Source organism: Eschrichtius robustus, chromosome 19, assembly GCF_028021215.1.
Source record: "Eschrichtius robustus isolate mEscRob2 chromosome 19, mEscRob2.pri, whole genome shotgun sequence".
Lineage (NCBI taxonomy): Eukaryota > Metazoa > Chordata > Mammalia > Artiodactyla > Eschrichtiidae > Eschrichtius > Eschrichtius robustus.
This window is the reverse complement of record NC_090842.1, coordinates 70,236,408-70,378,104: the sequence shown is the minus strand read 5'-3', so window position 1 is coordinate 70,378,104 and position 141,697 is coordinate 70,236,408. Positions and strand designations below refer to the sequence as shown.

Below are 141,697 nucleotides of genomic sequence, written 5' to 3'. Positions count from 1 at the left end.
AGAGGTATCTAGAGAGAGGGATAGGTTTAATAACTACCTTAACCCTAACGCGTACCCTAACCCTAACACCTACCCTAACCCTAACACGTACCCTAATCCTAACCCGTACCCTAAATCGAGCCCTAACCCTAAAACTAACCCTAACCCTAATACTAACACGTACACTAATCCTAACTCGTACCCTAAACCGAGCCCTAACCCTAAAACTAACCCTAACACTAAACCTAACACATACCCTGCGCCGTACCCGAACCCGTACCCCAACCCGTACCCTAAGCTGTACCCTAACCCTAACCCTAACCCTAAGCTACCCTTGACTGCTTCTGCCTCCAATAGAATTCCTAAGCACTAGTGTTTTAAGGAACAGTTTAAAAAGAGAATCCTAATGTGATTTCTTTATAATGGGTGTGTTCCTTATCTTATCCTAGTTTCTAATCTCTTCTCCATGGCTGGACCCCCAAATACTATCCCTTTACGTGCTAAGGGGTATCTAGAGAGTGGGACAGGTTTAATAACTACCCTAACCCTAACGCGTATCCTAACCATAACCACTACTCTAACCCTAACGCGTACCCGAATCCTAACCCTTAACCTAAACCGAGCCCTGACCCTAAAACTAACCGTAACCCTAACACTAACCCATACTCTACGCCGTACCCGAACCCGTACCCTAAGCCATACCCTATACCTAACCCTAACCCTAACCCTAAGCTACCCTTGACTGCTTCTGCCTCCAATAGATTTCCTAAGCACTAGTGTTTTAAGGAACAGGTTAAAAAGAGAATCCTAATGTGATTTCTTTATAATGGGTGTGTTCCTTATCTTATCCTAGTGTCTAAACTCTTCTCCATGGCTGGACCCCCAAATACTATTCCTTTACGTGCTAAGGGGTATCTAGAGAGTGGGATAGGTTTAATAACTACCCTAACCCTAACGCGTACCCTAACCCTAACCCCGACCCTAACCCTAACACGTACCCTAATCATAACCCGTAACCTAAACCGAGCCCTAACCCTAAAACTAACGCTAATCCTAACCCTAACCCATACCCTACACCGTACCCGAACCCGTACCAGAACCCGTACCTAAGCCTAACCCTAACCCTAACCCTAACCCTAAGCTACCCTTGACTGCTTCTGCCGCCAATAGATTTCCTAAGCACTAGTGTTTTAAGGAACAGGTTAAATAGAGAATCCTAATGTGATTTCTTTATAATGGGTGTGTTCCTTATCTTTTCCTAGTGTCTAAACACTTCTCCATGGCTGGACCCCCAAAAAATATTCCTTTACGTGCTAAGAGGTAAATAGAGAGTGGGATAGGATTAGTAACTAGCCTACCCCTAACACGTACCCTAACCCTAACACGTAACCTAATCCTAAACCGTACCCTAAACCGAGCCCTAACCCTAACACTAACCCTAACCCTAACCCTATCCCATACCCTACGCCGTACCCGAACCCGTACCCTAAGGAATACCCTAACCCTAACCCTAACACTAAGCCTAAGCTACCCTTGACTGCTTCTGCCTCCAATAGATTTCCTAAGCACTAGTGTTTTAAGGAACAGGTTAAAAAGAGAATCCTAATGTGATTTCTTTATAATGGGTGTGTTCCTTATCTTCTCCTAGTGTCTAAACTTTTCTCCATGGCTGAACCCCCAAATAATATTCCTTTACGTGCTAAGGGGTATCTAGAGAGTGGGATAGGTTTAATAACTACCCTAACCCTAACGCGTAACCTAACCATAACCCCTGCTCTAACCCTAACACGTACCCTAATCATAACCCATAACCTAAACCGAGCCCTGACCCTAAAACTAACCCTAACCCTAACCCATACCCTACGCCATACCCGAACCCGTACCCTAAGCAATACCCTAACCCTAACCCTAACACTAAGCCTAAGCTACCCTTCACTGCTTCTGCCTCCAATAGATTTCCTAAGCACTAGTGTTTTAAGGAACAGGTTAAAAAGAGAATCCTAAAGTGATTTCTTTATAATAGGTGTGTTCCTTATCTTATCCTAATGTCTAAAGTCTTCTCCATGGCTGGACCCCCAAATAATATTCCTTTACGTGCTAAGGGGTATCTAGAGAGTGGGATAGGTTTAATAACTACTCTAACCCTAACGCGTACCCTAACCCTAACCCCTACCCTAAACCTAACACGTACCCTAATCCTAACCCGTAAACTAAACCGAGCCCTAACCCTAAAACGAACCCTAACCCTAACTCTAACCCATACCCTACACCGTACACGAACCCATACCCGAAAACGTACCCTAAGCCATACCCTAACCATAACCCTACCCCTAACCCTAAGCTACCCTTGCCTGCTTCTGCCTCCAATAGATTTCCTAAGCACTAGTGTTTTAAGGAACAGGTTAAAAAGAGAATCCTAATGTGACATCTTTATAATGGGTGTGTTCCTTATCATTTCCTAGGGTCTAAACTCTTCTCCATGGCTGGACCCCCAAAAAATACTCCTTTACATGCTAAGGGGTGTCTAGAGAGTGGGATAGGTTTAGTAACTACCCTAACCTTAACGCGTACCCTAACTGTATCCCCTACCCTAACCCTAACACGTACCCTAATCCTAGCCCGTAACCTAAACCTAACCCTAACCCTAACCCTAACTCATACCGTATGCCATACCCAAACCCGTACCCGACCCCGTACCCTAAGCCGAACCCTAACCCTAACCCAACCCTAAACCTAACCCTAAGGTACCCTTGCCTGCTTCTGCCTCCAATAGATTTCCTAAGCACTAGTGTTATAAGGAACAGGTTAAAAAGAGAATCCTAATGTGATTTCTTGATAATGGGTGTGTTCCTTATCTTATCCTAGTGTCTAAACTCTTCTCCATGGCTGGACCCCCAAATAATATACTTTTACGTGATAAGGGGTATCTAGAGAGTGGGATAGATTTAATAACTCCCCTAACCCTAACGCATACCCTAACACTAACCACTACCCTAACACTAACATGTACACGAATCCTAACCCGTACCCTAAACCGAGCCCTAACCCTAAAACTACCTCTAACCCTAACCCTAAACCATACCCTTCGCCGTACCAGAACCCGTACACGAACCCTTACCCTAAGCCGTACCCTAAACCTAACCCTAACCCTAACCATGACCCTAAGCTCCCCTTGACTACTTCTGCCTCCAATAGATTTCCTAAGCACTAGTGTTTTAAGGAACAGGTTAAAAAGAGAATCCTAATGTGATTTCTTTATAATGGGTGTGTTCCTTATCTTTTCCTAGTGTCTAAACTCTTCTCCATGGCTGGACCCCCAAATAATATTCCTTTACGTGCTAAGGGGTATCTAGAGAGTGGGATAGGTTTAATAACTACCCTAACCCTAACGCGTACCCTAACCATAACCCCTACTCTATCCCTAACACATACCCTAATCCTAACCCGTAACCTAAACCGAGCCCTGACCGTAAAACTAACCCTAACCCTAAACCATACCTACGCCATACCCGAACCCGTACCATAAGCAATACTCTAACCCTAACCCTAACACTAAGCCTAAGCTACCCTTGACTGCTTCTGCCTCCAATAGATTTCCTAAGCAACAGTGTTTTAAGGAACAGGTTAAATAGAGAATCCTAATGTGATTTCTTTATAATGGGTGTGTTCCTTATCTTATCCTAGTGTCTAAACTCTTCTCCATGGCTGGACCACCAAATAATATTCCTTTACGTGCTAAGGGGTATCTAGAGAGTGGGATAGGTTTACTAACTACCCTAACCCTAACGCGTACCCTAACCCTAACCGCTACCCTAACCCTAACATGTACCCTAATCCTAACCCGTAACCTAAACCGAGCCCTAACCCTAAAACTAACCCCAACCCTAACCCATACCCTACACCGTACCCGAACCCGTACCCGAAACCGTTCCCTAAGCCGTACCCTAACCCTAACCCTAACCCTAAGCAATCCATGACTGCTTCTGCCTCCAATAGATTTCCTAAGCACTAGTGTTTTAAGGAACAGGTTAAAAAGAGAATCCTAATGTGTTTTCTTTATAATGGGTGTTTTCCTTATCTTATCCTAGTGTCTAAACTCTTCTCCATGGCTGGACCCCCAAATAATATTCCTTTACGTGCTAAGGGGTATCCAGAGAGTGGGAAAGGTTTAATAACTACCCTAAACCAAACTCGTACCCTAACCCTAACCCTAACACCTACACTAACCCTAACACGTACCCTAATCCTAACCCGTACCCTAAACCGAGCCCTAACCCTAACACTATCCCTAACCCTAACACAAACACTACGCCGTACCCAAACCCGTACCCTAAGCCATAACCTAACCCTAACACTAACACTAAGCCACCCTTCACTGCTTCTGCCTCCAATAGATTTCTTAAGCACTAGTGTTTTAAGGAAAAGGTTAAAAAGAGAATCCTAATCTGATTTCTTTATATTTGGTGTGTTCCGTATCTTATGCTAGTGTCTAAACTCTGCTCCATGGCTGGACCCCCAAATAATATTCCTTTACGTGCTAAGGGGTATCCGGAGTGTGGGAAAGGTTTAATAACTACCCTAAACCAAACTCGTACCCTAACCCTAACCCTAACACCTACACTAAACCTAACCCGTACCCTAATCCTAACCCGTACCCTAAACCGAGCCCTAACCCTAACACTAAACCTAACCCTATCCCATACCCTTCGCCGTACCCGAACCTGTACCCGAAACCGTACCCTAAGCCGTACCCTAATCCTAACCCTAACCATAACCCTAACCCTAACCCTAACACTAAACCATACCCTACGCCGCACCCGAAACCGTATCGTAAACCGTACCATAACCCTAACCCTAACCCGAACGCTAACCTACCCTTGACTGCTTCTACCTCCAATAGATTTCCTAAGCACTACTGTTTTAAGGAACAGGTTAAAAAGAGAATCCTAATGTGATTTCTTTATAATGGGTGTGTTCCTTATCATATCCTAGTGTCTAAACTCTTCTCCATGGCTGGACCCCCAAAAAATATTCCTTTACGTGCTAAGGGGTATCTGGAGAGTGGGATAGGTTTAGTAACTACCCTAACCCTAACGCATACCCTAACCCTAACACGTAACCTAATCCTAAACAGTACCCTAAACCGAGACCTAACCCTAACACTAAACCTAACCCTAACCCTAACCCATACCCTACGCCGTATCCGAACCCCTAACCGAACCCGCACTCTAAGACATATCCTAACCCTAACCCAAACCCTAACCCTAACCCTAAGCTATCCTTGACTGCTTCTGCCTCCAATAGATTTCCTAAGCACTAGTGTTTTAAGGAACAGGTTAAAAAGAGAATCCTAATGTGATTTCTTTATAATGGGTGTGTTCCTTATCTTATCCTAGTGTCTAAACTCTTCTCCATGGCTGGACCCCCAAATAATATTGCTTTACGTGCTAAGGGGTATCTAGAGAGTGGGACAGGTTTAATAACAACCCTAACCCTAATGCGTACCCTAACCCTAACCCCTACCCTAACACTAACACGTACCCTAATCCTATCCCGTACCCTAAACCGAGCCCTAACCCTAAAACTAACCCTAACCCTAACCCATACCCTACGCCGTACCCGAACCCGTACCCTAAGCCGTACCCTAACCCTAACCCTAACCCTAAGCTACCCTTGACTGCTTCTGCCTCCAATAGATTTCCTAAGCACTAGTGTTTTAAGGAACAGGTTAAAAAGAGAATCCTAATGTGATTTCTTTATAATGGGTGTGTTCCTTATCTTATCCTAGTGTCTAAACTCTTCTCCATGGCTGGACACCCAAATAATATTCCTTTACGTGCTAAGGGGTATCTGGAGAGTGGGATAGGTATAATAACTACCCTAACCCTAACGCGTACCCTAACCCTAACCCCAACCTAAACATAACACGTACCCTAATCCTAACCCGTATCCTAAACGGAGCCCTAACCCTAACACTAACCCTAACCCTACCCCATACCCTTCGCTGTACCCGAACCCGTACCCGAACCCGTATCCTAAGCCGTACCCTAATCCTAATCCTAATGCTAACCCTAACCCTAAGCTACCCATGACTGCTTCTGCCTCCAACAGATTTCCTAAGCACTAATGTTTTAAGGAACAAGTTAAAAAGAGACTCCTAATCTGATTTCTTTATATTGGGTCTGTTCCTTACCTTATGCTAATGTCTAAACTCTTCTCCATGGCTGGACCCCCAAATAATATTCCTTTACGCGCTAAGGGGTATCTAGAGAGTGGGATTTCTTTAATAACTACCCTAACCCTAAAACGTACCCTAACCCGAACCCCTACCCTAACACTAACACGTACCCTAATCCTAACCCGTACCCTAAACCGAGCCCTAACCCTAACACTAACACTAACCCTAACACATACCCTACGCCGTACCCGAACCCTTACCCGAACCCGTACCCTAAGCCTTACCCTAACCCTAACCCTAACGCTAACCCTATCCCTAAGCTACCCGTGACTGCTACTGCCTCCAATAGATTTCCTAAGCACTAGTGTTTTAAGGAACAGGTTAAAAAGAGAATCCTAATTTGATTTCTTTATATTTGGTGTGTTCCTTATCTTATGCTAGTGTCTAAAGTCTTCTCCATGGCTGGACCCCCAAATAATATTCCTTTACGGGCTAAGGGGTATCTGGAGTGTGGGATAGTTTTAATGACTACCCTAAACCTAACGCGTACCCTAACCCTAACCCTAATTCCTACCCTAACCGTAACACGTACCCTAATCCTAACCCGTACCCTAAACCGAGCCCTAACCCTAACACTAACCCTAACCCTAAACCTTACCCTACGCTGTACCTGTACCCGTACCCTAAGCCGTACCCTACCCCTAACCCTAAGCTACCCTTCACTGCTTCTGCCTCCAATAGATATCTTAAGCAGTAGTGTTTTAAGGAAAAGTTTAAAAAGAGAATCCTAATCTGATTTCTTTATATTTGGTGTGTTCCTTATCTTATGCTAGTGTCTAAACTCTGCTCCATGGCTGGACACCCAAATAATATTCCTTTACGTGCTAAGGGGTATCTGGAGAGTGGAATAGGTTTAATAACTACCCTAAACCTAACGCGTACCCTAACCCTAACCCCTACCCTAAACATAACACGTAACCTAATCCTAACCCGTATCCTAAACGGAGCCCTAACCCTAACACTAACCGTAACCCTATCCCATACCCTTCGCCGTACCCGAACCCGTACCCGAACCCGTACCCTAAGCCGTACCCTAATCCTAACTCTAACCATAACCCTAACCCTAACCCTAACACTAAACCATACCCTACGCCGCACCCGAAACCGTACCCTAAACCGTACCCTAACCCTAACCCTAACACATACCCTATGCCGTACCCGAAACCGTACCCTAAAACACACCCTAACCCTAACCCTAACCCTAACGCTAACCTACCCTTAACTGCTTCTGCCTCCAATAGATTTCCTAAGCACTAGTGTTTTAAGGAACAGGTTAAAAAGTGAATCCTATTGTGATTTCTTTATATTGGGTGTGTTCCTTATCTTATCCTAGTGTCTAAACTCTTCTCCATGGCTGGACCCCCAAGTAATATTGCTTTACGTGCTAAGGGGTATCTAGAGAGTGGGATAGGTTTAATAACAACCCTAACCCTAACTCGTACCCTAACCCTAATCCTAACACGTACCCTAATCCTAACCCGTACCCTAAACCGAGCCCTAACCCTAACACTAACCCTAACCCTAACCCATACCCTACGCCGTACCCAAGCCCGTACCCGAACCCGTATCCTAAGCCTAACCCTAACCCTAAGCCTTACCCTAACCCTAACCCTAACCCTAAACTACCCTTGACTGCTTCTGCCTCCAATAGATTTCCTAAGCACAAGAGTTTTAAGGAACTGATTAAAAAGAGAATCCTAATATGATTTGTTTATAATGGGTGTGTTCCTTATCTTATCCTAGTGTCTAAACTCTTCTCCATGGCTGGACCCCAAATAATATTCCTTTACGTGCTACGTGGTATCTAGAGAATGGGATAGGTTTAATAAATACCCTAACCCTAACCCTAACCCTATCCCTAACCGCTACCCTAACCCTAACACGTACCCTAATCCTAACCCGTACCCTAAACCGAGCCCTAACCCTAAAACTTTGCCTAACCCTATCCCTCACACATACCCTATGCCTCACCCGAACCCATACCCGAACCCGTACCCTAAGCCGTACCCTAACCCTAACCCTTACCCGTACCCTAACCCTAACCCTAAACCAATCCTAAGCTACCCTGGACTGCTTCTGCCTCCAATAGTTTTCCTAAGCACTAGTGTTTTAAGGAACAGGTTAAAAAGGAATCCTAATGTGATTTCTTTATAATGGGTTTGTTCCTTATCTTATCCTAGTGTCTAAACTCTTCTCCATGGCTGGACCCCAAATAATATTCCTTTACGTGCTAAGTGGTATCTAGAGAGTGGGATAAGTTTAATAAATACCCTAACCCTAACACGTACCCTAACCCTAACACCTACCCTCAACCTAACACTTACTCTAATCCTAACCCGTACCCTAAACCGAGCCCTAACCCTAAAACTAACCCTAACCCTAACCCATACCCTACGCCATACCCGAACCCGTACCCGAACCCATACCCTAAGCCGTACCCTAACCCTAACCCTAACCCTAAGCTATCCTTGACTGCTTCTGCCTCCAATAGATTTCCTAAGCACTAGTGTTTTAAGGAACAGGTTAAAAAGTATGTATTAAAGTATATAAAAAGTATGTATAAAAGTATTAAAATATGAAAAATATGTATATATGTATGTATATATATATATATGAATCACTTTGCTGTACGGCAGAAATTAACACAATATTGTAAGTCAACTATACTTCAGTACCAATTAGTTTGAAGGCACTTTTATAAATTAGGCCTTATTTCTCTTTTCCTTTCATCCTGGGCAAAATATATAACAGAAACTAACCTGGATTACTCCAGGATGAATTCATATCACACAGAACTTTAATTGTTGAACAAACCATTAATACCAGTTACACCATGGGATGTCCTGATCCAATATGAAGTTTGTCAACCTTGTATCAAGCCTGCAGATTGCACTAAATTTGGAAATTCAAACTGCAATGAAGCCAACTATCCCATGACTTCTCCACAACATCAATTGGAAACCATATACAATCAAATGTATGTAGACAGAAACAACTATAGCCTTCCTTTTTTTCCTTTTAGATGAAGACGGTATTTATGGTGATGTCTTGGGCCGTTTCAGGGTGTTACTCAATTTCCTGGGTATCTCCCATGCACACAGGAGGTACACATGTTAGGTAACTTGTTTGTGCAACTATATGAAGGTAGTTAATATCACAAAACTGTATACGTAAAAAGAATTAAATGTTAAAGTCATGTTTTGTATTTTTAATGACAATGAAAAAAAGTGTAGTGCTGATATTTGTTACAAAAATGAACATTAAAAACATTCTTAGTGAAAAAAAGCCATACAGAAAAGGCAACCTAGATCCCATGCTCATCTTGTCTGCTTCAAATCCGTCAAGGCTGTCCAAATGAGGGGGAAACTCAGTAATGGTTCCAGAAAAAGAAAACTGGATCAGGATGGAAAAAGACATTTTCATACAGTTGGGACAGCAGGTGAAATTTGAAGTGGGGTTGAGTATTAAATTATAATGTAGACATCAGGATTTCCTCATTTAGGGGTTATGTGCTGGTTCCTTGGGCAAAACACACTGAGCATTTTGTGTGAGGTGGCAAGTGTGAGTACTTTTGGCCATTACTGAAACTTTTCTGTACATTTTAAATTACTGGTAAGTAAATTACTTTTCTAGACAACCGTGTCAGTATCATGCCAGAAAATCAGACAAGACAGACATCAAATTTTGTTATAGAGGCCAAGACTTACCCAGACCAAGTTCAACCAAAGTTGTGATACTTATTTCCCTTGTAGGAGTCCACATGGTATTAAGAGGCACCGTGGGAAGAGTATATTAGTAGCTACCATGTCTTGGGTCCTGTGGATTACCTGGGGTGCAGTAGAAACTGTGAGATTTTAGTATTGCAATTTTTCACATTACTTCAAAAAATATGTTAAAAAATAAATTCAGTAAAGTTGCAAAATATGGAATCACTATACACAAATCAGTTTTGTTTCTATACACTAATAATGAACACCAACAAGAAAAATTAAGAAAACAATCCCATTTTCAATTCCATCAAAAAGAACAAACTATTTAGGAATAAATTTAACCAAGGGCATGAAAGACCTATACTCAGAAAACTATAAAGCACTGATAAAGAAATTGAAGACACAATAGAAAACAATATTCCATGCTCATGCATCAGAAAAATTACAATTATTAAAATGTTTATTCTATCCAAAGCCATCAACAAACAGTGCCAGGAAAACTAGACACCAGACCCCAAAGAACGACACTGGTCGCCATCTACACTGCACATAAAACTAACTAAAAGTGCACAGTATTCCACATTAAACCCTTTCTCTCCTGAGCCCCCTGAAGAAGCACCCCACCCACCCAGCAGTCAGCTGCACAGGAAGATTCTCCACACTTGCTCGTTTTTTCCTCTTGTGGAGTCTCCTCACCAGTGGTTCCTGAGAAAACCCAGCTGCTGTCAGTGTGGACAATGCCTCATGGTCCAGAAGCCTAAGCCCTGACAGGAGACAAAGCTCCTGTCTGCTTGTCACAGAACAAAGTCTGTGGGCAGGGTGCACCTGTGCCCCCAGGGTCAGACAGGTGGGTTCGGCGCCCCCTGTGGGACGTCAGAGAAGTGCCGGGAGTGCCGCACTCACAAACCCAGAGGCCTCATCCGGAAGGCAGTTCTGCTGTATATACTAAGTTTGGAAATCCAAACTGAAATGGAGCCAAGTATCTCACTGTATCTTCTCAAAAGATGGTTAAGGAGCAATTAATTACAAACCATATGTAATGAAATGAATTTAGACACAAACTTTACAACTTAAACCAAAATTCACTCAAAATTGCCCATAGACAAATTTAAATTACCAAACTATAAAAAAATCCTAGAAAAAAAAAGATAATCTACATGACTTTGGGTCTGGTGACCTTATTCAGAAAACCGGAAGACAAACCACAAACTGCAAGAAACTATTTCCAAAGCTCATATCTGATAAAGGATTTGTACTCAAATTATGCCAACGCCATTAAAATTTGGTAAAGATTGAAACACACACCTGGCCCAAGAAGATAAACAGGCAGTAAATAAGCATACAAGAATATACTCAAGATGCTGGTGGAATGCATGTACAACCAACTTTGGAAGACAGTTTGGCAATTTTTTCCAAATCTAAAAAGTCTCACCTTAGGATCCAAGAAGTGTACCTCTTGTATTTAGACAACTGCTTTGAAAAACTGTGTTCAAACCCAAACTAGCATCAAGTAATGTACAGCAGCTCTATTCATAATGGCTAAAAACTTAAAGATATCAGGATGTCCTTCTGTGGGTGAATTCATAAGCAAATTAGGGCACATACATGTCAAGGAGAGCAGAATACACCACCCCAAAATATGCCCATGTGACAAAAGGATTATTTTGGACTGATTAATAAGAAAGAGCAGACCCAGGAGAATCTTTCAAAGCCAAGTAGAAAATGCCCTTTTATGAGGTAAATTTACATTTATTAAGGATATCTCCATTTGTAAGGGTTTGTCCCTCTCTGGACCAGGAATTGAATGATGACTAAATATCAAGAAAAGCTTGTTGGGACTTCCCTACTGGTCCAGTGGCTAAGGCTCCATGCTCCCAATGCAGGGGGCCAGGGTTCAACTCCTGGTCATGGAACTAGATCCCGTATGCTGCAACTAAGAGCCCACATGCCGCAACTAAAGATTCCACAGGCCGCAACTAAGACCTGGCACAGCCAAATAAATAAATGTTTTTTATAAAAAAACCTTGTCAATGAAATAGGCCTGGATGTAAATCTGTGTAACACCCATACCCTTGTTTACTGTGCTTTGCCTAATAACCTCCTTTAAATGGCTTCTTCCATTCCCTAACATCTTTCTTTTGTTCTCAGCAGAAGATAGCATTTAAGGTAACGGCTTGGGCCAATTCAGGGAGTGACTCAGTTTTCCTAGGTATCTTTCAAGTATACAGGAGGTATGCATGGTATATATTAAACTTCTGATTGTTTTCTCTAGTTCCTCTCTTTTTCATTACAAGGGAGATCTCAATAAAGAACATAGAAGGGTAGAGGGAAAATTATTTTTCCTCTAATATACATGCAATGCAATAGTATTCAGAGATATAAAGGAATGGACCATCAACCCGTGCAAAAAAAAAAAAATAGATACATCTAACTTACATTGCTAAGTGAAAGAATCCAGTCTGAAGTGCTACACACTGTATGGCCTCATTTATATGACATTCTAGAAAAGGCAAAACTGACATGGTAAACAATGTATAGAATATGTGGTTGAAATAGTCCATATGATACTTTAGTGGTGAATACCTGTGACTATGCATTTGTCTATACCCACAGATTTTTACAACCCAACAAGTAAATTACAATCTATTCAAACTTAGCTGCTTAGGATATGGGAGTGTCAAAGACTGGAATACAGAATGTAACAAAGAATCTGATTCAGAAATGTATGAAAAAACTCACTGTTGGTAGTGGGACAAATGGGTTGACCTAAGTTAACTTTGGAAATGTACAGGATCTGTAGGCCAAAGACAAAATGTGTCATACATACACAGTGGACTCTATGTTCTTTCCATGAGGGGTAGTAGCTAATACTACTGAAACTACTATATCAGTAATTGAATGGAACAAGCACTGAATTTAATAAATGACAAATGGTGGAAGCCAGGTTTCTTACCACTGGAGTGGGATGTTACAGTCAAACAAAGGGAGAAGGTTACAATATCCATGTCATAACAGATCCGGTTGGAGATATCAGTATAAACTCTCTTTAGCCTGCACATAGTTCCACATGGAAATCTTTATAATTATGTGTGTATGCATAGGCTGGGATACTTGCATATATTTCCATGCACTGTCACCTGAGCATATTTAGCTCCCACATGTACGTTTTTAATACCATTCTCTAATAAAAGGAACAAGGGCTCTTTGAAGAAAGGGCTGATACTAGGACTGAGACAGTAAATATATGAAGCAGGATAATCTTAAAATATAAGAAAGTAAAGAAGTACCAAAAATTTTAAAAACCCACAAAAGAGAAATTATGTAAAATGAAAACAGGAGCAAATGGAAAAAGCTCTCAACAGCCAAAGCAAGAATTAACTAAGCAGTCTTATAATGTAGCACTGGATTATAACCAAAAGTTTACAATAATTATTCACGTGCCCAAACTGGTAAAAATAAATTACATAGTTTTTGATGAACGGTGTTAAAAAGAAATCTCCTATGCAGAAAGCTTCTAAACAATTTATATAGCCACTCAGCTGTCCATCAAGGATGTGAAGCTAACCCCTCTCTCCTCAAGTGTGGGTTCTGCATTATGACTTCCTCCTAAATAAGACACACAGGATGGACATGGGAAAAAATTAACTTCACTGTGGGAACACTTGACAAACACTACCTCAGCTAGGTGACCAAAGTTGAGAATATCAGTGAGAAGTTCCCTTGAGAGCCTGTGCTCTTGATATACAGTGAAGAGGAAGCACTTCACCTCTGTGGTCTGCTTTTTCAAAGCCAAGTCTAATCACGACCAAAACACCAAGCAAATCCCAGTGCCCGGCAGTCTATAAAATACCTGACCAGTCCTCCTCCACACTGTCAAGGTCATGGAAACAAGGAGAGTCTGAGCAACTGTCAAAGCCCAGAAGAGACTAAATAGATATGATGACCCCATGTCCTTTGAGATCCTGGAACAAGGAAAGGTATAACAAAGGGAACATGAATATGGACTTCGGTTAATAATAGAGTATCAATATTTGTTCATTATTTGTCATGATTCTGTAGAAAATTAGACAGGAAAAACTAAACGTCAAATAAGAGAAACCTACTGTAACAAACTGGAAATCTAGAAGAAACGGGTGATTTCTTTGTAAAAACACATTACCAAAATGAACACTAAATTAAGGAAAATACAAAAAGACCAATTAATCACTGAGGAACCTCTTCCCCATACTGGTTATCCTATCACTGTTCCAGGGTTTCCCTCTCCCGGGACAGGGAAGGAACAGGGGCAGAGCTGTTTGGCAGCTCCACTAATATCTGGTCCCACCCAGAATCTTCATCTCCCCCAGCCATGCCTACCCAGTGAGGACACCTGAGGAAGGATCAGGGATTATTGATTCAGATGTATCAACTACGAATTTTTCTTTTCCCAACGACTGGACACACTTACTGAAGTAAAATAAGTTAGTATTTATTGTAAGGGTAGAAATAAATTAATACTTGCAAGTGGCAAGTTAAAGAATGGGTTTGGACCTGGTAGGTCCAGTGGCTCACACTATCTCAGTGTGATCTTGCTTCTCTCCAAAACTTTGTCCTGCTCAGTGCCTTTGGGGGACCCCATTCACAGGCACAGGCTCTCTCGTTGCCCTTGGGCCAACAGCAATTCTAGGCTGACAACCACTCACCATCCATTTTCCAAGATAGAGTTTCTCCTTTTCTTGGGTTCCAAGAAAGTCATGGTTTTAAATGCCTTTGATCTGGCTTGGGTTGCATTCTCATCCTTGACCCATCACCAGAAGATGGAAAATGGGACTGACTAGATGTGGGTTGTAAACCCATCTTCAAGCTGGGTGGAACATGGGGTCATCCTTCTGCAACTGTTTGGACTGGAAGCAGGTGAGATGTAATTCCCAAAGGAAAACTGAGGCACTTGGGCCTGAGAACAGATGCTGGCTGGCAGAAAGCAACAGATTCTAAGTCAATGATAGCTCACTGCACAGCACAGAATCTGACACAAAAGGAAGAAAGGGGTTCAACTCAGGGTCAGGGGCTGCAGCTACTCATCCAGTGCTCTTACTGTCCTCCCAAGGCTGCAAGAAGTTCTTTCACTTGCTGACAAGTCAGGATCGTTGGTGGTGGTAAACTCAAGTCTCTTTCCTTGGGCATCAGGTCCTCACATCTCAGAGGTGGGCCCAAAACAGCCCATGTGCCCTCAGAAGACACACAGACCTCATTCCTGCCCCTGAGAGGTGGGAGCCCTTGAGTTATGCCATCTCCCTGGCCATATTAATTGCCCATCCCTGAAAAACAATACTGCTCATTTTCCAGTTTCTTCTCTCTCCTTTACTAAGTGAAGAAACCAAATGCTAGGGTGGTAAGGAAACTCTTGTGCAATGAAGTAATGGGAGGCTCAAGAATTATTCCATGCCATGGAACCCATAATTGGCAGGCTTTCCAGAGGCCACGTGGATGCATATGGCTCTCCAAGACAATGCAGTCTCAGTGTGAACCTCCCACTGTGAGGTCCAGGTGCTCCCATATCTTTGATTCTTAATGAATATGAATGTCAAAAGTTTCTAACGACTGAAAGGACAAAGGATTTCAGGGCCATGGTCTCCTGTATGGTTGCTGTGTCAGGGACACATTCCAATGTTTAGAGGATTATTACTTCTCTTGGCAGCCTATGAGGCTGTGAGGGGGAGGCCTTTTTCTCAACCACATGGATGTTGGTAGTTGAAACTTCTCAAAGGAATGTCTACACTGCCTAGGTAGCTGTTGAATTGCCCGGCATCACGGTCAGCTCTGTAACTATACATGAGGGCCTGGCAATGCCCAGGCTGGACTGAGCTAGAGGACCACAGATGCCTGCCTGGATAGTCAGAGGTCAAGGGCTGTCCTGCCTGAGACCTGATCATCTATTCATGCCCACTCAGATGGGACAAAGGATGCCTCCAGTGTCAGGAGGGCCCCACCAGCCCTTAAGAAGGCAACATCTGGGGGCTGGCAGGTCACTGCACCCAGTCCTGTATAAATCCACACATGTCCACTGAGTGCCCTGCTGTCTGGGCTGTGCTGGAACCTGGGGCTGCCCAGGCAGAGTAGGGCCAGCATCACCCTTCCCAGGTAGGAGGGCAGAAGGAAACCATGCATGACTTCTGACACCCTCCCCAATCCTTGACAGAGGTTGAGTTGGGTAAGAAACAGTCCGAGACAAGAACAGACATTTCATTCTTCTCTCAGAGCCCAGGACTGAGGGAAGGGAGGCCAGAAAAACAGTTATTGACCTCAGCTCCCTGACTCCTGTCTGACCCTGGGCAAGTCCTATCCATTCTGGAGGCTTCAGAGAGAAGGAGAGGGGAGGGCAATGAGGACCAATTGTGCTTAAACATAACTCTAACCTTTACCCTAAGAACCCTAACTTCTAACCTTAACCCCCTAACAACCCTAGCCCCAGACCCCTAGACCCTCGCCCCTGACCCCTAAACTCTAATCCCCGACCCTGACCCTTTAACCACAACCCTCTACCATGACTCTCCAACAATGACCCATAACCCTAAACCATGGCCCCTGAACCCTCACACTGACTCAACCCAAGACCTAAAGCCTGGCCTAGTGGGTGTCGAGGGATGACTGTATGAACTCTCAAATAAACCAAGGAATTAAATCTTCTTGACCATGAATTTAGCAATGGTTTCTTAGATTTGACAGTAAAGCATAAGAAATGAAAGGAAAAAATAGACAAATTGGATTTCCTCAAAATTACAAACCTTTGTGCATCAAAAGAGGCTATCCAGAAAGTAAAAAGTCGGCCCACAGAATGGAAGACAATATTGGCACGTTGTATATCTGATAAGACTCTTTACCTAGAATATACCCAGGACTTTTACAACTCATCAACAAAAAGACAAACAATAAAATTTTTGAAACAGACAAATGGCTTGCATGGACTGCTCTTCAGGCAAGACATACAAATGGTCAACAAGGACATGAAAAGATGTCAAACATCAGTAGTCATGATGAAAATGCAAATTAAAGCCACGATGTGATGCCCCTTCACACACACTAGAATAAAAATAAATTTTTAAATAAATTTTTAAATATATAAATAAAAATAACAAATGTTGGCAACAATGTAGAGAAATTAGAACCCTTAAAAGTTACTTGTGGAGATGTACAGTGGTGCAGTCTATATGTACAAAACTTTAGCATTTACTCAAAAATATAAAATATAATTACCATGTGGTTCAACAACTCCACTCCTAGACATATTCCCAAAAAATTGAAAACAGGTGTTCAAACAAAAACTTGTTCACCAATTATTCATAGCAGCACTGTTCACAGTAGCCCAAGGTAGAAAAGATTTAAATGTCCATCAGCAGGCAAACAGATAAGCAAAATAAGGTAGACCCATAAGCTGCATTATTCTGTCATATGAAGGAATAAAGTAAAATTATACAGCCGCTGTGGAAAACTGTATGGTGGCTCCTCAAGAACATGGAAAATGTATGATCCCTTGATTCCACTCCAGGGTGTACACCCAAAATATTAGAAAGCAAGGACTGGAACAGATATCTGTACCCCATATTCATAGCAACATTATTCACAATAGCCAAAAGGTGGAAGCAACACAACACATCCTTCAACAGATGAATGGATAAGTACAGTGTAGTATATACACAATGGAATATGACTCAACCTTTAAAACTAAGGTAATTCTCACACATGCTACAATGTGATGAACCTTGAAGTTATTATGCTAAGTGAAACAAGCCAGACACAGAAACGACAAACGTTCTATGATTCCACTAGTATGAGGTATCCAGATAAGTCAAATTCAAAGACAAAGTAGAATAAGGTTGCCAGAGGTTGAGGTGAGTTAGTGTTTAATGGCTATGGTTTCACATGGGGAAAATAAAGTTCTGGAAATGGATGGTGAGGATATTTTTACAACAATGTGAATGTAGTTAACGCCATAGCACTGTACACTTAAAAATGGTTTAAATGGGTCTTCCCTCGTGGCACAGTGGTTAAGAATCCGCCTGCCAATGCAGGGGACACGGGTTCAAGCGCTGGTCCTGGAAGATCCCGCATGCCGTGGAGCAACTAAGCCCATGCGCCACAAATACTGACCCTGCACTCTAGAGCCCGTGCTCCGCAAGAGAAGCCACTGCAATGAGAAGCCTGCACACAGCAACTAAGAGTAGTCCCCGCTCGCCGCAACTAGAGAAAGCCTGCACACAGCAACAAACACCCGACACAGCCAAAAAATAAAATAAAATAAATTTTTTAAAAAAGCTTTAAAAAATGGTTTAAGTGGTAAATGTTATGTGTTTTTAATCACAATGGAAAAAAATGAATGAAATAATGATCAATGTTACAATGTGGATAAACATTGAAAACCTCCTAAGTGAAAGAAGCCATACAGAAAAACCACCCAGATCATGCTCATCTTGTACACTTTAAATCCAGCAAGGTTTTTAAAGTGAGGAAAAGCCCCAGTGATGGTTCCAAGAAAAGAAAACTGGATTCGAATGGAAAAATACGTTTCCACAAAGCTGGGGCAGCTGGTGAAAGTTGAAGCAGGTCTGGGGATAGGATTATAATGTGGAAACCATAATTATTCCCCATTTTGGGGTTATGTGTTGGTTCCCTGGGAGAGTGGCCCTCCCACTCTCACAGGGTAAAACAAACTGGAGTATTTTGTGAATGTGGAAAACTTGATACTGCTATTTGAAGTTTTTTATACACTTGAAATTTACTAGAAAATAAAGTGCTTATCAAACAACCATGTCATACCACGCCAGAAATACTGACATCAAACTTTGTTATAGAGGCCAAGCTCTACCCAGATCCAGCTCACCCACAGTGGTGATGCCAATCACCCTTGTAGGAGGCCACATACTACAAGAGGCACCGTGGGAAGATTATATTGGGAGCCACTATGTCTTGGGTGCTGTGGATGACCTAGATGTAGTTGAAACAGTGGGATTTCTGAATTCTAGTTTTCCGCATTCAACCACCAAAAAACTGTTACAACTAAAAAATGAATTCAGTAAAGCTGCAGGATACAAAAGAAAGAAAAATCAATGCACAAAAATCATTTGTGATTCTATACACTGATAATGAACCATCAGAAAAAGAATTTTTTTTAAAAATCCCACTTACAATTGCATCCAAAAAGATAACTAGGAGTAAATTTAACCAAGGACGTGAAGGACCTGCACACTGAAAACTGGAAGACACTGATAAAGGAAACTGAACAGACAAAAATAAATGGAAAGATACCCCGTGCTCATGGGTAAAAAGAATATTGTGAAAATATGCATTCTAACATGGGACTTCCCTGGCCGTCCAGGGGTTGGGACTCTGCGCTCCCACTGCAGGGGGCGCAGGTTCGATCCCTGGTTGGGGAACTAAGATCCCACATCCTGCATGCCACATGGTGTGGCCCAAAATTTTTTTTTTAATTTTAAAAAATATGCATTCTAGCCAAATTAATGTACACATTCAACACAATCCCTACCAAAAGTCCAAAGACATTTTCCATAGAAACAGAGCAAACAATCTTAAGATGTGTGTGGAACCACAAAGGACCCAGAAGAGCCAAAGCCACCCTGAGGAAGGAGAATGGGCTGGAGGCATCTCGCTCCCTGACTTCACACTTCATTACGAAGCTACATTCCCAAAAAAGTGTGGAATTGGCACAAAAACAGGCGCACAGACCAGAGGAACAGAGCAGAGAGCCCAGGAACAAACCTACAGGTATGTGATCAGTTAATTCACAAGCAAGGAGCCAAGAACATACACCAGGGAAAGGACAGTCCCCTCAATGAACGGTGCTGGGAAAACCGGACGCCACCCGCCAAAGAACAACACTGCACTCTGTCTACACCACACACAAAAGCGGCCAAAAGCCCAGTTTTCCACATCAAGCCCCTCCTCTGAAGACAGACACCCTCAGCGGTCAGCCACGCACAGGAAGCTTCTGCCCACTTTTCCTCACCTTTTCCCTCAGTGGTGTCACCTCCCGGCAGGTCCTGAGGAGACCAGGCTCCTCTCAGCATGAACTGGACCCCACAGTGTCCCAAAGCTGAAGCCTCAGGGGGTCCTGAGGAGACTCGGCTTCTGTTAGTGTGGACTCGACCCCAGCTTGTCCTGAAGCCCGGCCGTCAGCGTGGACGCAACCCGCGTGTCCCAGAAGCCAAAGCCCCAGTGGGTCCTGAGGAGACAGGGCTCCTCTCAGCATGAAAGTGAACAGCATGATCTGAACAGGCATCCCGCCAAAAAAAGATATACAGATGTTAAAAATCATGCAGAAACAAGCTCAACATCATATACCATTAGGGAATTACAAATTAAAATCATGAGATATCACAGCACACCTATTAGCACTGCTGAACTCCAAAAATATGACAATACCAAATGCTAGAGGGTGAGGAACAACAGGAGCTCTCCCTCGTAGCTGGGGGGATGCATGTGCAGCCACTTTGTAAGACAATTTGGCAGTTTTTTCCAAAGCTAAACAAGTCTCACGTTGGGATCCAACAATCATGCTTCCAATATTCAGGCAACTGCTTTGAAAATCTATGTCCAAATGCAAACAAGGATGCAATTATGCACAGCAGCACTTTCATAATGGCTAAAAACTTGAAGAAATCAGGATATCCTTCAAAAGATGAATGCATAAGCAAATTGGGGTACATCCATGTCAAGGCGAGTAGAATATGCCACCCCAAAATATGTCTCTCTGGCATAAGGATTATTTGTCTGCTTTAAAAAAAACAAGGGCTTCCCTGGAGGCTCAGTGGTTAAGAGTCCGCCTGCCAATGCAGGGAACATGGGTTTGAGCCCTGGTCTGGGAAGATCCCACATGCCACAGAGCAACTAAGCCTGTGAGCCACAACTACTGAGCCTGCACTCTAGAGCCCGCGAGTGACAACTACTGAGCCCACGTGCCACAACCACTGAAGCCCGCATGCCTAGAGCCTGTGCTCCGCGACAAGAAAAGCCACCACAGCCCTGTTCGCCACAACCAGAGAAAAGCCTGCACACAGCAACGAAGACCCAATACAGCCAAAAATAAAATAATAAATTTATTTTTTTTAAATCTCAGAAAACTGAGATTGCAGTTTTATGAAGGACATTTACAGTAGAGAAATCTCCGTTTATAAGGGTATGTTGTCCCTCTTTGCACCAAAAATAGAAGGATAATTTAAAAAGTAACTCTTTTCAATGGAGAAGTCCTGACTTAAATGTGCAAACACTCATACCCTTGTTTACTGTGCTTTGCAGGATAACCTGCCATAACTGGCCTTCCCCTCTTCCCCAGCATCTTTCTTCTGTTTTTAGCTGAAGACGGTATTTAAGGGGATGGTTTTGGTCATTTCAGGGAGTGACTCAGTTTTCCTTACTATCCCCTCTGTATTCAGAAGGTATACATGTAATTAAACTTCTGCTTTTCTCCTGGTAATCTGTCTTTTATTTCAGGGGCAGGGGGGCCTCAACCAAGAACCTAGAAAAGTAGAGGGAAAATTGTTTTTCCGCCCATACACATGCAGTGGAATACTACTCAGCAGAAAGGAATGCACCATCAGCCTATGGAAAGACATGGATAAATCCTCAGTATATACTGCTACGTGAAAGCATCCAGGCTGAGGAGGCTGCACACAGTATGACCCCATTGGTGACACTCTGGGAAAGGCAAAGCTACACAGATGATAAGCAGATCATGCGGTGGGGGGTTTGAAGTATTCCATGTGACACTCTAGGATGGATACCTGTCACTATGCATTTGTCTAAACCCACAGATGTGTATAGCCCAAGGGGCCAATCATAATCTATTCAAATTTAGTTATTTAGAATGTAGGCATGTGGCAGGATGGAATATATAATGTGACAGAGTCTAACTGTATTAGAAATATATGGAAACAACTCACTGTAGGGGATGGGATAAAAGGTGCTGACCTAAGTTACCTTTGGAAATTAATGGAATCTGTAGACTAAAGGCAAAATGGACCGTACATATACAGTGGGCTTTATTTTACGAAGTTCTTTCCAGGGTGTAGTAGCTAACAATTCTGAAACCTCTGCACGTGTAACCTGGAAAGGAGCAATGCATACATAAATGGCAGACGGTGGGAGCCAGGCTCCTTGCTGTGGGAGTGGGAAGTTACAGATAAGCAAGGGGAGAGCTTCTGTCCTCGTAATCCTGGATCTGGGCTTCCTGGGAGGATGTTGACTGGTCGGGGGAAACACACAGATCTTCACGCTGGGAAGACCCTGCAGACATAGGAAATTCACGCCCCATCTTTCCACCCATACCTGCTGGAAACACTCAGCCCTCCATCATCAGTCAACTGCAGCGTTTAAGACATTCTCGCCCCCAGGCAGATAAAGGAGCATGAGGGTCTTGCTTACCCCTAAGCTGTCCCAGAATCCAGGCCCTGGGGGTGGAGCCAGGTTGGGGGTTCCTGGGCCTCTGACCAGCAGGTGAGAGGAAGGAGGAGGACCAGTCCTGAGGACAGAGGTTCCCTCAAGTCTGTGAGCCCAGGAGCCCCGATGGGATTCATTCCCAGTGCGGACATGGGCGGGGCCTGCAGTGGTTCTGTGTTCCCCCTGGGCCCCTTTGATGAAGCCATGGCAGCACTGGCCCCAGACGTCGCCTGGCAGTGTCTCAAACTCTGACACAGTGGTTTTACAAAGGAACAAGAGAATGGAGCTGAGCCCCTGACGGCCACTCCTTTCTGGCTCTGAGTTGCTTCCAACAGGACCGCAGTCACCTGCACATAGTCTGCTGTGACCTACCTGCCCCCATTGGCCTTTCGTCTTCCTCCCTGCGATGATTCCCGTGACATTTCCAGCCCGGACCCCTCTCCCAGGCCAGACGCCTCTGTCCAGTCACTGCACCCCCATCTCACCTTGGGGGCTAACAGGGCCCTCAGGGGACCGGGATCCTGCAGCTCCCCACACCCAGGAGCAGCCCCACCTTCCCAGGTTGCCGAGCCCAGGCACCGGGTGTAACCGAGCAGGACCCTACGGGGCCTTCCCAGGACAGACCCCTCCCCCACATCCTCTGCTGTAGCTCCTCTCTGAAGTACCTGGATAACAGCATCTGATGCACGCTTCCTGAGTTGTTTGACAGATGCTAAAACCACCACCAAACGGAAGAAATCAACTACCTGATGATCTTGAACAGGTAGCCCCGGAGCTTCTGGTGCCTAAGAATTTAGAGTGTTAACCGCCTGTTACCTCACCATCAACCAGAGAACTGTGCACCAGCTGATCACATACCCTGCGACCCCCCTCCTTCACCTGGCCTTTAACATTGCTGTGCTGAAATCCTTCAGGGATTTCGGGGATTTAGATCACAAGCCTCCTGTTCTCCTTGTATTGGCACTTGTATAATTAAAGGTGCACTTTCCTTCACCACACCCAGTGTCAGTAGAATGGCTTTACTGCACTCGGGCAAGCGGACCCAAGTTTTGTTCAGTAACACTGGGGTCTCCCAGGCTCCCACTCTCCTTGTGCCCCACTGACTGTCATCTGCTCCTCCAGAGTCTTGTTGCAGCAAAAATAGAAATGAAGTTTTCCCTCCCCTGAGAACAAGGAAAACAAAGGGAACAGCGAACAGGCTAGAGAAGAAACATAACCTGGCCTGAAAGAGTTCATCACTCCTTGTTTTACTTTGTCACTAATTTGTAGTAACTAGATTTGTACTTTACAAACCTAACCTCACTCCCTGACACTATGTAATTTACCTCTGGCACCCATCACCCCTAACTCTGTGTGAGTTACATCCCCTGCCTCTCACTCCCTAACCTTATCATGTCCAGCACTTACATTCTATATGCCCCTCATAACAAATCACCCCCTATAGTTTTTCATTTCAGAAACAAGGTCACCGGCGATAAACCAGAGGCAAATGGACGCAATTACCAGACTGCTGGACCCCAATTACTGGGCGGCCCGATGCCAGCTATGACTGTTTTGAAATAACGCAAAGGAAAGGAGGAATGCAAGACCTTCACTACTTCGAGCCTCATCCTATACCACAGACTACGAGAGCCCCACGTATAAAATCTTCCCTGATTCTCAAGGAAGGCGGGCCCAGTTCTTGAGGCGCTACCCGACTGTGTCTTCCCTGCTGCCTGGCAGAAGAATAAAGCCATCTCTCTCTTCCTCCAAAATCCCTGTCTCCGTATTTCTGTTCGGCCTCGGTGCACAGGGAAGCCGAGATTTCGACAAGTCTGTGGCCAGTTCCCACACTAATTCACCTCTACGTCCACAGCCCTGGCCCAAGCCCGATCTTGTGCCTGGTTCCTCCATCAGGCCCTGGCAAAACTCCCTGCCCGCACGGTGCACCTCACATCCCACCCCAACGTGGTCTTTCTGAAGCATAAACGAGACTGTGACTCTCTCCCCCCTGTAATCCCCCAAATGTTTCCCCACTTTCGCTAGGGTATCTGCTGGGAGAGACATCTGCCAAGGCCCTGAGAGTCCCCGGCACCCCCACGAGGCTGCTGGCTCCTGGGTTCCCTGACAATGAGCACCTCAGCAGGCCAGGCGACACGGCAGGAAACCCCAGAACTGCTCACCTCAGGAGGGGACTGGCATGGCCACTGCCTGATCAGAGAGAGCAGAGAAGGGCTCCCCAGCTGGGACACAGACTCTGCACGAGTGGCCTCTCCCTGAGCCATTAAATCACCTCGTGTGACTTGAGGGAAGGAAGGACCGGGGCACACTTGGTTCCTAAGGAGGATGGTATAGGCTCAGTCGTGTCCCCCCAAATTCACATGCTGAATCCCTAACCCCCAGGACCCCAGGATGTGGCTGTATTTGGAGATGGGATTTTTAAAGAGGTGATCAAGGTAAAAATGAGGTCACTAGGGTGGATCCTAATCCAATAGGATTGAGGTCCTACAAGAAGAGATTAGGACACAGATAAGCACAGGAGACCATGTGAGGACCTAGGGAGAAGACAGCTGTCTACACACCAAGGAGAGAGACCCCAGGAGAAACCAGCCTGCAGACACCTTGGTCTCTGACAGCATCCAGGACTGGGAGATAGGTCTGTTATTCAAGCTGTCCAGTCTGTGGTATTTGTTATGGCAACCCCGAGCAGACTCACACGCAGGGTAACTCAGGGCTCAGACTGGACAGAGCCCACTCACCATCCCCCTGTACGGGAGTTACAGGAGCCTCAGGAACTGAGGAGGGGGTCCCTGAGGAGAGGCACAAGATAGAAGATGCTAGGCATTAACACAACTGCATTCGTGTTAAACGTGCCTGAAGTCCATTCACACGAGATGGTTTTGTCCTGTATGTATGCCCACATCGGCACCTTCAGTCTGAACTGCAGATCTCTGGCTTCACCACCTCCACTGAGAGCATTAGCTTCACCTGCTGTGGACCGTCTCCTATAGGATTTCCAGAACCACAAAGCATCGAAGCTTCACAGGACCCAGAGTCTGTGCGCTAGCGTCCGGGCGACCCTCACAGCAGGGCCGCGCAGCTGCCCATCAGGACCCATTTCCCTTTTTCCTGTTCACAGCTACCCTGCACCTCCCAGCCTTCCCACCCCTTACAGCTGGGGCACACTGTCTCGTGTTACCAAGGGGAAGGGGTGGAAGTGGTGAGGGCCGTGACCAGCCTGCATCCTAGGACGGAGGGCATGATGCCCACCTGGTCACCCCACCCTGCTGGTTGGAGCCCTCACCTGAAAGCAGGGAGGAGAAACAAGGGGGACAGAACCTGGGACCTGACACCCACTTGCCCTGGACTCTCACAAGAAGGGGACAGAGACAGCTTGAGCTTCAGTGCATTTCTGGGGGAGACACTTCGTTCCAGCAACAAACTTCTGCCTTAAAAGCCAAGGTGCTTTACAAACTCCTCCCCAGCTGTCACAGAAAGTCAGACTTAATCTCATCACACTTTTCTCAAACCCCAGCTCACACTGAGGCCACCTCTCAGGTGATGGTGCCTCAGAGCAGCCCCTTTAAAAGATCCCTGGAGTTCAGCTCTCCCAGTCCTGCCTTCAATTTAAGGGAGAAGTTTCCTTGACAACCTTGACAAACCTGCTCAGTTTCCTTGACAACCAAGCTTCGCCATCTCCCAAACTCTTCTCCTTCAAACATACCTATTCTAGGCTTGATGAGCCTAAAGTGACAGTACTGTCATCATGTGCCAGAGAGTGACTCCTCCAAGCCCGTAGTTATCGGTTACATGATGCTACTGATGATGAAATCCCAGAAGAGCCAGCTTTGCAATATAACCATTTCTGGACTAGGCACTGGGTCCCTTTCCACGGACAGAGTGGAGTGGCTGTTTCCACGGACCCCGTGGTGGAAGAGCTCACCTAATGCAGCCAGGACTTCATCCTTTCCAGGTGATTCCAGGGTCCTCATTCTCCCCAGACCCCCACCCACATGGCTGCTGTCTGTGCCAGTCTATACGGGACCTTGGTAATCTCCTAAAAGAGGGTTATTTTATACACAGGTAATGGGTTGAATGCTGGCCCCAAAAGATATGTCTCCCCAGAACACGTGAACAAGACCGTATCTGGGAAAAGGGTCTTCGTATATGTAGTTAACGATCTCGAGGTGAGGTCATCTTGGGTTAGGGTGACCCTCAATCCAACTGAGAGAGTCCTTATGAGAGACAAAACAGGAGAGACTCAGACACAGAGGAGAAGCCACGTGAAGACAGAGGCAGAGACGGGAGGGATGCAGCCGTGAGCCTGGGGACGCCTGGAGCCCCCAGAAGCTGGAAAAGGTAGGAAGAACCCTATCCTGGAGCCGCTGGAGAGACTTCCGTCCTGCAACACCTTGACCTCAGATGTCTGGTCTCCAGGACTGGGGGTGGATGAATTCCTGTTGTTTTAAACCACCCAGCTTGTGGTCATTTGTTACACAAACCACAGAACGGTCACACAGACCCTGCTCTGTAGGATCCTGGAAGTGCAAGTCTCACTAAAGGCCGACAGAGGCTGGATTGCAGAGCCCTGAGAGTCAGCATTGGGACCCAGAAATCCTAAAGCAGAGGCTGGACACCAGAATGTTGAGTGGTCAGTCGGAAGCCCATCCCTAAGGGTGCCAGCTGCACACGGCCTCCCCAGGTTTTTACGCCTGTACATGTTGGGGATAAGTATTTCCATCCTGATTCAGGACTTCTGATGTCACCCTTCACGTTGCTAATTAAGAACCCACTAGTTACACAGATGAAAACCCTATCAGGACACTTGCTCCAGTGGTAAACAATTCTGAAGTTGGTCACAGGTGGGGAACCGTCTCCCATGCAGCCAGCAGACCCCCCGCCAGGACCGTCCTCATTGCAAAGCTGGGGGACTGTGAGGAGGCGTCTCTGAGTAAACGTGAGCTGATCCCCCGGCCAGCTGCTCCTGAACTTTTCCCACCCTTCCCAGATAAAACACCTGAATATGTACAAAGACTTTAAAGCCTAGAGGAAGGGGCTTGGAGTCACACCAGCGACAGCACACAGGCCGACTTAGTGCCTGCAGGCCAGCCAGGATGGTCCTGGCCCCGGGCGCTCGTCTGGAAGCTTTCCATTTCCCTGCCTGAGGTACCCCTCCTGTCCCGGCCCCCACTGCTTTTTTCCTTCCTCACCTCTGCCCGGGGAGAAATTCCAACGACAGGTATGGGTGACACATCCTCTTCTTTCACAGGTAGCAGACTGGCAACTCCTGCAGAAAGTCCAGCAGAGCCCCACTCACACCGGGCCACCCACAGAGCCGTGGGCCCTACTCCCTCCCACCAGCCCAGCCCCGAGACTGCTGACAGGGCAGAGAACATGGCGCCAGGCACAACTGCAGGGTCTCTTGCTGCCTGGAGGAGTATTTATATAGACCTCAACCCAGGCACACCTGGGGAGGGCTGGCCGGCCGGGTCAGGCTACCCAGGTCAGACACTCCTCACCCCTCAGGGGTTCACAGTTGCAGAAAATGGGCCTTGCTGCACCGGCCAGGTCTAAGGAACAGGTGTGGGGTCCTGAGAGTCAGGATAGACACGGGGCTGCAACTCTGCTTGTTTTCCAATCATTTTGTCTGGTCCATGAGTGGGAGACAACTTCAAGGAGACCCTCTCCTAATGAGAGGAACCCAGGAGTCAGGGAGAGGAGGGGTGGTGGGTGGAGACAGAGGCCTGGTGCCCCAGCTGCAGTGGAAGCCCCTGGAAGACCAGGCGGAGGGAGGCGGCACAGAGTGAAGCCCAGGGTCACAGACCTGTCGGAGCTGCTGTTTGTTAGTTCAGGTCCTGCTCTGAGGCGCTCTGTGTCAGCTCTGAGCGACAGGTGGGCTGGGGGTGCTCTGCAATGAGGGCTACGTGCACGGTTCCTGTGTGCCCAGCCCTGCCGGGTGCCTGCCCAGGTGAGCTCCATACCCGGGGAGGGGCCCGACCACGAGAGCCCCATGGGCTGCTGGGTGCCTGCTCAGGTGAACTCCATATCCTGGGAGGGGCCTGACCACGAGAGCCCCGGGGGCTGCTGAGTACCTGCCCAGGTGAGCTCCATATCCTAGGAGGAGCCTGACCACGAGAGCCCCGTGGGCTGCTGGGTACCTGCCCAGGTGAGCTCCATATCCTAGGAGGGGCCTGACCATGAGAGCCCCGTGGGCTGCTGGGTACCTGCCCAGGTGAGCTCCATATCCTAGGAGGAGCCTGACCACGAGAGCCCCGGGGGCTGCTGGGTACCTGCTCAGGTGAGCTCCATATCCTGGGAGGGGCCTGACCATGAGAGCCTCGTGTGCTGGGAGGGGGGCGTGTGTATGAGCGTTCTCTCTGTGCAGCCGGCACAGAGTTGCTTAGCAACTTCCCTGTGGGCAGTGCTGGGATGAAATGAGAACCAGGAGATGCCACGGACCCCCTGAACCCCTGTCCATCTAGAGCGATGAGGTCAGTAGGCGGGTGCTGGCCACTGTGATGCGTGAGGCAGGCCTCACGGGTACCTCTTGTGTCTTCCACCTGACACCACGGAGGCCTCCCCAGGACAGAGCAGACAGCCTGTCTGGGGCAGGTGGGAGCTCCTGGTGACCCTGCAGGGGACATGAGAGGGATGGACCATCCAGGAGGGGGTGGAAGCCCAGGCAGAGCCATGGGGCTCGGGGCCGAGGGGGCCTTGCTGGGTCTGAGCTGGGAGTGGACGTGCAGGTGATGAGTGTGATCCAGGAAAGCTGCCCTGGTGACGTGAGGCTGAACCTGCTTCAGAGTGACAAGCCTTCCGGGTGATCCCAGAACAGGATAGTGAGACGGATCCTGTTAGAAGAAGGTGAGTGAATCCCCCCAAGAGGAGGCTCTGTGAGCTGGCCCCGGGAGGGGGGCGAAGGGAACAGGTGTGGAAGCTGCGGGGAGTGGGCAATCCCCCTGGGCGGGTGGCGGGTGCAGACCCCACTCCGTGGTCCCACACCTGTGCTTCCGGCTGGATTACTTGGCCTCTCGGAGCCTCAGCTTCCTGGTCTGCTCGTGGGGTGATGGTAGCGTGGACTGACTAGTAATTTGCTCAGAACAGGGTAGAAAGGGGTCTAGTGGAAATTCTACGGAACACCATCAGTATGGGAATCGCAGGCCCTGTTTCCCACAGGTTTGTTTTCAGGATCAGGAGAGCAAATCCGAGCAGACTTGCAGCAGAGCCTGGGGATGGGCTCCGTTTGGTGGGTCCCCCGGTTTCCTGAATCTCGGAAGGAGCAGCTCCAGTGGGCAGTGGCAGGTTCATCCCACACCTGGAAGCGTCCAGAACTCAAGGCCCAGCAGCCCCCGAGCCCTGTGTCTGGACCCCCAGGAGGCAGACGGGACAGGCCGGCCTCCTCCTCGGCCCTCTTCCTGCCCAGAACATTCGAGGTCCAGGCCGTCATTAGGGAGAAGCAGGGATGGGGGTGTCCCACGTGGGAAGAGAACACGGAGCAGCTGGTGTACATGGACGTCCACACCAGGAATGTGGGGCAGTGGGAGGTGGGCACTGGGAGGGGCAGAAGGTGGGCTGAGGAAGCAGGGCGGGACCGGGGGTCCCGAGGAGGGGGTGTGCGAGCTTTGCCTGTGCCAGGCCTCAGACTCCACGGGGCTTCCCTCCCCTGGTCACTGGGGAGGAGGAGCCGAGCAGCGTTGGTGGGGTGACCACTCGCGTCCCCAAGCCCTGCCAGCATCAGCCCTTCAGGTGCCAGGTCTGGGAGCCTGAGGAGCGCAGGTCCAGCCGTGCCCACCAGGGAGGCCTGGAGGGGTCAGGCGGGAAACACTGGTGTGGCCATCCCCTGTGCGGAAGCTTCCGAGCCAGTGTCCAGTGGGAGCTCTCACCTCGCACGTGGGTTTCACGTCCACAGCTCAGATCACCTTCTAGCCGCTTGGTTTGTTTTCTACACATCAAGTCCTAATATCTCCTATGTCCCCTGCCCGTGAAAAGGCACGTCTGATCTGGCCCCAGGTGCTGCCTCTGGTCCCTCCTGACTGGACGCCCAGCAGCCAGTGTCACCGCGTCATGACTGTCAGGGGGTGTCAGGCGTGGGGGGACGACAGCACACGGTCCAGGCCCACGAGGGGCCGTGCCGTCCACGGAGCCGGTGCCGTGGCTCTAGGTGTTCCCTCCCCCCACCCCACGGGCAGAGACCACGGTCCCCTTACAGACTGTTACCAAGTGAAGTCACATGGACCCTGCTCGGGCCCTAGCCTGGTGAGGCGCTCTGCCTCAGCGGGGAAGGTTTCCTTTTTCCATGTGGGTTCAAGTAGGCAAATAACAAAACCAAAGCTGAGACCACCACAGCACAGGCTCTGTTCAGTGGCCAAAGAATGGAGAAGTGGGAACTAAGTTCACAGATCAACTTCTCGGCCTCCTGGAGAGAGTGGTTTAATTTTAAAGTGTAAAGACAAAGGGAGGAGGAGTGCGGCTAATGACGGGGATGAAGAGGCCTTCTGGGGAAGGGGCGGGGCTTTTCCCAAGTGAGTGGGGTACCACCTCCTTTCACCCGTCTTTGGTCCTTCATGTCCAGTCATGGCCACCGGTAGGTGTGTCACTTAATATGCTGATATAGTAAATTCAACCTGTGAGGAGACTCAGGGTCTGTTGGAGGTCACATTCGTTGCCATCTTGGTCCCAGCTGGTTCCATCTGTTTGTTTGTTTGTAGCTTCCTTTCTTATCTCTGGACCCCTTAACTTAAATACTTAGGTGAACTCTGCTGAAGTTGGGGGTGGAGGACAGCCCTGTGAAAGGTGGGTCCACGGGTTTTGAGCAGGGCCTGGAGCAGCTCTGACAACAAGAGGAGGAGGCTGAGACGGGCGGTCAGTCTGACGCCAGCACTGGGGCCTGTGGTCGGCATGCGGAGGTGGTCAGCTGGGGGCACGTGTCAGGGAATGTTTTCGGTGTTTACACAGAAGATGTGAACGTGTGCCCAGATGCAGAGCTGCCTGCAGACGCTGCTACAGAACCCCTTGATTATTTCCTGAGAAAACTGGGGGGGGGGGGGCATTCAGGCAACAGGGCAAACAGCTTGCTCTGGATGTTCTTGTGGGGAAGTGGGGACATAGCAACAGGGGCTCAGCCTGCATAACCCCAGAAGCCCTCCCAGAACAGCCCCAGAACCGCTTCTGGAATGGCAAGGAGAAGTGGGTCTTCCACCTACTAGACGTGGAGGAAAGGGCTGGGGTCTGCAGGGCCGCCCTCACCTTCAGGGACTGGCTGGGAGGCTCACAGGACCCAGCACATGCTTGTGGCTTGTGTGCTCACAGCTGAGATGGGTCACAGCACACGGTAGGGATACACAGGAGGGAGGGTTTAGATCAGGGCAGGGAGCTGCTCACCAGCTGCATTAGCTTCCCGGGGCAGCTGTGACAAACGACCACAAATGGAGGCTCAGAGCAACAGAAACCTGTCCTCTCTCAGTCCTGGAGGACAGACGTCTGAGGTCAAGGTGTCCCAGGGCCGCGCTCCCTCCGGAGGCTCCAGGGGAGGGTCCTGCCTGCCTCCTCCAGCTCCTGGGGGCTCCAGACATCCCTGGGCTTGTGGCCGCATTCCTCCCGTCTCTACCTCCATCTTCACATGGTGTCTCCTGTGTGTCTGTGTCTCTCCGCTTCTCTCTTAGAAGGACGCTGTCACTGATTTAGGGCCACCCTGATCCAGGATGACCTCATCTTCAGATCCGTAAATAATTATACTGGCAAAGACCCTACTTCCAAATAAGGTTCCATTCTCAGATTCTGGGGGGCATGACGTGGACATAACTTCTGGGGGGCCCCCATTCAACCCACTATAGCACCCAGTTCCCAGACGCCAGCCGACCTTCCTCAGGACAGCATCAGGCTGGTGATGTTCTGTCTATCCGCACGGAGTTGCCTCTTGTTTCTGGTGGTAACAGTGAGGTTGGGTGGGGGGCGCTTCTGGCTGACCTCCCGGTCATTCCAGGGACCACGCTGATGTGTCCTTCCCGGGAGAGTGCGAGCACGGCCAGGGCTCCCTGTGAACACTCCACACTGACTGCTCGGTGGTCAGACACCTGCATGGGCTGGACTGGTCCCCGGACCTCTGCACCTTCTACCACATCCACAGCCTGGTGGACTCTGTGCGGGCCTATGACCAGGAGGTGGGGACCGGCAGGATGGGTAGGAGCCCTCCTGCCTGCCACGTGGCCTCCAGCCCACCACAGACCCTCCAGTCCTGCCATGGACACCCCCATCGCATTAACCCCCAAGAGGGCTTCTGGGAGGGGTGAGAACTTGGCCATGAAGAAGACAGGGCAGGCCCTAACTGCAGCAGGTGAAGGCAAGGACTGGGGGTGCTTGGCTATTTGTCCCCCAAAGACCCCGAATGTGGGCTCTGACTTGATGGGTCCACCTCCACCTGGGCTCACCTGGGGGGTCGCTGCAGGGAGAGTGCATCCTTGGGTGATTTTCCAACTCTCCCCACCCCCAGCTTCACCCTCTGGGCCCCCCTGGCCCCATTAATAGTCTTTAAATAGTGTCTCTCACCATCAGGCCTACGTGGGAGATTTTAATATTGTGTGGGAGTCCAGCGACCAGTGCCCATGTGTCCTGTGTGTCTTGGGAGGGGAAGGAGCCTCGCTCTCACATTCCTGCCCCAGTGCACCTGGGGTCGGGGGCAGCAGACCCAGGCTTTGTTCCGGCAGAAGCTCCCTTTCTGTGAACAAGTCTTCCCCCAATCACATTATCCTCCCTGGAGGCTCAGGAGGCCACAGCATCGGGGCACCTCCAGCACCAGGACTCCACCCTAGGGAATTTCTCAAGAGCAGGGACCAGGCCTGGAGGCGGAGGGGAGGAGGGAGCCGGCCTCTTCAGGATCCCCGGGGCTAGGATGCCTCCTACGCAGGAGGGCCTTGGATTCAGCTTAACTACCACCCGGGGTCTCCTACCCCTCCCCTGGTAGGGGCCCTTCAGATTCCAGGGCCCCAAGATCCTCCCCACCGACTTCTGACCCCAACTGCAGAGTCAGGGACCCAGAGACCCCCTTCCCGGCTTCTTTTTTCTTGGAGGCTCCCAGAATTCCCTAAAGCTGTTATACCCAGGGTTTATTATGGTGAAGGATGAAAGTTAAAATCAGCGAGTGCAGAGGGGATGAGCCGGGTCCAGCTTCCTCAGCTGTGGCAGCCCAGGGAATCCCACCTGAGTCCTGAAGTGCAGGGTTTATTGGGGTCTGTCGCGTCAATGTGGGGACCACCATGTGCCTGACCTTGGTCTCCAGCCCCCGGGGGCGACTCAGGAAGCCCCACCGTGTATCACGCCGTCAGCACAGACCAGCCTGGAGCAAGGCCCAGGGAGCACGGACACTCCCGTCAGACTCAAGGTGACCTCTGGAGCCAGAACAGAGGCCCGGCCTCTCTGTGGGCAGGTGAACCCACACTGCACAGGCCCTGGTACAGTGTCCTTTCCGTGTGGTCAGCATGGGTGCACGCAGGTCAGCCAGTGTCTGTGTGTCTCAGCCTGTGACCACTGACCACACTGTCCTGCTCTGCTCCAAAGAGCGTGGCCAATGGAGGGACAACGGGGGTGGGAACAAAGCCGGGTCATGGTCCTGCTGGGTGAGAAAGGGTCCAAGGAGCACGAACCCGGCTGCCCTTGCTTGGTGAGCCGAGAGCTGACGTCCGCCCTGTGGGCAGCCCCTCTCCCCATGTCCCGAGGTAAGGCTGCCTCTCCTGCACCCTGGGGCAGGGTCATGCCTGTGTATACAGCAGGACGTACAGCAGTGCACGCAGCAGGCCTGATGCCTGCCCTTGCCATGTACCTGGGGGCTTGGTGAGGGTGGAACATCCCGACAGGACATGGGCCGACCCCGGGGAGGATGGAGGGGTGAAGCGTTTGGGAGCCTCTGCAGGGGATCCTCACCTGTCTGCACAGGGGGATTGAGGACACAGACCAAGGGTGGGCAGGCGGGGAGCCCAGTCTTGGGTCATCCCTGAGGCTGGACGAGGGGTGTGGAGCTGGGCGTGATGGTGGTGGGGAGGAGGGGCTTATCACAGGACAGTGAGGAGACAGATCATTCGAGGCAGCGGGGAAGGTGGGAGACTGTGCCTGATGGGAGGACGAAGAGACCAGCAGGCGGCGCTGCAGGCGCGGGTAGCAGGGCTGCTCCCTGCAGGGTGGCGCCAGAGACCCCGCACCGCTGGAAACCCCGCGGTGTCCGGACAGAACCCCAGAGGATGGGGGGCCAGATGGGAGGGAAGAGTCTGGAAAAGTCACCTTATCTCTACATGTCCTGGGGGAGGGTTCCCTGCTCCAGCCTCTTTCCTTAGAGTCTCCCCACCTGGGGAAGTCAGCACCCTCAACAACCAGTCGTGCAAGGCTTGGAATTTGTCCGGAGGATGAAGGGGAAGGGGGGAAAGGAATGAGAAACAAGCTCTACGTGCTTGGACAGCACATGCCACTCTAATTTCCAATCAGGAAGAGGAATTTCCCAAAGGCTCAGGCTGCCCCTGTAACAAGAATGGGGCTTGAAGCAATCCTGCCACTTTGTGGCCGGTTCCAGAAACAAGTTGAAGACCGTTGCTCAGGGGCACTGCAATCCACAACGCCTGCAGGGTTGTAAATGACAACTATCGTGGGAAAATGGCTTGGGGTAAGTAACTGAAAAGGACTTGAAAACAAAGCAGAATTGCCGGAACCGGATTGCAAGAGGTAGATTGGACTCGCCGTTAAAGCACATGAAAGCTGCTCAACATTGCCTATGATTCAGTTGGCCAAAAAGGGCATACAGGTGTAAATCCATACGCCCTTGTGCCAACCAAACATGCAGGAAATACAAATCAACACTACAAAGATGTATCGCTTTGCCCCAGTCAGAATGGCCATCCTCACAAAGTGTAAAAACAAGAAATGGAGGAGAGGACGTGGAGAAAAGGGAACCTTGCTACGCTGATGGTGGGAATGTCAATTGCTAACAGCCACGCTGGAGAAGGGTATGATGTTTCCTAAAAATTCTAAAAAATAGAGCTATAGGGACTTCCCTGGTGGCTCAGTGGTTAAGAATCCAACTGCCAATGCAGAGGACATGGGTTCGAGCCCTGGTCCGGAAAGATAACACATGCCACGGAGCAACAAAGCCTGTGCACCACAACTACTGAGCCTGTGCTCTAGAGCCCGTGAGCCACAACTACTGAGCCCGTGTGCCACAACTACTGAAGCCCGACGCCTAGAGCCCGTGCTCCACAAGAAGAGAAGCCACTGCAATGAGAAGCCATGCATTTCAACGAAGAGTAGCCCCAACTTGCTGCAACTAGAGAAACCCCGTGTGCAATAACAAAGACCCAACACAGGCAAAAAAAATTAATTAATTTTTTTAAAAAATAGAGCTACAGAGCATATGGCACTTCCACTCCTGGGTGTATATCTCAGGATAACCATAAATCCATAGGACACAGGCACTTCAACTATTAGTGCAGCCCTTTTGCAGGAGCCTCAACTTGGAAACACTATAAATGTCCTTGGAAGGAAAAACTGGATGAAGAAGATATGGTACTTATGTGCAATGGAATATTACTCAGCCATGAAATGAATGAAATAAGGCCAGTTGCAACAACTCAGGTGGACTTAGGTACGATCATTCTAGGTGACATAAGTCAGACACAAAAAGACACTTAACATAAGATATCACTTATAGGTGGAATCTAAAAATGGCTACACATGAAGTAAATTACAAAACAGAAACAGACTCACACATTTAGTCACACATTCCACTTATGACTGCTAAAGTGGAAAGGTCGGGTGAGGTGAGGCATAAACCAGAGGGTTGAAATTAGCACAGATACGTTCCAAAGACCAAATAGGTAATCGACAAGACCTACTCTATAGCTCCAAGAACTGGACTCAGCACACTCTAGTCACCAGAAAAGAATATATACGACTGGTAAGAATCTGAAAAAGAATTTATGATGTCTTTCTGTAACTGAATCAAGTGGATGTAGAGCAGCAAGAAACAAAGCATTGAAAATTACCTATACCTCATTATAAAAATAAATTCCAAAAAAAGACACAGAGAGAAATTATTACAAAATTGGTTCAGGGGCTGTGATGCAACCTGGATTGACCACATCTAGACCCACATCTGGATGGGCCCTAAGGCTGGACACTCATTGAGCTGAGAGGCTTGGTGAGGATGAGTCAGCAAATGCAGCCCCTTTAGAGTAGTACTGCCTGGTCCCCATTCCATGGATCACAAATCACCAGGTGCATGGGACCCTTCCTACAGCAAAAACATGCATGGGACACGCAGAGGATGGTACACCGTTGGTTCGGGAAGAGTTCGGAAAAGGCACCTCATCTCCTCATCTCCTGGTGCTCGGGTTCCCACCTCCAGCCTCTTTCCTAACAATCTCCCCACTTGGGGAATCAGCACCTTCAATATCCTGTTTCGCACACTTTGGAATTTGTCTGGAGGATGAAGAGGAATGGGGGGAAACAATGAGAGACAAGCCCTAGGTGTTTGGACAGGCACATGCCACTCTAAATTCCAATTAGGAAGAGGAATTGACCAAAGGCTCAGCTTGCCCCTGGAACCAGAATAGGGCTTGAAGCAATCCTGCTGTTTTGTGGCCAGTTCCCCAAAAAACAAGTTAAAAAATGGAGCTCAGGGGCGCTACAATTCACAAATCTGCAGGGTTGTAAATGATACCTATCGTCGAAAAATATCTTGAGGTAAGTCAATGAAAAGGATTTGAAAGCAAGGCAGAATTGCAGGAGAGGGACTTCAATAGGTGGATTGGCCTCGCCCTTAAAGCACATGAAAAGCGGCTGAACTTCGCCAAGGATGCAGTTGGCCAAATAGGGTTTGGAATATATTCAGGAAAAACGCATGTGCCATTTTTTGCCAAACAAAAAAGCGGACAATGCAAATCAACACTACAAAGAGGTATCACTTCGAAGCCGTGAGAAGGGCCATCCTCACAAAGGGTAAAATCCACAAATGCAGGACAGGGCGTGGAGAAAAGGGAGCCCTTTTACACTGATGGGGGGAATGTAAATTACCAACGGCCACTCTGGAGAAGTGTATGGTGTTTCCTAAAACATCTAAAATACAGAGCTACAGAGCATACGGCACTTCCACTCATGGGCGTATATCTTGGAAAAACCAAAACTCGACAGGACACAGGCACCCCAACGTTTACTGCTGCTCTGTTTACAAGAGCCTCGACCTGGGTACAACTTAAATGTCCTTGGAAGGAAAAACTGGATAAAGAAGATTTAGTACTTATGTACAATGGAACATTGCTCAGCCCTGAAATCAATGAAATAAGGCCAGTGGCAGCAACTCAGGACTTAACTACGGTCACTGAGAGTGAAATAAGTCAGACAAAATGAATATTATCATAAGATGTCACTTATAGGGGGAATCTAAAAATCGCCACATATGAACTGAATTACAAAACAGAACACAGTCACACATTTACAGAACACACTTATGGTTGCTTAAGGGGAAAGGTGCAGTGGGGTGACGCAGAAACCAGGAGGTTGAAATTGGCACAGATACCGTTCCATAAACCAATACTGGAATCGACAAGACCTACTCATTGCTCAAAGAACTGGACTCAGCACACTCTATTCACAGGAAAAGAATATATCTGACTAGTAGAAACTGAAAAAGAATTTATTGATATCTCTCTGTAAGTGCATCAAGTGGATGTATAGAAGCAAGAAACACAGCAATGAAAATCAGCTACACCCCATTATAAAAATAAATTTAAAAAAAAAAGACAGGGAGAGAGAGAGGAATTCTTACAAAATTTGATCAGGGGCTGCGATGCAACCTGGATTGACCACATCTAGACCCACAGCTGGATGGGACCTAAGGCTGGACACTCGTGGGGCTGACAGGATTGGTGAGGATAGGCCAGAGAATGCAGCCCCTTTAGAGTAATACTGCCTGGTCCCCATTTTATGGGTCCCAAATCTCCAGGTGCAGGGGAATCTTCCTACAGCTAAAACATGCATGGGACATGCAGAGGATGGTACACCGTGTGATCGGGAAGAGTTCGGAAAAGGCACCTCATCTCCTCATCTCCTGGTGCTCGGGTTCCCACCTCCAGCCTCCTTCCTAACAATCTCCCCACTTGGGGAAGTCAGCACCTTCAAACCCTCTTTCGCACAGTTGGGAATTTGTCCGGAGGATGAAGAGGAAGGGGTGGAACCAATGAGAGACAAGCCCTAGGTGTTTGCACAGGCACTTGTCACTCTAATTTCCAATCAGGAAGACGAATTGACCAAAGGCTCAGCTTGCCTCCGGAACCAGAATAGGGCTTGAAGCAACCCTGCTGTTTTGTGGCCAGTTCCCAAAAAAGCAAGTTGAAAAATGGAGCTCCGGGGCACTGCAATTCACAAGCCTGCAGGCTTGTAAATGATACCTATTGTTGAAAAATCTCTTGAGGTAAGTCATCAAAAAAGACTTCAAAGCAAGACAGAATTGCAGCAAAGGTATTTCAAGAGGTAGATTGGACTCGTCATTAAAGCACATGAAAAGCGGCTGAATTCGCCAATGATGCAGTTGGCCAAAAGGGCATATGCGTTTTTCCTGAATATACTAAGGAAAAACACATACGCCCTTTCTGGCCTACCAAACAGGCGGGCAATGCAAATCAACACTACAAGCAGGTATCACTTCGCATCAGTCAGAAGGGCCATCCTCACAAAGTGTAAAACCCAGAAATTCAGGACAGGGCGTGGAGAAATGGGAGCCCTCTACGTTGATGGTGGGAATGTAAATTGCCAAAGGCCACTCTAGAGAAGTGTATTGTGTTTCCCAAAAAATCTATAAAACAGATGTACAGAGCATACGGCACTTCCACTCCTCAGCATACATCTTCGGAAAAACAAAAATCCGCAGGACACAGGCACCACAACGTTTAGTGCTGCTCTCTTTACAAGAGCCTCGAGTTGGTACAACCTAAATGTCCTTGGAAGGAAAACATGGATAAAGCAGATGTTGTACTTATGTACAATGAAATATCACTCAGCCATGAAATCAATGAAATAAGGCCAGTTGAAGCAACTCGGGTGGACTTAGGTACAATCATTCTAAGTGAAATAAGTCAGACAGAAAAAGAGACTTATCATAAGATATCACTTATAGGGGGAATCTAAAAATGGCTACACATGAACTAAATTACAAAACAGAAACAGAGTCATACATTTAGGGCTTCCCTGTTGGCGCAGTTGCTGAGAAACCGCCAGCCAATGCAGGGGACTCTGGTTCGAGCCCTGATCCAGGAAGATCCCACATGCCGTGGAGTAACTAAGCCAGTGCGCCACAAATACCGAGCCTGCACTCTACAGCTCGCAAGCCACAACTACTGAGCCCGTGTGCCACAACTATTGAAGCTGGCACGCCTAAAGCCCGTGCTCCACAACCAGAAAAGCCACCTCAATAAGAAGCCCATGCACCGCACCTAAGACCCAACACAGCCAAAAAATTAATCAATTAATTAATTAATTAATTTTAAAAAGGGACAAGTTGCCAGCTGCCTTACTGTCTGGTGAGGGACCAATTTCTGGTTCATAATGTGGGTTTTCTGGCTCTGCAATGAAATGATGTAATGGGCATAAGATCTTCTCTTGCTACATTTATTAGGTCACTAATCCCATGCTTGAGGTCTCTGGCCTCATGACTTAATCACTTCCCAAAAGCCCCACCTCCTAATACCATCAACATGGGAGCTGGGCTTCAAAATTTGAAAATTAGAGGTACAATATGTTTACACCGTAACAGGGACCACGGAGTTAAATGATTCTTCGTTTCATGTTAAAGGTTTTGCACATATATATTTATTACATAATCCTCAAACCCTTGCTTTTTTTTAAGATTCTTTTCCCATATAAGCCAGTACAGAGCACTGAGTAGAGTTCCCTGTGCTATACAGCAGGTCCATATCAATACTTATCTATTTTATATATATTAGTGTGTATATGTCAGTCCCATTCTCCCAATTTATCCCTCCCCCACTTATCCCCTGGTAACCATAAGTTTGTTTTCTATATCCATGACTCTATTTCTGTTTTGTAAATAAGTTCTTTTGTACCTTTCTTTTAGATTCCGCATATAAGCAATATCATATGATATCTGTCTTTCTGTGTCTGACTTGCCTCACTCAGTATAACAATCTCTAGTTCCATCCATGTTGCTGAAAAACCCTTAATTGTTAAGGATAACTCTCAATTTTTTCCAGTGTCATCAGCAATTCTTTCTGGCAGACATGTGATAACACTTTTTAAACAGGGATATTGAGACCAAGGCTCCTGACCTGCAAACAAACAAAACAACATTCATATAGTGAAAACTTTGCACATCAAAGGATGAAAGCACTTGGTCTAAATGCCTTTGCACCCACTGCTGACAGAGGGCAGAGGAGTTTGACTCACTAACCTGCCTTACGTGCACTTCTTCCTAATGGGGTATTCCACCTAAAACTTATAAGAAGCGGGACTGCATCATGGAACACACCAATCTCTACTACAGATTCTGAAGCAGCAAAAAAAAATAAAAATAAAAACATGATGAGTCCATCCAAAGGGTCCTGTCTACATTGTTACAGTAGTTTCCCGCCCACTGTGAACCCTTTTCAAACCCTGTCACTTGAACCTGTTTTTACTTTTTTCAACAACAATAATGTTAATCTGGAGTCACATGCTCCAGTAATATTACACTATCCCTTGTGCAAGTATATAGGGATTCGAGGAGCTATGGGAGGCTATCATGAGAGGTTGCCTAGAGTAATTAGGACATTTCATTTAATGTTGGCTCTTCTCTCTAAGATGTCTGCTGCCCTCTTCTTTATTAGCTACTAGCACTGAGAAAGTGAGCAAGATAAGGCCCTTCTCTTTTCCTGCCCATGAATGCACCCGTGATGAACCCCACAGAACTTGGTGCTTCCAGAACCCCCTGAACCTACTGACCCTCCATGCATGGCATGACATAGATAAGGATGGTGACGTGTGTACTTGTATAGAGCATGCTATAAAATTTTCGACTCTTCCCTTCCTCATAATTCCAAAGAATAGATTTCTTTGGATTTCTGCTTAATGCTGCTGGTGTTGGTACATAAGTTGAGGGAGGTATCAGGGCACACCCAAAGAGAGGGTAACTGCACAGAAAATACAAGCAGGTACATTTCTGTGTAGTTTCAAGCAGCTTATTTGCTGTATCAACCATGGTGATATGTTGACCCTTCCTCTTTCTACTAGTAGTACAACAAACAAATATAAAGGATATTTAAGATGCTCTTTTCATCCCCACCTCTCACAATTGATCTGCATTCACATATAGGACAATGAAGGGCCCTTACTACCATCTTACCCAATACTGAAGAACTAGAGAATGTCCAAATTTTTCCAGGGATTATTTTCATATTCCCCAATCAGGCCTATGAAGGAATCTTACCAATTCTGTTTAATGAAGTCATATCTCTGACGGCACCCCATCATCACCAATACTGGAAAGAAATTAGAAGGGTCTTAGATTTTTACCATATTTGAAATTCCAATATTTTAGCCTGACACGTTTCAGGATTTTAGAAAAAATATTTTAAATGAGACAAAACATCATTTTTATGACACAAACAGACAGCAATAGTTTTCTATTTTTATCTGTTCCACTTGCACACAGAAGTCTCATGGGGTTATGTAAAGCACTCCTGTTGGGTGCTGTGCATGGTGCAAGTATGGATTAAAGCTTAGGAATCTTAAGCTTCAGTCACCTGAAACTTTTAAAGTAGGATGCAAGCAATCCTGTCCAACATTTGAACAGAGCAAGACACTGTCTTTATTTTATTTGTCAGGTAATTAATCTGTCTTTTGCCCCAAGGAGAGAAACAACTGGCATCTTCCATCAATGTGTTGTACACAAATCTTTGAACAGAGAGTGCAAGCAGAGGCTGATACAAGATGTGAGAAAAAAAAATGAGAGACCCTTGTGGCATTTTCTCCTAACTTATTGCAGTCTCCCATTTAAAATGTGGGAATAATCAATCTTCTGAGGAAAAAGGCCCAAGGAAGGTTTTTGCTTTTGTGGAATAATGGGATTGCTAAAGATTTCAGGAGGCAAGAAGATTGGTGAGAATGACCATGAGACATCAGAGAAAAGTCAGATCCATGGATGAAGTGATGTTTACCTCTGTGAATCAATGAGAGGTAGGAGCAAATGAAAAGAAAGCTGAATACAACATTTTCTGAATAAATGTAACCTTTCAGCTGTCATAGAAAAATTAATACTCGCTATGATACAACATATTTAGTTTAGAAAGTTAAATTTAAAGCTTAATAATTAGATTTATTGAAGAAACGAAAACATCTTTGTGGTTTAGAATAAATAATGTGCTCTGCTACAGATAAGAAGACTACATAAATAAATAGAAATAAGACTAAATAAGTAAATAAATAAAGAAGAAAATAACAAATTAGATGTTATTAACATTAAAAACTGACAATCATCTAAAGAAAGAGAAGGAGAGACAGAAACAGAGAAGAAGTCATATCAAGCATATATAAAAACCTCCTAAATAAGCAAAACTGCACTGCAGCCTTATTAAAATAGCCAAGACATGGAGGCAACCAAAATGTCCATCAACAGATGACTGCACAAAGAAGAAGTGGTCCATGTACACTTTGTAATATTACTCCAATAAAAAATATAAATTAAATTTAAAAAACAAACATATGTAAGGTGACATAAGCTTTTGAGGGTTTATCCGGGCATATTCCACTCTAATTTACAACCGAGGAACACGATTTCCAGGAAGGTTCTCTTTCCCTAGTAACCCGATTAGGGAATGTAGAAATGCTGCCGCCCTGTGGCCATTACCCGCAACAGCAGCTTTAAAATGGTCACTTCATATTCACAAGGAGTGCAGGGCTGTAAATGACACCTGCCCTCACAATGTCTTGAGAGATGTAATGGCCAAAAAAATTCAAATTGTGGCACATGCTGCAAGAAAAGAATTTGAATAGGTAACTTGTAGTCACTTTAAAAAAAAAAAAGACATGGCTAAAAGCACAATATGAGGAATTATAAAATGCATGCAAATCCATCCACAAAAACGTATCAGCTCACACCAGTCAGAATGACCATCAGCAAAAACACGACAAACAATAAATGCTGAAGGGGTTGTGGCGAAAGGCATACCCTCAACTTTAATTGAGACGAAAACTGTTAAGAGCCACTAATGAAAACAGAAAGGAGGTGCCTTTAAAAGGTAAACATTCAGCTACCATAGGATCCAGCAGGCCCACTCCTTGGCCTATAACCTAAGAAGACAGAACTGGAAAGACACAGGCAGGCAAAACTGCACTGCACCTTTTTTATAATAGCCAAGACATGGAAGCAATCAAAAAGTTCATCAACAGATGAATGGACAAATAAAAACTGGTACATGTACAGATGGAATATTAGCCAAAGAAAAAAATGAAACAATACCATTTGCAGCACCACAGATGAGTCTAGAGGTAATCACACAACTTGAAGTAAGTCAGAAACCAAAAGACACATATCCTATGATATCACTTATAGGTGTTACCTAAAAATTCATACCAATGGAGATATTTCCACAGAGAAAGGCAATCACAGATTCATTAAACAAAATTATGGTTAACCAAATGGAAAGGTGTGAGGATTGTATAAATTAGGATATTGGGGTTAACAGAATTATACAAACACATGGGAAATATATAATCACCAAAGACCTACGGAATACCAAGAGAAGACTACTCAATATTGTGTCAAAGCCTACATGGGAAATGGATGTGAAGATGAATAGATATATGTATATGTGTAAAAGAACCACATCTTGCACACGTAGAACAAACAAAACATTGTAATCAAATTTGCTCTGATAAAAACCAAACATTAGGGCTTCCCTGGTGGCGCAGTGGTTGGGAGTCTGCCTGCCTGTGCAGGGGACACGGGTTCGAGCCCTGGTCTGGGAAGATCCCACGTGCCGCGGAGCAACTGGGCCCGTGAGCCACAATTGCTGAGCCTGCGCGTCTGGAGCCTGTGCTCCGCAACAAGAGGGGCTGCGATGGTGAGAGGCCCGCGCACCGCGATGAGGAGTGGTCCCCGCTTGCCGCAACTAGAGAAAGCCCTCGCACGGAAACGGGGACTCAACACAGTCATAAATAAATAAATAAATAAATAAAAGAACGTGAATTTCTTTTAAAAAAAAAAAACCAAACATTAAATTAAAAAAAGAACAAAAAATAATGAGACGTAAACTTATCCGGGTTTTTCCTCGCACATTCCATTCTAATTTACAACCTAGGAACATGACTTCCAGGAAGGTTCTGTTTCCCTAGTAACCAGTGTGGAATGTAGAAATACTGCCTCCCTGTGGCCGTTTCCTGCAAGAGCAGCTTTAAACCCACAGATAGTGGTCAACTTGATATTCACAAGGACGCAGGGCTGTAAATGACACCTGCCCTCAAAAAAAATCCTGGGGTCGAAAATCGACCCAAAAATTCAAAAGAGGTCAACCTTTCAAGAGGACAATTTCAAGAGGTATATTGTACTCACATTCTTTCTTTTCTTTTCTTTTTTTCTCTTTTTCTTTTTTTTGTTTAACAAAAGAACGGCGTGGAACGATACTCAACATCAGGAATTAATAAAGACATGCAAATCCAATCTACAAAACCTTCACCTCACAACAGTCAGATCATCAGCAAAAAAGTCTACAAATAATAAATGCTGAAGGGGTTTTAGAGAACTGTGTACCCTCTAGATGCTGGTGGGATGTAAACTGGTAACAGCCAGTAGTGAGAACAGAGTGGAGGTGCGTTTACGTGTAAAAATTGAGCTACCATAGGATCTGGTAGGCCCACTGCTGGGCCTATCACCTGAGAAGACCAGAATCAAAAAGACACAGGCTGGCAATCCTGCACTGCAGCAATATTTACCATAACCAAGACTTGGAAGCAACCAAAATGTCCATCAACAGATCAATACACAAAGCAGAAGTGGTCCATGAAGACATTGGAATATTAGCCATGGAAAAGAATGAAACAGTGCTGTTTGCACCACCATAGAAGGACCTAGAGATAATCACACATCTTGAAGTAAGAAAGAAACCGAAAGACAGATATCCTATGACATCATTTATAGATGTTACCTAAATATTGATAACCCATGAACTTATTTCCAAGAGAAGGACACTCATGGATTAAGAAAACAAAATTATGGTTAACCAAATGGAAAGGTGTGAGGAATGGATAAAGTAGGATATGGGGGTTGACAGACGTATACTAATACATATGAAATATATAATCACCAAAGACCTATGGAATACCAAGGGAGGTCTACTCAACACTCTGTAATAACCTACATGGGAAAGGATCCAAAGATGAATAGATAGACACATAGATATAATGAACCAGATTCTGTAAACCTAGAAAAAACACACTTTTAGCCAATTTGCTCTGATCAAAAATAAAAATTAAGTTTAAAAAACAAACAGGAAGTAAGGAGATATAAGCTCTTGGGGGTTTGCCCTGGCACATTCCACTCTAAGTTGCAGCCTACTAACACGATTTCCAGGAAGGCTCTGCTGTCCAAATACCCAGAATTGGAAATGTAGAAATGCTGCCGCCTTGTGGCCGTTTCCTGCAAGAGCGGCTTTAAACCCACAGCTAATGGTCACTTAATATTCACAAGGACTCAGGGCTGTAAATGACACCTGCCCTCAAAAAATGTCCAGAGGTAGGGAATGGCCAAAAAAAAAACTCAAAACAGAGCAAATTTTTCAAGAAGATAGTATGAAAAGGTAAGTTTCACTCACTCTTTTTAAAAAAAGGAAAATGGATAAAAGCTCAACATCAGGAATTATTAGACTCATGCAAATCTAATTAACAAAAAGGTTTCAACTCACACCAGTCGAATGACCATCAGCAAAAAGTCTACAAACAATAAATGCTGAAGGGATTTTAGAGAACTGTGTACCCTCTAGCTGCTGGTGAGATGTAAAATGGTAACAGCCAATAATAAGAACAGGAAGGAGTTACGTTTAAAAGTAAAAATTGAGCTACCATTGGATTCAGCAGACCCACCGCTGGGCCTATCACCTGAGAAGACCAGAATCGAGAAGACACAGGCTGGCAAAGCTGCACTGCAGCCATATTCACAATAGCCAAGACATGGAAGTAACCAAAATGTCCATCAACAGATGAATGGAATAGAAGAAGTGGTCCATGTACACAATGGAATATTCGCCATGGAAAAGAATGAAACACTGCTCTTTGCAGCACCATATATGAGCCTAGAGATAATCACAGAACATGAGGTAAGTCAGAAAGCAAAAAACAATATCCTGTGATATCACTTAGAAGTATTATCTAACAACTGACACAAATGAACATATTTGCACAGAGAAAGACATTCCCAGACTTAGAAAACAACCTATGGTTATCTAAAAGGAAAGGTTGGAGGAATGGATAAATTAAGATGAGGGTTTCCATACCTATACAAATACATATTAAATATATATATCAAAAAGACCGACCATATACCAGGGGAGGTCTACTGAACGCTCTGTAATAATTCACATGGGAAGTGGATCTGTACATGGATATATATAATGTAAAAATGGACCGGATTGTGTACACCCAGAACAAACAATATTCTACTCATTACTCCGATTTAAAAAATTAAATTAAAACAACGAACAACAAGTAATGAGATATAAATTTATGGGGGTTTTTCCTGGCACATTCCATTCTGATTTACAACCGAGGAACACGACTTCAAGGAAGGGCTCTGTTGCCCTAGTAACCAGATTTGGGAATGGAGAAATGCTGCCACCTTGTGGCCATTTCCCGCAACAGCAGCTTTAAACCCAGTGTTAATGGTCACTTAATATTCACAGGGAATGCAGGGCTTTAAATGATACCTGCCCTCAAAAAATATCCTGAGGTCAGGAATGGACATTAATATTCAAAACAGGGCAAACTCTCGAGAGGACAATTTCAAGAGGTAAATTTGCTCACACTGTTTTTTGTTTTTTGTTTTTAAAAAGGACATGAAAAAATGTTCAACATCAAGAATTATCGGAGACATGCACATTTAAACTACAAAAAGGTATCACGTTACACTAGTCTGAATGGCCATCAGAAAAAAATGTCTGCAAACAATAAATGCTGAATAAGTTTCCGAGAGTGGGTACCCTCCTATGCTGTTGCTGGGATGTAAACTGGTAACAGCCACTAATCAGAACAGAATGAAGGTGCCTTTTAAAGGTAACAGTTGAGCTACCATATGATCCTGCTGAACCACTAATGGGCCTATAGCCTGAGAAAACCAGAATTCAGAAAGACACAGGCACCCAAACGTGCACTGCAGCGCTATTTACAATAGCCAGACATGGATGCAACCAAAATGTCCAGCTACAGATGAATGGACAAAAAAGAAGTGGTCCATGTACACAACGGAATATTAGCCATGGAAAAGATGAAACAATGCTTCTGCAGCACCACAGATGAGCCTACAGATAATCATACTACGTAAAGTAAGTCGGAAAGAGAAAGACAAATATCCGATGATATCATTTACTGGTGTTATCTAAAAATTGATACCCATGAACATATTTCCCCAGAGAAAGACCCATACAGACTTAGAAAAAGGTGAAAGGAATGGAAAAATTAGGATGTTAGGTTAACATACATTTAATAATACATATAAAATATATAATCAAGAAGGACCTATTGGATGCCAAGGGAGGTCTACTCAATGCTCTGTAATGACCAACATGGCAAAGAATCTAAACCTGACTAGATATATGTATACGTATGAATAAACCAGATTCTGTACACCTAGAACAAACACAACATTGTAATCAAATTTATCCTGATAAGAAATAAAAATTAAATTAAACAAGAAGTAATGTGACACAAGCTTTTGGGTATTTGTCCTGGCACTTTCCACTCTAATTTACAACCGAGGAACAGGAGTTCCACTAAGGCTTTGTTTTCCCTAGCAATCAAGATGGGTATGAATAACTTCCGCTGCCTTGTTGCCCTTTCCTGCAACTACAACGTTAAAACCAACGCTTATGGGTACTTAATATTCACAAGGACCGTAGGGCTGTAAATGACACCTGCAATCAGGGAATGTCCAGGGGTAGGTAAGCAAAAAAAATTCAAAAGAAACAGACTTTCAAGGTCCTATTTCAATAGGTAAATTTTACACTGTTTAAAAGAAAAGCACTTGAAAAGATGCTCTAATTCGTGTATTATTAGCAGCATGGATATCAAAACTACAATGGGGGATCACTTCACGTGAGTCAGAATAGCCATTATCAAAAAGTCTACAAACAATAAATGCTTGAGAGGTTGTAGAGAAAAGGGAACCCTCCTATGCTGCTGTTGGGATCTAAGGTGGTAACAGCCACTATAAATAACAGTATGGAGGTGCCTTTACAAGGTAAAATTAGAGCTACCATATGACCCAGCAATCCCACTCCTGGGCGTATAACAAGAGAAAACCAGAATTGGAAAACACACATGCGCCCAATGTGCACCGCAGCACAATTTACAATGTCTAAGACACGGAAGCAACCAAAATATCCATCAGCGCATGGATGGATAAAGAAGTGGTGCATGTTCACAGTGAAATATTACTCAGAAATGAAAAAGAATGAAAGAATGCTGTTTGCAGCATCATGGATGGACCTAGAGATAATCATACTAAGTGAAGTAAGTCAGAAAGAGAAAGTCAAATATCATATGACACCACTTATAGGTGAAATTTAAAAATTGATACCAATGAACTAATTTACAAGAGAGAAACAGGAACTTTCCTGGTGGTCCAATGGTTAAGAATCCGAGCTTCCACTGCAGGGGGCGTGGGTTCGATCTCTGGTGTTGGGAGAACTAATATCCCACATGCCTTGCAGTGCAGCCAAAAAAATAAAATAAGAGAGAGAGAAACAGACTCACAGACTTAGAAAACAAACTTATGGTTACCCAATGAGAAAGGTGAGGGGAAGGAATAAATCAGGAGGTTGCAAAAATCATTTACACACTAATACATGTAAAATAGATAATCAACAAGGACCTACTATATAACAAAGGGAAGTCTACTCAACACTCTCTAATAATCTATATGGGAAAAGAATCTGAAGATGAATAGACATATGAATATACATAACTGAACAAGATTCTGTACGCCTACCACAAACACAATATTTTAAATCAACTTTTCTCCAATAAAAAAGAAAAATTAAATTAAAAAAAAACAAGAAGTAACAAAACACAAGATTTCGGGTGTTTGTTCTGGCACAGTCCACACTAATTTACAATCCAGGAGCCTGTCTTTCACAGTGGCTGTGGTTACCCAAGTAACCAGAGAGGGGCATGAAGGAAATCCTACCGCTTGTGCCCATTTCCACAACAGCAACTTTAAAACATGTGCTTATGGGCACTTAATATTCACAAGGACTGCCAGGGTGTAAATGACACCTGCCCTTAACAAATGTCCTGTGGTAGTTATCGAACAAAAATTCAAAATAGTCAGACTTTCAAAAAGCCAATGTCAACTGTAACTTTTTCTCAGTGTTTAAAACAAACACATGCAAAGATGCTCAACATCTCGAATTATTAGACACATGCAAATCAAAACTACAACAAGGTATCACCTCGCACAGTCAGAATGGCCATCATCAAAAAGTCTACAAACCATAAATGCTGGAGAGGACATGGAGAAAAGGGAACCCTCCTATGCTGTTGGTGGGATGTAATCTGGTAACAGCCACTATAAACCACAGTACGGAGATGACTTTAAAAAGTAAAAATAGAGCTACCATATCATCCAGCAGTCCTGCTTCTGGGCATACATCTGCAGAAAACCAGAATTCAAAAAGACAAATGCACCCAAACCCAAACATGCACTGCAGCACTATTTACAATAGCCAAGACATGGAAGCAACCAAAATGTCCATCAACAGATGAATGGATAAAGAAGTGGTACATGTACATGATCAGTTATTATGCAGAAATGAAAAAGCATGATCATCTCTAGGTCCATCCCTGTTGCTGCAAATGGCATTATTTCATTCTAAGTGAAGTAAGTCAGATAGAAAAAGACAAATATCCTATGATATCACTTACAGTGGAGTCTAAAAAATGATAGAAATGAACTAATTTATAAAACAGAAACAAACTGACAGACTTCAGATATCCTTTATGGAGAAAAATTTTTTAATCGGTTACCGATCATTAAATGTCAACCTGAAAAAATTAAGCAATAAATAACATTGTAAAGGTATTAATTCTCCTCAAATTAGCCTATACCAGGCATTAGAAAACTCAACCTGGAGATCACATCCAGCCTATCACCTTCTTTTGTAAATTAAATTTAATGAATGACCCACAAAAAAACCCACAATGAGACATCACGTCACACTTCTCAACATGGCTATTATTCCAAAGTCTACAAATATAAAATGTTGTTCATGACATGGAGAGAAGGGAATCCTAGTACACTGTTGGCGGGATTGTAAATTGGTACACCCACTATGAAAACAATATGGAGGTCCTGAAAAAAACTAAAAGTAGAACTATCATATTAGCCAACAATTTCACCGCTTGGTATATGTCCAAAGAAAATGAAGACACCAATTTGACAAGATACATGCATCCCAGTGTTCACAGCAGCATTATTTACAATTGCCAACATATGGAAGCAAACTAAGTATCCATCAACAGATGAGTAGATAAAGAAGATGTGGTATCTATACACAATAGACTATTACTCAGCCATTAAAAAGGATCAAATTCTGTGACTTGCAACAACGTGGATAGGCCTAGAATATTTATACCTCCTGAAATAAGTTAGAAAAAGACAAATACTCTATGTTCTCACTTCTCTGTGGAATCTAAAAAATGCAAGAAAGGAATGTATATAACAAAATAGAAATAGACTCACAGAGAACAAATTAGTGGTTATTGGTGGGGTGAGTGAAGGGGGGAGGGAAAGACAGTAGTTTGTTTCTCTAAATCCAATACCCCTATGTATGAACTAAACAAACAAGGATATATAGTAAAACACAGGGAAATATAGCCATTATTTTGTAATAACTTTAAATGGAGCATGATCTATAAAAATATTAAATCCATATGTTGTACCACTGAGACTAATGTAATATTGTAAATCAACTATACTTCAATTTAAATAATCCATAGCGTGGCTGAATGGATTAAAGAAAGTTCAATTATATACCGTATACAAGAGATTCATGGGGCTTCCTTGGTGGCGCAGTGGTTGAGAATCTGCCTGCCAATGCAGGGGACACGGGTTCGAGCCCTGGTCTGGGAAGATCCCACATGCCGCAGAGCAACGAGGCCCGTGAGCCACAACTACTGAGCCTGCGCGTCTGGAACCTGTGCTCCGCAACAAGAGAGGCCTTGATAGTGAGAGGCCCGCACACCGCGATGAAGAGTGTCCCCCGCTTGCCGCAACTAGAGAAAGCCCTTGCACAGAAATGAAGACCCAACACAGCCAAAAATAAATAAATAAATAAATAAATAAATAAATAAATAAATAAATAAATAAATAAATAATTTTTAAAAACATTAAAAAATTTAAAAAAGGAATTCCTTTAAAAAAAAGAGAGAGAGAGATTCATGTTAACTTTAAATCCATATATAGCATAAAATTTAATGATTGGGAAAAAAATACTCTATAAAAATCATACTTGCCTGACTAGTATATTATCAGGCAAAAAAGACTTGAAGTCAAACCTCTCAAAGGAAAGACAGTTATCATATAATGATAAAGGGATTAATTCATCAAGAAATTATGACAATTATAAATATGTATGTATCCAGCACTGGAGTCTCTCAACATATAAAGAAAATATTAACCTACATGAAGGGGAAAATGTGCAGAAATAAAATAACGGTAAGAAACATCAATACCCAACTTCCAACACTGTATAGATCATTCGGACAGAATATCAATCAGGAAACATTGAACTTGAACACACACTTGATATCAAATGAACCTAACAGACATATACAGTACATTCCACTCAACAGCAGCAAAATTTCCATTCTTCTTAAGTACACATAGAACATTTCCTAGGGTAGATCCTATGTTAAGCCACAAAACAAGTCTTCAAAAATCCAAGAATATTGAAATCATATCAAGGATCATTTCCAAACACAATGGTATGAAGCTGAAATTCAATATTAAAAAGAATAATTGAAAATTCAAGAACACTTAGAAATTGAACAATAAGCTCCTGAATAGCCAATGCATACAGGAATAAATCAAAAGGGAAATTTTTTTTAAAAATCTTAAAGCAAACAAATTTAGAAACACAAAGTACCTAAATTTATGGAATACAGGAAAAACAATGCAATTCAAAGAGTTATGTTTACAGTAATAAATGCATATATTTTAAAAGAATTCTTGAGAGGGGATTAAGATGAAAGAGTAGGAAGATACTGAGCTCCCCTCCTGCCATGGACACACCCAAATTACAACAACTTACACGGAAATTATCTCTGAGAATGACCTGAAGACTAGCAGGGAAGGTTTTCCACAACTAAAGATATAAGGAAGGAGAAACCACAAGGCAGGTGGGAGGACTGGAAACACAGTCTAGTTGGAACCCACACCTCGAGCACAGTGACCCACAGCTGGAAGATACCACAATTCCATAGGTCCTCCACACGGAGGGAAGGGTCTGAGCTCTGCATCAGGCTGCTCAGCCCAGGGTTCCTGCACTGGGAAGAAAAGAACACAGCAGGTCTGGCTTTGAAAACCTGCAGGGCTTACTTTCAGGAAAGCTGGAGGCTAAAGAAAACTGAGACTTTGCTCTCACAGGGCACACACACATCTCACACGTTCTCAGTCCCTGTGCAGAGCCAGCAGTGTGAAAGACACCTGGGTCAGACCCACTTGCTAATCTCGGAGAGTTTCTTGGAAAGGCAAGAGGCAGCTGGAACTCCCGCTAGGAACTGAGACATTGGCAAGCAACATTTTAGAGTCTTCCCTGGAACTGATTAGAATCAGGGGCCTGTCCATCTACCACCATGCCCATAGCACTCCTGCACCACAAGGCCTCACAACCAGACACACTGGGGGCCTACCCTGTCCGCCTGTGCACCCGGAGCACCACACAGCCACCCGTAACGGAGGGCTGCCTTGGTTACCAGCACACCCACGGCAATTCCATACTGCAGGGCCTCACAGTCATTTAGGCCAGGGTCCAACACCGCCTACCAGCTTGTCCACAGTAGTTGGCCCTGCCATAAGAGGAAGGTGTGTGCATCCCACACAAGGGACATCCCTGGAGCATGTGGCTCTGCTGGCCAGAGGACAATGTGCTGGGGGGGCCATATCAGTCATCTCCTATGTAAGGCCACTTCTCCGAGACCCGGGAATGTAACAACCTGAACCTACAAAGAGAATTAGGAAACACAAGGAAATAGAGGAATATGTTACAAATGAAGTAACAAGACACAACATCAGACAAAGAACTGAATAAAACAGGGATAAGCATTCTAGCCGATAAAAAAAAGTGTTCACAGTAATGATTATAAAGATGCTCACCCAAGTCAGGAGAAGAATAGATGGACATAGTGAGGATTTCAACAAAGAGTAATAAAATGTCAAAAAGAACCAAACAGCTGAAAAATACAATAAATGAGATTAAAACACACACACACACACACACACACACACACACACACACGAGGGAAGCAACATTATATTATATATTATATGATACAGAAGAACAGATCAGTGAAATGGAAAACAGAGTAGTGAAAACCACCCAAGCTGAATAGCACAAAGAAAAAAGAATTAAGACTATAGGTAAAGGGACCTCTGAGACAACATCAAGAATATTCACATGAGCATTACAGGGGTCCCAGAAAGAGGAGAAGAGAGAAAGAGGCAGAGAACATATTAGAGGATATAGTAACTGATAACTTTCCTAACCTGGGGGAGGAAACACACATCCAGGTCCAGGAAACACAGAGTCCCAAACAAGATGAAGACAGACAGGTCCACACCAAGACATATTTTAAAGTGCCATAAATTTAAGGTAAAGAAGGATCATAGAAGCAGTGAAATAAAAGCATCTAATTATGTTCAAGGTATTCCCATAAGACTGTCAGCTGACTTTTCAGCAGACTTTGCAGACTAGGAAGGAATGACAGGATATATTCAATGCGCTAAAAGGAAAAAGCCTACAACAAGAATACTCTACCAGCAAGATTATGATTCAGAATTGAAGGAGAGGGCTTCCCTGGTGGTGCAGCGGTTGAGAATCTGCCTGCCAATGCAGGGGACACGGGTTCAAACCCTGGTCCGGGAAGATCGCACATGCCGCGGAGCAACTACGCCCGTGTGCCACAACTACTGAGCCTGTACGCTAGAGCCCGTGAGCCACAACTACTGAAGCCCACGCCCCTAGAGCCCGTGCTCCACAACAAGAGAAGCCACCGCAACGAGAAGCCCGCACACCGCAATGAAGAGTAGCCCCCGCTCGCCGCAACTAGAGAAAGCCTGCGTGCAACAACGAAGACCCAATGCAGCCAAAAATAAATAAATAAATAAATTTATGGGGGAAAAAAAAGAATTGAAGGGGAGATCAGGAGTTTCCCAGACTAGCAAAAGCCAAAAGAGTTCATCCCTAATAAAGCAGCCTTATAAGCAATGTTGAAGGAATTTACTTAAGCTTAAAAGAAGTCTCACTAATTATTGATAGGAAGAAGAAAACAAACAAAAGTAAAAATCTCACTGCAAAAAGTATACATAGAGTAAGGGTAGTAGATCAAACACTTAAGCTTCTGTAAAGAATAAAAGACAATAGTAGTATGGTTTTTTAAGAGAGGGCCCAAATAAACCAGAAATGAGAGATGAAGTTACAACAGACACCACAGAAATACAAAGTATCCTAACAGATTACGACAAACAATTATACACCAACAAATGGGACAACCTAGAAGAAGTGGATAAATTCCTAAAAACATAAATCTTCCAAGACTGAGTTAGCAATAAATAAAAAATCCAAACAGATCAATTACTAGAAATGAAATCAATCAATAATCAAAAAACTCCCAATAAATAAATGCCCAGGACCAGGTGGCTTTACTAATAAATTCTACCACACATTTAAAGGACAGTTAACATCCTTCTCAAGCTATTCCAAACAATTGATGAAGGAGTGCTTCCAAACTTATTTTCTGAGGCCAGCATCACCTATATATGAAAACCAGATAAACACACTACCAAAAAAGGTAAATTACAGGCCAATATCCCTGATGAACATAGATGCAAAAACCCTCAACAATATATTAGTAAACTGAATTCAACAATACACTAAAAGAACCATACACCATGACCAAATGGATCATCTCAGCAATGCAGGAATGACTCAGTCTATGCAGATCAATTAAGTGACACACCAGATTAGCAGAAAAAAGGATAAAATCATATGATCAACTTCATACCTCCAGCAAAGGATTTGGCAAAATTCGACAAAATTCAACATTTGAATTATGATAAAAGCTCTCAACAAGGTGGGTATAGAAGCAACATACCTTTTTATAATAAAGGACAGGGACTTCCCTGGCAGTCCAGTCGTTGGGAATTTGCGATTCCACTGCAGGGGGTGTGGGTTCAATCCCTGGTCAGGGAACTAGGGTCCCCCATGCTATGTGGTGTGGCTTGAATGAATGAATGAATGAATGAATGAATAAAGGGTATATATGACAAAAGGAGACCTAACACCATAGTTAATCGTGAAAAGCTGAAAGCATCTCCTCTAAGAACATGAACAAGACAAGGACGCCTACTCTCACCACTTTTATTCAACACAGGATTAATAGTTGTAGCCACAGCCAAAAGACAAAAATAAAAATACAAAATAGGATCTAACTTGTAAAGGAAGTAAAACTGTCACTGTTTGCAGATGACATGATAATATGTAGAGAAAACCCTAAAGATCTCACCAACAAATTATTAGCATAAATAAACTCAGTAAATTTGAAGTATACACAATTTTTTTCTTTTTTTAATTAACTTTTTTGGAGTATAGTTGCTTTACAATGTTGTGTTAGTTTCTACTATACAGCAAAGTGAAGCACCTATACGTATACATATATCCCCTCTTTTTTGGATTTCCTTCCCATTTAGGTCACCACAGAGCACTGAGTAGAGTTCCCTGTGCTATACAGTAGGTTCTCATTAGTTATCTATTTTATACATAGTATCAATAGTGTATATCTGTCAATCCCAATCTCCCAATTTCTCCCATCCCCCCTTTTCCCCCCTTGGTGTCCATATGTTTGTTCTCTACATCTGTGTCTCTATTTCTGCTTTGCAAATTAGATCATCTATAGCATTTTTCTAGATTCCACATATGTGTGTTAATATACGATATTTGTTTTTCTCTTTCTGACTTACTTCTCTCTGTATGACTCTCTCTAGGTCCATCCACGTCTCTACAAATAACCCAATTTCGTTTCTTTTTATAGTTGAGTAATATTCCATTGTATATATGTACCACATCTTCTTTATCCATTACTCCATTGATGGACATTTAGGTTGCTTCAATGTCCTGGCTATTGTAAATAGTGTCACAGTGAATATTGGGGTGCATGTGTCTTTTTGAATTATGGTTTTCTCTGGGTACATGCTCAGTAGTGGGATTGCTGTATCATAACGTAGCTCTATTCTTAGTTTTTTAAGGAACCTCCATACTGTTCTCCATAGTGGCTGTATCCATCTATATTCCCACCAACAGTGCAAGAGGGTTCCCTTTTCTCCACACCCTCTCCAGCATTTATTGTTTGTAGATTTTTTTTTGGCTGCTTTGGGTCTTCGTTGCTGCACGCGGGCTTTTCTCTAGTTGCAGCGAGTGGGGGCTACTTTTCGTTTTGGTGCACGAAATTCTCATTGCAGTGGCTTCTCTTGTTGTGGAGCATGGGCTCTAGGTGCATGGGCTTCAGTAGTTGTGGCATGCAGGCTCAGTAGTCGTGGCTCGCGGGTGCTAGAGCACAGGCTCAGTAGTTGTGGCGCACGGGCTTAGTTGCTCCACGGCATGTGGGATCTTCCCAGACCAGGGCTCAAACCCGTGTCCCCTGCATTGGCAGGTGGATTCTTAACCACTGCACCACCAGGGAAGCCCTGTAGATTTTTTGATGATGGCCATTCTGACCAGTGTGAGGTGATACCTCATTGTAGTTTTGATTTGCATTTCCCTAATAATTAATGGTGATGAGCATCTTTTCATGTGCCTGTTGGCCATCTGTAAGTCTTCTTTGGAGAAATGCCTATTTAGGTTTTCCACCCATTTTTTGATTGGGTTATTTGTTTTTTTGATATTGAGCTACATGAGCTGTTTGTATATTTTGGAGATTAATCCTTTGTCGGTTGCTTCATTTGCAAATATTTTCTCCCATTGTGAGTGTTGTCTTTTCGTCTTGTTTATGGTTTCCTTTGCTGGGCAAAAAAGTTTTTAAGTTTAATTAGGTCCCATTTGTTAATTTTTGTCTTTATTTTCATTGAAGTATATGCAATTAATATACAGAAATCTGTTATTTTTCTCTGCACTAATAACGATCAAAGAAACTAAGGAAAAAAAATTTACAATTGTACCAAAAATAATAAAATACCTGGAAATAAATTTAACCACAGAGGTGAAAGATTTATATATTAAAAATTATAAGACATTGATGAAGGAAACTGAAGATGACACAAATAAATGAAAAGATATCCCATGCTCTTGGATCGGAAGAATTAATCTTTTTAAAATAGCCCTATTACTCAAAGCAACCTACAGATTTAAAGCAATCCCTATCAAAATACCCATGACATTGTTCACAAACAGAACAAATAATCGCCAAATAAATATAGAACCACAAAATACCCACACTGCCAAAGCAATCCTGAGAAAAAAAGACCAAAGCTGGAGATAGCATGCTCCCTGACTACAATAATCACAAAAACAGACACATAGATCAAGGGAATAGAATAGAGAGCCCAGAAAGGAACCCACACACTTATGGTGAATAAATCTACCACCAAGGAGGCAAGAATATACAATGGAGAAAAGACAGTCTCTTCAATAAGTGGTGTTGGGAAAACTGGAGGGCTACATGTAAAATAATGAATTTAGAACATTTCCTCACACCAGACACAAAATTCAAAATGGATTAAGGACCTAAAGGTGATACACCAAACCCTAAAACTCCTAGGAGAGAACATAGGCAGAACACTCCTTGACATAAATTGTAGCGATATTTTTTGGGGATCTGGCCTCTAAGGCAAAAGAAATAAAAGCAAAAATAAACAAATGGAAGCTAAATAAAGTTTAAGAGCTTTTGCACAGCCATGAAAACCATCAACAAAATCAAAATTCAAAGTGCAAAGTGTAAGAAAATATTTGTAAATGATATGACTGACAAAAGGTTAATATCCAAAATATATAAGTGGTTCATACAACTCAATATCACACACCAAAAAAATGAACAACACAATCAATAATGGTCAGAAGACATGAATAGACATCTTTCCAAAGAAGATACAGATGGCTAAAAGGCAGATGCAAAGGTGCTCAACATCACTAATTATTAGAGAAGTTCAATTCAAAACAACCATGAGATATCAACCCCACACCTGTCAAAATAACCCTCATCAAAATGTCTATAAATACCAAATTATGGAGAGAATGTGGAGAAAAGTGAACCCTTGTACACTGTGGGTAGGATTGTAAATTGCTGCAGGCACTATGGAAAATAGGATGGAGGTTTCTCAAAAGGGTAAAAATAGAACTACCATATGATCCATCAATAACTCTCCTGGGTACCTATCTAGGAAAGAAATGAAAACAATAATTCCAAAAGATACATAAACCCCAATGTGTATTGCAGCACTATTGACAATGGCCAAGATACGAAAGCAACCAAAATGCCCATAAACAGACAAATGGATAAAGAAGATATAGTATATATGTACAATGGGATATTACACCGCCATAGAAAGAATGAAATTCTGCCATTTGCAGCATTGTGGATGGACTCGAGAATATTATGCTTAATGAAGTAAGTCAGGGAAAGACAAATATTGTGTGATATCATTTATATGTGGAATCTAACAATAATACAAACGAATATATATGTAAAACAGAAACAGACTCACAGATCTGTAAACAAACTAGTGTTACCAGTGGGGAGAGGTAAGGGGGGGAGGGGCAAATTAGGGGTATGGGATTAAGAGGTACAAACTACTATGTATAAAATAGATAAGCAACAAAGATATATTGTATAGGACAGGGAATTATAGCCATTCTCTTGTAAAAACTTTTACTCAAGTGTAATCTGTAAAAAATCCCAGATCACCTGAGACTGATATAGTATTGTAAATAAACTATAATTTTCAAAAATAAAAACAATTGGATAGAGGATCTGAATACACATTTTTCCAAAAACAAAACAAACAAACAAAAAGATGGCTAAAAGGCACATGGAAACATGCTCAACAGCACTAATCATCAGGAGGGAAATGCAAATCAAAACCACAAAAAGAGATCACCTTACTGGTGTCAGAATGGCTATCATCAAAATGACAACAATTAATAAGTGTTGCTGAGGATGTGGAGAAAAGAGCACTCACCTGCACTGTGGCTAAGGATGTAAGTCAGTGCAGCCACTACTGAAAACATTACGGAGGGTTCTGAAAACATAAAAAAATAAAACTACCATATGAGTTAGAAATTCCACGTATGGTTATTTATCCAAAGAAAACAAAACAAAGCAAAAAACTAATTTAAAGAGATACATGCACCCCTGTTTTCATTGCAACATAACTTACAATAACCAATATATGGTAGAAACCTAAATGTTCAATGATAGACAAATGGATAAAAAAGTGATATATATATATATATATATATATATATACACACACACACACACACACACACATATACATGTATACACATATATACATATGAATATACACAATGCACATACACGTACACATATATATACATGTATCTATACACATATGTAGATATATATTCATATACAGATACATATATGTATATATGTGTATATAAATGTACATATACAGTTATATATTATATATTACTCAGCCATAAAAAGATAAAATCTTGCCATTTTTGACAACATGGATGGACCTAGAGAGTATTATGCTCAGTGAAGTAAGTCACATAGAGAAAGACAAATACCACATGATCTCACTTACATGTGTAATCTAAAAACAAAAAAAACACAACAAAACCAGTCTTACAGACACAGTGAACAAATTTGTGATTGAAAAAGGGGAGGTGAGTGGGTCTTGGACAAGACAGGTGAAGGGGTATAAGAAGTACAAAATTCCAGTTATATGATAAAAATTGACAAGAATTTAATATACAGAATAAAGAATATGGTTCATGATATTGCAGTAACTGTGGATGGGGACAGATGGTTACTAGACTCATCAAGGTGATCGTTTTGTAGTATAATTAAGTGCTGAATCATTATGTTGTACATCTGAAACTAATGTAATATTATATGCCAACTATTCTTCAATTTAAAAAAAAAGAAAGAAAGAAAAAGAATGCATGCCCTGACAGCATTTCACCTGAGCCATTTCTTGGGAGTGTGTTTATAATGAACAGCCTTCAGGAATGAGCTAATGTGTCTCCCTCAGACAAACAGGAACCTGCTAACCTCTCATTTTAAAAGCAGTGGAGTCCTCAAACTCAGTGTTCCTCAGTGTAACACAACCGAGTCCATACGTAGCACTCAACTGGATCCCTCTCTGTCATCCCAGTGGGAACTGGGGTGTGGGGAAGGAGAACCAATACAATATTATGCTCATGCTTGCTGTGCCGTAAGTAATAAAACCTTTTGTCTCTGAAAAAAACCTCAATTAAAGAACCTAACTTTACAATTAAAGGAACTAGGAAAAGAACAAACTAAGCCCAATATTAGCAGAATGAAATAAATAATAAGGATTAGAGCAGTTATAAAAGTAATAGAAGGACCTACTGTCTAGCACAGGGAACTCTACTCAATACTCTGTAGTGATCTATATGGGAAAAGAATCTAAAAAAGAGTGGATATGCGTATAACTGATTCGCTTTACTGAACACAACATTGTACATCAACTATACTCCAATAAAAATGAAAAATAAAGTAATAGAGACTACAAAAACAGTAGAAGGGGGCTTCCCTGGTGGCGCAGTGGTTAAGAATCCGCCTGCCAATGCAGGGGACACGGGTTCAATCCCTGTTCCGGGAAGATCCCACATGCCGCGGAGCAACTAAGCCTGTGCACCACAGCTACTAAGCCCTCGCGCCTAGAGCCTGTGCTCCGCAACAAGAGAAGCCACCGCAATGAGGAGCCCACGCACCGCAACGAAGAATAGCCCCCGCTCGCCACAACTGGAGAAAAGCCTGCGTGCAGCAACGAAGACCCAACACAGCCAAAAATAAATAAATAAATTTTAAGAAAAACAGACAAGGGCACAATGAGAAAAGTAGAGATCAACATTCCTGAATAACGTAGATGAAATATACTCAAAATACTGGCAAACTAAATTCAGCAGCACATTGAAGGGATTCATTCACCATGATGAAGTGGGATTTATGCCTGTATGCAAGGATGGCTCAATGTATGCAAATCAATAAATGTGATAGGGCTTCCCTGGTGGCGCAGTGGTTGGGAGTCTGCCTGCCAATGCAGGGGACACGGGTTCGAGCCCTGGTCTGGGAAGATCCCACATGCCGCGGAGCAACTAAGCCCGTGAGCCACAACTACTGAGCCTGCGCATCTGGAGCCTGTGCTCTGCAACGGGAGAGGCCACGACAGTGAGAGGCCCGTGCACCGCAATGAAGAGTAGCCCCTGCTCGCCGCAACTAGAGAAAGCCCTCACACAGAAACGAAGACCCAACACAGCCAAGGATAAATAAATAAATAAATATTTTTTTTTTAAATGTGATATATTACATTAAGAGAATAAAGGGAAAATATCATATTAATAGATACATGAACATTATTTGACAAAATCCAACTTCCTTTCATGATAAAGATTGTCAAGAAATTAGTTATAGAAGGAATATACCTCAACACATTAAAAGTCATATGACAAGCCCAAAGCTAACAGTCCCAAAAGTGTTTCTCCTAAGTTTCAGCCAAGACAAGGTTACCAATTCTTGCCCCTTCTATTCAAAGTAGTACTGGAATTCCTAACCAGAGCAAGTAGGCAAGAAAAATAAAGTAAATCCAAGTCATAAAGGTAAACCTAAATTTTCTGTTTGCAGATGACATGTTTTTATATCTACAAAAACCTAAAAATGCCACTTCCAAAAAACTGTTCAAACTAATAAATAAAACGAGTAAGCGGCATGACACAAAATCAACATATAAAAATCACTTGTGGTTCTGTATACTAACAACAGAAACTATCAGAAAAGGTTAAAAAAAAAAGTCCCATTTACAATAGCACCGAAAAGAATAAAATATTTAGGAGTAAAGTTAACCAAGAATGTAAAAGAGCTGTATACAGCAAACTATAAAATATTGATGAAAGAATGTGAAGAAGACACAAATAAATGGAACAATCGCCCATATTACTAGATTGAATAAATGAACATTGTTAAAAATGTCCATACTATCCAAATGTCCAAAGCAATCTTGAGCACAAAGAGCAAAGCTGAAGGCATCACGCTTCATAATTTCAAACTATACGACAAAGCATAGTAATCAAAGCAGTATGGTCACAGTACAAAAACAGACATATAGAACAATGGAACGAAATAGAGACCTCAGAAATAAATCCACATATTTACAATCAATTGATCTTTGACAAAAGTGCCAGGAATATACAATGAGAAAAGGATCTTCTCTTCAGTAAATTCTTGGGAAACTGAATATTCACAAGCATAAGGAAGAAATTAGACTTGAATCTCACACTGTATACAAAAACTAATTCAAACTGGTTTAGAGAATTAAATAGAAGATCCAAAACTGTAAAGTTACTAGGAGAAGATATAGGGGGGAAAAAATTTCTTGACACTGCAATGGGCATTGTATTTTTAGATGTGACCACAAAAGCACAGGCAGCAAAAACAAAAACAAAAAAAAATTGAAAAACAGATTGCATTAAACTATAAAGCTTGGAACAGCAAAGGAAACAATTTACAGTGAGCAGAGTGTACCTACAAAATGGGGAAAATATTTGAAAATCCTCTCTAATATGTATAATAATGCTCAAACAATTGAGTAGAAAAAACACAACAAATAACCTTATTTTTCCTTCAGGGACACTTCTCCTTGCTTTAATATATTTTGTCTTTTGCTGCTTTTGAAGCGAGCTCTCAATTACAAAATATCAAACTACAGTCAAAAATGCCAACCACTGGCACAGGATGGAGAAGCCCACAAGTAAGGACAGACAGCAGCCGGTGGCAAGAGGCGGGAAGTGATTGAAGCTGTGGCTACAAATGCTCAAGTGTCGGATAGCTAAAACTATCCAAAAGGTTGTGCCCTAATATTAGCACAGGTCAGACCCATCACTACCTTAGCGGGTGGCATCGGTGTGTTTGGGTTCAGGTTCCACATGGCAATACAGTTTCTTCCGGTTAAGATTTCTTGGCTTGCACCAATCACAGGATGGCCTGAGGGCACCGGACCAGTCTATTAGTTTTTCAAAACACTGTCGTAGACCTGATAGATGTACTGGAAGGCTTCAGGAGCTAGCTCTACACTTCGGCAACAGTGTGTAATTTAGGGTTTCTGGCTGGCTATGGAGCTGAGCCAAAACCCAAATGCCATTAGTGAGTCAGGGATTGGTACAGAATGTCCTGTCCTTCCACATTCCTCTTGGCAATAGTATAAACGTTGTTGTTTTGCAATTTGTTGGAAACAGTGTCAGCATTTAAATGACTTTCCTTAATCTGAAACTGAAGTTCATTTTCATTGGGAATATCCTTCCATGTTGCAAGGAAGACCTGGCGTTTCATCTTCAAAAAACATATTGAGTGGGATGAGGCAGCTGAAGTAGAAGACATCACTATTGTTTTTCACAGCTACCTGCAGGTTGTTCAGAGGTTCTATCTTCATGACTGGGTCCAAGGTGTGGAGAGGCAGGGAGATATCAATGCTCTGGTTTGATATCAGTGGTGTAGGGATGGCCAGAGGAGTGCTGGGGATGACACCAAAGTTATTCTTGTTAAACTGAATTGCCAAGTCTATCATGTGCTACAGAGCTTTCTTTATGAAGTTCATTTCCATATAGATGTGCCCTTGGCAGTGAGTCAATGTTCCTGAAATCTCCAAGCCTTTAGCCTTTACTGCAGGCAGCCAGACAGCCTTAGGAGCCCCATATCCACCAGATGCCATGACTATCCCCATAGAGAGTTCACGTTGGTTATTCAGACCACTGCTGACCACAGCAGGAGTAGGTGAAGGAGCAAAGGTTGCAGGCACTGGTGCTGGAGTGAAGGATTGTCCCACCAGACTATGTGGCCCTCCCACCAAGCGGTCCATCTTTTTGAATTATAGTTTTGTCTGGATATAAGCCCAGGAGAGGGGTTGCTGGATCATATGGCAACTCTATTTTTATTTTTTTGAGGAACCTTCATACTGTTTTCTATAGTGACTGCACCAATTTACATTCTCACCAACAGTGTAGAAGCATTTCCTTTTCTCCACACCCTCTCCAGCATTTATTTGTAGACTTTTAAATGATGGCCATTCTGATCAGTTTAAGGTGATACCTCACTGTAGTTTTGATTTGCATTTCTCTAATAATTAGCAATGGTGAGTATCTTTTCATGTGCCTATTGGCCATCTGCATGTCTTCTTTGGAGAAATGTCTAGTTAGGTCTTCTGCCCATTTTTTTGATTGGGTTGGTTTTTTTTGTGATTCAGTTGTATGAGCTGTTTGTATATTTTGGAAGCCCTTGTAGGTTGCATCATTTGCAAATAGTTGCTCCCATTTCATAGGTTGTCTTTTCATTTTCTTTATGGTTTCCTTTGTTGTGCGAAAGCTTATAAGTTTGTAAAGGTCCCATCTGTTTATTTTTCTTTTATTTCCATTGCCTTGGGAGAATGATCTACAAAAACATTGGCACAACTTATGACAGAGAATGTTTTGCCTATGTTCCCTTCTACAAGTTTTATGGTGTCATGTGTTATATTTAACTCTTTCAGCCATTTTGAGCTTATTTTTTTTGCATGGTGTGAGGGTATTTTCTAACTTCAGTGGTTTACCTGTGCCTCTCCAACATTCCCAATACCACATGCTGAAGAGACTGTCTTTTTTCCCATTGTATATTCTTGCCTCCTTTGTTGAAGATTAATTGACCATTGGTGTGTGGGTTTATTTCTGGGCTCTCTAGTCTGTTTCAGTGATCCATATGTCTGTTTCTGTGCCAATCTCATGCTGTTTTGATTACTGTAGCGTTGTAGTATTCTCTGAAGTCTGGAAGCATTATGTCTCCTGCTTTGTTCTTTCTCCTCAGGATTGCTTTGGCAATTCTGGGTTGTTTATGGTTCCATATAAATTTTACGATTCTTTGTTCTAGTTCTGTGAAAAATATCATGGGTAAATTGATAGGGATGGCATTAAATCTGTAGATTGCTTTGGGTCCAATGGCCATTTTAATAATATTTCTTCCAATCCAAGAGCATAGGATATCCTTCCATTTCTTTGAATCCTCTTCACTTTCCTTTATTAATGTTTTATAGTTCTCAGCTTATAAGTCTCTCACAACCTTGGTCAGGTTTATTCCCAAGTATTTAATTTTTTTGGATGCAATTTTAAAAGGGATTTTTTTTCCATTCTGTTTCTGCTATTTCATTGTTAATATAAAGACATGGAACCAGTTTCTGTATTTTAATCTTGTATCCTGCTACCTTGCTGAATCTGTTTATCAGTTCTAGTAGTTTGTGTGTGGAGTCTTTAGGTTCTATATATCGTACCATGTCATCTGCATATAATGAAAATTTTACCTCTTCCCTTCCAATTTGGATACATTTTCTTTCTTTTTCTTGTCTGATTGCCTTGGCTAGACTTCCAATATTATGTTGAATAGAAGTGGTGAGACTGGGCATCCTTGTCTTGTTCCAGATTTTAGTGAGAACGCTAAGTGCTTTTCACCATTAAGTATCATATTGGCTGTGGGTTTGTCATAAATAGCTTTTAGTATGTTAAGATATGCTCCCTCTATACCCAGTTTCATAAGAGTTTTTATCATAATGGATGGTGAAATTTGTCAAATGCTTTTTCTGAATCTATTGAGATGATCATGTCATTTCTGTCTTTTTTGTTGTTGATGTGGTGTATCACACTGATTGATGTGCATATGTTGAAACATCCTTGTGACCCTAGGATAAATTCAACACGTTCATGGTGTATGATCTTTTTTATGTGTTGTTGGGTTCAGTTTGCCAACATTTTGTTGAGAATTTTAGGTTCTATATTCATCAAAGGTTTTGGCCTGTCATTTTCTTTTTTGGTGGTGTCTTTGTCTGATTTTGGTATCAGGGTGATAGTGGCTTCATAGAATGTCTTTGGGAGGCTTCCTTTCTCGTCGATCTTTTGGAAGACTATCAGAAGGCATATGTGGTGACCAGAGCTTGCACTGGATGTTGAACGGGGCCTCCTCTTTGCTCTGTGGTTGACACAGCTCTCTCGGGGGCAGGGTCTGCTCCCTAGTTGTTGGAATAGAAGCCCCCAGGTGTGTTTCTGTGCTGGATTAGAGAGCATAATGAGGTAGGCTGGATTGGAGCACTCCCAATGGGAGGGGAGTCACTGAGCATTCCTCTGCTGGAGCTGTCCACCAGGAAGTGTGCTCTGCATTGCCACCTGTCACCCACAGTGTGGGCTCACAAAGTACACTGTTGTTGGCACTGCCCTCAGCCCCGCCTCAACTGTGGGAATGCAGGCAATCAGCCCTGGTGTCCCTTAGGCACAGTGTTCACAAAGCCACCAGCGCAGATCCGTAGGTGCTAATCCACTGATGTCAGGTTCCAGGACCACAGTAGTCCCACAAATGGACCCACCGTGGCAGCTATGGAAGCAGACTAGACCCCAGCCCAGCCCAGCCTTCATGTGTCCGTGCCCACGAAGCCCACAGCTACTAAGGCTGGACCCATCCCAGCCACGGGAGTGCCCACTGTCCACTCGGATGTCCCACAGGCACTGAGTTTATAAAGCCAGTGGCAGTGGCATAAATCTGCAAATTGCACAGCCATGGGGAGAGGGCTCAGGTATCAGCCCTGCTTCCTAAGTCAGGCAGGACCTGGGGATCCACTCTGATTTCAGCCCCACCTCCACGTGTGGGCAACCTGCTGGCGCTTGTGTGCTCCCAGAGGTCGTCGTAGAGGTGGGACCAAGAAAGAGGCTGCTGTGGTGGACCTGCCCCTCCCTTCACCTGCCCCTCAACAATGATGTTTTGCTTCTATGACCAGCCTGGTCTTCTTCCGCATACACCCTGGGTTGGGCACATACCACACTCCAGCCCCTTCGGGCTGTCTGCGTGCGGCCAAACCCAGCCCACTCCCTCGGTCTCTCCTCTGAAGCCCACGTTTCAGCACCCAAAACCCACACACTCCAGCAGGCACACGTCTTGGGCTGAGGACTGCAGCGAGGGAGCACAGGTCCTCTGTGCAGGTCTCTGTTTTGTCTGCTGCAAACTGACTGCTGCACTCTCCTCCAAGCCTCTGCAGCTCTGTTTCTGTCCCAGCACACGTCCCCACTGGTGAAGGGGTTTCCCAGGGTGAGGGAAACTGTCCTCTTTCACAGCTCCCTCCCAGGAGGGAGCTGCTGCTGCTGCTGCTGCTGCTGCTGCTGCTGCTGCTGCTGCTGCTGCTGCTTTTTTTCTTTCATCCTATCTCATTACGTGGAGATCTTTCTTGCACGTCTGGGTGTCTGCGATCTTCTGCTGGCATTCAGTAGGTATTCTGTGAGGATTGTTCCACATGTATGTATTTTTGATGTATTTGTGAGAGGAGTGAACTCCACGTTCTTCTGTTCTGCCCTCTTGATTCAACCTCTATATGATTTGTTTGCCTTTTTTCTTCTACTTCAGGAAATCAAATTATCAATGCCTGAAGGAGACTGACCAGAGGCCCAAGGACACAGAGAATATCAAGGTCATTACACAAACATCAGCCCCACAGAATCCCTAAAGCCCAGATCCTGAAGAAGCAAAAGAGGAGACAAACTGCCTCAAAAGGGATATTAGTCATGTATACTCCCTGCAAGAGTACGTCAAAGGGCTTTTTTCCACGGATGATGACAAGAGATGCTACAAAGGCACTTTTTCAATATAATGGAGAACAAAAACGATTATATTGGCACTGTCATTTATTTTCCCCGACCATCATTGAGGTTGGGTGCCTCTTCATATGTAAATTGATTGTTTTTATTTCTTTCTCAGTGAAATTTGATTTCATAGGTTCCAAATATTTTTATTTGTTGTTTCTATTTTTTCTCTTGATTGAGAGGCAATTTGAATATACTGTATATTTGTGGTGTCTTCTCCCACAGCATCTTTCCAAACCAATTACTGTCCACACAGTCACTAAAAAATTTGTCAAGAACTTGTTGTCACAGGTCATCCACCACTCAAGACACCTGATATGCGGGCCATCTGCCCTGCACAGCCTTACATCAAGAGCTCTGTACTGAGCTCTTTGCTCTCAACTTGTGGACCAGATAAAGGACAGGATGCGGATATCATTATTTCCTCACACCCTGCACTCAAGCACATTGGCCACTGCTCAAACATCATTCCCAAGCTGACAGACAACAGGCCTGGGATCTTCTCCTATGATTTTCCCCAGCTTGCCACCAAGACATTTGATCTGGACCACGTCACCATCACCTTAATCCTGAGAAGTTTTTTTCTAAAAGGAACCTCGGGCTTGCCTGGTGGCGCAGTGGTTAAGAACCCGCCTGCCAATGCAGGGGACACAGGTTCAAGCCTTGGCCTGGGAAGGTCCCACATGCCACGGAGCAACTACGCCAGTGTGCCACAACTACTGAGCCTGCACTCTACAGCCCACGTGCCACAACTACTGAGCCCGCAAGCCACAACTACTGAAGCCCACGCACCTAGAGCCCGTGCTCCGCAACAAGAGGAGCCACCACAATGATAAGCCCGCACACCACATGGAAGAGTAGCCCCCGCTCACCGCAACTAGAGAAAGCCTGTGTGCAGCAACAAAGACCTAACTCAACCATAAATTAATTAATTTTTTTTAAAAAGCAACATGAATGGATCTAGAGAACATTATGCTTAATGAAAGAAATAAGAGGAAGACAAATGCTATATGATCACTTATAGGTGAAATCTAAAAAAATAATACATAAATTTATATACAAAACAGAAGTAGACTCACAGACATAGAAAACAAACTTATGGTTACCAAAGGGGAAAGGGAGGGGAAGAGGGACAAATTAGGGTATGGAATTAACATACAGAAACTATTACACATAACATAGATAAGCAACAAGGATTTACTATATAGCACAGGGAATTTTATTCAGTATCTTGTAATAACCTATAATAGAATGTATCATGGTCCAAACGCCAGTTGGAAAAGAATTTCCAGACATAAGGCAGAATGTAAAGAAGGTAGAATTTTTTTTTTTTAAAGTGGATTTTTTTTTAATTAATTAATTTTATTTTTGGCTGTGTTGGGTCTTCGTTTCTGTGCGAGGGCTTTCTCTAGTTGTGGCAAGTGGGGGCCACTCTTCATCGCGGTGCGCGGGCCTCTCACTATCGCGGCCTCTCTTGTTGCGGAGCACAGGCTCCAGACGCGCAGGCTCAGTAGTTGTGGCTCACGGGCCTAGTTGCTCCGCGGCATGTGGGATCTTCCCAGACCAGGGCTCAAACCCGTGTCCCCTGCATTGGCAGGCAGATTCTCAACCACTGCGCCACCAGGGAAGCCCAAGAAGGTAGAATTTGTTAGAGGGAAGGGTCGCTGCCAGAACAGCAGGCCGACTTCCTAGCAGTCTGGGAGAGTTGAGCCTGAACATGTGCTATTGATCAGTTTTTACAGCCAGAAAACAAAGGAATGGTCCAAGGTGAAAATTCCGTTTACTGATTGGTCGAGGCACATATACCTTCCTTCTATAGTGTGAAAGTGGGACAGGGCAGATTCCTTTCCTTATTTGGGACAGGTCCCGTCACCCAGGTGGGCTCAGGAATTTCATAACCATCAGCAACATGGCAGGGAGGGCAATTAAAGAGTCCGGTAGGGGGTGAAAGGCTGAAGCTTTTTCAGGCAGGGCCGTCCTTTGTCCTTGGAGCATCACAGAATGTAATCTGCAAAAAAACAAACAAAAAAACCAACTATGCTGTACAACAGAAACAGTATTTTAAGTCACTTATACTTCAAAAGAGAAAAAAAGAATTTCCCATATATTTCCATATATTTTTATGGCTTGATAGGTTACTTTCTCAGTGCTGAAAATTATTCCATTCCCAGAATACCCTAGAGTATACTTTTCCATTCATCTACTGAAGGGCACGTTGGTTTCATTCACATTTTGGCAATATTGAATAAAGATGCTAAAAACACCCATATGCTGGTTTTTGTATGGACAAATGTTTTTAATTCCTTTCAGCATATATCCATGAGAACACCTGCTGGATTGTATAATAAGAGCATGTTCAATATTGTAGAAAGTGTCAATCTCACTTCCAAAGAAGCTCTATTATTTTTCATTTCCACCAGCAACGAACGAGAATTCCTATTGCTCTGCAGGATTTGTTGTTGTCATTGTTCCACATTTTGGCCATTCTAAGGCTAATGTAGTGGTATATCATTGCATTTTAAATTTGCATTTTAATGGCAGCATGTAATCTGGATTATTCTTCCATATACTTACATGCGAAGTGTCTGTTTTCTCTGGTGAGGTGTTTGTAAATTTTGTTGGTCCACTTGTTAACTGGGCTGCTTTTATTTTTTTTCCCACCCAATCTGTATTTATTTTATTTCTCTTCTTGGTTTATTGCGTGAGACAGGACTTTGAGTAAAATACTGAAAAGGAATGATGGAAGGAGACACCCTTGTAAAGTGAATTTTATTTTATTATTACTTTATTTATTTATTTCTGGCTGCGTTGGGTCTTTGCTGCTGGGCGCAGGCTTTCTCTAGCTGTGGCGAGCAGGGGCTACTCTTTGTTGTGGAGTGCAGTCTTCTCAGTGCAGTGGCTTCTCTTGTGGAGCACGGGCTCTAGGCACATGGGCTTCAGTAGCTGTGGCACGTGGGCTCAGTAGTTGTGGCTCGCGGGCTCTAGAGCGCAGGCCCAGTAGTTGTGGCACACGGGCTTAGTTGCTCCGTGGCATGTGGGATCTTCCTGGACCAGGGCTCGAACCCATGTCCCTTGCATTGGCAGGCGGATTCTTAACGACTGTGCCACGAGGGAGGTCCACATCCTTGAATTTTAACTGAACTTAGTGGGAAAGTTTCATGTTTGTTACCATTACGCATAATGTGAAGTTACAGTTTTTGTAGATTTTTATTATCAACTTGAGAAAACTCCATTCTACTTCTATTTTACTGAGAATCTTTATGAAGACATATCTGATAAAGGATTTGTACTCAAATTATACCAAACAACCCCATGAAGATTGGTAAAGATTGAAACACACACCTGGACAAAGAAGATATACAGACACTAAATGAGCATACAGGAATATACTCATGATGCTGGTGGAATGCATGTACAACCAACTTCGGAAGACAGTTTGGCAGTTTTTTCCAAATCTAAACAGTCTCACCCCTTAGGATCCAAGAAGCACACCTCTTGTATTTAGACAACTGCTTTGAAAAACTGTGTTCAAACCAAAACTAGCATATGGACTTCCCTGGTGGTGCAGTGGTTAAGAATCTGCCTGCCAATGCAGGGGACACAGGTTCGATCCCTGATCCAGGAAGATCCCACATGCCACGGAGCAACTAAGCCCGTGAACCACAACTACTGAGCCTGCATACCACAACTACTGAAGCCTGCGCTCTAGAGCCTGTGTGTCACAACGACTGAAGCCCACGCACCTAGAGCCCACGCTCTACAAAAAGAGAAACCACCGCAATGAGAAGCCTGCACACCGAAACGAAGAGTAGCCCCCGCTCGCCACAACTAGGGAAAGCCCATGCACAGAAAGGAAGACCCAACGCAGCCATAAATAAATAAATAAATTTATGTATTAAAAAACAAAAAGTAGCATCAAGTTATGCACAGCAGCTCTATTCATAATGGCTAAAAACGTAAAGATATCAGGCAGTCCTCTGTAGGTGAATTCATAAACAAATTATGGCACAAACATGTCAAGGGGAGCAGAACACACCACCCCAAAATATGTCCCTTTGACAAAAGGATTATTTTGGACTGATTAATTTAAAAAACAGCAGACCCAGGAAAATCTTTGAAAACCAAGTAGAAAATTTCCTTTTATGAAGTAAATTTACATTTGTTAAGGATATCTCCATTTGTAAGGGTGTGTCCCTCTCCGGACCAGGAATTGAATGACTAAATATTAAGAAAATCTTGTCAGTGAAATAGGCCTGGATATAAATCTGCATAACAACGATAGCCCTTGTTTACTGTGCTTTGCCTAATAACCTCCCTTAAATGGTTTCCTCCATTCCCTAACATCTTTCTTTTGTTATCAGCTGAAGATAGCATTTAAGGTAATGGCTTGAGCCATTTCAGGGAGTGACTCAGTTTTCCTGGGTATCTTTCAAGTATACAAGGAGGTATGCATGGTATATATTAAACTTCTGATTATTTTTCTCCAGTTCATCTCCCTTTCATTACAAGGGGGATCTCAATGAAGAACAGAGAAGAGTAGAGGGAAAATTATTTTTCCTCTCACATACATGCAATGCAATAGTATTCAGAGATATAAAGGAATGGACCATCAACCCATGCAAAAAAAAAAAAAAAAGATGCATCTAACACTTACATTGCTAAGTGAAAGAATCCAGTCTGAAGTGCTGCACACTGTACGACCTCATTTATATGATATTCTAGAAAAGGCAAAACAGACATGTTTTGGAAACAGTTTATGGAATATGTGGTTGAAATAGTCCGTATGATACAATAGAGCGATGAACACCTGCCACTATGCATCTGTCTACACTCACAGATTTTTACAACCCAATGAGTAAATTATAATCTATTCAAATTTAGTTACTTAGGATATGGAAGTGTCAAAGATTGGAATACAGAATGTAACAAAGAATCTAACTGATTTAGAAATGTATGAAAAAACTCATTGTTGGTGGTGGGACAAAATGGGCTGACCTAAATTAACTTTGGAAATGAACAGAATCTGTAGGCCAAAGGCAAAATGCTCCATACATACACAGTGGACTCAAAAGTTCTTTCCCATGGTGGGTAGTAGCTAACAGTACCGAAACTACTACATGAGTCATCGAATGGAACAAGCACTGAATTCAATAAATGACAAATGGTGGAAGCCAGGTTTCTTAGCACTGGAGTGGGAAGTTACAAGCAAAGGGAGAAGGTTACGACATCCATGTCATAACAAATCAGGTTGGAGACATCAGTATAAACTATCTTTTGCCTAACAGAGATATAAAAATTTCCATGTGGAACTATGTGTAATTATGTGTATATGCATAGGCTGGGATACGTGCACATACTTCCAAGCATTGTCAGCTGAGCATATTTAGCTACCACAAGTACATTTTTAATATCATTCTCTAATAAAGGGAACACGGGCTCTTTGAAGAAAGGGCTGATACTAGGGCTGAAACAGTAAATATGTGAAGCAGGATAATCTTAAAATATCAGAAAGTAAACAAATTCCAAAAGAAATAAAACCCCACAAAAGAAAAATTATGTAAGGGACTTCCCTGGTGGCACAATGGTTAAGAATCCACCTGCCAATGCAGGGGACACGGGTTCGAGCCCTGGTCCGGGAAGATCCCACATGCCGCAGAGCAACAAAGCCCGTGAGCCACAAATACTGAGCCTGCACTCTAGAGCCCGCGAGCCACAACTACTGAGCCTGCATGCCACAACTACTGAAGCCCATGCACCTAGAGCCCGTGCTCCACAACAAGAGAAGCCACCTCAGTGAGAAGCCTGCACACCACAACGAAGAGCAGCCCCCGCTCGCCGCAATTAGAGAAAGCCTGCATGCAGCAGCAATGAAGACCCAACGCAGACAAAAATAAATAATTTTTTAAAAAAGAAAAATTATGTAAAATGAAAACAGGAGCAAATGGAAAAAGCTCTCAAAAGCCAAAGCAAGAATGAACTAAGGAGTGTAATAATGTAGTGCTGGATTATAACCAAAAGTTTACAATAATTATTCATGGATCCACACTGCTAAAAATAAATCACACAGTTTTTGATGAATGGTGTTAAATAGAAATCTCCTACACGGAAAGCTTCTAAACAATTCATATAGACACTCAGCTGTCCATCAAGTATGTGAAACTAACCCCTCTCTCCTCAAGTGTGGATTCTGCATTATGACTTCCTCCTAAATAAGACACACAGGATGGACATGGGGAAAAATTAACTTCATGGGACTTCCCTGGTGGCGCAGTGGTTAAGACTCCATGCTCCCAATGCAGGGGGCCTGGGTTCGAACCCTGCTCAGGGAACTAGATCCCACATGCACACTGCAACTAAGAGTTTGTATGCTACAACTAAGGAGCCAGCGAGCCTCAACTAAGGAGCCCGCCTGTCGCAGCTAAGACCTAGCACAACCAAATAAATAAAATAAATTTTAAAAAATTAACTTCACTGTGGGAACACTTGACAAACACTACCTCAGCTAGGTGACCAAAGTTGAGAATATCAGTGAGAAGTTCCCTTGAGAGCCTGTGCTCTTGATATACAGTGAAGAGGAAGCACTTCACCTCTGTGGTCTGCTTTTTCAAAGCCAAGTCTAATCACGACCAAAACACCAAGCAAATCCCAGTGCCCGGCAGTCTATAAAATACCTGACCAGTCCTCCTCCACACTGTCAAGGTCATGGAAACAAGGAGAGTCTGAGCAACTGTCAAAGCCCAGAAGAGACTAAACAGACATGATTGAGGCAGGAGACAGACGGGCCCCCCAGGGCAAACGGTTTGAGTTCCTTCCCTTTGAACCAATACTCCGAGATGGGACTAACAGACAATTGAGAGAGGAGGCTGGGTCCTGCCCAGATAGAAGATAAGAGACCACATCTTCCTCATTCTCCAAGCCAGGAGACCTCCCAGACTACATGCACAGAGAGGCTCCTTGGAGGTCAAAAGGGGACCGATGCTAAGGGGCTAAGTCTACCCATAGGCCTCTTCGGTAGAATCCATCTTGGCTAAGAGATGCACGTGCACGCATGGGAAGATCCCGAGATACACCAAATCCAGACTCTGAACCAGGCAAATCAAAATGATTCGCCAAAGGAAACATGGAAGAATGTCCCATAAAAGTGATTCAAACTGCCTCTAGGGCACAACTCTCTCTGAGACCGCCCGTGTGTCTATCCACACGTACTCTACTCTTTTTTTTTTCTAATAAATACTTGACTTGTTTCAATACTTTCCGTCTTTGTGGGAATTCTTTTCTGCGAAGCCGTAGGGCCAGGGGCTTGTCACTGACCGCTGGTCTAGTGGCCAGGATTCGGTGCTCTCACCGCCGCGACCCGACCTCAATCACTGGCCGCGAACCAAAACCCTGCTTCAAGCCGCTGCAGGCCGAGGCACCCGAGATCATGAAGATCACATGTCATTTGTGATCCTGGAACTAGGAAAGGTGTAACAAAGGGAACATGGCTATGGACTTCAGTTAATAACAAAGTATCAATATTTGTTCATTGTCTGTGATGATTCTGTAGATAATCAGACGGGAAAAATTAAAAGTCAAATAAGAAAATCCTACTGTAACAAACTGGAAATCTAGAGGAAACAGGTGATTTCTTTGTAAAAAACACATTACCAAAATGGGCCCTAAATTAAGGAAAATACAAAAAGACCAATTAACCACTGAGGAACCTCTTCCTTTATTGGTTATCCTATCACTGTTCCAGGGTTTCCCTCTCCCAGGACACGGAAGGAACAGGGACAGAGCTGTTTGGCAGCTCCCCTAGTATCTGACCCCACCCAGTGTCTTCATCTCCCCCAGCCATGCCTACCCAGTGAGGACACCTGAGGATGGATCAGGGATTATTGATTCGGATGTGTCAACTAGGACTTTTTTTATTCCCAGCAACTGGACACACTTACTGAAGTAAAATAAATTAGTATTTATTGTAAGGGTAGAAATAAATTAATACTTGCAAGTGGCAAGTTGAAGAATGGGTTTGGACCTGGCAGGTCCAGTGGCTCCCACTGTCTCAGTGTGACCTTGCTTCTCTCCAAAACTTTGTCCTGCTCAGTGCCTTTGGGGGACCCCATTCACAGGCACAGGCTCTCTCACTGCCCTTGGGCCAACAGCTATTCTAGGCTGACAACCACTCACCATCCATTTTCCAAGAAAGAGTTTCTCTTTTTCTTGGATTCCAAGAAAGTCGTGGTTTTAAATGCCTTTGATCTGGCTTGGGTTGCATTCTCATCCTTGACCCATCACCAGAAGATGGAAAATGGGACTGGCTAGATGTGGGCTGTAAACCCATCTTCGAGCTGGGTGGAACATGGGCTCATCCTTCTGCAACTGTTTGGACTGGAAGCAGGTGAGATGTAATTCCCAAAGGAAAACTGAGGCACTTGGGCCTAAGAACAGATGCTGGCTGGCAGAAAGCAACAGATTCTAAGTCAATGACCGCTCACTGCACAGCACAGAATCTGACACAAAAGGAAGAAAGGGGTTCACTCAGGGTCAGGGGCTGCAGCTACTCATCCAGTGCTCTTACTGTCCTCCCAAGACTGCAAGAAGTTCTTTCACTTGCTGAAAAGGCAGGATCATTGGTGGTGGTAAACTCAAGTCTCCTGCCTTGGGCATCAGGTCCTCACATCTCAGAGGCTGGCCCAGAACAGCCCATGTGCCCTCAGAAGACACACAGACCGCATTCCTGCCCCTGAGAGGTGGGAGCCCTTGAGTTATGCCATCTCCCTGGCCATATTAATTACCCATCCCTGAAAAACAATACTGCTCCTTTTCCAGTTTCTTCTCTCTCCTTTACTAAGGGAAGAAACCAAATGCTAGGGTGGTAAGGAAACTCTTGTGCAATGAAGTAATGGGAGGCTCAAGAATTATTCCAAGCCATGGAACCCATAATTGGCAGGCTTTCCAGAGGCCACATGGATGCATATGGCTCTCCAAGACAATGCAGTGTCAGTGTGAACCTCTCATTGGGAGGCCCAGTTACTCCCATAACTTTTATTCTTAATGAATATGAATGTCAAAATTTCTAACAACTGGGGCTTCCCTGGTGGCGCAGTGGTTGAGAATCTGCCTGCCAATGCAGGGAACACGGGTTCGAGCCCTGGTCTGGGAGGATCCCACGTGCCGCGGAGCGGCTGGGCCCGTGAGCCACAATTACTGAGCATGCGCGTCTGGAGCCTGTGCTCCGCGACAAGAGGGGCCGCGATAGCGAGAGGCCCGCGCACCGCCATGAAGAGTGGCCCCCGCTTGCCACAGCTAGAGAAAGCCCTCGCACAGAAACGAGGACCCAACACAGCCATAAATAAAGAAATAAAATAAATAAAGAAAGCATGACACAAATTTTTTTAAAAAAAAAAAATTTCTAACAACTAAAAAGACAAAGGATTGAAGGGCCATGGTCTCCTGTATGGTTGTTGTGTCAGGGACACACTCAAATATTTAGAGGGTTATTACCTCTCTTGGCAGGCTACGAGGCTGTGAAGGCTGCGAAGAGGAGGCCCTTTTCTCAGCCACGTGGATGTTGGTAGTTGAAACATCTCATAGGAACGTCTACAGTCCCCAGGTAGCTGTTCCATTGCTCAGCAGCATGGTCAGCTCACTAATTGCCCACGGGGTCTTGACAGGGCCCAGGCTGAACTGAGCTAGAGGACCACAGATGCCTGCCTGAATGGTCAGAGGCCAAGGACTGTCCTGCCTGAGACTTGATTGTCTATTGCTACCCACTCAGATGGGACAAAGGATGCCTGCAGTCCCAGGAGGGCCCCACCAGCCCTCAAGTAGGCAGGGGGCTGGCAGGTTGCTACACCCAGTCCTGCATTAATCCACACATGTCCACTGAGCGCCCTCCTCTCTGGGCACTCTGCTGGAACTGGGGCTGCCCAGGCAGAGCAGGGCCAGCACCACCTTTCCCAGATGGGAGGGCAGGAAGCAACCACACATGGCTCCTGACACCCTCCACAACCCGTGACTGACATCGAGTTCACTGTGAAACACTCAGAGACAGTACAGACATTTCATTCTTCTCTCAGAGCCCAGGACTGGGGGGTAGAAAAACAGCGGTCCAGCTCACCACCCTGACTCATGTGTGACCCTGGGCAAATCCTATCCATCCTGGAGACCTCAGAGAGGAGAAAGGAATCGCAATGGGGGCCAGTTATGCTTAAACCTAACCCTAACCCTAAAGAACCCTAACCTCTAACCTTAACACCCTAACCCCAGACCCCTAGACCCTCTACCCTGACTCTCCAACCCTGACCCCTGACCCTGACCCCTAAACCGTAACACTGATTCAAACCCCAGACCTAAACCCTAGCCCAGTGGATACCGAGCGATGACAGTACTCTGGAATAAACCAAGGGATTCATGACCTTGCATTTAGCAATAGTTTCTTAGATCTGACACTAAGACACACGCAATGATAGAAAAAAAAAGATAAACTGGAGTTCCTCAAAATGACAAACTTTTGTGCATCAAAAGAGGCTATCCAGGGACTTCCCTTGTGGCTCAATGGTTAGGAATCCACCTGCCAATGCAGGGGACACAGGTTCGAGCCCTGGTCCGGGAAGATCCCACATGCCCCAGAGCAACTAAGCCCGTGTGCCACAACTACTGAGGCCGCGAGCCACAACTACTGAGGCTGCACTCTAGAGCCTGAGAGCCACAACTACTGAAGCCCACATGCCTAGAGCCCGTGCTCTGCAACAAGAGAAGCCACCGCAATGAGAAGCCTACGCACCGCAACAAAGAGTAGCCCCCCCTCGCCACAACTAGAGAAAGCTCGTGTGCAGCAAAGACCCAACGCAGCCAAAAATAAATAAATTAATTTTTTTTAAAAAAAGAAATATATGGAAAAAACTCACTGAAGGGGATGGGGTAAAATCTGCTGATCTAAATTACCTTTGGAAATGAATGGAATCTGTAGACTAAAGGCAAAATGGACCGTACATAAACAGAGGGCTTTATTTTATGAAGTTCTTTCCAGGGTGTAGTAGCTAACAATTCTGAAACCTCTGCACGTGTAACCTGCAAAGGAGCAACGCATAGATAAATGGCAGATGGCGGGAGCCAGGCTCCTCGCTGTGGGAGTGGGAAGTTACAGATAAGCAAGGGGAGAGCCCCTGCCCTCGTAATCCTGGATCTGGGCTTCCTGGGAGGATGTTGACTGGTCGGGGGAAACACACAGATCTTCACGCTGGGAAGACCCTGCAGACATAGGAAATTCACGCCCCATCTTTCCACCCATACCTGCTGGAAACACTCAGCCCTCCATAATCAGTCAATTGCAGCGTTTAAGACGTTCTCACCCCCAGGCAGATAAAGGAACATGAGGGTCTTGCTTACCCCGAAGCTGTCCCAGAATCCAGGCCCTGGGGGTGGAGCCAGGTTGGGGGTTCCTGGGCCTCTGACCAGCAGGTGAGAGGAAGGAGGAAGACCAGTCCTGAGGACAGAGGTTCCCTCAAGTCTGTGAGCCCAGGAGCCCCGATGGGATTCATCCCCAGTGCGGAAATGGGCGGGGTCTGCAGTGGTTCTGTGTTCCCCCTGGGCCCCTTTGATGAAGCCATGGCAGCACTGGCCCCACACGTCTCCTGGCAGTGTCTCAAACTCTGACACAGCGGTTTTACAAAGGAACAAGAGAATGGAGCTGAGCCCCTGACGGCCACTCCTTTCTGGCTCTGAGTTGCTTCCAACAGGACCGCAGTCACCTGCACATAGTCTGCTGTGACCTACCTGCCCCCATTGGCCTTTCCTCTCCCTCCCTGCGATGATTCCCGTGACATTTCCAGCCTGGACCCCTCTCCCAGGCCAGACGCCTCTGTCCAGTCACTGCACCCCCATCTCACCTTGGGGGCTAACAGGGCCCTCAGGGGACCGGGATCCTGCAGCTCCCCACACCCAGGAGCAGCCCCACCTTCCCAGGTTGCCGAGCCCAGGCACCGGGTGTAACCGAGCAGGACCCTACGGGGCCTTCCCAGGACAGACCCCTCCCCGACATCCTCTGCTGTAGCTCCTCTCTGAAGTACCTGGATAACAGTATCTGATGCACGCTTCCTGAGTTGTTTTACAGATGCTGAAACCACCACCAAAACGGAAGAAATCAACTACTTGATGATCATGAACAGGTAGCCCCGGAGCTTCTGGTGCCTAAGAATTTAGAGTGTTAACTGCCTGTTACCTCACCATCAACCAGAGAATTGTGCACCAGCTGATCTCTTACCCTGCGACCCCCCTCCATAAACTGGCCTTTAAAATTGTTTTGCTGAAATCCTCCAGGGAGTTTGGGGTTTTAGAGCACAAGACACCTGTCCTCCTTGCATTGGCGCTTTTGCAGTTAAAGCTGCACTTTCCTTCACCACACCCCGGTGTCAGTAGATTGGCTTTACTGCACTCGGGCAAGTGGACCCAAGAGGTTCGGTAACACTGGGGCCTCCCAGGCTCCCACTCTCCTTGTTCCCCAGTGACTGTCAGCTCCTTTTCCAGAGTCTGTGGCCAGTTCCCACACTAATTCCCCTCTATACCCACAGCCCTGGCCCAAGCCCGATCTTGTGCCTGGTTCCTCCATCAGGCCCTGACAAAGCTTCCTGCCCCCATGGTGCACCTCACATCCCACCCCAACGTGGTCTTTCTGAAGCATAAATAAGACTGTGGATTCTCCTCCACCTGTAATCCCCCAAATGTTTCCCCACTTTCGCTAGGGTATCTGCTGGGAGAGACATCTGCCAAGGCCCTGAGAGTCCCCGGCACCCCCACGAGGCTGCTGGCTCCTGGGTTCCCTGACAATGAGCACCTCAGCAGGCCAGGAGACACGGCAGGAAACCCCAGAACTGCTCACCTCAGGAGGGGACTGGCACGGCCACTGCCTGATCAAACAGAGCAGAGAAGGGCTCCCCAGCTGGGACACAGACTCTGCACGAGTGGCCTCTCCCTGAGCCACTACATCACCTCGTGTGACTTGAGGGAAGGAAGGACCGAGGCACACTTGGTTCCTAGGCTCAGCCATGTCCCCCCAAATTCACATGCTGAATCCCTAACCCCCAGGACCCCAGGATGTGGCTGTATTTGGAGATGGGATTTTTAAAGAGGCGATCAAGGTAAAAATGAGGTCACTAGGGTGGATCCTAATCCAATAGGATTGTTGTCCTACAAGAAGAGATTAGGACACAGATAGGCAAAGCGGGAGACCACGTGAGGACCTGGGGAGAAGACGGCTGTCTAAGCACCAAGTAGACAGGCCTCAGGAGAAGCCAGCCTGCACACACCTTGATCTCAGACAGCATCCAGGACTGGGAGATGATAGGTCTGTTATTCAAGCTGCCCAGTCTGTGGTATTTGTTACGGCGGTCCTGAGCAGACTCACACGCAGGGTAACTCAGGGCTCAGACTGGACAGAGCCCACTCTCCATCCCCCTGTACGGGAGTTACAGGAGCCTCAGGAACTGAGGAGGGGGTCCCTGAGGAGAGGCACAAGATAGAAGATGCTAGGCATTAACATGACTGCATTCACGTTAAACGTGCCTGAAGTCCATCCACACGAGATGGTCTTGTCCTGTATGTACATCGGCACCTTCAGTCTGAACTGAGATCTTTGGCTTCACCACCTCCACTGAGAGCATTAGCTTCACCTGCTGTGGACCGTCTCCTATAGGATTTCCAGAACCACAGAGCTTCGAAGCTTCACAGGACCCAGAGTCTGTGCGCTAGCGTCTGGGCGACCCTCACAGGAGAGCCGCCCAGCTGCCCATCAGAACCCATTTCCCTTTTTCCTGTTCACAGCTACCCTGCACCTCCCAGCCTTCCCACCCCTTACAGCTGGGGCATAGTGTCTCGTGTTACCAAGGGGAAGGGGTGGAGGTGGTGAGGGCCTTGCCCAGCCTGCATCCTAGGACAGAGGGCATGATGCCCACCTGGTCACCCCACCCTGCTGGTTGGAGCCCTCACCTGGAAGCAGGGAGGAGAAACAAGGGGGACAGAGCCTGGGACCTGACACCCACCTGCCCTGGACTCTCACAAGAAGGGGACAGAGACAGCTTGAGCTTCAGCCCATTTTTCGGAGACACTTTGTTCCAGCAACAAACCTTTGCCTTAAAAGCCAAGGTGCTGGGACTTCCCTGGTGGTCCAGTGGTTAAGAGACTTCGCCTTCCAATGCAGTGGGTCCAGGTTCGATCCCTGGTTGGGGAGCTAAGATCCCACATGCCTTGCGGCCAAAAACCAAAACACGAAACAGAAGCAATATTGTAACAAATTCAATAAAGACTTTAAAAAAAAAAAAAGTCAAGGTGCTTTACAAACCCCTCCCCAGCTGTCACAGAAAGTCAGGCTTAATCTCATCACACTTTTCTCAAACCCCAGCTCACGCTGAGACCACCTCTCAGGTGATGGTGCTTCAGAGCAGCCCCTTTAAAAGATCCCTGGAGTTCAGCTCTCCCAGCCCTGCCTTCAGTTTGAGAAGTTTCCTTGACAACCTTGACAAACCTGCTCAGTTTCCTTGACAACCAAGCTTGGCAATCTCCCAAACTCTTCTCCTTCAAACGTACCTATTCTAGGCTTGATGAGCCTAAAGTGACAGTGCTGTCATCACGTGCCAGAAAGCGATTCCCCCAAGCCCGTAGTTATCTGTTCCATGATGCCACTGATGATGAAATCCCAGAAGAGCCAGCTTTGCAATATAACCATTTCTGGACTCGGCACTGGGTCCCTTTCCACGGACAGAGTGGAGTGGCTGTTTCCACGGACCCCGTGGTGGAAGAGCTCACCTAATGCAGCCAGGACTTCATCCTTTCCAGGTGATTCCAGGGTCCTCATTCTCCCCAGACCCCCACCCACATGGCTGCTGTCTATGCCAGTCTATACGGGACCTTGGTAATCTCCTAAAAGAGGGTTATTTTATACACAGGTAATGGGTTGAATGCTGGCCCCAAAAGATATGTCTCCCCAGAACACGTGAACAAGACCATATCTGGGAAAAGGGTCTTCGTATATGTAGTTAACGATCTCGAGGTGAGGTCATCTTGGGTTAGGGTGACCCTCAATCCAACTGAGAGAGTCCTTATGAGAGACAAAACAGGAGAGACTCAGACACAGAGGAGAAGCCACGTGAAGACAGAGGCAGAGACGGGAGGGATGCAGCCGCGAGCCTGGGGACGCCTGGAGCCCCCAGAAGCTGGAAAAGGTAGGAAGAACCCTATCCTGGAGCCGTTGGAGAGACTTCCGTCCTGCAACACCTTGATCTCAGATGTCTGGTCTCCAGGACTGGGGGAGGATGAATTCCTGTTGTTTTAAACCACCCAGCTTGTGGTCATCTGTTACAGAAGCCACAGAACGGTCACACAGACCCTGCTCTGTAGGATCCTGGAAGTGCGGGTCTCATTAAAGGCCGACAGAGGCTGGATTGCAGAACCCTTAGAGTCAGCATTGGGCCCCAGAAATCCTAAAGCAGTGGCTGGACACCAGAATGTTGATGGGTCAGTCGGAAGCCCATCCCTAAGGATGCCGGCTGCACACGGCTTCCCCAGGTTTTTATGCCTGTACCTGTTGGGGATAAGTATTTCCATCCTGATTCAGGACTTCCGATGTCACCGTTCACGTTGCTCATTAAGAACCCACTAGTTACACAGATGAAAACCCTATCAGGACACTTGCTCCAGTGGTAAACAATTCTGAAGTTGGTCAGAGGTGGGGAACCGTCTCCCATGCAGCCAGCAGACCCCCCGCCAGGACCGTCCTCATTGCAAAGCTGGGGGACCGTGCCAAGGCGTCTCTGAGTAAATGTGAGCTGAGCCCCAGGCCAGCTGCTGCTGAACTTTTCCCACCCTTCCCAGGTAAAACATCTGAATGTGTGCAAAGACTTGAAAGCCTAGAGGAAGGGCCGTGGAGCCACACCAGCGACAGCACACAGGCCGACTTAGTGCCTGCAGGCCAGGAAGGATGGTCCTGGCCCCGGGCCCTCTTCTGGAAGCTTTCCATTTCCCTGCCTGAGGTACCCCTCCTGTCCCGGCCCCCACTGCTTTTTTCCTTCCTCACCTCTGCCCGGGGAGAAATTCCAACAGCAGGTACTGGTGACACATCCTCTTCTTTAGCAGGTGGCAGCTTGAGAACTCCTGAGGAAGGTCCAGCAGAGCCCCACTCACACCGGGCCACCCACAGAGCCGTGGGCCCTACTCCCTCCCACCAGCCCAGCCCCGAGACTGCTGACAGGGCAGAGAACATGGCATCAGGCACAGCTGCAGGGGCTCTTGCTGCCTGGAGGCGGTGTTTATATAGCCCTCAGCCCAGGCACACCTGGGGAGGGCTGGCCGGCCGGGTCAGGCTGCCTAGGTCAGCCAATCCTCGCCCCTCAGGGGCTCAGAGTTGCAGAAAATGGGCCTTGCTGCACCGGCCAGGTCCAAGGAACAGGTACCCTGAGGGTCAGGACAGACATGGGGCTGCAATCTGGCTTGTTTTCTAATCATTTTATCTGGCCCACGAGTGGGAGACAATTTCAAGAAGACCCTCTCCCAATGAGAGGAACCCAAGAGTCAGGGAGAGGAGGGGTGGTGGATGGAGACAGAGGCCTGGTGCCCCGGCTGCAGTGGAAGCCTCTGGAAGACCCGGTCGAGGGAGGCCACACAGAGTGAAGCCCAGGGTCACAGACCCGTCGGAGCTGCTGTTTGTTAGTTCAGGTCCTGCTCTGAGGTGCTCAGGGTCAGCTCTGACCAACAGGTGGGCTGGGGGTGCTCTGCAATGAGGGCTATGTGCACGGTTCCTGTGTGCCCAGCCCTGCCGGGTGCCTGCCCAGGGGAGCTCCATACCCGGGGAGGGGCCCGACCACGAGAGCCCCATGGGCTGCTGGGTACCTGCTCAGGTGAGCTCTATATCCTAGGAGGGGTCTGTCCACGAGAGCCCCATGCGCTGGGAGGGGTGTATGAACAAGCTCCCTCTCTTTGCAGCTGGCACAGAGTTGCGTAGGATGTAGATTAAAATCAGCCGAGGGAAGAGATCAGGAGCAGCGTCGCGGGTCCCTTGGGTGTGGCCACTCAGGGAAGCCCACCTGAATCCTGAGGTGCAGGATTTTTGGGGGTCGGTCATGTCGACATGAGGACCACCATGTGCCGGACCTCGGCCTCCAGCCCCCGGGGGCGACTCAGGAAGCCCCACCGTGCATCACGCCATCAGCACAGACCAGCCTGGAGCGAGGCCCACGGAGCACGGACACTCCCGTCAGGCTCAAGGTGACCTCTGGAGCCAGGAGCAGAGGCCCGGCCTCTCTGTGGGCAGGTGAACCCACACTGCACAGGGCCTGGTGCAGTGCCCGTTCCGTGGGGTCAGCATGGGTGCACGCGGGTCAGCCAGTGCTCCTGTGCCTCAGCCTGTGACCGCTGACCACACTGTCCTGCTCTGCTCAGAAGAGCGAGGCCAATGGAGGGACAACGGGGGTGGGAACAAAGCCGGGTCACAGGTGAGAAAGGGTCCAAGGAGCGAGAACCCGGCTGCTCTTGCCTGGTGAGCCGAGAGCTGACGGCCGCCCTGTAGTCAGTCAGTCGTCTCCCCGTATCCTGAGCTAGGGCTGCCTCTCCTGCATCCTGGGGCAGGGCCATGCCTGTGTGTACAGCAGGATGCACAGCGGTGCCTGCTGCAAGCCCGATGCCTGCCCTTGCCACGTAGCTGGGGCTTGGTGACAGGGGAACATCCCGACAGGACATGGGGCCGACCCCGGGGAGGATGTTGGGGTGAAGCGTTTGGGAGCGTCTGGAGGAAACCCTCACCTGTCAGCACAGGTGGACTGAGGACACCGACCAAGGGGGGCAGGCGGGAGAAGCCCAGGGAGGTCCTGGGTCATGCCTGAGGCTGGAGGAGGGGTGTGGAGCCGGGTGACGGCGGTTGGGACGAAGAGCTTACCACCCGACAGGAGATAGGCCAGCCGGGGCAGCAGGGGAACGTGAACACTGTGTCCGACAGAAGGACGGAGAGACCAGCAGGCCCAGCCGTGGGCGTGGGTATCCGGGCTGTTCTTTGTTGGCCCGGACCCGAAGGGCCCCAGCGCCCCGGGGCCCGGCTCCGCCTCCTGTGCCCCGGGGCCCGGCTCCGCCCCCAGCGCCCGGGGCCCGGCTCCGCCCCCAGCGCCCGAACCCCGCTCCTCCCCCAGAGCCCGAACCCCGCTCCTCCCCCAGCGCCCGGGGCCCGGCTCCGCCCCCAGCGCCCGGGGCCCGCCTCCGCCCCCAGCGCCCGAACCCCGCTCCTCCCCCAGCGCCCGGGGCCCCGCTCCGCCCCCAGCGCCCCGGGGCCCGGTTCCGCGCCCAGCACCGCTGGAAAACACCCCGTGTCCAGCCAGACCCAAGCCAGGAAGAGAAGACCCGTGTACAGCCTTACGTGATTAATATGCCCAAAAGTGTCCTTTAAAGTCAGTCTCTCCTCTGGCTCTGATTCTACACTGAGTGGTGCAGACAGCCAAGCAGGAGGAGCAGACCAGCATCCCTGGTCAGGTATACCCACAGTGGCCACCCCCAGGAGAGCCTAGAGCTGCGGGTACCCACGATGGCCCAAGAGTTGGGGCAGAAGAGTTACCTGCTCGGATGCAAGAGGTCCAGCCAGCAGGGAGTGTTTGCTTTGTGCATGTGATCGGAGGTCGGCTCTGGGCATACCTCAGCCAGGTGTACACAGGGGTGTATGGACAGCAGATGGGAGATGTGAGGGCCCCTGGCCTCCCCAGCAAAACCTTCAGGCCAAATTTAGCCCCCAACCAATCTCCCGGGCTAGCCCGCCCACCTCCCTGCCCCCTACCTCCTGCAGGAGGAAGGCAGGCTCAGGGAAGGCTTCCTCTAACAGGGCCCCTTGGCCGGAGACAGGCACCACTCACCTGAGGACCCGTGCGTCCTGCAGTAAGGCCAACCCTACCCCAAAACCCACATCCTTACCCCTCCTTCTGTGGGGCATCGTGTGCACATGGCATCCGGGGCCTTGTCTCCAAATGCCACCACTGCCTGGAATGAGCCCGTGTCCACGGGAAGAAGAGTCAAAGGGGCATGGCAGGAGTCAAACGGAAACTGGTGGAGAGAGGGAGCACCAGAGGAGAGAGACAAGAAGAGGGAGAATTAGCAGCAGGCCTGCAGGGGTGCCTGCAGCCGTGAGGACGCCCGCGCCGGGGCCGGGGAGCCTGGTGAGTGTGCTGCCTCACCAGCTCACCCACAACGGGCTGTAGTCTCTCCTCCCGCCCCACCCCCCTCCCCCCGGCCAGTCAGCAGGGGCACAGCATCATTTCAGAGGACAGAACAGGATGACAAGACGCATCCAGTGTCCCGGGAGAACAGCGATGGGAGGTGTGTGGCCGGACACTCCTCCCACCCAGGCCCACTCTCTGGAGCCCTGAGTCTCTCTGGGTGCTCATCTGGGGTCAGCCTTTGCCACCTGCAGGTCCTGAAGCCCAGCTGAAAGGTGAGCGGGCCAGAAAACAAGCAGAACCCCTCTCTGAACCCCTCTCAGCTCCGTGAGCCCCCCAGCTCTGAATACAGGGAGAGCTCAGTGCAGTGAGCAAGGTGGCAGGAATACCGTGCCAGGGGTGCTACCCAGTGACGCCGGTTTCCTCGTGGGCTTCCACTAGGAAACCGAGGATGCACCGCTCCAAAAGGGCCCAGGATGCAATAAAGTCACTTGAGAATTCATCAAGGCTTCTAAAACCATATATTTGAGAAGTTCACTTGAGACACTAAATTATTTGCTGACAGAAAAACATTCGAGGGATTAATATAATGAAATGGAAACATGCAGACCAGTGTCACTTCCATGTGAAAGATGGGGAGGGAGGACCCCCTCTCCCCAACAAAGTCCGGAGGCCTCAGAACTCCCAACACCCCCTCCCCCTCAACACACACTATTTGGGGCCTCTCTTCTCCTTGAAGAGCTCCCGATAGCAGCTGATCACGTTGTTCACGCCCCGGCAGACGCGGAGGCTGCGCTCCAGGTTGGGGTCGTCGTCCCTGACAATCTGCAGGCCAGCATCGAAATGTGCTAGGGCCTTGGCCAGGTGCCTGGCCGTGAGCTGGCGGGAGGCCGTCCCGCTGTCCTCCCCCTCCTCCCCGGCTGCCCGCTCCTGCTCCAGCCCCACCAGCTCCTCGTTGGACAGGTCTGCGCCCTGGCTCTGCAGCAGCTCAGCCACATCCGCCTCTGCCACCTCCCCGAAACCCAAGCCGTGCGCCAGCGCCACGACGTCCCGCCGGATCTGCGGGAGGGCCTCCCCGGGTCGGGGGCTGGCGTCGTGCTGGAGGCACTCGGGCCACAGCTTCCTCCAACCCCGGTTCAACGTCGCGGGCGGAACCTCCTCCCAGGACTCGGAGATGTTGTGCACAGCGTCCAGGATGCTGTAGTCCCGCCAGAAGTCCGGGGCCGCTGACCGCTCGCCGGCGCCTCCCGCCCTCGCCGCCAAGAGGCGGAAGACCCTCCGCAGGTAGCAGGCCTTGAACGTGGCGACCACGTCCTGGGTCATGGGCTGGATGAGGGCCGTGGTGTCCTTGGGCAGGTACTCCACGCGCACGTGGTCGGAGAGGTCGTCCAGGTTCCCGGGGCGGCCGGGAGTGCTGTCCAGGACGAGCAGAGCTTTATACGGGAGCCCGTGCCGGGCGCAGTACCTCTCCACGGCGGGGCAGAAGAAGTGCACGAACCACTCCTGGAAGAGGCTCACAGTGACCCAGGCCTTCCTGTGCGAGCGCCACAGCACGGGCAGGTTGGGCTTGGAGAAGCCCCGGAGGGCGCGCGGGTTCTCCGAGGGGTACACCAGCAGCGGCTTCAGCTTGAAGTCGCCGGCGGCGTTGCTGCCGAGCAGCAGGGTCAGGAGATCTTGGGCGGCTGTGAACCCGGGGCCTGGCTTCTCCGCCGTGGAAGGGACCGTCCTGCCCGGCAGCCGCCTCCAGAAGAGCCGGGTCTCGTCCACGTTGAACACCTGCCGGGCCGTGTAGCCGCCCTCCTCGATCACCCGCCGCAGCAGCACCGGATACCGGCGCGCAGCCTCTGCGTCTGCGCGCGCCGCCTCGCCCCCGGCCCCGAGGCTGCGCAGCCCGTGCCGCGCCTTGAAGCGCGCGAACCAGCCGCGGCTGGCGCCGAAAGTCTCAGCCTCGGCGCCCTCCCCCTGCGCCCGCTTGAGCTCCTCAAACAGGCTGCGCGCCTTCTCCTGGACGAGCACCACGCTGACCGGCACGGCACGCCGGGTCTGCTCCTCGATCCACGCGCTCAGCAGCCGCTCCATGTTCTCCATCACCAGGCTGCGGCTGCGCGTCAGCTTAGAGGCCGCGTGCGGGGTGGCCGCCTGGGAACTCGCTCGGATCTTGTCCTTGTTGTCACGAATGGTGGCCACAGTGGAGGTGGAGAGCCCTAGTGCCCTCCCGATTCGGCTGAGCTTCTCTCCGGCTTCGAAGCGCCGCAGTACCTCCAGCTTCACCTGCAGGTTGATGGCCTTACGGTCCCGCTTGGCACTTCGGCGCTGGCCCGCCCTCGGCGGCCTCTTCAGGGGGGGCTTCGGGCCCGCATCACTCTCTCCGGACACCACAAGAGAATATTTATGTTCCCGCCCTGTGCCCGCTGATTTCAGGGCCGCTGCCGCCCCAGCCCTGACCCGCTGTAAAACGGGGAGACAACGTTTATCGGTGGGAAGTGCCGATGGGGCCTGGGTAGAACCCTTAGAAGTCACTGACTAGTCTCTTTAGGTGGGAGATTCGGGGCCACATCCGGCCACTCGATGAATTCTGGCCCCGTGGACTAAATAAACTTCACCCTCAGGATTGCAGCAAGCCTCTGAAAACCCACTACCACTTTCCGAGGGAGCCCCCCGCTGACACCACCATCCCAAGTCACCTACTCGCCGGCCTCCTGAAGCATCCAGGGTGGCGTATTACACCACAGACTGATGTCAGACCAAATACAGAAAGCAGAAATTACCAGCACGTCATAGCTGGGCCCAGGAACGGGCAGCCACAGTGTATAAGCCTCAGCTCAGAGCTTGGTGGCAGCCGGGGAAAGGAGGGGAACAAGCTGTCCAATTGGAGCCAACACGCTTCATAGCCCCGAGCTCGCAAGACCTTGAGCAATGTAATTAAGGGTGTCAGGACTCAAGGTTTTTGTTTCTGTGTGTTGTTCTGTGTGCGGCATGGGGGATCTTAGTTCTCCAACCAGGGATCGGACCCGTGCCCCCTGCCGTGGAAGAGCGGGGTCCTAACCACTGGACCACCAGGGGAGTCCCTGTTTTTGGTTTTTTTAATGGAGGAAATACTTGTGCAGGGTTCAATTACCCAATCGGGCTCCCGGAGAACCAGGCGAGGAGCAGGCCTGCCTCCCACCTTGGGGCCCCGAGGTGGCCAAGGAGACCCACTTCCCAGTGTCCTCCCACAGGGCGGTGGGCCAAGCACCTTGTTTCTTCCAGGAGCAGCACCTCTCACAGCCCAGCTCTACACTCTCGACTGGTGATGGGAGTCTGACAGTAAAGCAGCCCTGGGTGTTCTCTGAGAGTTGCCGGCAGGACACCGGCTGAGCCGGACTCGGGCAGATCTAGGCAGGGCCACCGCAGGCGTTCCCAGGCCTCGCAGTGTCTCAGGAAGACCCAGGAATGGCAGTCAAGGGTGGGAAAGGCCAGGGTGTGGTCCACTCTCCCCCCTCACCTGGCAGGAGACCCCAGCCATGCTCCTTGGCTGGTCTGCCCTCCTTCCCATGTGTGAGCAAGTCCCTCTGTCCTCCTGGGGAAGCCCCCTGGGTTACCCACCAGGATCAAAGACATGCAGGCGCCCCGTGACACAGAGATAAGCTTTGGTCCCTGTGTCTTGAGGCCGTCCAGAGGACAGGCAGGCCCAGGGGCAGCAGCCAAGATGAGGGTGTGTGTTCTGGGATGAGAAACCGACAGCGGCCCACATGCCCTAGCAGGGCTGGGCACATGACTCCAAGAGAGCCACTAAAAAGAGAGGCTGGAACTGCCTGTGCCACTGGAAGGGACCTCAACACGAGACGCAGTGAAATCAGTGGGGTGCAGAGCGTTAATGGGGCTTCCTTTGGAAATGTCTGTGTGCCCCGTTCACACACACGCCCATGTGTGTGAACTGCACGTTGTGTACAGGAAAGAGGAAGGATGTACGGTGGGTGGCAGTGGCCATCTCCAGAGAGGAAGACTGGCTGTGGGGTTTCAACTTTATGTGCTTTTCTGAAGGTTTGAATTACTTTATAATGCACATACATGTTTTATATACATTTTAAAATTTTCTTTAAAATGGGAGGATAAATAACGACTGCTGTATTTCTATCTCTGTGCAAGAGAGACTGCAACTACAGTAAGTCCCCTACGTACGAACGAGTTCCGTTCCGAGAGCACGTTTGTAAGTCCAATGTGTTCGTAAGTCCAACGACGTTAGCCTAGGTACCCAAATTACACAATCGGCTATACAGTACTGTACTGGAATACTTTTCACACGAATAATACATAAAAAACAAACACACACAAAAAATAAAGAAAACATTTTTAATCTTACAGTACAGTACCTTGAAAAGTACCGTAGTACAGTACAATAGCTGGCACCCAGGGGCTGGCATTGAGGGAACAGGCAGGAAGAGTTACTGACTGGAGGAGGAAGAGGAGGTGGGAGATGGTAGAGCTGAAGGATCGTCAGCAATAGGAGACGGAGGGCAAGTTGCAATTTCACTCACGCCTGACGTTGACGGCACAGGTTCTGGTTCCTTGCTGGATTTAATTCTATCTACCCTCTTGTAAAAACGATCCAGTGATGTCTGGGTGGTAGCTCTTTTTTTCTCGTCATAGATGACACGGTAGCACTGGATTGCATTCTGAACGGCTGCTGCCACCTTCGTGTACCGTTCTACATTCGGGTCCTGTGCCTCAAAAACTACCAGTGCCTCCTCAAATAAAGAAAACCCCCGTGCCATTTCCTGCGTCGTGAATCTCTTCGGTTCTTCAGTTACTTCTTCTTCCTCCTGCCCCTCTTCGTCCTTTCTCTGGGCCTCCAATTCCATCAGGTCTTCATTAGTCAGCTCCTCGTGTTGCACAGCAAGGAGTTCAATGAAGTCGTCCTCTTGCAGATCTAGCTCCAGCTTCTCGCTGAGGGTCACTAAGTTGCTGAAGACCTCTTTGGACTCCTCGTCCACCTTCTCAAATCCACGAAAATCGTGAACAAACTTCGGGCAAAGGTTCCTCCAAACCCCATTCATGGTGACGGCCGTAACCTCACTCCAGGCAAAGTCAATGTTCTTTATGGCCTTGTAGATGTTATAGTCCTTCCAAAATTGTCGCAAGGTTGTTCCTGATTCGTCACTCGCCTTAACTGCCTGACGAAAAGTGTGACGTAAGTAATATTTCTTGAAAGTCGCTATAACTCCCTGGTCCATAGGTTGGATGAGCGCCGTAGTATTCAGTGGCAGATGCACTACTTTGACGTTGGGATGAAAGTCATCCATGAATGGGGGGTGGCCCGGAGCATTGTCAAGCAGCAAAAGAATGTTGAATGGGACCTCCTTCTCCAAACAATATTTCTCTACCTCCGGGATAAAGTGGTGGAAAAACCAGTCCTGGAAAATGGCCTGTGTAACCCAGGCTTTGGGGTTACTCTTCCACACAACAGGAAGAGAGCCCTTGGCTATGTTTTTAAGGGCTCTTGGGTTCTCTGAGTGATAAACTAAGAGAGGCTTCAGCTTCATATCACCGGAAGCATTGCCACCAAACAACAGCGTGAGCCTATCCTTTGATGCTTTATAGCCTGGCATCAACTTTTCCTCCTTACTGATGTAACTTCGGTCTGGCATCCTCTTCCAGTACAGTCCTGTCTCATCCACATTAAACACCTGCTCGGGTAAATACGCGCCTTCATCAATAATTTCTCGAAGCGTTTCAGGAAATTCCCGGGCAGCTATTGTATCTGTACTCGCTGCCTTGTCACTTACTTTTACATTGTGAAGTTTGGCTCTAGCCTTGAACCGGTGAACCCAGCTACGGCTGGCATTAAAAGATTTGCCCTCTGATTCTTCGCCGTGTTTCTTCTTCAAGTCTTCATAAAGGCTCTTAGCTTTCTCTTGAATCAGCATTAAGCTGAGTGGGACTCGACGCTGACGCTGATCCTGCATCCACACACTGAGAAGCTTCTCCATCTCCTCCATCACTTTTCCACGCTTCTTCGTTATTATTGTCGACGTCATCGGCATAGCAGACTTCACATGTTCCATGATCTTGTCCTTGTTCTTTACGATTGAGCCGATGGTTGAACGATTCAGGTTATAAGAATGAGCGACGTCTACCATCTTTTCGCCTCGCTCCACTCTCTCAATTATTTTCACTTTTGTTTCCATCGTTATTGCGTGGCGCTTCTTAGCAGTACCAGCTACATCACCGCTGCTTTTACGCTTGCTTCCGGACATCCTGGGCTTGAAATAAAGATACTGTACTACTGTACTCTATACAGTACTGTAAAGTACACAAAAGCACAACCACTTGTAGAGGATGCACGCACATGACAATGTACGCCAGACACGTGAACTAACTTACGTGATTGGACATGCGAACGCATGTTCGCATCTTTGAAAGTTCGTAACTTGGAGGTTTGTGTGTAGGGGACTTACTGTACTCTGTATTCAAATGGTGTGAGCCTGGGGAGGCCCCATCCTCAGACCCAGGAGCTGGGAGAGGGTGCAGGGCAGGTCCTGAGCCCAGCCTGAGGGCGAGGGGCGGTGGGGGTGGGGGCTGGGCACAGCTGCTGAATGTGACCCTCCACAGCCTGGGGTGAAGAAGGTGGGGGGGGGGGGGGCGGGCAGGGTCCCGCAGGATGTGGCATCTCTGACTTTGGAGGACTCACAGCTCACCTGAGCTCCATCCGTGAAGGGCTTGGCCGGCTCTGCCAGGTCTCCAAACCGTTGGTCCTCGGGAGGGGCCTGGGCCAGTGCTGAGGGGAAACAGCAGTGTTAGTGTCTGCAGGCCCACCCTGGGGACAAAGGGGTGAGGCACCCAGGCCCATTACTCAATCCGGAGGTCAACATGTCCCACTGGCCGGGAACTCTGAGCCAGGTGAGACACCGCCTGCCCTCTGATTCACACACAACACCCTACCCTGGCTGACAGGCAGCCCCTTCCAATGCATACACACATACGTACCTCAAGAGCACACCCAAGGCCCCTGAAACCCAAGTCACTGAAACACCAAGGAAATAAGTCATTAGAAGCTTCCTTCGGCTGCAGCTGGGTGGTCAGTAAAGGGCTGACTTAGCAGGCCTGAGCTGTCCAAACCCTCCACACTCCAAACGAAAGTCTGGCCCTTGACCTGCTCCTGGGAGGGGACCTCTAAGCCCTAGGAAGATTCTGCCTGATGAGAACATCTTTGTTTACCTAAGTTCTTGGGTCACACAGATAGTTCATGCTAACGATGTGACATGGGAGTAACCCTGGGCCACACTGTACAGGTCTGACCTCTGGGGGGAGGTCAGGCTGAGTAACTAAGGTCAGTCATGTTCCATACCTCGGTGACTGACCCCCAGTAAAAATCCTGGACGTCACTGCAGGCGAGCCCCCCAGTGGCAGCATCCTGTGCGTGTCGTTGCACATCACTGCTGGGGGAATTAAGCATGACCCACACGACTCCCACAGGAAAGGACACCCGGAAACTCGTGCCTGGTATCTCCCAGACTGGGCACCTTTTTCCACTGTTGACTTTAATCTGTATCCTTTCACTGTAATAAACTACAACCACGAATATAATAGCCTTGTTGAATTCTGTGACTCCTCCTAGCAAATCACTTGAGGCTAAGGGGGGTCTTGGGGACCCCTGAACACACAGCAACAGCGACAGCCAAGGAAGAGCTTGGGACATCATTCTGGTCTCCCTGATAGCATCAGAGCAGTCACCTCCAAAACCACCCAGAGAAAGCCAGGGCCAGCCCCTACCCTCTCCCATGTGGGGGCATCGAAGGGGCCAGCAACAGGCTGAGAGCAGGTAAGGGTACGCAGCAAAGGCAGGAGTTTTCGTGTAAACGTGAGACCGTGCGGCTTCAGGGCTGAGTGGACATAACCATGCATGCCCCACAGGACCCTCGGGAGCACCAGGCCTGAATCCGTGCAGAGCCAGCAGGCTGCTTTGCCAACGTCCACACTCTTACGATGCAAAATCTCTTTTAATAGAGATTAGCGTGCATCACCTAAGCATCCGTCCAGTGGGAAGCTGGGTACCGGTACCAGGGAACAGTCCCCTAAGACGGCAAACGCTGCCCATGGCCCAGAGGACAGCCCAGCACGACAGCCAGACACCCTGGGAGGACTGTGGACCCATGCGTACAAGGTGTCTCACCTGCACCTCACGTTCATGCCTGGGTGAAAACCAGTCCTGCATTAGCAAGGTTTTCCTTAGCAGCAACTTTTGCAACATGTGCAGAACCGGCTTCATCCTGTACCCCTGGGAGACCCCAGCACCATCCAGCAGCAGCCCCACCTCCCAGCCCCTCCTCTGAGTCTCTAACTGTCAGAATTCCGACCTCTTCCCGGAGCGGACACAGCTCCCTGCAGCTCCTACCGCCATGACACCTTAGAGTTCTTTTTGTACTTTTTCACTCCTTCAATGCCTAGGTTACACTCTCTCCATTAAATCCCCTCTCTTAAAACAAGTGGTGCGTTAGCAGTTCCTCAAAAGGCCAGAGTTACCATGTGATTTAGCAATTCCACTCCTAGGTATATAACCAAGAGAATAAAGTATACGTAAGTTCACGTCAGCATTAACTGTAACAGCCAAAAGGTACAAACAACCCAAATAGCCATAACGGATAAACGAATGAACAGAATGTGGTATAACCACACAATGGAATACGACCAGGCATAAAAACGCGTGAGGCACTAACATACTGCACTGCGGATGAACGCGGGAAACATCAGAGTCGATCAAAGAAGCCCGCCATAAAAAGCCATGTATGATTCCATTTAATAAAACGTCCAGAATAAGAAAGTGTACAGAGACACAAAGCAGGTTCCTGGCTGCCAAGGCACTGGGAGAGGGAAGAATGGGGAGTGGCTGCTGACGGGCACGGAGTTTATTTGAAGGTGATGACATTAGACACGGGTGATGGTTGTACAAACCTGTGACTGTACTAAAACCCACAAAGTGTACAATTTTTTGATTATGTGGGTTACAGCCTAATAAAGCTGGGTTTTTGTTTGCTTGTTTAAGTGCTACGGTTTCCACCCCTCGATACAAGGGGCCAAGCAGGCAAAAGGAACTGCACAAATACACGAGTAAACAAGTAAACACATGCCAGTGTGGACCGAGGCGGTAACCAACCATCTCTCCTCCCTGCTGCACGGCTGTCACCTCCTCACAGGTGCGCAAGCACACGTCCAAGGTGACGACGTCACACAGCACGAACTGCAAAGCCACCCCTGGCCGGGCCGACCTCCGTGCCCACCTCCTCTTGCATCCACCCCCTCTAGAGAAAGAAGGACACCCTACTTGTGATTGGAGGTCTCACTGTCCAACTCTCAAACCAGACTGGGCTCCAACAGGCCAAGGACCTTGCCTCTCTCCCTCCCCTGCTGGACCCACAGGGCCTGGCACATGGCATGCACTCCGTGACCTTGCCAGGAAGGAGAAAAGGAAGAGAAAGAAGGCCAGTGCACCTGAGCAGGGGAAGCGCTACGCCAACCCCAGGCTCACACCTCTGGGAGGCTCAGCGTCTAGGAAAGTCTCCAAACATGCCACAGCTTCTGAGTCTTCTTCCCAGAGATGAGGACACAGGGCCTGGGCAGCGCGGGCAGGCACTCAGGACCCGGCGTCATGGGCTGTGTCCCCCTGCACTTTCCCTGCCCCCAAGCCCACTCCCCCGCGGCTCACCAGTCTCCTGCAACATCTGAGCGAGGTCCTCCACGAGCGCCACAGCCTCCTCGCCACTCTCGGGGCACTGGGACTCCACCCAGACCCGGGTGTCAGGCGGCAGCACGCCCAGGAACTGCTCCAGCACCAGCAGCTCAAGCATCTGCTCCTTGGAGTGCACCTCGGGCCGCAGCCACTGGCGGCACAGCTCGCGCAGCCGGGCCAGCGCCTCGCGGGGCCCTGCTGCCTCCTCGTAGCGGAAGCTCCGGAAGCACTGCCGGGGGTCCCTACCAAGCCCAGGCAACAGGGTCTGGGGCTGAGGCTTGAAGAACGGTTCAGGATCCCACAGGGCGGCCTCATCCTCCTCCATCTTGATGATCACGAGCTCTTCCTGACCGATGGGTGCTGGGTCGGCTGCCATGGCGAAACCTGGGGAAGCTGGCCTCTCTGCCTTCACTCAGGCCACACACACCGTCTTCCTGGGACACACACACACCCAGTCAGGGCCATGGACCACCCACACCCCTCCACCGACTCACACCCTGCAAGGTCACTTGCTGTGGCGGAATCTGTCCCCACACCTGGCCAGCTGACAACCTGGCAGGGGGACACCTCCAGCCTCGACCTCCCTATCTGTGCCCTCAAGAGGATGCCTCACACTGGGAATCTGGTTAGGACAGTGAGGGAGCGCTTCCTGCAGGGAAGCCTTCAGGAGTTCAGGCCAGACTGGGCCGGTAGGAGGGCTGCTCCTGGGGATGGGGCGTGGACATGTCCAGTGTCTCAGTGGCAGAGAGAATCCCATCAGCAGCCAAGCAGAGGTGCTGGCGGGAACTAGCAGAAACTCAGTGCCCAGGGAGGGTCCGTGCCCAGGGAGGGTCCAATCCCAGGGAGGCTCTGTGCAAGCGAAGGATACAGTCTGTGGGGCACTAGAAAGAGTGATGTGGGGGACAGGCTGGAAGACCAAGATGGTAGTGGGGACCGCATCAGTGCAGCCGCACGGGGAGAGCAAGAGCTGGTTCCTACACTGGAAAGACTTCCTTCCCTCATGGCACAATCCTATGAGGCCTGAGAGGCTCGGCCCAACTCAACTAGTCAAGGTCAACAATGGACAGTGAGAGAGACGTCCACGCTACAGTGCTAAACAAGAAAGTAAGCTGTGGTCCTCCTCACTTGACACGATCCCACTAATGTTAAAATTTCAAAAAGCAAAAAACAGGAGCTACTGCTACAAGTGTTCAGAAAAGGATCCTGAAAACCAGCAACGCCTCAGCTGGCAATTCTGGAGAAAGAAGCTGGAGTAGGACATCTGCTTTTTCTTTTGTAATGTCTGCAGAGCATCTGAATTTTTCTGCCAACGGCCATTTACTACCACTGTAACTTCAGAAAAGAACACAGATTGGGACTTTTTCCCTGATGGTCCAGTGGTTAAGAATCTGCCTTCCAATGCAAGGGGTGTGGGTTCAATGCCCCGTCCGGGAACTAAGATCCCACATGCCGCGGGACAATTAAGCCTGCGCGCCACAACTACTGAGCATGCGAGCCGCAACTAGAGAGAAGCCCGCGCGCAAGTAGAGAGAAGCCCGCGCGCAAGTAGAGAGAAGCCCACGCGCCGCAATGAAGATCCCGCGTGCCGCAACTGAGACCCACACAGCCAAAAAGAAAAATATATAAATAAATATTTAAGAAAAAAGAACACAAATCATTTTCAATGCCAATGCACGTCTTTAAAGCATTGGTCAGGGCTCCCCTGAACCAGGCCGCCCCATCCAACAGCCCCCAACCCCCGGCTCTCTCCCCCAAGTACCCTGAGATGACAGCTAGAGTGGAGGACGGTCTGCCCAGCGGAATCAGCAAATGCGAAGGCTGTGTGGCCTGGGCGAACTTGTACAGCCTTCGGCCAGGGAAGGATCTGGATTTAATCCCCCTATGCGGTGAGCGTCCCCCCACCCCGCCCGCACTCTCACTTTATACAGGCACGCACGCAGGTGCAGCAGGAGCAAAGAGGTGGTCTGAGCTGCAGAAATCCAGGAAGACTTTCCAGGGGAGGTGAGAAGTTTAGGGGGAGCTGGGTGGAAAGGTGGACAGAAGCCCAGGAATTCCGCCGAGAAAGGGACTAGCGCGGGTGCACGTGCACCGACCCCCGAGGCGTGGCGAGAGCCCAGCTCGGGCCAGAATCACTTCCGGGGCAGGCCCAGCCCCGCCGGACTCCATGTCCCAGCAGCCCACGCGCCGCCCTTCCCCGCGGACTCGCCGGAGTCCTCGGAAAGCGGCTAGTGTTCCAACGTCCCCCTTCTCCTGCTGCCCTCTGGCCAGCTGCACACACTGCCCCGGGCTTTTCCGACGCCTCCACCGCGTCGCGCCCAGACTCACCGCCCCCGGAAGCCACGCGGACGGCGTCAAACAACACCTTGCAGGAACAAAGAACAACCACCCTGGGGCCCCAGGACCACGAGCTTCCGTCCGCCCCAAGGACTATTTCCGGTGCCTTGTGCCCACCCCGCCCCTTCCCTCCCTTCCCTAGCAACCACGCACCTCCCCACGACAGGCTAGCGCCCGGAGGTGAGGGGGAGGTAACAATATACTTCTGCAACTCTTTGGCGACGTCCGGCGCCCGGAAGTGGAACGTACGCAAGCCCGGCCCTGTCCCGCGAGGCCCTCTGGGAAATGTAGTCCTTGGCCCGCCAGAGCAACAGCCCACGGGACCTGTAGACACTACATTTCCCAGAAGGCAGCGAGCACCAGCGCTCGGCGCCGCCGGGAAATGGAGTTCTTCAGGGGCCTGCAAGGGGGCGCCAGTGGCGCGACTGCCGACGCTCCGCGGCGCTTTCCCTGAGGTCCTGGCTGTGTCCCGGGTTCCGAGGTAAAGAGCTGTGGAGCTAGATGGGCCCATCCGTGCGTCGTCTCCGCCACGCCCTGCCCGTGCGACCTCAGATCCCCTCGCTTTCCGTCCGTTCGACTGTGCCAGGTTGCCCCTCAGCTGCCTCTCTACTCCTGCCGCCCGGCGGATGTGGCATTTCCTCCCACCTGGTCACCTGCCTCTTTCAGCTGCTGTGCCGCACTCCGCCTCCGTCGGGGCTGCTCCTGCTTCCCCGTCCTCAGGGCTTCACCAGCCACACCGTGCTGGGCCGCCTAAAACAGGCCCCTCTCTGATGCCTGGCATTTTGAAATGACCGGTTTCCGTAAGCTGGGGCGGCACCTCCCCAGAAAGCCTTCCCTATCATGTTCTCTCCTCTGACCCCAGCTAGGTTTGGGTCCCTCACAAGTCGCCCGTCATAGCCGTCGTCACACAAAATGTAACAGCCTTTGGACCGGCAGCTCCTGAAGCCAGTCTCTCCCACCCTGGCCTCCCCAACACCTAGCACATTACAAGTGCTCATAATTTGTGCAGTTTATTAATCCAGTCAGTCACCAGGCTCCTAAGAAAAGCTCTTCTACTTCTCCTTGCCATCCCTTTTGCCACGCTCCCCAAGAAAGCAAACAAGGGACCTCATCTGACCTTTCTCCCAGGAAGGCTGGACCCTGGAGCCCCTCCCTGGCCTCCGGCCCCTTTTACGTATTGACAGCAGGCCCAGCACTGCAAGAGTTAGCTGGGACAGAGGTAGAAGGAATCCTTTCTCCCAGCTTTACTCTTAGCATGCGTGTGTGTGTCGCGCGCACACGTTTATGGACACATGCAGGTACCTGAGTCGAAAGGAGTCCAGGAGGCCAGACAGCCCTGTCTCACCACCTGTGGCTCACCTAGCTGGAGTACAAGAACTCCTTCCCTTGATGACTCTGGGTTTTGGTGGCCCATATGGCATGTCTACAGAGTCTAGTGGATACCCCAGTGTGCTTGCTGTTACAATCTAGGGGGACAGGAGAACAAGCTGGAATGACGGGAGATAACAAGACCATCCAAGGAGTCAATCCATTGGAATCAGAGCCATGTTTCTAACCTTGGGGAGAGGCTGGGCTGCAGCCAGTGTGCTGGGAGCTGACCCTGAGGTGGCCACTGAGCCCTCAAGAATGGCTGAGATTTTCCAAAGAGCTCTAGATCTGGGAGACCATCGAAGTGACAGAAGGCTCAGCCTCAGAGGCTGGGGGGAAGCCAAGACAACCACGGCACAGAAACCCAGGGAAGAAAACATCTCCAAACCAAGGAAAGCCACACACGCCCATAGGCTCGGGCACAGGGAAGGTACCAGAAACCTCAGACAACACAAGCCGTGGAAGCCAGAAGGAGTGAGGATGGCACGGAAGGTGAGCAAGGAGAGTAGGAAACCCCCATCTAGAGTTGGCTAGGAAGAGTCACAACGGTGCACGGGCAGGTCAGGGTTGGCAAATAGGAGAGGCTTGTCTCAACCCTGGCCCCTCACCACAAGGAAGGCTACCCTGGTGGGCTGTGCTTGGCAACTGCTGTTCTACAGGGTGTGTCTCTGACACGGATGGGCACTCCTGGGTCCCGCAGCTCATCTGCCAATCAGAGAACACCACCCTCTTGTTCCCCAAGCCTGAGGCTCTGTGTGCCACTGTACAAAGATGGCAGTGCATGAGGTATGAGAACCATGGGTGGGAAGTGGCAGTGTCTACCCTCCAGAAACAACACGTCATCAGACAAAGCTCATCTGAGGTCAGGCCCAAGCCCTAAATCACACAGGACAGCCAAAGAGGTCTGTCCTTCAGGGTTTGTGCCCTTGGCTACTTGCCCACCCGCTGTGGGCCCCACCTGCGGTGAGTGCAGGCTTTCTGCCAACTCCTTTGTTGCCACCATCATGGGGCCTCTTGAGGCCCCGCAACTGCCCGAGCCTGTCGCCTCCTTTCCCGCTGCAGCTCTCGGAGGTGGGTGAGGGCACAGTGGACACCCCGGGACACCCGCAGGCTGCGTTCCCGGTTGGGATCGTTCTCTGTGAGGACTCGCAGGCCAGCAGCGAAGTGGGACAGCGCCTGGGCCAGGTGCTCAGGACGCAGTGCACCCACACTTGCTTCCTCGGTCTCCACACCCACCATGGCCTCCATGAGATCTGACTCTGGGCTTCTGGAGGCCAGGCCTTTCCCCGCCTCACAGGGCAGCCCAGAGCCACTGACATCCCCGACCTCCACCTCCCGGGGGGTGCTGCGGGGCGAGGGCTCCCCACGGGCCTGCAGCAGGTGTGCAACGTCGGCCTCGGCCACATCCCCGAGGCCTGCGTGGCTGGCTAGTGTCACAATGCTGTGACGGAGCTGGGGGACGGCATTGTGCTCGGGGGCACCAGCGGGCACGCACTCGGGCCAGAGCTTCCTCCAGGCACTGTTCATGGTGGCAGGCTGCAGCTCTGCCCAGGCCTTAGCGATGTTGTCTACAGCGGTCATGACAGTATAGCTGCGCCAGAACTCCCGCACGGAGGGCCGGTCTGTACCCGCCGTCTCCTGGACGAGCTGGCTGAGCGTGCGGCGCAGATAATGGGCCTTGAAGGCGGCAATGACACCCTGGTTCATGGGCTGGAGCAGGGCTGACGTGTTCTTGGGCAGGAACTCAACACGCACGTGGGCTGAGAGGCCACCCAAGTGGACGGGGTGGCAGGGTGCGCTGTCCAGCAGCAGCAGGGCACGGTGTGGGAGGCCATGGCTGGCACAGTAGCTTTCCACGGCTGGGCAGAAGCAGCCGGTAAACCACTCCTGGAAGATGCTAGGTGTCAACCAATCATTGCGGTTGGAGCGCCAGACCACAGGCAGGCTGGCCTTGGAGCAGCCCCTGAGGGCGCGCGGGTTCTCCGAGGGGTACACCAGCAGGGGCTTCAGCTTGAAGTCACCAGCCGCGTTTCCACCAAGCAGCAGGGTCAGGTGGTCCTTAGAGGCCTTGGGCCCAGGCCCCGCTGTCCCCTCCAGCGCCAGAAGCATGCGCTCAGGCAGCCGCTTCCAGAACAGGCCCGTCTCGTCCACGTTGAAGACCTGCCGCGGTGAGTAGCGGCCCTCGTCCAGGACGGTGCGCAGCACCGGGGGGTAGCGTGCGGCAGCCTGGGCGTCGGCCACAGCCGGCTCACCCGTCAACAGCACATTGTGGCGCACCTTGAACCGGGCGAACCAGCCGTTGCTGGCCCCGAACGTCTCGGCCTGGGCGCCGCTGCCCTGCTCGCGCTGCAGCTGGGCGAAGAGCCGGCGCGCCTTGTCCTGGATGAGAAGCGTGCTGACGGGCAGGTTCTGCCGCCTCTGCTCCTCGATCCATAGGCTCAGGAGGCGTTCCATGCGGCCCATCAGCACACCCCGGCAGCGGGTCAGCTGGGTGGTGCTGACGGGCGTGGCTGCTTGAGAATTGGCCCGGATCTTGTCCTTGTTCACGCGGATCGAGGCAACAGTGGAGGTGGCCAGCCCCAGGGCCCGGGCGATCTGCGTCAGCTTCTCACCCTCCTCAAACCGCCGAAGCACCTCCAACTTCACATGCAGGGTGATGGACTTCCGGTCCCGCTTGGCACTGTGGCGGAGGCCCATCCCAAGGGGCGCCTTCCCCAGCACCTGCGGGTGGGGGGTTGTCTTCATGCCGCTTCCCCGAGCCATGCACCTCAACAAGCTCTCTCCCCACTGCCCGTCCGCGGTAGCTACTGCCGTGCCCACAATGGCCTCTGGGCCTCTCCTGCCACGCCCGCCTCTGCCTGAAGAGGAGAACACGTGGGCATTAATGTGCGAGTACATGAGAGCCTGGACCACTGCCTGGCCTTCCCATGCTCTGACCTAAGGCCCCCAGCCCTGCTGACCACTGCCTCAGAGGCAGGCCCAGTCCCTTCTCTCCCTAACGCTAAAGACACTGCATACGCACTTCCCAGCACACTCTGCAGGTAGAGGAGCATTTCATTTAGTTTTAGCTTATGAGACCAAAAAAAGTTCTGCGGGGAGACTTTGTTCTTCCCCCAGAAAACCTCTTGCAACCACAAGGAGATGCAAAGAGAGTCTAGAAATCCTGACCCATCTCTCAGACACTGATGAGTAGAAGCATCTCCATGCCATCCAGAGACATGAAACATCAGTGTGGGAGACTGAATAACGGCTCCTAACCACACCCACATGCACATCCCAATCCCAGGAGCCTATGATAAGTTCACCTTTCAGGGCAAAAAGGACACTGCAGGTGTGATTAAGTTAATAATCTTGAGAGGCGGAGATTATCCTGGATTATCCCAGTGGGCCCTAAACGTAATCAGAGGGATCCTTGTAAGAGGACACAGAAGATTTCACTCAGTCAGAAGGCAATGTGACCACTGAAGCCTAGAGCTTCCAGAAGGAACCAGCCCTGCCAATACCTTGATTTTAGCCCAGGAGCCCCATTTCAGATTTCGGACCTCCAAGACTCTAAGATAATAAATTTGTGTTGTTTTAAACCACTAAGTCGGGACTTCCCTGGTGGCGCAGTGGTTAAGAATCCGCCTGCCAATGCAGGGGACACGGGTTCGAGCCCTGGTCCGGGAAGATCCCACATGCCGCGGAGCAACTAAGACCATGCGCCACAACTACTGAGCCTGCGCTCTAGAGCCCGTGAGCCACAACTACTGAGCCCACGCGCCTAGAGCCCGTGCTACGCAACAAGAGAAGCCACCGCAATGAGAAGTCCGCACACCGAAATGAAGGGTAGCCCCCGCTCGCCACAACAAGAGAAAGCCCGCATGCAGCAACGAAGACCCAACGCAGCCAAAAATAAACTAATTAATTAATTTAAAAATAAATAAACCACTAAGTCTGTAGTAATATGGTAAAGCAATCACAGGAAACTAACACAGAAGGTAACCTCCTTAATTCTTGCCACCACCGTGGAGTACTTGGGGATAGAGGAGGAAGGTGGTTCTCCACACAGCAGTCGGAATGATTCAGTAAGAACCAAGTCAGGGGGGAATTCCCTGGCAGTCCAGCGGTTAGGACTCCGGGCTTCCACTGCAGGGGGCACAGGTTCAATCCCTGGTCAGGGAACTAAGATCCCAGCAAGCCGCACGGCACGGCAAAAAAAAAAAAAAAAGCAAACAAACAAAACAGTGGCTTCTCTGCTCAGAGCCCTCCCAGGCCTCCCACATCTCTGAGTCAAAGCCACAGTCATCACCAGCTTTAGTCGAGGGCCTCCTTTGTCCTTTGCGTACTCCTGACCACATCCTCAGGGCAGACTAAGGGCACTCCCGACCCAGGGGCCTTTGCTACTGTGGTTCTTTGGCCCACAGTGGGGGCCCTTCCCCGTAATCTGCATGGCTTATTCCCTCTTCTGCAGGTCTCTGCTCAAATGTAACCTAACCAGAGAGGCCCTCCCCACCTATATTTTATTATGCATCCATCACACGTTGCCTGAGGGCAGGAGCTGTACCTACTGAGCACTCTGTTGGGTCTCCAGGCCCAGGAAGAGAGCCTGGCACTTTGGAGGCATCCAACAGTCACTTGCTGACTGAATTATTTAATGAAGTATAGTGATGGAGGCAGGCTTCTCGCTTTGTCCCTTTTGCATTTCAAACCATGTGAAAGTAGCACCTGATCAAAACAGTAAAAGTTTTTTTTTAAGGAATGCGTGTGAAAAACAAGGACAGTGCCTGACAGGTCTTTGTGTTTTGGGAGTGTCCATGGCACTGAGGAAGAGTACCTTCAGGGACCCATGGGCTGCACCTGGCTTAAAGGGGAGGTGGGCATGGGGAAGGCTTCCTGCCTGGAAGGAGGCCCCAAATTCCGAACCACTCACGCGCCCATCCCTCCGTCTCCACATCCCTGCCTTCGCCTGCTCACCCACAATTTTTTTCTTTTTAATAAATTTATTTATTTATTTATTTTTGGCAGCGTTGGGTCTTCGTAACTGTGCACGGGCTTTCTCTAGTTGCAGCGAGTGGGGGCTACTCTTCGTTGAGGTGCGCGGTCTTCTAACTGCGGTGGCTTCTCTTTGTTGAGGAGCATGGGCTCTAGGCACGCGGGCTTCAGTAGTTGTGGCACGCGGGCTCAGTAGTTGTGGCGCACGGGCTTAACTTCTCCGCGGCATGTGGGATCTTCCCCAACCAAGGCTCGATTCCCAACCACTGCACCACCAGGTAAGTCCCTCACCAACAATTTTAAATTAAATTCATTCATTCTCTCCCGCCCGCTCTAGAAAGTCCCCAAGCCCTCCGACGGGGAAGGCGCCAGACTACATTTCCCAGAAGGCCGCGGGGCCGCCGGAGGCCCCGATTGGCCCCCTCGCGCGCGTCCGTTCCCTTCCCCCCACGGGAACCAAGGGTATAGGCGCCTCGGCCCCTTCCCCCCGGAGCCCGGGCTCCCGCGCGCCCGACCGCTCTCACCTCCGGACCGCGACGTGGGCCGGCTTCCTCAAGTGGGCCGACTGAGCTGCGGCCCCTCCCCGTCTCCGGCCTCAGGTGCCGCTTCCTGGCGGCGGCCGAGGCCAGCCTCCATCTTGTCGGCGGAGGCGGAGGTTGCCGGGCGACGGCCGGGATTGGAGGAGGCAGCGTGGGCCCCGCCCCCGACGGCGCGCTAGGTGCTGCGTCCAGTCGCCCAGGGCCTACCGGGAAACGTAGTTCGGCGACGAGGCCGCCGAGCACAGAGTCCAGCCGGGGGCGCCCAAGGCCGCCTCTGCCCAAGGCCGGATTTCTCGCCTATTAATTTCTCTCTCCTGTCTTTCCTGCCGTCTACTTTCGGTCTCTTTCTTTTCTTTCTTTTTTTTTTCTTCTTTCATAAAGTTTTTAATAGCCTATAATTTTCTTACGTGTACACTAGTAACCTTAAAAAGACAAATATTTACTACCAAATGTTAACTACTGTACAATTTACAAAAAAATATAATTTTAAGAATTTGGAATAATAAAGGGAAGGTACCTACTTCAAATGGATTAAATAAGAAAATTCCACTTTTTAAGAAATTTAACCAGGAAATGGGAACTTTCCAATTTCTCTAAAGGAACACCAAAACATTTTACTGAAGTCAGAGAACTTACTATTTTTGTTCAAGACTTCATCTACATAGTTTTAAATAAACCCTAAAAAATATTTTCCAGTATATGTAAGGCCTCTACACAGAGCGCACGACTAGGGAAAAAAGGACTCCGTCAGAATGAGAAGCCATGAAGAACAGAGATATGTCTTGTTCACCTTTACATCTCCAGTTCCTACCATAGTGCCTGGCTCAAGGTGAAAATGCTTAAGCAATGGTTGTCGCCTTACATTGAACCAGGCAGATACATCTTTGGTCCAGTTTTCATTCCATATTAAGCATGACCTGAGCTGCAGGCCCGGTTCTTGGCCCTTGACCATAAATTGAGTAAGGTAAGCCAATATGCATACACTTTCTACATCAGCCTTCTGACAGGATCCTCAGAACTGAATTATCACAGGGTGTGAATCTTCTCTTACATGGTCTAATTCTTATTTCTTGAATAATATCAGTGTGCAAAAGTAATGCATTTTCGGGACTCCCCTGGTGGCGCAGTGGATAAGACTCCGTGCTCCCAATGCAGGGGGCCTGCGTCCGATCCCTGGTCAGGGAACTAGATCCCACATGCATGCTGCAACTAAGAGCTCGCATGCCACAACTAAGGAGCCTGCCTGCCGCAACTAAGACCTGGTGAGACCAAATAAATATTAAAAAAAAAAAGTAATGCATTTTCAGTGCAGTACAAGTATATTCATACGAGTAAGAATTGAATAAAGGCCTTACTTTTCCATGTTTTAAATAACAGATACATAGCATCTTATATTATGATGTAATTAGCAATTTTTAGACACTGAACATAATACACTGTATTACAATGCAATGTGGTAGGCTTCCACTTTAGGAACAAAAATCAATTTCACATGAAAAAAGAGTTATTTTAAATTCACATAAAATACATTTAGAATAAGTCTAAAATTTTAGCATTAAGTAATGTAAAACAAACACAGAGGAGTTTTCTTTATTATTATTACTTTTATTTTGGCTACGCCAGGTCTTAGTTTTGGCATAGGGGATCTAGTTCCCTGGGATAGAACCTGGACCCCCTACATTGGGAGCACAGAGTCTTAACCACTGGACTACCAGGGAAGTCCCTCCATATGGGTCTGATTTTTTATGAGCTTTGGATTTTTCTTCATTTGGACCTGATGAATACCCTTGGGCAATTTTTCTTTCTATGTTTCCGATTCAGTTCCTTTATCACTATTTTTTTTTCTTTAAACTTTACTTTTAGCTTTTGCATTTCTGTAGAGACCTCTCCTTCCCCCCCCCACCACCACCTTTTTCTTTTATTTATTTATTTTTGGCTGCGTTGGGTCTTCGTTGCTGCGCGCGGCTTTCTCTAGTTGCGGCGAACGGGGTCTGCTCTTCGTTGCTGTGCGCGGGCTTCTCATTGCGGTGGCTTCTCTTGTTGCGGAGCACGGGCTCTAGGCGCGCGGGCTTCAGTAGTTGCGGCACGCGGGCTCAGTAGTTGTGGTTCGCGGGCTCTAGAGTGCAGGCTCAGTAGTTGTGGCGCACGGGCTTGGTTGCTACGCAGCATGTGGGATCTTCCTGGACCGGGACTCAAACCCGTGTCCCCTGCATTGGCAGGCGGATTCTTAACCACCGCGCCACCCATTCCCCCCCCCCTTTTTCTGCTTGGTGTTCCACATCAGAATTACAACGTGAATCTGATGATTTGGACTCTTCTTGGGTACCAAGTGACTTTTCATTGACTTTACTAGAATGCAGATCGCCAGAGTGTGGAATGAAATCATCAGGTTTTCCCCATCTGGATTCCCCTGTTTCTGTATTATAATAATAGGTATAACCATCTTCACTTAAACCTTCTACCCAAACAGTCCTCACTGCCGTCTTTTTAAAGTTTCCTTGAAATCCTTCAGGTTTCTCCCACTGAGATGCTCCTGTGATAAGATCATAATGGTAATGGTAACCCTCAGAGGTTATGCCTTCTACCCATCTGCCCTTTGAAGGGTCTTTTTTTTTCTTTTTTTCTTTTGCTGATTTGATGCAGAGGCGGGTGGGATAGTGCTGGTTACTGGTGATATGCTTGGCTCTGAAGTTTCTGACTCTAAGCCAAGGCTTTTCAAATCCTTTTGGTATTCTTTCAGGGCAGCTGCCTCCATTGCAGCAAACTCCTTTGATGCCTTCTCGTCTTCCTTTGCCCTATCCAGCCTTTTCGGTTTAATCTTACTGATCCTCTTTGCCACATTTTCCTTATGATTCTTTCCTCTTTCATGAAGTTCAACACTAGACCTATTGTCGCAATCCAGCACCTGCAGTAATCAGAGAATTTCTTTGGTTGTGACCTCCAGTAGTCTGCCATGACTGGACCAGCCGCCCCGAGGGTCACCCCCAGGCCCAGCTGAGGCTCGTGTTCCCCACGCGGGACGAGTCAGGGTCCAGCTCACTGCGAGGCCCACCGGAGCCTCCGCGCCCGGACCTGGTCTCTTTCTTTCCCACCATCCTCGCTACCTCTCTTCCTTTCCTGGGTCTGTCTCACTGTTTTCTCTTTCTCCCTGTCTGTCCCCCATTCCGGAGAAATGGTTCCCTTTAGACTGTCAAAATATAATTTTCGAAACAGCTAAAGACAAACTCCGTGAGCACGTGTCAAATATCTGTTTACCTCCGGTGGGAACTAGCAGGATGACATAGGTGGTTCTGGGAAGATGAGAGAGAAGGAACAACAGAAAGGGTGAAAGAACGAACAGTGAAATAAAAGCGCCAAGTCGGATCGGTAGTGCCCCATGGGGCAGTGGGCAGGCATCTTAGTGTTCTGCTTAGTGTCCTACTGGGTGACAAAAAACTTGGGGTACCCTTCTCTACTGGACAGAAGGCATTTACAACCTATCAACCTTTTACTCGTTAGCATCTAACGTCACAGTATCTGGACTCTGATCAAAAGCAGTTAACTTTTAAAAAAGTTGCTTCACTTAGGGAATCAGATGGCCTGAAGCAGGCTTGGTAGAGACGGTGCTAGCTCTTCTAGTCATCTTTTTTTCTCTTAATGGCAAGTTTTGGATAAGTTTTCTTAACATGTGTCCCTCCCGCTCCGTCTTTCTCTCTTCTTGCTGTCACCCTTCTCTGAGTCTTTGAAAACTCTCGATCCACTTTACTGTATCTCTAATTTCTGTCCCTTTCTCCCCTCTTGCTTCTGTACTCCTGATCCTTGTCTGTCCCTTGAATCTCGAGCTGCATGTCTTGTCGCTGTAAGTCTTTGTCTCTCCTTTCCTCTCCATCCCGCCCTGATCGCTCTCCCTCTTGTTAACTGTTCTGACACACATGTCTGCCCAGCCCTGACTCTCTGACCTAGGTCTCTTTCTGTCCTGCCCGTGTCTCTGTCCGTGTCTGTTCACTTACTTTCACTGTCTCTCCTCACAACTCTCCCCGCCCCCGAGTCTGTGTCTGTCTGTCCTGTCTCTCTCGCTCCGCATCTCTACCCTCACCCTACCTCTCCCATCCTCTTTCAGACGCTGGCCGGTACCCAGGGTTGCCCTGGAAACCGCCTGCACGGCCCACTGGTTACCATGGAGACGCCCGGGCCCGCCTACCGCCCGCGAGCACAAAAAAAAAAAAAACAACAAAACAAAAAACTGTCATCGCGCCGCGCACGCGCGCGGAGGACTGGCTGACCTCCTCCCGGACAGGAGCCGGCCGAGCCTCTCTCCAAGGCGAAAGTGGGAGAGGCTCGCTTGCAGTCCTGAGGGCGGTGGAACGGCTGGCCGGGTCTCCGCAGGGGGTTGCCATGGAGACGGGGGCTGACGGCGTCCTAGCGAGGGCCCTGATTGGTGCAGAACCCTGCTAATCTCCGAAGCCCCGTAGAGAATTCAGGGTGACTTGGTGGAGGCATGCGCGGTTGGGAAGGCGGTGCGGCCGCCCGTTGCCCCCTGAGAAGCTTGCTCGCGTCGACGGGCGCCTGGACGCCTGGATTTGAGGCTGGGAGCGCGGGAGGACGCGGCCCGGAGTGTGACCCGATCGTTGCGAACAACGCTGCCCCGGGGCACAGCGGGAGGAGGGTGGAAACTGAGGCGAGGGTGGGGGACGGGCAAGGCGGCGCTCGGGCTGGTGCGTGGAGCATTCTGGGAGACATAGTCCGGCCAGGGAGGGCAGGTCGGCGAGTGCGCATGCTCAGGAGCGCGGAGCGGCCCGCTGAGCGCGGAGGTGAGGGCGGGGGCCCCTCAACCGGGAAGGTTCGGGCGGGGACGGGGGCGGCGGCCCAGCGGGATCGGGAGCGCAGGACAGGGGCCTGGGTGCCCCCCGTGGCCAGGCCCAGCGCTGTCGCGCGAGGCTCGTCAATCACTGCGCGTTGCCACGGCGACAGGATCTGGAGTCCCCGCCCCCAGTTGCCATGGCGGCACCCGGACCTGCCCCGGCTCCCTAAAGCAGAAGGTGCCCGCCCAGGCTTCTGGTAAATGTAGTTCAGGGAGCTCCGCAGGGCCGGCCCGATTACGGAGGCCCAGCTGTCTCCTGGGGTTTCAGGTTGACTTGGAACCTTGAGGAGCGAAGGTTAGACCCACGGGATCAGGCGGCCCTCGAAATCGAATCCACTTCCTTAATAAACTCAGATCTCTCCACAAAGGTCGCACTGTACCTCCAGCTGCAGAAGGAGCAGCGCGAGTGTGGTGGGGGTGGGGGAAACGGAGGTTCACAGTGGCACAGCGACATGCCGAGGTTACGTGGCAAATAGGCTGGGCAGAATCTCCGACTTTCCTTGCAGTCCAGTGGTCTCGGCACCTTTGTAGCTCCCCTCTGAAAACTCCCCCGTTACCTCCTAGTGCCACCTAAATCAGGAAACGGAGGAGATAGTGGGGCATTGCGTGTTGTGATAAGTCGGGCTCAGAGAATGGGGCTGAATGGGGGGACAATGGTGTCTGGGTGCTGGGCCATACAGGTGACCTTGCACAGGTGTGGGGTGGGGCAGGTGCAGTCAGGCTGCGCTGTGAAACCGCGCTGGGAGGGGAGTGGTCTGAGAGACAAGGCGGGAGAGTGGACGCTGCAGTGATAGACTGGCGTTGGTGGGGGGAGGGGTGGTAGTGGTGCAGATGCCCAGGCAGTGGATGTTGTAGGTGGCATTCACCTGGTAGGGAGAGGGATGCAGAGCAGGGGTTAGGTGGTGCGTGTAGAAGAAGCGTGGGCTTTGGGGGAGAGACGAGGTGCCTTCTGGGCCTAAGAAGCAGCCCAGGAACAGGGGGCTACCAGAGACCCTGCACAGGCCCGGCTAGAGAGGCTCACCGAGGGCTCACCAGCCCCACAGGTCCTTGGCACGGGACGGCCTCCGTGCCTCCGTTTCCTCATCCTCCTTCCACTTGGCGGGTCTCGGGATTCAACAGCGCAGCATCCAGTAGGCTCTCAAAGCGCATCGTCACCGCTGTCCTCATCGCAGCCGCCTCACCCCCTTCCTCCCCCAGGGGGAGACGCTGGCCTCAGAGCCCCAGCCTGCTCTTTCCAATGAGGCCCACGGCTCTGGGCTCCCCGGGCCACGCACCCCCAGAAGATGAGGGGCCCATCACGGTGAAGCTGGAGGAGTCTGAGGAGGAGGGTGAAGCCGCCCCATGGGATCCCGGCCCAGAGGCTGCACGACAGCGTTTCCGGCACTTCCGCTATGAGGAGGCAGTGGGTCCCCGCGAGGCGCTGGCCCGGCTGCGGGAGCTGTGCCGCCAGTGGCTGCGGCCCGAGGTGCACTCCAAGGAGCAGGTGCTGGAGCTGCTGGTGCTGGAGCAGTTCCTGGGCGCGCTGCCCGCCGAGATCCAGGCCCGTGTGCGGGGACAGCAGCCGGGCAGCCCTGAGGAGGCCGCTGCCCTGGTCGAGGGCCTGCGCCGGGAGCCAGGAGGGCCCCGGAGATGGGTGAGTCAGTGGCCCTGGGGTCGGGGCTGGAACAGTATGCATCTCTGCCTCTTCCTGGGCGGTGCCATGCTCAGCCAGACACTGGTCCCTTGTGGTTTGGAAGTGGTCACCTGCGGCAGACCCTGTGTGAGGGCAGACGGGGTTCCAGGGCCAGCCTCACTGGCCCATCCCTCCATCACCCAGAGGCATGGACAAGGGATGCAGGGTGGGGAGAGAGGGTGGGTGTCAGCAGCAGGAGAGCAACTGCAGGTGGTCCCTTCACGCCTTGCTCAGTCCCTGGTGGACATGGGTCCTTAGAGGACCTAGTCAGTCGGGACCCCTGGGGTCCCAAGATAGGGTGGATGCCCGTGAACTCCCGACCTGAGCTCCTGATGGCAGGGGCACCTCCCCAGGTCACAGTCCAGGTGCAAGGCCAGGAGGTGCTATCGGAGAAGACGGAGCCCTCCGACTTCCAGCCCCTCCCTCAAGTCACACCTCGGGCTCCAGAACCTGGGCTTGAGATGCCCCATGGGGCCACACAGGAGTCGTCGCTGGGCCTACGGGTGAAAGAGGAGCCTGGGGTTACAGAGGATCCAGGTGAGGGTAGGCAACGTGCCCATGCATTGGTGGTCCCCACATCCCGCCCAGCCAGTGGCCGTCATTATCCCTCGCATGCCAAGCCTGACTGTCACCACTGTGGTTCCTTCCATGTTCTCAACTGGCATGGAGCTGGCTATTGGGGTTTCCTGGTGTGGGAGGCATGTGGGGTTCTCTCCCTGAGGAGATCCACTGGGGGACATTAGCCGATTGCTCGAGAGCAGACAGAAGGCTGGAGTATGGGTGGGCACAGCTGAGGAAGGACCCCAAAGTGATGGGGAGCATTCCCTTCTCTCATACGCCTCCCAGGCAGGTGCCAGACATGCCCACCCACACTCTCTGCCATTCCTGTGTGGACCCTTAGAGCCCCCCTGACATGCCTAGCCCCAAGTCTACACCCAGGTCTCACCTCACCTGGACCCCAGCACCTGGCACACCACTGAGGAGGGCATCAGGGTGGGGGGCCCCTGGAGCCGCCTGACCCCACCCTTCCTCTCCAGAGCTTCTGGACTCTGGGCCTCTAACCAACCCCCAGGAGGCCACTTCCACTGTCCTACCTGCGGAGGCCCAGGTGAGCCCCTGCTCTGGGAGCCTCAGTGGGTGGGGGTTGGGTAGGTCCCTCCCTGGGCCTAGCCAGACACAGGCGAGCAGTGACCACTGTGGTTTCAGGGCTGTGGTGTGGCGCTGGACCAGGCCTCTCCCCATAGTGAGGCTGGGCCTGAGGGGTCCTCATGGACGGAGCACCCTGAGGCCCTGTGGCAGGAGGAAGCTGGGAGCATCTTCTCCCCAGGTGAGTAATATGGGGCCCTCTGCACGGGCAGCACCACCCCTGACCATCCCACTCCTGGCCCTGCTCAGGTGGCCCCCTTACTCCGGCATTCCCCGAGCTCCTCCATCGCCTGCAGCGTTCAACCTGCTTTAGCATCTCCTACCCGCGAGAGCCAAGCCCCCCACTAACCTCATGGCCCCTCCAGCTGCTGCTCCCCGCCCCCAATAAAACCTCCTGAGAGCAGGACTTGTGTTCCCCACGTCCGCTCCCAGCCCCGGCACCCTGGATGGCCCCCGGGTTCTGGGCTTGCATCCCACTGATTGGGGGGCGGGGCAGAGAGGGACAGCAAGTTAGTAGACAGGGTGGGCAGACAGGGGGGACCTTGACACAGGGTGGGGCCTGGGCAAGACAGAGCGGTGCCCTGCTCTCAGGCCAGATGCCCTGTGCTGTCCCCCTCAGCCACACAGCCTACGACGGTCTGCCGTCGGCCAGGCTCCCTGCCTCCTTGTCCTCCCTGTTCCCTGGACCCCTTCTCTTTGTTGGTTTACTCCCTTGTTATTCATTATTTATTTATTTTTTTGGCTGCGTTGGGTCTTCGTTTCTGCGCGCGGGCTTTCTCTAGTTGCGATGAGCGGGGGCTGCTCTTCGTTGCAGTGCGCGGGCTTCTCGTTGCAGCGGCTTCTCTTGTTGCGGAGCACAGGCTCTAGGCACACGGGCTTCAGTAGTTGTAGCACGCAGGCTCAGTAGTTGTGGTTCGCGGGCTCTAGAGCGCAGGCTGAGTAGTTGTGGCACACGAGCATCGTTGCTCCGCAGCATGTGGGATCTTCCCGGACCAGGGATCAAACCCGTGTCCCCTGCCTTGGCAGGCGGATTCTTAACCACTGTGCCACCAGGGAAGTCCCACCCCCTTGTTCTGGTGAACCTTCCTGTGAACTCTGGTGTGGGAAGTAAAGTTCTGAGCTATGTTCCATATCTGAAACACATTTGTATTACACTGAATTTTGGCTGAAGAATTCTTTTTATTAACTCTGTCTCAAAACATTTTTTTTTAATTGCTGTGAAACTGGGTCAAAACATTTTTTATCACCACTGTTGGTGAGCCCTTTCAATTTGAAATTCACATTTCTCAATTGTGGGAAACTGGCTTGCATTGTTTCTTTGATTTCCTTCCCCTCCATTGTTCTGTTCTCTTGTTTCTGGAATGCCTGTTACTTGGTTATTGGACTCTAGGACAGATCCTCCAATGTTCTCTCCACTGCGATTTCCCCATCCCTTTCTTTCTGCTCTATTTTCTGGAAAATGTCTTCAGTTATAGCCTCCAGACCCTCCTTTGAGATTTGCATATCTGCTAGCAGAGTTTTAATTTCCAGGAGTGTCTTCTTTCCCTGAACATTCATTTTTTTAACCACCTTCTGTTATTCTTACAGTTGTAACATCTTTCCTTATTTCTCTGAGGATAACAATAACTTGTTTTTTAAGCTTTCTTCTTCCAGTGTGGTCTCTGGTCCCTCTGGCAGCTCTGAGCAGATGGGTGAGGGTCTTATCGGCCAGGACAACAAATCGGGGCTGGGAGGGGAGGGTGAGGGGTTCACTCCCCAAGGAGACTCACTTCTTGGGAAACGTGAGTGGGTGGGTGGAGCATGAGTGGATGCCACTGAAGCAGTCGTAGGGCAGTCTGGCTGGGCTGCTTGAAGGCACCCCTGCTGTGAGGATCTTCAGTTCTCTCCTCTGAGTGTTCTAAGAAGGCACTCCTAGCCTCTTGCCAGCATCCGGGGAGAGAGGCTAGCGTCGCAGCGCCCAATGTGACTTCCCTTAACTCCCTTGACTCCCTCAGGGTCCTCTCCCGCCCTCAACCCAGCCCTTTGCCAGGATGGGAGAGGAGGTCCAGAAGTCAGAGCTACAGCACTGCCCACTGCTTCCTCAGAATTCTGTGCAGACAGACCCAGGGCTGTTCCCTGCAGTAGCCCTGCCCAGCTTCAGCTTCAGCTTCTGAAACAGCTTCCCCAGCCCGCCTGGTGCCCCTGACCCTTCACCTGCCTGGCCAGAGGTACCTGGTACCTCCAACTCCTGAACTTTTCAACCTCTGGGGTAAAACGGGTTGATTTCTTTCAGTCTTCCCCACTGCTGACTTACTATTCGCCTTCTCCAGTCTGCTGCACAGTTACCATTTGCCCATTTTGCTTTCCAGAGTAGAAAATATCAGGGATTTGTTTGTTTCCTCTCTTCTTCTCTTCATCTCTGTGGACTTTATGCCTTGTAAAAACAAAACAAAACCTTTATGGTGGTTTTTAATGTTGTTTCACAATGAAACAAATTTAAATAGATACCATTACTACCCAGAAGTCCCCATTTGCTGTTTTTTATCAATAAGGATCCAAACTCATTCTTTTTTCATAACGTCCTTGTTTTGTGGATACTGATCCATCCTTTGAGAATTTGCAAGTACCTTATGTTATTTCCGGCCTTGTTAGTTAGCTCAGTTTCCTTGGGTGTGAATGCTCCCACTGGGTGCACTGCTGACAGCCTGCCCTTCACAGCTCTGGGGGCTTCTTATTTGTCCCTGCCCTAAGCGTTATCCTGGGTGAGGGACTGCCACAGGGTCCAGCATAACTCTGAACTGGAAGGCTCGTCTGGGCCCCTAGCCATTCAATGGAGATACCTCTGCAGCCTCACTGAAAGCAAAAGGTCCGCGGGTGCACAGGGCTCACCCAGGCTGTGTCCTCAACCCCCAACTTCATGACAGAGCCTGGCTCTCGTCCTCAGTGTCCACAGCCTCGGCACCATACAGCACGGTGCACCAGGCTCTGGATTCCTGAATCTCACCGTCCTTTCTTGCTTTGGAGCTGCCCCAGGTATTTTGAAAGCTCTTTTCTTGTGTTCCGTCTGTCAGTTGTGCATGTTGAAGCTGAGAGAGTAGCATCTGATACATGCCCCTTCTGCTGTTTCAGTCTTCAGCTGGCTGGCCAGGCTTGGCTCATGCTGTGTAGCTGACGCTCCAGCTTGGACCTGCTTCTCTCAGCCCACAGCCCCCCGGTCTCTCTGCTCTCTCCAGACACACCGGCAGTTCCACCCCAGGCTCCTCGGCGGGTTCTTTCTCTGCAGTCCCATTCTTTCCTCAGGCTGCACTCTTCCACAGTCAACCACAGCTCACCTCAGCCGCCTTGGTCTCCCCATAAGGTCTCCTGGCTGCTCCCCTTGCCCTCAACCGAACATCTTCTGTGCAGCCAGTGCTTTTATCAGGAGAACATTTTGAATTGCTAGGACATTCACGTGTTAGAAAATTCAGAAAGCACAAGGGAGTATACAGTGGAATGCCCCTCTCCTGTATCACATGGTCCTGCACCCCAACAGCCAACATCACCGGTTTTTTGTGTGTACTTCCAGAAAGATTCTCTGCGTAGAAGAACAAACACAAATTCAGGTGCATACTCATTGCCCGCTTTTAAAACACACGTGGATGCTTAATCTTCCCCCTGTTCCACGCCTGACGTTTTTCACGCATCTTCCCACTTGAACACACAGCAACGAGCGCCCTCCTCGTTGGACAGCTGCATAGAGCCCACTGGGGCTCACCATGGACACACCCGTTTATCCACACAGGCCCCTACTGACATTCCTTTGGGTTACTTTTCAGTGAGAACTGAGAAACCTCCTACACCGGTCACTTCACACAGGGGGTACACAACTGGTGGAGAAGCACCTAGACGTGGAACTGTTGGATCAGAGGGTGGGAAATTGGACGCTTTGATGCACTTTGCCACACTGGCTTCTGTTGATGCTCGCCAGCGGTGCACACAAATGCTTGGGTTCCTGGAGTTAGGGTGTGGAACCGGTAACGAGTACGGCCCTAATACGCACTTTGCTTACTAGGAGGGGACTGAGCATATTTTACAGAATTTAAGCATCAGTGACATTTCCTTTCCTTTTCCTGCCCTTTCCCGTTTGTCAGGTTGTCCGTCTTTCTTGTTGATTGATTGGCGCACCTTACTTTGGTTAATTAGTCTCTTGCCTCTGGAGAGTTCTCAGTTTGTCATTCGTCTTTTGACTCGGAGGGTTTTTGCTGTGCACAGATGATTTCCTTTGACACAGTATAGTTTTTCTGAGTTTTCTTTGGCAGCTGATAGGTCTTCTGTCACCTACTGAAGCCCTTGCTAGTCTCCCAGTCTCCTTGCTTTAACTTCCTTCTTCTCCGTTGCCTGTGCTCACATCGCCTGCCTCCCCCAGCATCTAATGATGGAGTGCTCACAGCGTGCCTGGAACCTGCTCCTTTTATCCGCAGACACCCACCCCTGTCTGATCACATGCAGGCCCAGGACTCCGTAGGCCATGTACATGCCACAGCACCCATGTTCACGTTTCCCGGCAGACTGGGCCCAACTCCTGTGCCCCACAGCCTGCGTGTGGCCTCTGACCCTCGGGAGTCCCGTGGGCATCTCAAGGAAGGCACGGCAGACAAAAGTTCTGGTTGCCTGCATTCCCTGCCTCTACCCCCTGCCCTATTCCCTTCCTGTTGGCTCCACTTCCAGCCTCCCTCAGACCCACCCACAGCTCTGCATTTGTGGAAACCATCATCACCCACCCGGACAGTGCAAAGGCCACCTGCCCCACCTTTGCCCTACAGCCCTTCCAGAAAGGCGGTTTTTACAAACTTAAGTCAGACCTGGAAAGCTTGTCCCCAGCTTTTCAGTCTTCCACCTCCTGAAGGGTCTGTCCCATTGTCACCTCCTTAAAGAAGCCTGCACAGGTACAACCCCTGCCCCTGCCCACGTCACTTCTGTCTGCCTCCTTGGTCAGTTTCAGGTCGCTCTAGTTCGCACCGTTTCCGCAGGGCTGGAGTGGCTCTGGGCACAAGTGGGTTCTCTGTCATGAATGAGTGGATCCCCTTCTGCAATGCAGGGTTTACACTCCAGATGGACAGCATCTCTGCTGGCCCAGACACTGTGAGCCCCCACGTCCACCTCCCCTGGGACCTCGGCGTGGCCAGCCTCACGGGCCGACTCGAGTCACCCTCCCTCGAAGGTGGCTTCTCACACGCGCTGGTGCTCTCCAGCGACCCGGGAGGTGAGCAGGACCCCACGTACGATCCCCGCCAGGGCGTGGGCCCCGGGCTGGCCGCCGCTCGCTGGCGTGCCCCCAGGGGCCGGAGCCGGGGTCGAGGTCGCCCCAGCACAGGCGCCGGAGCCGTGCGAGGTGGCCGCTGCGACGTGTGCGGGAAGGTGTTCAGCCAGCGCAGCAACCTGCTGAGGCACCAGAAGATACACACGGGCGAGCGGCCGTTCGTGTGCGGCGAATGCGGCCGCAGCTTCAGCCGCAGCTCGCACCTGCTGCGCCACCAGCTCACCCACACCGAGGAGCGGCCGTTCGTGTGCGGCGACTGCGGCCAAGGCTTCGTACGCAGCGCGCGCCTGGAGGAGCACCGGCGCGTGCACACGGGCGAGCAGCCCTTCCGCTGCGCCGAGTGCGGCCAGAGCTTCCGGCAGCGCTCCAACCTGCTGCAGCACCAGCGCATCCACGGCGACCCCCCGGGCCCCGGCGCGGCACCCCCCGCGCCTCCTGGCGCGCCGGAGCCCCCAGGCCCCTTCCCGTGCAGCGAGTGCCGCGAGAGCTTCGCGCGGCGCGCCGTGCTGCTGGAGCACCAGGCGGTGCACACGGGCGACAAGTCTTTCGGCTGCGTGGAGTGCGGCGAGCGCTTCGGCCGCCGTTCGGTGCTGCTGCAGCACCGGCGCGTGCACAGCGGCGAGCGGCCCTTCGCCTGCGCTGAGTGCGGCCAGAGCTTCCGGCAGCGCTCCAACCTCACGCAGCACCGGCGCATCCACACGGGCGAGCGGCCCTTCGCCTGCGCGGAGTGCGGCAAGGCCTTCCGCCAGCGGCCCACGCTCACGCAGCACCTGCGCGTGCACACGGGGGAAAAGCCCTTCGCCTGCCCTGAGTGCGGCCAGCGCTTCAGCCAGCGTCTGAAGCTCACTCGCCATCAGCGGACGCACACCGGCGAGAAGCCCTACCACTGCAGCGAGTGTGGCCTGGGCTTCACGCAAGTCTCGCGGCTCACCGAGCACCAGCGCATCCACACAGGCGAGCGGCCCTTCGCCTGCCCGGACTGCGGCCAGAGCTTCCGGCAGCACGCCAACCTCACGCAGCACCGGCGCATCCACACGGGCGAGCGGCCGTACGCATGCCCCGAGTGCGGCAAAGCCTTTCGCCAGCGGCCCACGCTCACGCAGCATCTGCGCACCCACCGGCGCGAGAAGCCCTTCGCCTGCCAGGACTGCGGCCGCTGCTTCCACCAGAGCACCAAGCTCATCCAGCATCAGCGCGTCCACAGTGCAGAGTAGCCAGCGCGCGCTGCACCCCCTCTCCGCCCTCACCTCGGTCCTCCGTGCGGGGGTGGGGGGGGCGCTGCTGCAGAACACCTACCTCGCGGGGATGCTGTGAGGCCTGTGATCACGTGGGTACAAGCCAGCCCTCTTAGGGCCCGGTGCCCAGTAGGTGCTCAATAAACAGTACACGGAACCTGCGTCTGGGTCTGCACCAATTCAGTTCCTCCCCACCTGCCTGGGTCCCTCTCTGCCCACCCCACAGGTCCACCACTTTCTTTGCAACCACATGATTCCTGTAAGAGCCAGAGCCCCCTGCAGATGTGGCCCCTAGCAGAGCCTGGCCATATCTGTGGGGTGCCCCCCTTGCACCACGGCTCCTGTACTGTTTGCCCATGTTCCCTTCGACCCACACATCTGCCGGCCCAGCCAGCTGCCAGATGAGGACCTGGACTGGCAGAGTTCTCCCCAGCCAGCCAACATCATCAGGTGCTGAAGTATCAGGCTGGTGTCCAGCAAGCCAGAGCCGGCCTGAGAATGTGTTTATGAAACTTTAAACCTAGGGAGCCACTTCTTAGGTGTGAAAGCTACAAGGCTTTACCTGGGAATCCATATTCTTGCGAGACTTTCCTCTGTTCCCCGCAGACTCCAGCCAGTCCGCGACCCGCAGGAGGCTGCAAGCCCCAGGCCATTTCCCCAGCCCTCTAGTATCGTTCCCATCACGCGCCGTTCTCCTCCCTCCCCGGCCCCACGCACAGCCCCTAAGGGCTCCCGCACGCTGGGAGGGCTCTATCGTGAGTGTGTTCAGTAACGAGTCGCAGGAAGCACAGCCGGCAGCAGCTTTCCTGAAGATGGACAGATACTGCCAGTTCCACTTCCGTGTCCTGCAGACTTGAGGGCGGGCGTCTCTGGAACCCTCCAGCCTCTTCCGGTGCCATTGCTTCTTTTGCCCCATCTTCCCCTTCCATCCTACTGCTCAGGCCTTGACACAGTCCCCCACTCCACCCATGGGTGCTGTAAGTGCCAGAGACAATGGAGAAAGGCAGCTCCAAAGAGGGCATCTTCATGCAGCAGGGTCTGGCTTGGGACTTAAACCCCACTCCAGGAGGGTGTCAGCCTGCCCTTGGCCTAGAGGGTTCCAGAACAGCCCTTCTAGGCCTGTATGTCCAAGCTTCTTCCAGAAGTGCAGCTGGACTTGCCCCTGCCACTGAGTCACCCTGATCCCCTCAAGACTTGGGCCCTGGTATCAGGGAAAGACAAGCCAGCCTGGGCCAGAGGCTTCCTACAGACATGCTAGAGAAGGCATGCTCCCTGCCTCAGCCCCCCTTCCTCCCCTCCCCTATCCCTCTCTTTTCCCCACCTCCCCGCTAGTCTAGCCCCAGCCAAGACCAGAGCCACTCTGGCATCTACTACGTCTGGCAAAGTCAGCAACCCCCCCATGCAGGGGCACTCCTGTGTGGCACAGTCAGGGGTGGGGCGTCCCCGGACCCTCTGACAGCACTCACGGTTCTCTCTGATCACAAAGGGGATTCTAGGAAACCTGGTCTGGGATCTGTAGAATCAGAGGGGAGAGGAAGGCAGGGAGGGGTTGGGAGAATCAGATCAGAGAAGGCATATGAATGAACACTGAGGTAGCCAGTGGTCTCAGGTTAGAGGAATGTTGCCGGAACTTTATAAATCCTGTAACATGGCTTTTTTTTTTTTCTTTTTCTTACAACTTGTATGACTTTTATAATCTGAAACAAAGAAAACAAGAAAGCTCTCATCTTTGACCATCTTCGTGTTAATCATGAAGGGAAATCTGTGCAGATACAACTACATAAAAACATGAAATTTCACACAGGAAAAATTACAGTCAACATGAAAAGCATGGAGACATCCGGCCAGGGCCCCACACCCGAAGCCTTGAGAAGTCCATGGACCCACCTGCCAAAACAGCCCTCTGAGAAGAAATCAACATGAACAGCTATGTGAGGGCCACCCATGAAAGGTCATTTCTGCAGCTGGCCAGGCACACCTCTGCAATCCAGTCATGTGGCTGCAGGTCGAGAACCAAGTGTTACCATACTATCATCAGGGCTGAGGGATTGGACAGAATGACCACTTCGCCCCACTTGGCCAGAGCCATATGAGGCACCCAGGAGAGGAATACCAAAGCACTGGTCATCTAAGAAAGCTACAACAGTGCCCAGCCAGCCTGTACCTGAGCCCATACTGTTCACTCCCAAGCCCAGCCTCCCCATGCCACGTCCATCCAATTATTCTCACCAGAAGCCTAGCCTCCCGAACCTATCCACTTCTCTCCACGCCCCAGCACTGTTCTGATCCCAGCCGTCCATCTCCAGCCTGGAGGCCCACAGCACTCAGCCTCTCTTCCCTGCCTACTCCCGCTCCCTCGTTCCCCAAACAGACCCTTTCTTCCCAGTGTCAGCTCCCAGAAGCTACGCTAACAACCCTACGTGCACTTCCACCCTCACAACCCACCCGCCACGTTCTGCCCAGTCCCTCCAAGGCACTGGCCCCAGCTTCCCTCAGGACCTCTGCATGTGCTAAGCCCTAGGTTGCATCCTAAGAGGCTGCAGGCCCAAGGGCCACAGGCACCTTTGCCACCAAAACCACCTGTGCCTCTCTGCCACTTGAGTGGCCACGAAGGTGACAAGGAATATACAGCTTAGCTGCACCACTTCCAACCCAGCCCCCTGCCTCAGTTAGGCCATTCTCTCCTCCCTGGTCCAGAAACCACGGCCCCCTTTGCCTAGCATTCTGTTGCATGGTCAAGTCTTCCCCCACTGGACGGTGGGGAAGCCACAAGATCAGAGATCACGCGAGTCGAGCTTTGGCTAGTCCTCTCCAGGGAACCAATTCCCCATCCCCAGATGGGCCCTTAGCGGAAGGGCCTCAGCAACTGGCCTGGGGATGGGCACATGAACCAGGCTGACCAATAGAAACCACCCCTGAGACTTTGGCTGGAAACCGCAGTATGGTCATCAACCCTCACGTCCTGTACAAAAATAAATAATCAGCAAGAGCAGAGCGGATGAGAAGAACGGAGAGGGAGAGGGAAATTGAGTCTGGAAGAGCCCTCTGGGTCCCAGGACCAGCCATGTCTGAAGCCTGAGAACGCTGGGACGGTTGCAATCTTGTCAGCCCCAAACCTGAGCCGTTTGCAGCTTCTGCTCTCCCATCCTCACCCCGGCGCCTCTCCAGCGCTCAGCTCTCAAGGGAGTCAACGAAGCTGGGAGTGTGAGGCTAGGACAACTAGAGGGCTGAAGAGGGGCGTCTGGGATGGTGGAAAGAGAATGGAAAGGGGCGAAAGGGGGAGCGGCTGCACAGACACCACTGGGACCAGTCCACGGAGCCCAAAGACGCCGAGGGCACCCGGGCAGGGCCTCTGAGGAGGCTGGGGCCGGGATGGACGCCAAATCAAGACCCGAAGGGGTAGAGCCGACTCCCTGGGGTGAGGATGGGGCCGGGGTCGTTCGCCAAGAGGAGGCCATGGACTGAGCCTGCCCACCCCCAGCGCGGGCCCAACTGGGCCGCCGGGACTACTTCTCCCTCGGTGGGCCGTATGATGGCGGCACGTCGCCTCAGCGACTGGATGGGACGTGCGGCAGGAGCCTCATTCGGACGCGGGCAGGCTGAGAGACAGAGCCCCCGCCGCCCCACGGGCCCGGCCCCCCGCCCCAACCAGCCCTCGCGGCGCCGCTCACCGCCTGACGGCTCCCTTGGTGACAGCCTGAAATCGCAGAACCGCTCCGCGCCGCTTCCTCCCGCCCACCCCGGGGCACGCTGAGCCGTGATTGGAGGGGAGATTGGCCCCGCCCACAGCTCACGCGCAGCCGGCGGAAGGTCGTAGGGCACCTCCGCTGGAACTGTAGACCCGCGCAGAGCGCGGCCCCTCCCCACGTTCCGCTTCCGAAGTGTGTCAGCCCGTGTAAACCTCCACGGTGCTTACTACCCTCTGACACAATACACGTTTTATTTGTTAGTTAACCTCAACCAGACTCTCTGCGAGAGGGTTCTCTGGGTTTGCGATGGGACAAAGAAAGTGCTGGACCACGCACCCTCTAGGCAACGCCCCTGCCTTGCTCAGGCTCTGACCTGACCCAGCCTCAGTCTGTGACCCCCGGGGCCAAGTATTTCGTTTGGCCCGCCTACGCCGCCGTCTGCACGAGTGCAAGTGGGAATGGCTGGACCGCAAGCGGAGCTGCCCGCATCTGCCCCACTTAAAGATGGCGGCAACACCGCCCCCTCTCTGGACCCGCGGGCGTCCCCGGAAGTGACCGGCCCGGCCCGGCCTGCACGAACGGAAATACCCGAGCCTAGCCGAAGGAGCCCGATCCCCAAGTCCCATCGCGGAGCAACGCGGGCCGGTGGCGTCGGCGGCTGCGCAGGCGCACAGCGCAGGCCGGGCGGAAAGAGCCGAAGCGGGCAGGCGGCGGAAACATCCGAAGCGGTGGGGCGCCCGAGGCCGTTGCGGACCTCCGCGCCGAAGCCGCTGCTGCCGCGGAAGCCGAGCCTCCTCCAGTACACGGCCGTCGCCACCGCAGCCCCCGCCTCCCTCTTCCGACCCGAGCCGCAACCCCCTCGGGAAGGGAGCGAGTGAACGGGCCAGTGGCGCGGCCTAAAGACCCCGCTTCCGCAGCCGCAGCTGGGCCTGAGGACACCGGAGCGGGCGAGGGGGAGGAGGGAGCGGCGGGTGGGGGCGGGGCCGAGCGGACACGAGAACAGCCGAGTGGGCCCGAGCGCCGCCGAGCGAGCCCGAGGCGCCGGGCCAGGCCGGAGCCGACTACGGGAGCCGACGCGGGCCGCGCGGTGGGCGCGGAGCGGCGCGGCAGGCCGGGCGGGCGGCGGCAGCAGCCGAAGAGGCCGCGGCGGCGGGTCCGAGTGGCGGAGGCGGCAAGGGCGGCGGCGGCGGGGGGCCGGGTGGCCGGGGTCCCGGGCCCCGCAGGGGCGGCAGCGGCGGCGGCGGCAGGATGATCAAGCTGTTCTCGCTGAAGCAGCAGAAGAAGGAGGAGGAGTCGGCGGGCGGCACCAAGGGCAGCAGCAAGAAGGCGTCGGCGGCGCAGCTGCGGATCCAGAAGGGTAAGGAGTCGGGATGGGGGTGGAGGTCGGAGGTCAGGGCCTGGCTTGGGGTAATGCGGTCACCAGGGGTCAGAGGTGTCAGAAATGGGGGGGGCCGCGGATGTGGGGATCGGAGATCAGGGCCTGGGGATTGAGGGATCAGGGGTGGAGTAATAGTCACTGAAGTGGTCAGAGATGCGGGGCCGAGAATGGGGCACTGAAGGTATTTGGAAAGCCAGATGTCTGATATTAGGGACTGAGAATCTGAGAGTGGCAGTGTAGTGGGGGGACCGGGAACTCGAGAGTCTGGGGGGGTCACACGGGAACCTGGGTGAAAGGCAGAGGAGATATGGATAGTGGGGGCCAAGGATTGAGGATCCGAGTGGGAGATTTAGTGTATTATGCTGGGGTCAGTGGGAATCAGAGTCAGGCGTGGTGAAGTACGTTCTGGGGCCTGGGTTTCGTGGGTCTGGGGGGGGAGGCGTCACATGGCAATTTGGGGTTTAGGGTGACAGGAGGAGGACGGAGGGACAGTGGGTGCCAGAGATTAGAGATAGGAGTAGGGTTGGGTTTAGACCATGGTGCTGGAGATGCTGGAAATCTTATAGTCAGAACAGTGTAAGGTAGGAGGGCTGGGAACTCACAGATCTGGGGGTCAGATGGGAACCTGGGTTTGGGATGACAGGCAGAAAGAGGAGTATATGGATCGTGGGGACCAGGGATTGCTGGGGGGATGATTTAGGGTGTGGAGGGGGAATAAGGTCTTTGAGTTTGGGCAGATAACTGGGGACTCCTCTAGAAGGTGGGGGTTATGGCCAGGGATCCTGGGTTTGGGGTAGTCAGAGGCTCTTGGAGGGCACATGGGAGTGGGGGCATTTAGAAGCTGGGTTGGGGGGGACCCAGCTGTTGGGTGCTGCGACTTAGGGCTGTGGATTCAGAAGAGTTGGAACTTACCCTGGGCCAGGAGCTCAAGCACAGTCACAATTGAACATGAGTGTTTGTGGTGTTCTGTAGACCCAGAAGAGCCTGCCTGGAGACTGGGGAGCAGGGAGAGGGTTGGGGGTGTGGCCCACTGCCCAGGCCAGAGCCGGGGTCCTGGAGGAGGCTACGGAGGCTCTGCTGGCACCTGCACCTGCTCTGAGCACCCTCCTCTCTCTCCCTCTTCCTTTCTCTCTGTTTCCCTTTTCTGCGTGAAAACCCAGACATAAACGAGCTGAATCTGCCCAAGACGTGTGACATCAGCTTCTCAGATCCAGACGACCTCCTCAACTTCAAGCTGGTTATCTGTCCTGATGAGGTGAGGGCACACTCAGCTGGACTCCCAGGCACGGCGGGTGGCCCCACCTCAAGTAGGGAGACCTGGTTCCCCTGCCAGGCCTTGCTGGATGGGATCCCAACTCCTCTTTTCTTCCTTCACAGGGTTTCTACAAGAGCGGGAAGTTTGTGTTCAGTTTTAAGGTGAGTCTCGGTGGGCCGGGGTGGCTCCCTGGGCTGAGGAAGCGACAGCTGAGGCCCCGGCCAGGCACTGCTGGGGCACCTATCCACCTCCCCTCTGTTTTCCTGGAGCCAGGTGGGCCAGGGTTACCCGCATGACCCCCCCAAGGTGAAGTGTGAGACGATGGTTTATCACCCCAACATTGACCTCGAGGGCAACGTCTGCCTCAACATCCTCAGGTGAGGGCACGAGCCCTCCACAGCTCTCCCCAGCCCTGCCTGCCAGGCGCCCTTCGTGGCCTTGCACTACACCTGTCTCTGTCCATTCCTTACCCCTTGTGGTGTGTGTTCCTCTGTCTCTTCATCTCCACGTTTTCTTCCTCGTGGCTTGACCTTGGCTTTCTCCATGGTCTGTCCTTCTCTGCACCCTCCCGCTAGCTTCTCCCATCCGCACTGTCCCGTGCCCTGGGCCTGACCTGTCCGGTCCCAGCAGGGCCTGTGGCGGCTGCCCACTCACCAGCCCCTGATCACGATGTTCTCTGCCCACAGAGAGGACTGGAAGCCAGTCCTTACGATAAACTCCATAATTTATGGCCTGCAGTATCTCTTCTTGGTGAGTAGGGGCAGGGGCGCTGGGGCTGGGGGAGGTTGGCCTTCTGCCCCTTGGGCTTGTTGACGCCCACCCATACCGGCCACAGGAGCCCAACCCTGAAGACCCACTGAACAAGGAAGCCGCCGAGGTCCTGCAGAACAACCGGAGGCTGTTTGAGCAGAACGTGCAGCGCTCCATGCGGGGTGGCTATATCGGCTCCACCTACTTCGAGCGCTGCCTGAAATAGGGTCGGCGCATACCCACCCCTGCCAGGGCCACCAGCCCCGGCGTCCCCTGCAAATATTTATTGGGGGCCACAGGTGGGGGGGGCATGGGGCAGCCGGTGGGGGAATCCCATGCCCTGATCTGCCACCCCTCCCTGCCACCCGCTCCTAGTTGTTTTTTTTTTAAACCACCATGTGATTGAGGTCGGCGCTGCCTCCCCCGACCTGCTCAGCGATGGGAAATGAATTGGCTTGTCTAGCCCCACGCTGGGTGCTATCCAGCCCCCCTAATCTGGGCTCCGGGGTGGGAGGCCAAGGGTGGCTGGGCACCCGGCACCCCACCCCTGCACCACTGGAGGTCCCGCCAGGCTATTAAAGGGGAATGTTACTGCATGGCCTCTGCCTCTTCCTTTTGTGGGGTGGGAGGGGCAGGTGATGTCCACCAGGGCTCCTGCAGCAAGCGTGGTGGGAGTTGTGTGCTCACAGGTGGCATTAGGGCCCCCCTCCCGCCCCCGCGTCAGCAGGCTGCCCAGTGCCTGGGGCAGCCCTGGGAGTGGTGAGGGGACCAAGCCCCAGGCCTCGGGCTGGGGGGAATGAATCCCACTCCGGAACAAGGGAGGGGCAGGATCCAGTAACCACAGGCTTCCTGGCCAGTAAGCCAACATCCAAGGAAGTCCGCACCATCTCCTGTTCTGCCCCCTTCTGCCATGGGAGGGCCTGACGAGGAGAACGCTGCCTGGTGCCACCGGGTGCCTGAGGTCCAGAAACATAAGCAAGAGTTCTGGGTCCCTGAGATGAGCTGGGCCCTACAGTGGATGACGTGGTGGGGTGCAGGGCCTCCGGGTGGCTGCGCGGAAGGCGCCCGGAAGGGCGCCAACTCCGCAAGGACCAGGACTCCGGCCGTGGCTCGGCTTCCTTAGGCTGGACTTGAACCTGTAGAACACCGAGTCTGCGGCAGGGAAACGGAAGCTGGTGCGCATGCGCCTGGGGCCAGCCTGGTCTCCGGCGCGTGCGCACGCGCGCTCTTGTCCCCGCCCAGCATTCCGGGCGCCGGCGGGACGTGTGACGTCGGGTGGTTTAATCCGGAAACGGCGGCGACCGCCGAGGCGACAGAACCGAGGGGCTGTCGTTGGTGGGCGCTCCGGGGCTCCCAGCGAGAAGAGCGTGACCCGGAAACGGAAGCGAGTCCCTGTCGCAACTCCGGTGAGTGGCCCCTACTGGGGCGCGGGCCCTGGGTGGGCGCGTGGGCGGCGGCGTACGAGGGCCTCGCCCCTCCCTGGGACCCGGCCTTATCATCAGGGGACCCCATGCTGTCTTGCCTTCGGTGCTCAACACCCCGAATGGTCCCACAGGCTTTCCTGCCTGAACAAGGCACCCCAACACTTAGCATCCCTCCCTCTGTACAGGAGTCCGCAACGCCCCCCAACCTTATTCTCCGCACCCAGATTCCCTCAGCGTTTAGGACCCCCGCCCCAAACCGAATTCCATCCATACGCTGTCAGCTTCAGAGGCCCCCCTCCCCCATCCACCCTGTTTCTAGCACTCGCGGCCTCCACCTCCTCCTGTCAGGGACCCTCTCAAGTGCCCTGTCCTTGGCGCTCAGGGTTCCAAGTGCCCCCTACCCCCCGTCCGCCCACCCACGGCCATCTCCAGTCTCAGTCTCTCAGTCTCATCTCCACCGCACACGCTAGGGCCTCATCGCAGGGTCTGCAGGAGGAGGTGGAAGCCTTGAACCTCTGTGGGGGCACTGTGATGGAGGAGGGGTTGGGGTGGGCACGTTGTCCCGACTCACGTCCCTGGGGCTACCCAAGTTCCAGACTCCACTCTTTTGGCCTTCCATTCACGCCTTTTCTCCCTGCTCAGCCCTTTCCATTTTGGGAGCCCCCATCTGTCCCTGCCCATACACAGTGTGACCCCAGCTCTGCCTCATGCCCTCGTTTCGGGCCTCACACCACTCTGCAGTAAGGCTTCACACTTGCCCCAGTCCTACCGGTGGGCTCCTGCGGCCATGGACCTGCTGTTTGGGCGCCGGAAGACGCCGGAGGAGCTGCTGCGGCAGAACCAGCGCGCCCTGAACCGCGCCATGCGAGAGCTGGACCGTGAGCGACAGAAGCTAGAGACCCAGGAGAAGAAAATCATTGCAGACATCAAGAAAATGGCCAAGCAGGGCCAAATGGTAAGCTCGATTTGGCACAGCCTGGGACACAGGGCCAGTGCTGTTGCTTGTTCAGACACCGGAGCTGCAGCAAACTGGACAGGCTGAGCACCAACAGGGAGGTGCTTCTAGGGAAATGCAGGGTTGAGTGGGGCTTTCCCTAGTTTCAGGGTCCAAAAGGCTGCCTCTGTGGAGGTGGTATCAGAGGCGAACGTTGAGTAACGGAGAGTGAGCCCGTGAAGATCCAAGTGGCAAGTGTGTCAGGTAGAACAGCAGATGCTCCATGAGGGAGTGATGGGTGAGCTCAGAGGAGTGGATGTGGGCCAGACCACTTGGAATCGTGGGCCACAGTGGGAGCCCACGTGGCATGGGATGCACTGGCCCTGGGGGCCGGTGAGCAGAGATGGGCACAGCCTGAACCGCTGGGGAGCAGCACCTTTGATGGGTGACAGAGTTTTGGCCTGAGCAGCTGGGTTGAGCAGGTGCCATTTCCTGGGATGGGCAAAGCAAGGAAGAGCTCTGGGGAGGAAGTGAAAAGGTGAGGTTTGGATGTGTTTGTGTGTGAATCAGGATTCTGTTCTTGAGGTGAGGGCCTGTGTGAGGCGGAGGGAGACACACATTCTTTGGCCAGGAGGGGAATTCAGGAATGGGCGTTGACTCTATAGACACGGAGAGAAAAGGACCCCTGAAGGGCGGCCCCACCTTTCTTCCTCTCATTTCTGGATCCGAGGTGAGAAGCCTGAGGAGGAGTCTGCAGTGGTGACCCAAGAGGCCTGAGGGCGAGGGAACAGTCACCGCTGGGAGCAGGCACATAGGGGCCCCTGAACGCCTCAGTGGGCATGGTGGAGTGGCAGTGGGCACACTCCCAAGGCTGGCTCCCTGCCATCTCTGTCCACTTCTCAGGACGCTGTGCGTATCATGGCAAGAGACCTGGTGCGCACAAGGCGGTACGTGCGAAAGTTTGTGTTGATGCGGGCCAACATCCAGGCTGTGTCCCTCAAGATCCAGACACTCAAGTCTAACAACTCAATGGCACAAGCCATGAAGGGCGTCACCAAGGCCATGGGCACCATGAACAGACAGGTGCGCCTCTCCCGATCCCCCTCCCTACCCCTGCTAACCTCAGGGGCCAGACTCACCCTCCTCCCACTTCCAGCTGAAGTTGCCCCAGATCCAGAAGATCATGATGGAGTTTGAGCGGCAGGCGGAGATTATGGACATGAAGGAGGAGATGATGAACGATGCCATTGATGATGCCATGGGTGACGAGGACGATGAAGAGGAGAGGTTTGGAGACAGGAGGCAGGGGGGTGGGGACGGATGCCTGGCCCTCCGGTCACCTGGCCCTCATAGTCCTCTTTTTTCTACGTAGTGACGCTGTTGTAGCCCAGGTCCTGGACGAGCTGGGGTTGAGCCTGACGGACGAGCTGTCAAGTGAGTGTCCAGACCCTGGGCCCTGTCCTGCGCGCAGCTCGGCCACCGCGCAGACCCTCCCTCTCCCAGCATTACTCCTTTCCGCAGGGGCTCTCTTCCTAACCCCCCTTCTCTGCAGACCTCCCGTCCACCGGAGGCTCCCTCAGTGTGGCTGCCAGTGGGAAGAAAGCAGAGGCTGCCGCCTCCGCCCTAGTCGATGCAGATGCAGACCTGGAGGAGCGGCTCAAGAACCTTCGAAGGGACTGACTGCACCCCCCGCCCCGTGCCACCCTAGGGAGCCAGCGGAGGGCCCAGCATTTTCATTGTACCTTCTGCAATAAAAGTTGGCCACTAGTCTTGGGCCTGTGTGAGTGGCCTGATGTGAGCCAGGCTGGGTTAGGGAGTCCGGCGACGTGGCTGACAGGAGTTGCTCAGGCAGGGCTTGGTAACGAGTGCCAGATTAGTTGGGGTATGAGACAGAGGGCTGGAGCTGTTTTCTCGTTTTGGCGGGAGTGGACAGACCAAGCCCACCCCCGTCTTCAGGGCTTGGGACGTGAAGATGAGCAGCGAACACTGGCCCAGCACCCCCAGGAAGGCCGGCTCCCCAGACATCCCGGTAGCACCCCAGCAGCCCAGGCCTGTCCCCCAGGGACACAGTGCCCAACTCCGCTTAGCCCAGCCCACCCAGCTCACTGTGACGAGCTGCTTGTGAGAAACGGTTCCAAGCCACTCCAGAAGCTCTCAGGGAGAATGAGCTGCCATGCAGCACCTACCTGGGGGTTCACCCTGCCTGCCCACAGCGTAGCCTGGGTCCGCCTACCTACCGGGTGACCCTCCTACCCACCAGACACTCCCCAGATCGCAAAGGACCCAGGAGGGACGCTGCTCCCCACTCCCTGGACACCCGGGGGGCCGGAGACCAGTGCCCCACCCCCATCTGGCCCAACAGGGTTTGGTGAGGGATCGATAACAGCCAGAGACCAGGCCCCCAGAACCACTGCCCCCACCAACTAAGGCCTGAGTAACGGGTGAAGTTTTTATTAAATCCACAGAAGTAAAAACCATATTGTGAGGGGCTGGGGTATGGGCCACCAAGGAGTGGGAACCAGGCCACCGGAGGGAGAAGAGGAGAGCTTAGAAGAGGGGTGACAGGACAGAACAGAGCCAGGTTGGAGCGGCTCGGGGGCCGCCCAGCCTCAGGGGCCATCACCAGGGCCACTGGACAGGTCCTGGGCGCTCAGGGCAGCACCAGGCAGGCTCAGCGGCGGGGGCTCCACCAGAACAGCAGAGAACTTGGTGTCACCAAAGGCTTCATTCATGCGAGTCTCAAAGAAGCGCTGCAGGCCAATGATGGACTGCACGTCGGCCTTGTCCTGCCGGGCAAATTACAGTGGATGGGCCCCAGGTCGCCCACCTCTCTGCCCCCAGCCTCCCCCAGCCTCCCCTCCCCAACCCATCCCCACCCCAACCGGCTCACCTCTGTCAGCTTGTTGAACTGCTTGAACATGCGGCCCACATCCTGGGCAAACTCCTGGGGGGAGCTGTAGGGGGGTGACAACTTCTCCTGCAGACGGGCTCGAATCAGCGTCAAGTCCAGGGTGCCGCCGGGCTGATCCTTCAAGCAGAGGCCACAGGCTGAAGGTGAGGCCAAACAGCCCCTGCACCTCCCACCCTCCCAAGTCCCAGAACTCACCAGGGAGAAGGTGGAGTCAGTAGCCAGCTGGTGCAGGGGCCGGCAGGGCTCATGGCAGAAGAGGGCCAGCAGGACGCGCTCACACTTCTGCAGGCATTACGTGAACGTCAGAGTCATAGGGGACTTGGGGTGCTGCTGGCCAAACCAAGGGAGTGGGCCCCACCCTCACCTGCTGGTTGGCTGGCGAGAGCTTGGCCACCACACCAGTGCTGTCACCCCCGTCCAGGTTTAGGCTGCCATCCTCCTCCTTCAGGTCAGGTAGCACGTGGCAGAGAGAGCAGCTCCACTCCTCCCTGGAGGGAACAGACCGTGAGGGGCTGCACGGGACCTGGCCCAGCCCTCCGCCCCACAGACCCCGCACAGCCTCGCACCCTGGCACATCCTGCAGGGCAGGCAGGTGGCAGTCCAGGTGGAAGCAGAATTCGCACTGGTTGCACATGACCAGGTCACCTGGCTTCTGGCAGACACGGCAGATGGTGGCACTGTCATCCAGGGCACCTGGGCCACCAGCTGGGGCTGAGGTGCCCTCTGGAGCCACCACCTCCAGGCCTGAGCTGGTGCTGCCACTGGGTGAAGCCAGGCGGGGGCCCTCAGCGCCGGGGCCCTCCGCCAGGGCCATCAACACAGGTTTGGTCTCGGGGCCCTCAGTGGCAGCAGGCGGGGCTCCAATGGCAGCCTCTGTTTCTTCCTCCTGCGAGGAGGTGAGGGGTGTTCAGTGGGGTGCCGGCCTGGGCAGTAGATCTTCATTTCCCAGCCACAGTCACTTGGGCAGGCTCACCTTGACGATGGCCATGCCAGGCAGGGGCGGGGCGCCAGGGGCCCCGGGGGGCGCAGTCCCAGGCTGTCCAGCAGCAACAGCTGCAGCACCTCGCTCAATGACGATGAGGTTGTAATCCTCAGTGGTGCTGCCTGGGAAGACCTTGAAGACTGGGGGCTGGCTGTCAGCCGTGAGATCCAAGTCCAGGCGTTCGAGGCTCACCCGTGGCACCTTACGCATGAGGCCACTCACCTCGCCATCACTTGAGCGGGACCTGTGGGCGTGGCTTGGTGTGAGCGCCCCGCCCCTACGGCCACCCTGTCCCTATAACCACCAAAGGGCAGCCACACTCACCGCTTCACCCCTGACACATGGGGCTCTGCACTCGAGTAAGGGTCATCTGCTCGGAACACAGAAAACAGGTTGGGGTGGACATAGGGCACCACAGCTCTCCCACCTACTGCGGGGGCAGAATCACTCACCTGACCCGAAGCCATAGCCTTCCTGCACCTCCATGGGCTGTGGGCAGAGCAAGTGGACCTCAGTGGACAGGCATCCCATAGGACCCCGTGCCTCTTTCCTCCCACTATGGTCCCCTCCCTGGCTCACCTGGCTACTGCCAGAGCCCTGCTTGCTCAAAGGCCCTGGAGCCCGAGGAGGGGCCATGGGTGCAGGGCCTGTGGAGTTGGTGCCTGGACGTTCTGCCACGATCTTGCCTGCAGTAAAGAAGTAAAACAGTACAAGAAAGTGCAGTGCCTGGGATGGCAGGGTGCAGCAAGAGAAAGACAAAAACCCACCAAAGGCCTCCGCGCTCTTGGTCCAGGCATTGAGGTCCCACTGGAACTTCATCTCACCGTGGGGCTCCACGGGGTCCACGATCATCTTGAGGGCCCGGTGCAGCTGGAAGTAGATCTGGGGGTGGGCGGTACGTGAGCACACGGGCAGTGAACAGGGCTCCAGGGTCTTGGGAGGCGCCTACCTGGAACCCACCACCTGGGTGCCCACCAGCACACACCAGCTTCTTGGAGAGTAGCAGCGCAGTGTTGTTGTCGCTTTCCAGAGCCCATGAGGCAAAGCGCAGGATGTGCTCCTGGTGCTTCTGGATCTTGGTCATGGTCCAGTGCTGGCGCTCCAGGCGCTCCTGCTGCCCCTCAGTCACCTTCTGCAGGTGGAGGGCAGATGGCGTCAGGGAGGACAGAGAGCCCTAGAACCTCTCCCCACCCAGGGAGGCATCAGCAGCCAGCAGAGGGCGCCGAACCCCAGGACGATTCCACTAGAGGCAGAGTGAGCTGCCAACAGAGAAGGACCACGCAGGTGGTACCTGGGCGTCGTTAACCAGCACACGGCCCCGCTTGTTCAGTTCCTTCATGATCTGCAGGATGGCCATCTTAACGTCCACCTGCACGCGCTTCTGTACGTCAGACACTTGGCGGATCCTGGGTGGCAGAGTGGGTGAGGTGAGGGCCACTCAGGCAGGTGCTCACCCGGGGCCACTGCCCCCCACCCTGCCCCGGCACAGCACGGGCATCCACACTTACGAGCTGCGAACCTCCTTGGTGTTCTTCTGCAATGTCGCGTGCTTGTCCCCGAGGCGCTTCACCAGTGAGGCCAGGAGCTTGCGCTGGTTCCTCACAGCGTCCTCCAGGAACTGGTACCTGAGGGCAGATAGAGGTGGGCCCGGGCGCCCAGCACGGGAACAGGCAGCACCCACCCACCAAGCCTCAGGACTCACTGGTGGTCCTTGTGGGCGTTGAGCTGGCAGTCCCGGCAGGTGAGGGTGTCGCAACTCTCGCAAAACAGCACAAGGGGCTCGTGCTTGTGCACGTTGCAATACACCGTGCGCTCACCGTCCCTCGACTTGGCTGGTCCTGGGGAATGGGATCTATGAAGCGGGAGCTCATCCTCACCATCTCCAACTCGAGGAGCAGACAGAGATCGGGGCCTCACTTCCTGCCTGTCCTGCAACCCTGGGCTATCTGCCGGAAGAACCCAGAGGGCCTACAGCAGCGGACAGGGAAGAGCCGAGACCCTTGCTCTCAAAACCCTCTGCCCTCAGCCTGACCAAGAGAACCACACCCCTCTCCTTTCAGCTTCTGGAAGTGACAACTTAAAGCGTTAAGACTGACGGCCTGTGCCAGGAGAGACCTCCCCGCTGTTCCCTCTACTGAAACTTCCTCCAGGTGAACACTCTCTAAGAAAGCTCCTCCACTTCTGAACCCCTGCCCCCACCCGCCACTGGGCTCCCTTTCTCCTCCACTCACAGAAGATTCTGTCCAGCAGGGGAGAAGATTCTGGCTACTGTGGCATCCCAGCACACACAACATTTGCTTTCCGGCTCAGACAAAAAGCAAATCAGGGCTTAAAGGGGCCGTCAGGCACATTTTCCTCATAAGCCATGCCTGGTGACCTCCCCTCTTCTCTGATAAAAGGAGACCACACCGTCTTAACAACCCACGGGGGAACCTGCAAAGCCTTCTCAGGCTGGAGAGATGCAGTATCAGACCAGGACCCTCAGAGAGGTGTCAGGCCCCTGTGCTGGGAAAAGGGTTCTACTGCTCAGAGCAACACCCCCCAAAGACTAATACACCACGGTGACCCCCCACTCCTCCCCAGAGGCTGTTGCCACTAGAAAACCGGGAACATCCATCGTTCTCTCCTCCCCGATCCCTGTCAGGTCTCGTTACTACACCAGCCCAGCGTGAGACAAAGGAACATCTAGATACAAATAAGCCGAGCCTCAGCTCCTCTAAATGTTGCCTCCTCTTGCACCCTGACCTTTGCCTGGAACCCAGGACCCCCTTGAGACCCCTGCCCTTCTCTCCTGGCTCCTCATGCCCCACAGGAACCACCTCCACCCAAGTTTTCCCACCAAAACTGTCCTCTGGGCTGGCGGAGCCACAGCGTGACTACCAAAACGCCACTCATGGGGAGTTCTGGGCCAAAAACCAAGCACAAGCCCCTCTCCATAGCACTTCCAGCACATTCACAGAAGAGTCTGGAAATACCAAGCTAGGCTGTGAAATATCTGTGACCAATGATAAGAACACTTCCAGCACTCACTGGTCAGTGATAGTCTGATAACCCTACCAGCTTGTTTAAGACACAAGGCCCAAAGACCTCACTTTCCCCTACAGAGGCTTAAAACAGGGGCCAGGGAACCTCTGGTCCAGGAGGTCCCTCACATCATTCCCCATACACCCTGCATTTCCCTATCCATACATGCCGATCTCTCTACCACTGGAGGCCTATCCCCTGCCTAGGAGGGTTCCCTGATGAGCTTCCTCAAGCTCTCTATACGCCCCCTGCGGCACCATGAGATCCCCTGTGAACTCCCCCCCGCTCCCTGCCTGTGTCCTTTCCCCTGCCACTGAACCTGCAGAGACTGCCCACCAGAGCCCCGCCTCCCCCTTTTTGAGTTCTGCCCTCAGGCCCTTCAGTTGGTACCCCGTAGAGAAACTCCCTGAGACCCTTCCCCCATCTGCAACTACCATCGTAAGCAACTGAAGGCATGTACAGGAGAACGGCCAGGGCAGCCCCTGCACGCTGCATACCAGTGGAACGCACAGTGTGGTCCTTGGTGTACTTCACCCGCTGGTGCGCCTCTACGCACGTCTCACACAGCGGCTCAGAGCACTCCACACAGTAGCTGGTGGCTGGGGCGTTATCCTCACAGCTAGTGCAGCACTGCTGGGCAAAGGGAGAGTCAGAAGAGACACAACCACCAAACAGATCTGCACTTACAACCAGAAATACGACATGAAAAAAGGTGGGGTCTTTACTTAGCCTAGACAACCTGCCCTAAGCCTTCCACTACGGGGAGAGTAAAGCCTGGAGCTGGCACCACACTCTGGGCTAATGACCCCTACTCATGGCCAGAGACCTCCTGGGGGTTGCTTGGGCAAGACATACCTGATTCGCATCCTGGGAATCGGTGGCAGCCTTGCTGCCACTGTCGCGCATGAAGTAATTCTCCACAATATCTTTGGAGAAACACTGCTGCTTACATACGGGACAGTCCACCACTACGAAGAACACGAAGAAACAACACCATCGCATGGTGAGCGCAACCCCCCCCACTGGGCCCCAACCTCCATCCCCTGCCGAGCCGATCCGATCCGACCCTCCCCTCCTGGAGAAAGAACCAAACCCTTCTTTTACCGAACTTTAAACAGTCGCCCCATCTCAGTGCCCGGCCCACAGCCCACTGCCCACACCCGTTCCGGCCACTCTTCGGGTCCCCATCCTCTCGCCCAGGCGACCCCCGCCCTCGTCACGCTGGGAACAGACCCCCAGCCCCCGAGCCTCGTCGGGATCAAAGGCTGCGAGGTGGGGGAGGGGCCGCCCCCGGCCCCACCGCACTCACCAGCGCTGTCGCCCGCCGCACCTCCGTCCCCCGAGCTGTTGGCGGCGGCAGGCGCCGCGGGCCCGAGGCAGGCGCTGCAGGCCGAGTGCAGGCAGGGTAGCAGGCGCGGTTCCCTCTCGGGCCGCAGGCGCTCCCGGCACACGCCGCAGTGCTCCAGCAGTTCCAGCGCCTCGCCGCCGCCCCCCGCGGGCGACGACGCCGATGCGGACGCCGCCGCCGAGGCCGAAGCCGAGGCCGTGGCCGAGGAGGCGGCGGCGCGCTTCTCGGCGCCCGCCGAGCCCTCGCCCGGGCCCGGGCTGCCGGAGGCGGCCGCCGCCGCCGCTGAGGCCGCCGCCGCCGAGGCCGCCATTCACACGCCGCCGGGGGCGCCCACGGGGGGAGGAGGGGCGCGGGGCCCGCCGCGCAGGCGCAGACGCGCTCGCCGCCAACGGCTGGGCCGCTGCCGCCGCGAGGCCTAGCGCCACCACGCGCCGCCTAGGTCGCCGCCCACTGCGCGCGGGGCGCTGCCGAGGCCCGGCCGGCCGCTGCCCGCTCTCCTGCCTCCGCCGCCGCCCGCGCTTCCTTCTCAGCGGCGACCGAGACCAGCGCCACGCGGCACGCACACAACCGCTCGACCGCGCGCCCGCTCGCAGAAAGAGCCGCGGTTGGGGGGCGGGACAGAAATAACTGGCGCCGACGCCGTCGCGCACGCGCACTGGGCGCCTCGCGCCCGGGGGCGGGGCCGGGGCGGGCCGCGGCGGGGGAGGCCATGAGTACGCACGCGCCTGAGCGGGCTCCTCCCACCCCCGCCTCCACCACCCGCAGCGCCGCTCGTGCGGCAGGGGCGGGGTTTATGCGTCGCCGTCGCCGCAGCCTGGTCCACCGGCCGGGCTCGCGCCCGTTATTGTAGTCACTGCTCCAGGCCGCTTACTCCGCACGCACCCCGGCAGTCCGTTCTTCCACCTCGATCCCCGCCCCTTTGGCCTCCTGGGGAGGTCTCCAGTTGCTGCGTCGACAAGCGTTCCCTAGAGGGGGGGGGGAGCCGAGACCTCGGGAAGATGCTGGGCCCAGGGAGAGGGGCGAAGGGTCCCCATCCCGTGGAGGAAGTACTCTTCTAAACCGGGACGCTGACTTTGGGGTTTTAACCTTTTTATTGTTTAACATGAGAAACACTGAAACCTGACTAAATTAAATAGATCCCACGGGGCTCAGAACACCGAGACTGAAATCCCGCCTGGCCCTGCAAGCGCCCCTTGCCATCTTTTAGCCCGCCACTGCGCTGGCCTTGATGCTCTTCAAGCGGGCGGACTGAACCGCAACAGTGGGGAAATTCTGAGGGGGAAGCAGGGTCTGCGTGGGGCGATCCATCTGTGGGCGGAGGCAGGATCTGTAGGGAGGGGAAGCCTGCCTCAGTGGGGAGCAGCGTCTGCGTGCGGGGAGGGTGTTCCCGTCTGAGGAAGGACGTAGAGTGTCTGGTGAGAATTCTGTCAGATGGGGGAAGCTAGGCCTGGAGGAGGAATCCTATTCGAGAGAAACACGGTCTTTTTGTGGGAATCCTGTCTGAGGGAGAAGCAGAGTCTGTGAGGAGAATCCTGGGGGAGGGGCAGGGTCCGTGGGGAGAGAGGAGTCCTGTCTGAGCTGAGGAGGGAAGCAGGGCCTAAGGCTGGAGCTGGCGGAGGAGGGGTCCTGACGGGGAGGAAAGCAAGATCAGTGAGAGGGGATTCCGTCGGAGGTGGGAGCGGGGCCTGTGGGAGGGGATCCTGTCTGAAGTCACTAGGCACGGAGAATACTAGAGGCATGGGTGCCTTGGAGCCTCTGCCTGGGGTGGGCCTTCGTCCCCGTGCAGGGCTCCTCAGTCCTGCGGTTGCCACTCCAGGGGGAGGCTTGGGCGGCAGCTTTGAGAGGATGCAGAGAATCTGGAGGGCCGGCACGTCCAGCCCCCAGGCCCTACTCCGCCTCCCGCGGGCTCGACCGCGCAAAAGCTTCAGGGGAGCGGGGCGCAGCCTCCCGCCCCCCCCAGCTCCCCTAGGCGCCCACACGCGGTGTAGGTGGCGGTGGTGGAAGTGCGTCCGACGCTGCTCCTGTTGCCGCAGGGCCTGGGGGAAACTCGGGCCTATTGTCTCTGCGCCTGCCTTTGTTCCAGCTCGAGTGCGGCCCCAAATCCGGGCCCCGCCCCGCCCCGCCCCTTCTGCCGCCGGAGCGCCCACCCCGCCCGGTCCGCGCGAGGCCCCTCCCCCCAATGACTGGCCCGCCCCGGCTCAGCCCCTCCCCACGAGGCCTGGGCTGCAGACCCTCGCCTCCTTCCTCCGAGAATTGGGGAGGAAAGTTGGTGGCTGGCAGCGCCCAGGTTGAGGTGCGGAATCCTTTAGTGATATTTGTTGAGTACTTTCCACGCCCCCTCCCGCTCTCTGCGCTGGGCCCCGAAATCACCGGGTTGGGTGGGGCAGAGATGATCCATACCTACTCTGCCCCCCCACCCCCGCCCGGGCAGACGCGGGGGTGTCGAGGGCCAGACAGTCACCGTAAGTAGGTGATGGTAAAGAGTGTAGGAGTGGACTTGCCTCGGGGCTGCCCCCAAACACCTGGGGGAAGAACCGTTCAGGGAGAAACAAGTGCAAAGGCCCGGAGGCAGGCAGGCACACCGGGAGGAGTGACAGGAAGAGTGGTGGGAGATGCCTAGAGGTTGCTGGACAGCTTGCTGGGGATGCGTTGGGCCCTCCGGTTCCCCCTGGTATGGTCCCTTCACTAGACCCTGGCAACTGTTCCGGAACAGCATCCGTGCGGGCAGGTTCACCTGGAAATCAGGCTCAGGCAAACTCAGGGAAGCGCAAGGGAGCATCCTGGGACTGGCCGAGCCAGAGTGGGCATACAGGAGGGCAAGGCCAGGACAGAACCCTCCCTCAGAGGCCCTCTCCAAGGAGCCAGCCCGTCCAGAGGTGAGTGGCAGGACATGGGCACATCTTGACTCTGCCTCCCAGTGGGCCAGTGTCATCTTATACTCTCATCCCCTGTGTTCCTTGTCCACCCTTCACGGCTTCTCACCCTTTCGAATCCTGGACCACTGGAAACTGCCTATATCCTGGCTTTGCGGACAGGGCTCAAGGGGTGAAGCAATGTGTAGGA

General features: G+C 50.5%; 5 protein-coding genes and 2 pseudogenes across 42 annotated transcripts; 3 read left to right on the top strand and 4 right to left on the bottom strand.

Moving 5' to 3' along the window:
• Positions 1-64,051: 64,051 nt before the first annotated feature.
• Positions 64,052-64,900, bottom strand: LOC137752533 (AP-2 complex subunit beta pseudogene; annotated as a pseudogene).
• A 5,031-nt stretch (positions 64,901-69,931) lies between these two features.
• Positions 69,932-106,886, bottom strand: LOC137752612 (tigger transposable element-derived protein 1-like). 33 transcript variants are annotated; one of them, XR_011071222.1, is made up of 11 exons: positions 106,754-106,886; positions 102,751-104,113; positions 94,525-94,604; positions 87,256-87,734; positions 85,548-86,636; positions 84,736-84,812; positions 82,790-82,909; positions 81,974-82,165; positions 80,738-80,858; positions 73,339-73,402; positions 69,932-70,692 (listed from the first exon to the last, which is right to left on the bottom strand). XR_011071222.1 is itself a non-coding variant. In XM_068527313.1 (4 exons), exons 2-4 carry the CDS (start codon positions 97,927-97,929, stop codon positions 92,272-92,274), a joined length of 2,298 nt encoding a protein of 765 aa, XP_068383414.1. In that variant the 5' UTR covers positions 97,930-97,987; positions 106,754-106,886; the 3' UTR covers positions 92,197-92,271. The 33 variants fall into 33 exon arrangements, 19 of the variants coding, with proteins under 19 accessions (XP_068383423.1, XP_068383414.1, XP_068383412.1 ...); XR_011071229.1 differs by lacking the exon at positions 73,339-73,402; XR_011071223.1 differs by lacking the exon at positions 80,738-80,858.
• A 1,468-nt stretch (positions 106,887-108,354) lies between these two features.
• On the bottom strand, positions 108,355-124,683 carry LOC137752591 (WW domain-binding protein 4 pseudogene; annotated as a pseudogene).
• On the top strand, positions 111,070-121,091 carry MZF1 (myeloid zinc finger 1). Of its 5 annotated transcripts, none has more exons than XM_068527258.1 (6): positions 111,070-111,558; positions 112,806-113,241; positions 113,634-113,817; positions 114,318-114,388; positions 114,487-114,607; positions 119,483-121,091. In XM_068527258.1, exons 2-6 carry the CDS (start codon positions 112,846-112,848, stop codon positions 120,916-120,918), a joined length of 2,208 nt encoding a protein of 735 aa, XP_068383359.1. In that variant the 5' UTR covers positions 111,070-111,558; positions 112,806-112,845; the 3' UTR covers positions 120,919-121,091. The 5 variants fall into 5 exon arrangements, with proteins under 5 accessions (XP_068383359.1, XP_068383357.1, XP_068383358.1 ...); XM_068527256.1 differs by having other exon boundaries at positions 119,381-121,091; XM_068527257.1 differs by having other exon boundaries at positions 113,634-113,823.
• A 1,117-nt stretch (positions 124,684-125,800) lies between the features above and the next one.
• Positions 125,801-128,607, top strand: UBE2M (ubiquitin conjugating enzyme E2 M). The gene is made up of 6 exons (XM_068527296.1): positions 125,801-125,985; positions 127,167-127,261; positions 127,384-127,422; positions 127,535-127,638; positions 127,948-128,011; positions 128,097-128,607. The coding sequence occupies exons 1-6, from the start codon at positions 125,877-125,879 to the stop codon at positions 128,235-128,237; spliced, it is 552 nt and encodes a 183-aa protein (XP_068383397.1). The 5' UTR covers positions 125,801-125,876; the 3' UTR covers positions 128,238-128,607.
• A 570-nt stretch (positions 128,608-129,177) lies between these two features.
• CHMP2A (charged multivesicular body protein 2A) lies at positions 129,178-132,136 on the top strand. 2 transcript variants are annotated; one of them, XM_068527292.1, is made up of 6 exons: positions 129,178-129,417; positions 130,199-130,390; positions 131,273-131,452; positions 131,526-131,656; positions 131,742-131,803; positions 131,922-132,136. In XM_068527292.1, the coding sequence occupies exons 1-6, from the start codon at positions 129,193-129,195 to the stop codon at positions 132,047-132,049; spliced, it is 918 nt and encodes a 305-aa protein (XP_068383393.1). In that variant the 5' UTR covers positions 129,178-129,192; the 3' UTR covers positions 132,050-132,136. The 2 variants fall into 2 exon arrangements, with proteins under 2 accessions (XP_068383393.1, XP_068383394.1); XM_068527293.1 differs by having other exon boundaries at positions 129,306-129,417; positions 130,177-130,390.
• Positions 132,137-132,804: 668 nt separating this feature from the next.
• TRIM28 (tripartite motif containing 28) lies at positions 132,805-139,237 on the bottom strand. Its single transcript, XM_068527251.1, has 17 exons — positions 138,596-139,237; positions 138,142-138,254; positions 137,784-137,916; positions 135,965-136,100; positions 135,771-135,887; positions 135,554-135,668; positions 135,248-135,394; positions 135,030-135,144; positions 134,842-134,948; positions 134,715-134,751; positions 134,587-134,632; positions 134,254-134,506; positions 133,847-134,166; positions 133,645-133,768; positions 133,476-133,562; positions 133,260-133,397; positions 132,805-133,155 (listed from the first exon to the last, which is right to left on the bottom strand). The coding sequence occupies exons 1-17, from the start codon at positions 138,942-138,944 to the stop codon at positions 132,979-132,981; spliced, it is 2,514 nt and encodes an 837-aa protein (XP_068383352.1). The 5' UTR covers positions 138,945-139,237; the 3' UTR covers positions 132,805-132,978.
• Positions 139,238-141,697: the final 2,460 nt, after the last annotated feature.

Bases quoted from the DNA above. Each gene is read 5' to 3' on its own strand.
- LOC137752612 (XM_068527313.1), bottom strand. From the start codon at position 97,929: ATGGCAGCCGACCCAGCACCCATCGGTCAGGAAGAGCTCGTGATCATC. The intron at 94,605-97,529 runs GTGAGCCGCGGG...GTTTCCCCTCAG, and splicing joins TCAGATGTTGCAGGAGACTG to CACTGGCCCAGGCCCCTCCC. The intron at 94,090-94,524 runs GTGAGCTGTGAG...CTTTATTTCAAG, and splicing joins CCTTCACGGATGGAGCTCAG to CCCAGGATGTCCGGAAGCAA.
- MZF1 (XM_068527254.1), top strand. From the start codon at position 112,846: ATGAGGCCCACGGCTCTGGGCTCCCCGGGCCACGCACCCCCAGAAGAT. The intron at 113,242-113,633 runs GTGAGTCAGTGG...GCACCTCCCCAG, and splicing joins CAGGAGGGCCCCGGAGATGG to GTCACAGTCCAGGTGCAAGG. The intron at 114,389-114,486 runs GTGAGCCCCTGC...CTGTGGTTTCAG, and splicing joins TCCTACCTGCGGAGGCCCAG to GGCTGTGGTGTGGCGCTGGA.
- UBE2M (XM_068527296.1), top strand. From the start codon at position 125,877: ATGATCAAGCTGTTCTCGCTGAAGCAGCAGAAGAAGGAGGAGGAGTCG. The intron at 127,262-127,383 runs GTGAGGGCACAC...CTTCCTTCACAG, and splicing joins TGGTTATCTGTCCTGATGAG to GGTTTCTACAAGAGCGGGAA. The intron at 128,012-128,096 runs GTGAGTAGGGGC...TACCGGCCACAG, and splicing joins GCCTGCAGTATCTCTTCTTG to GAGCCCAACCCTGAAGACCC.
- CHMP2A (XM_068527292.1), top strand. From the start codon at position 129,193: ATGCGCCTGGGGCCAGCCTGGTCTCCGGCGCGTGCGCACGCGCGCTCT. The intron at 129,418-130,198 runs GTGAGTGGCCCC...CACTTGCCCCAG, and splicing joins GAGTCCCTGTCGCAACTCCG to TCCTACCGGTGGGCTCCTGC. The intron at 131,657-131,741 runs GTTTGGAGACAG...TTTTCTACGTAG, and splicing joins GAGGACGATGAAGAGGAGAG to TGACGCTGTTGTAGCCCAGG.
- TRIM28 (XM_068527251.1), bottom strand. From the start codon at position 138,944: ATGGCGGCCTCGGCGGCGGCGGCCTCAGCGGCGGCGGCGGCCGCCTCC. The intron at 134,167-134,253 runs GTGAGCCTGCCC...ACCTCCTCGCAG, and splicing joins CTGGCATGGCCATCGTCAAG to GAGGAAGAAACAGAGGCTGC. The intron at 133,156-133,259 runs GTGAGCCGGTTG...TTTGCCCGGCAG, and splicing joins AGTTCAACAAGCTGACAGAG to GACAAGGCCGACGTGCAGTC.